This window comes from Coregonus lavaretus, assembly GCF_964263955.1.
Source record: "Coregonus lavaretus genome assembly, chromosome: 9".
NCBI lineage: Eukaryota > Metazoa > Chordata > Actinopteri > Salmoniformes > Salmonidae > Coregonus > Coregonus lavaretus.
The window spans coordinates 55,425,123-55,569,301 of NC_139996.1; the positions used below are offsets into that span (position 1 = coordinate 55,425,123).

A 144,179-nucleotide genomic window follows, 5' to 3' on the forward strand; every position below is an offset into this window, starting at 1 on the left:
TCTCCCCAATGAATGTAGAAGGTCTATTTATCCTGGGACACACCCGCCCTAATAAGGAAACAAGAGCAAATAGAGAGAATACGGCAGACACAGTGGGAGGGTCGTCACCCCCCCCCCCCCCCATAAAACCGGGGACCAACAAGGACCTCGGAACAACGTACCAGCCTCTGCATCCCAAACTGACAAATTGTTACATGTTCACACCTCCACTTTCCCCAGCCAACATCCTCCTCCCCAGACCTCAGCAACCTTTACACACAGGAAGCAATGTTTAAGAGGAAAGAAGAACACAAGACTAGGAGGGAACAGACAGGAAAGATAGAACATGACAAAACCAAACAATGGTCAGTCACATAAACATTCAGGAACAGGGCGCACGAGAGAGCGCATCAGCAATCACGTTATCAGTCCCCCGGATGTGCCGCACATCTAGATGGAAGGATTGTAAAAAGAAACACCATCTCATTATCCTCTGATTAGGACACATCATGGACCTCAAAAAGGTGAGAGGGTTATGGTCGGTGTAGACCACAATAGGTACTACTCCCGACCCGACATACACTTTGAAGTGTTGCAGCGCCCATATGAGTGCTAACGCTTCTTTTTCAATGACCGAATAGTTCAACTGGTAATGGTTAAACTTTTTGGAAAATAAACTAACAGGCCTCTCAACCCCAGACACATCTGCTTGCAGCAAAACTGCACCTGCCCCCACATGACTAGCATCCACCTGCAAGGTAAATGACAAATCCACACGAGGAGCAGCAAGCACCGGAGTTGAGGTAAACAACCACTTTGCATCTTCAAAAGCCTGTTGACAACGAGAAGACCATAGGTACACAGCCTTAGATTTCAGCAAATCTGTCAAGGGAGCAACCACAGTAGAGAAGTTCCTACAAAAACCACGATAATACCCTATTATTCCCAAGAAACGCATCAGTTCCATTTTAGTAGTTGGTAGTGGAAAAGCATCAATAGCTACCACTTTAGCCCGAACAGGACGCACTTCACCCTGCCCAACCACCTTTCCAAGGTATGTAACAGTCACCTGAGCAAACTCACATTTAGCCAAATGTATCATGAGGCGACCCGCAGCCAGACGTTCAAACAAGGCTTGAATACGGGACAGATGTTCCTCCCAAGTATCTGCATATATCACTACATCGTCCAGATAAACAGCGCACCCGGCCAGACCAGAGACAACCCTGTTCATAAGTCGCTGAAATGTGGCAGGTGCATTACGCAGGCTGAAACTCATAACCGAATACGAGTACAGACCAAAAGGTGTAATAAAGGCTGAGATTTCACGTGCCCTACTCGTCAATACCACCTGCCAATAGCCCTTTAATAGGTCAAATTTGCTCACAAACTTAGCTGCACCGAGTTGATCAACGCAATCCTCCATCCGAGGAAGAGGAAATGAATCCGGCTTAGTGACATCGTTTACCTTACGGTAATCCGTACAAAATCAGTTTGTTCCATCCGATTTACTGACCAAGATACAGGGAGAAGCCCAACTGGAGAAAAAAGGCTCTGCTATTTTACTCTCCAGCATGTACCTGACCTCAGCATCCAGACAACGCAGTTTCTCTGAAGAAACTCTATAGAACTGTTGACGAATGGGGTCAGCATCTCCAATGTCAATATCATGTTCTATTAAGTTTGTACGTGTAGGTGTATCAGAAAACAAACCTGGAAATCTCAATCAAACTAACCATCTCTTTCCGCCCATCAACAGGTACAGTGGGGAAAAAAAGTATTTAGTCAGCCACCAATTGTGCAAGTTCTCCCACTTAAAAAGATGAGAGAGGCCTGTAATTTTCATCATATGTACAAGTCCACTAGGACAGACAAAATGAGGAAAAAAAATCCAGAAAATCACATTGTAGGATTTTTTATGAATTTATTTGCAAATTATGGTGGAAAATAAGTATTTGGTCAATAACAAAAGTTTCTCAATACTTTGTTATATACCCTTTGTTGGCAATGACACAGGTCAAACGTTTTCTGTAAGTCTTCACAAGGTTGTCACACACTGTTGCTGGTATTTTGGCCCATTCCTCCATGCAGATCTCCTCTAGAGCAGTGATGTTTTGGGGCTGTCGCTGGGCAACACAGACTTTCAACTCCCTCCAAAGATTTTCTATGGGGTTGAGATCTGGAGACTGGCTAGGCCACTCCAGGACCTTGAAATGCTTCATACGAAGCCACTCCTTCGTTGCCCGGGCGGTGTGTTTGGGATCATTGTCATGCTGAAAGACCCAGCCATGTTTCATCTTCAATGCCCTTGCTGATGGAAGGAGGTTTTCACTCAAAATCTCACGATACATGGCCCCATTCATTCTTTCCTTTACACGGATCAGTCGTCCTGGTCCCTTTGCAGAAAAACAGCCCCAAAGCATGATGTTTCCACCCCCATGCTTCACAGTAGGTATGGTGTTATTTGGATGCAACTCAGCATTCTTTGTCCTCCAAACACGACGAGTTGAGTTTTTACCAAAAAGTTATATTTTGGTTTCATATGACATTCTCCCAATCCTCTTCTGGATCATCCAAATGCACTCTAGCAAACTTCAGACGGGCCTGGACATGTACTGACTTAAGCAGGGGGACACGTCTTGCACTGCAGGATTTGAGTCCCTGGCGGCGTAGTGTGTTACTGATGGTAGGCTTTGTTACTTTGGTCCCAGCTCTCTGCAGGTCATTCACTAGGTCCCCCCGTGTGGTTCTGGGATTTTTGCTCACCGTTCTTGTGATCATTTTGACCCCACGGGGTGAGATCTTGCGTGGAGCCCCAGATCGAGGGAGATTATCAGTGGTCTTGTATGTCTTCCATTTCCTAATAATTGCTCCCACAGTTGATTTCTTCAAACCAAGCTGCTTACCTATTACAGATTCAGTCTTCCCAGCCTGGTGCAGGTCTACAATTTTGTTTCTGGTGTCCTTTGACAGCTCTTTGGTCTTGGCCATAGTGGAGTTTGGAGTGTGACTGTTTGAGGTTGTGAACAGGTGTCTTTTATACTGATAACAAGTTCAAACAGGTGCCATTAATACAGGTAACAAGTGGAGGACAGAGGAGCCTCTTAAAGAAGAAGTTACAGGTCTGTGAGAGCCAGAAATCTTGCTTGTTTGTAGGTGACCAAATACTTATTTTCCACCATAATTTGCAAATAAATTCATAAAAAATCCTACAATGTGATTTTCTGGATTTTTTTCCCTCATTTTGTCTGTCCTAGTGGACTTGTACATATGATGAAAATTACAGGCCTCTCTCATCTTTTTAAGTGGGAGAACTTGCACAATTGGTGGCTGACTAAATACTTTTTTTCCCCACTGTAGATGAGTAAGAAGGCTATCTAAAATCTCCAGTGTCTCTGAATTTTTCAATCTACACTGCAGTATGCAATCGTCGGGACCAGAAACATCTTCCTCCTCCTGCACAGACCTAGCGTGACCAGAACCCAGGGAAATAACAGTATCAGCCAAAATAACAGTTTTACCGTCCTCTGTAGACTCCCACTGTTCAGTCTCAGAGGAACGTGCATAATAGGGTTTTAACAAATGTACATGGCACAGTTGGTTTCCTTTCCTCCGTTCTGGAGTGGCAACTAGATAATTTTCCTCAGTGTACTGGCGCACCACTGTATATGGACCTTGAAACTTGGCTTGAAAAGGAGAACCAACAATTGGCAGCAGAGCCAGAACCTGATCACCTGGACTAAAGTGACGAGGCTCAGCTCGGCGATCAAATATGCTCTTCATCCTGTCCTGTGAAGATGATAGCTTCTCTTTAGCCATTTCACCAGGGGCATACAAGCGTCGCCGAAAATCACACACATATGATAACAAGGACTGAGGAGGCTCAGGAGACTTCCAGACATCCTGGAGAACAGATGAAAACCCACGCACCCTATGTCCAAACACAAGGTCATTTAGGCTAAAACCTGTGCTCTCCTGTGAAACCTCCCTAGCGGCTAACAGTAACCAAGGCAACCCCTCCTCCCAATCCTTATCCATCTCAGTGCAATAAGCTCTCAACAAAGACTTAAGTGTTTGATGGAAACGTTCCAGTGCTCCTTGACTTTGCGCATGATAGGCGCTAGACAAGTTGTGTTTAATATGGAGCTGTTGGAGAACCTGACCAAAGAGATTAGAGGTGAAATTAGATCCTTGATCACTTTGAATGACCTTAGGGATTCCAAACAGTGAGAGAAACTGAGTCAAAGCTTTTAACAGACTTAGTCGTGATAGACCGGAGAGGATAGGCAGCAGGAAACCTAGTGGTCTGACACATCACAGTCAACAAATAATTACTACCCTTTTTAGAATGAGGCAGAGGACCAACACAGTCAATAATCAGATATTCAAAAGGTTTACTGAGTACAGGAATAGGAAACAGTGTTACCGGCTTAATAGCTTGATTAGGTTTACCAGTTAATTGACAGGTGTGACAAGTTTTGAAGAAATCAGAAACATCCCTCTTTAATCTTGGCCAAAAGAAATGTCTTAATATGCGATCGTAGGTTTTCCTCACACCCATATGTCCAGCAACGTCGTTGTGAGAAGTTGTCAACACCAACTCACGAAGCTTAACTGGTACCACAACCTGACTAATCGCCTCCCCCAGAAAACAACTACCATGAGACATCCACTTTCTCATCAGGACCTCCTCTTGGAGTAAATAGCCCTGTAAGACATCTCCCAACTGTTCCACAGGCACAAATTGGTCCCGCAACTCTTCTAATGTGGGGTCAGTCCGTTGCGCCTCGATTAAATCGGAGCGGGATACAAATAACAGGGAAAACAGTAACAGACTTCTTTGTGGTATTCTCGTTAGCCAGTTCCGTCATGGATCATAGAACGCGTCACTGCACACGCAGAGAACACCTCTGGGAAATTCTGCGCACTCATCAGGAATCCCTACAATTGACGGCTTAGTGGAAACCACTAAAGATGGAAACACGATAGGCCACACACGCTCCCCAGCCAAGTTATTTCCAAGGATCACGTCAATACCCTCAATAGGCAATGAAGGACGCACCCCCACAACAACCTAACCTTTCACCAGTCCACAATCCAACATCAGTTTATGCAATGGAACTGACATAGTGTTCAAACCTATTCCCCTAATTAGAACACTATTCCCCGAATCAGTCTCCGCAGAGAAGGGTAACACAGATTCCAACACAAATGATTCAGAGGCACCTGTGTCTCTTAGGATCTTCACTGGCACTAGGTTCTTACTTCCTAACATAGACACAAAACCCTCCGTAATGAAAGGTAAATAGTCTGGATCAATATGGCCTTTCACATTGCCCTGGACATGAGACAATGTGTCAGGAGTGAACTGATGTGGAACAGGCGCAGCTAACGCCATAGGCTTAGATTTAACATAAGCACCTGTACTGAATTTACCCCTAGACCTAAGAACTGGACATTCATTTTTCCAATGACCTAAGTCTTGACAGTAGTGACACTCTTGACCAAAGTCAGTTTTACCACGGGAATCGGGCTCAACCCTATTTTAATGAAACTCTGCACGTGAACCGAAGTATCTCGGCGAGCAAGGCCCAAATCTCTGCGAACGCCCCATTTTTGTGAGTCAACACATTTTCATCTGCCAAAACCGCAGCTTCAGCGAAAGTCTTTATTTTTCATTCGTTAACTGTCACGATCGTCATAATGATTGGACCAAGGCGCAGCATGATATGCGTACATCTTTTTAATAGTGTACTGGCAACACGATACAAAATACAAAACAACCAAACGAAACGTGAAGTCCTCGGTTAACAACACAAAAATCAATCAAGGTGTCTGCATGGAGAGAGTCTCCCCAATTAATGTAGAAGAGGTCTATTTATCCTGGGACACACCCGGGCCCAGGTGTTTCCCATGTAGCTGTGTGTGGGAGTGGGAGGGTCGTCACACATGATACATTTCTTCCCCACCATCTTAGTCGTTTTCATTCAGATTTTGTAGTTACGTTAACACAGCATGTGCATCCATTCGTCTTGGTCTTCTTGCCATAGTGAAATATGCACTCTCACTGTGTACTCCAAGTAGGCCAGAGTAGACTGATAAGACTACTTGGATTGTGTGGACTGATATAGGCTACATTTTCAGATTGTAATTAGAATAGATCAATACAATAGAATGGCCTGACCTGCTATTAATTCACAATTGGTAATTACATAATTGTGCATCGTTCGCATCCACTCGCTCATCAACTCACCCATTCTACCCCTTTCTCCCCCTTCAACCTTCAACTGTCGGGAGAAAGAGCGGAGCAGGCCCTATTGTCAGGAGAAGGAGGGGCAACGGGGAAAACCATTCCAAAAAATTACCTCCTAAAACTGGTTATTATTCCAGTTCTGTTTGTGATATTAAGATTTTGTTATGACGGTTTGTTATATAGACTTATTTAGGAAAAGTCAAGGAAGGAGGGGGGCATGACTTTAAAAATGGTAGAGTAATAAAGTATTTTTTATTCATGAGCAGTCCAAATGATTGCTTTAGCGGTTCATCTGTCAGATTTTTTTGCAGATGACACACGCGATTTAGCCTAATTGTAGCCTAAGACTTACCAACCAGTACATACGGTAGCTACTTAATACTTTTATTAGGCCTATTTAAGACAAAATGAGGAAAAAGTCTGCAGTACAGCAGCATTATACAGTAGTAAAGGATGATACCAAAAAAGTGGAATGCAAACTCTGCAAACAGTGGTTTGCTTACAATAGTTTGACAATGAATATGACATACCACTTGAAAACATTAAGTTAGCCTAGTTTGTTTTTTTTGTTGCATGCTAACACATTGACAGGTTTTATATGCTTGACAGCAGCTGCTGCAATGGCGCTCTCCAAGGAACTGAACTGAATCTTCAGTGAGCACTTTCTCCCGAGTTGGATGGCAGTCGCTGTCCGCGGGTCTGAAACACAATCTTCAGCGCACTGCTGATTTCCAAGTTGAACAACATAATTCTTAATTTTTACTTGGCCTTCTCAAATGTAGTTACAACAAGGTCTATTGTGTAGCCTATTACCGGCAACCTCAAGAGCGTAACGGCAGAATCTGCAAAGGCCAGTAGCAGCGGAGGGAGGAGAGTCAGGTCGGGAACAGGTTGATCTCTGGTTTCCTCTTTAGTCATTTGTGTGTCTCAATTATTTCATCAAACAGTGCGCTTAAACCATCAGACGAGCTCAGTGCATATAGTTGACACATTTTATTAGCCTTTATTTAACTAGGCAAGTCAGTTAAGAACAAATTATTATTTACAATGACGGCCTACACCGGCCAAACCCGGACGACGCTGGGCCAATTGTGCGCCGCCCTATGGGACTCCCAATCACGGCCGGTTGTGATACAGCCTGGAATCGAACCAGGGGGTCTGTAGTGACGCCTCAAGCACTGAGATGCAGTGCCTTATAATAATAATAATATGCCATTTAGCAGACGCTTTTATCCAAAGCGACTTACAGTCATGCGTGCATACATTTTTGTGTATGGGTGGTCCCGGGGATCGAACCCACTACCTTGGCGTTACAAGCGCCGTGCTCTACCAGCTGAGCTACAGAGGACCACGGGAACAGGTTGCCTTAGACCGCTGCGCCACTCGGGAGCCCAATAGGGAATTCACATAGGGTGAGTCTATATATATGGAAAGATACACGTTAAAACATTTGATTGGTCAAATGAACAGACGACTCTTGTCGGGGACAGCCCTAGAGCGTAGTCTACTTTTCAGAACACAAATACCTTCTACCAATCAAATGTTACAGCTGTTTTAGTAACCACATCACCTACATTTTCAACACTTTCCCAAACACTTAGAGCGTTTGAAATCTTAGTCTACTTCTCCTCAAATCTGAAATCAGAACAAAAATATATTCTACCAATCAAGCGATACATCGGTTTTAGTGACCTTATTACTTTTCCTCTCAAATTTGACAAACGGACATTTTTACCACTTTCCCAACAAGTCAGACAAAAACTTAGAGGGTATCAAATCTTAGTCTACTTCTCTGCTATTCAAATCAGAACAGAAATATTGTCACGATCGTAGAACGGAGTGGACCAAGGCGCAGCGTGATGAGCGAACATACTTTATTTTCCAAAGTGATAACACGAACAAAACAATAAACGATAACGTGACGTCCTAGGTTAAACACAACCAACACGGAACAAACCAAAAGGAACAAGATCCCACAACTACTGTGGGTAAACTGCCTGTTTAAATGTGGTTCCCAATCAGAGACAACCAGCCACAGCTGACACTTGTTGCCTCTGATTGAGAACCACACTGGCCAACATAGATATAGAACACATAGAATATACAACACAGAACAAGAACACATAGAATCTACACACCCTGGCTCAACATATAGAGTCCCCAGAGCCAGGGTGTGACAAATATCTTCTATCAATCAAATTATAGCACTGGGGGTGCACATAGGACTGATTATGCCTCACAGCTCACCCCAACCCACTAAACTAACCCTCTATAGCAACCCCCACACTCACTAACCAAACTACAATAGCGACCCCACTTACTATAGATAACGCATGGCCTACCTATCTAAAACATTCCCTATTAATACTGCAATGTACTGTTACTAGTACTTCTGGGCTATTTAGTACTACTACTGAAGGCTACTATTACAGGTACAATATACAAATTAATATAATTTCATATTCAGATCCTATTCGTTATTTTCTATTCCTTATTTCCACATATACAGTGGGGAGAATGAGTATTTGATACACTGCCGATTTTGCAGGTTTTTCTACAAAGCATGTAGAGGTCTGTAGTTTTTATCATAGGTACACTTAAACTGTGAGAGACGGAATCTAAAACAAAAATCCAGAAAATCACATTGTATGATTTTTAAGTATTAATTTGCATTTTATTGCATGACATAAGTATTTGATCACCTACCAACCAGTAAGAATTCCGGCTCTCACAGACCTGTTAGTTTGTCTTTAAGAAGCCCTCCTGTTCTCCACTCATTACCTGTATTAACTGCACCTGTTTGAACTCGTTACCTGTATAAAAGACACCTGTCCACACACTCAATCAAACAGACTCTAACCTCTCCACAATGGCCAAGACCAGAGAGCTGTGTAAGGACATCATGGATAAAATTGTAGACCTGCACAAGGCTGGGATGGGCTACAGGACAATAGGCAAGCAGCTTGGTGAGAAGGCAACAACTGTTAGCGCAATTATTAGAAAATGGAAGAAGTTCAAGATGACGGTCAATCACCCTCGGTCTGGGGTTCCATGCAAGATCTCACCTCGTGGGGCATCAATGATCATGAGGAAGGTGAGGGATCAGCCCAGAACTACACGGCAGGACCTGGTCAATGACCTGAAGAGAGCTGGGACCACAGTCTCAAAGAAAACCATTAGTAACACACTACGCCGTCATGGATTAAAATCCTGCAGTGCACGCAAGGTCCCCCTGCTCAAGCTAGCGCATGTCCAGGCCCATCTGAAGTTTGCCAATGACCATCTGGATGATCCAGAGGAGGAATGTGAGAAGGTCATGTGGTCTGATGAGACAAAAATAGAGCTTTTTGGTCTAAACTCCACTCGCCGTGTTTGGAGGAAGAAGAAGGATGAATACAACCCCAAGAACACCATCCCAACCGTGAAGCATGGAGGTGGAAACATCATTCTTTGGGGATGCTTTTCTGCAAAGGGGACAGGACGACTGCACCGTATTGAGTGGAGGATGGATGGGGCCATGTATCGCGAGATCTTGGCCAACAACCTCCTTCCCTCAGTAAGAGCATTGAAGATGGGTCGTGGCTGGGTCTTCCAGCATGACAACGACCCAAAACACACAGCCAGGGCAACTAAGGAGTGGCTCCGTAAGAAGCATCTCAAGGTCCTGGAGTGGCCTAGCCAGTCTCCAGAACTGAACCCAATAGAAAATCTTTGGAGGGAGCTGAAAGTCCGTATTGCCCAGCGACAGCCCCGAAACCTGAAGGATCTGGAGAAGGTCTGTGTGGAGGAGTGGGCCAAAATCCCTGCTGCAGTGTGTGCAAACCTGGTCAAGACCTACAGGAAACGTATGATCTCTGTAATTGCAAACAAAGGTTTCTGTACCAAATATTAAGTTCTGCTTTTCTGATGTATCAAATACTTATGTCATGCAATAAAATGCAAATTAATTACTTAAAAATCATACAATGTGATTTTCTGGATTTTTGTCTCTCACAGTTGAAGTGTACCTATGATACAAAATACAGACCTCTACATGCTTTGTAAGCAGGAAAACCTGCAAAATCGGCAGTGTATCAAATACTTGTTCTCCCCACTGTATGCATCTGTAAGCTGCCACAAAAAAACATTACAAATAAAAGGTACATAAATACAAAGTACTGATCATTTTGATCATATTACATAGTTAAAGAGTAATAATATATTTTGTACATAAAGGAAACAAATATTTAAAAGGTGAGCCTCCCTGGGCGTACCTACAACTACCACCACTCATTTTCAGAGATTCATAGAGAATGCATTCTCCCCAATTAGTAGTTAGTCTTGTCCCATCGCTGCAACTCCCTTATGGACTCGAGAGGTGTAGGTCGAGAGCCATGCGTCCTCTGAAACACGACCCCGCCACACTGCTCGCTTAACCAGGAAGCCAGCTGCACCAATGTGTCGGAGGAAACACCGTACAGCTGGCGACTGAAGTCAGCGTGCATGCGCCCAGCCGCCACAAGGAGTCGCTGGAGCATGATGAGACAAGGACATCCCGGCTGGCCAAACCCTCCCCTAACCCGGACGAATTGTGCGCCGCCTGGGATCGTGCGCCGCCTGCGACACAGCCTGGGATCGAACCCAGGTCTGTCGTGACGCCTCAGGCACTGCGATGCAATGCCTTAGACCGCTGCGCCACTCGGGAGGCCCAAGATGAGGATTTTTGGTCGGCCAATAAAGTGTACCCATGAAAAGGCTAAGGACATTGTGAAGGCATGTGGGGTCCTCCACAACTACGTGTCCTCCACGGATAAAGCTCATGAGCTGAACGCAAGATACATGCCTCCCGCTTTTGCTGACACGCCACTCCCTTCTGGCAACTACCAACCTGGCGATTGGAGGAGGGCTGTGGCAGGGAACAACAATCTCCAAGAGCCAGGGCGACAAGGTTTGCAAGTGAAACAAGAAACAAGCTCTGGGACTTCTTCCTCTCCCCTCCTGGACGTGTGCCAGGCCAGGAAGACATGGTTAGGAGAGGATAACTCAACACAAGTCCAACCAAAAATGCAGAATAGGCTTTTGTTTGGACTGCTCACACACACACCAATTGATGGATGCACACAGACTCACACAGTTCTTCTTTGTGTGAACTAAAATGTAGAGTTTTAATCTTGTTAATAAAATCGAACTTGATTCTATGATGTCAGTGCATTAATTTAGATTAGATTGAACTACACCACACACGTAGAAGAAAGCCTGTGAGGTTTGTGGCACACAGCTCTTCTCAACGTTGTAAGCGCTTGATGTTCAAATGGAATACATTGAAACACCTTATATTGAGATGAAGAAACAGAGCTTTTTCAGCAAACAGAAATAAACCTTTATTCTTGCATCTGGGCTCTGAAAGTAAACCACATTACAATACAAAAGTGTCTGCTCAGAACAGACATGTAAACAACACATGTAAATGAAATATAATTGGCGTCAGGCAAATGCAATTATTTGTACAATTGAACAAATGTTTCTGTGAAAAACAGATGTGTAAACAACAAAAGTGTCTGGAATAAAATGCAAGTGTCTAGTGTCTGACTCCTGAGATGTCTATACAACAAGTTGTTAAATTCACTGTGGTCCCATTCGTTCGGTCCATGTCCTCTTCTTGAAGTCCTGCACAAACTCATACAGCAGGGGCCTCATGTATCAATCTTGCGTACGCACGAAAACACGGCGTACGCCAGCTTTCACGTTCACGGTCAGATGTACTAACAGTGAAATTAACGTAAGAATGTGCGTTCTTCCACGTAAACTTCAGGCCTGGCGTACGTACATTTTTGTGATGTTTGTCCGTTGGCGACTCATAGAGGCAATAAAGTGAAGTGGCAAACATTACACTACGAACTGTTCTATCGCACCTGCCAGATATTGCTTATAATTTGTAATTGATAAATGATTTGCCATATTATTGTCACACGAGTCTTATTAGAATATTCTATTAATTATGCAATTAAGTAAGAACATATATAAAGGATGTGAAAATTGATACAACCCGTCTAGCAATGGCAGCTTTGGCTTTATTAGAAGACATTTTCAATGGACAAATCCGGAGAGAACGAGTTTTTAGGGACCACGGTGATTTTCTGGCCCACGATGATGACTGGCTCATCAGCCGTTTCAGATTTCCAAGGGCTATACTCTTGGAGCTCTGCGCTGAGTTGGGTCCGAATTTGGAAAGAGAGACAGTGAGGAGCCACGCATTACCCGTTCCTTTACAGGTGCTTACTACACTTGGTTTCCTAGCAACCGGTTCTTTCCAAAGAGAACTGGCAGACCGCTCAGGAATAAGCCAGTCGTGTTTGAGCCGTGCAATGCCATCTGTATGGGACGGCATCATCCGCTTGTCTACCAGGTATATAACGTTCCCATACGATGCAGGTGACCAGCCAAACATCAAAGCGCAATTTGCAGCGATAGCCGGTTTTCCTAATGTAATCGGAGCGATCGACTGCACACATATTGCTATAAAGGCGCCATCTGAAGACGAATTTGCATATGTGAATCGGAAACATTTCCATTCAATAAATGTGCAGATTATATGTGATGCACAAATGCGCCTAACAAATATTGTGGCAAGGTGGCCTGGGTCAACCCATGATTCATATATCCTTACAAACAGCATGGTTGGGATGAGACTCCAAGCTGGCAGGGTGCGCGATGGGTGGCTACTTGGTAAGTTATGCATTTAAATGTATGGTTCTATCTAAAAGTAAAATGTTTGTGTCTGTAATTATTATTACTGCCCATCAGGAGACAGTGGTTATCCACTAAAGACGTGGCTGTTAACCCCCCTCACCAACCCACAAACTGACCGAGAGCGCAGATACAATGATGCCCATTCCCGCACTCGGTCAGTTGTGGAGCGGGCGATTGGGCAGCTGAAATGTCGGTGGCGCTGCCTTGACAGGACCGGGGGGATGCTGTTATACCGCCCTGACAAGGTTTGCCGCATCATACTGGCCTGTGGAGTGCTGCACAATGTCGCGCACAGGCATGGCATACCCCTTGGTGAGGTGGGGGCACCGCCAGATGACCCTGACCCAGGACCAGTATATGTGCAGCACAATCAACAAGCCATTCAGGCCCGTCAACGTGTAATTGCGACAATATAAATGGTACTCAGACACAAAGTTCATTTTTTAACCAATTCTTTTAATGAATGGCTTATTTCTGTGAGTGCGTCAGTGACATTTTTAAGGTGACTGTTCATTTCTTCAATGGCCCTAACAATTTGTTGTTGTGACTCCAGAACAGCATGCGTCAAGACACGGCCAGATGGACGGGCTTCAGCACTGGGGGGAACATTAGAGACACGGGAGACGCTGGACTGAATGGGCTCTGGCTGCTCAGGTGGTGCGGACTCTGAGTGCGTGCCAGTGGACGTTCCTGCGGTTCCTAAGTCCAATTAAACACAGGCACATCTTAACAGTAATTTGAGTCTGTTCCTTATTAATGGGTACACGCATTTGCAATAAAAGCAGTGGATACGTGAAATCTCTGGTGTACCTTTTGCTATATTGCATGCATTTTAAAATTAAACGGTGGCTGGCTATGTATATCAAAGTTAAGGAAATAAATCTGAGTCACCTTGCTGGCAGTCCTGTAGTATATCCGAGTCTCCTACATCAGCGGATACGATTCCAGAGATTAACGTGTCTCCTACAATAGAGGCAACTCTCTGATCAAAGGGTGCAAGTTCATCGGTCCCTGTACCACCGCCTGTTCTGCCCACACTTTGTCGGTGCGCAGCAGTTCTCCGCTTAACTTCCACCTTTATGTCTGACCATTTCTTCTTCAGTTCATTTACGGTGCGACTCTCAGATCCCACCGCGTTGACGGCATCAGACAAACTCGCCCACTCTTTTTTCTTTCTTTTGTTATTAATTCCAGAGGACAGATTTCCAAATAAAATATTTTTTATTGTTTCTACCTCTGATAGTAGCACCTCTAATTCGTTTTCAGTGAAATTTCGTTTCTTGCTTGCTTTAGCCATGTTCTTGCAGGTTTCTTTTGCCAAATTGGACTAATTACCATATTTAAATTGATTTAATTGAGGGAGGAGACAGGGTGTGGTGTGGTGCTCGTGCATGTGCGCTCAATTTCGCGTTGATTGGGATGTACAAAGAGAATGTATGTGGAATGCTGCGTACGCAGAGATTCATACATCAGATTTTTTTGGTGCGTACGCACATTTATGGCTTTGTCCGTACGCAATGTTTTAGTATGAATTCAACGCAAGTCTTTGTACATGAGGCCCCTGGTGATTGGATTCCTCCCGGAGTGTTGGCGATAGTTTACCATGAACTTAGCTATAGGTGCCAGAGCCGTGTGGAGAGGATGAGAAGAGGGGGAACATTAGAGGAGTGTCTGTGGAGAGCAGTGTGCATGGTGAGGAGAGGAGGAAAGAGGACAACAGAAGAGAGGAAAGGGGATAAGAGTAAAGGAGGAAAGTCTGAAAATATTTACCTCTGGGACAAGCGTGACATTCTCCAGATCTTGAGATCTGTCTTCAATCATTTGCAATGCCTTTGTGAGTGATGTGTCAAGGACTGAGTCTGCAGCACTTTTCTCCCTTCTCACACCCCTGCTACTACTGCTGCTGCTGCTCTATGGCATTGGTGAGGTGCAAGCCAGTTAAGTAGGTCTTGGAGGTCGGCTCAGGATAGCGCTTCCCAGGTCCTGCATGGAGATGGTTTCTCATTTTACACTGCAGCTCTGCGCGGGAGATAGGCTGGGGGCCGAAGTAGAGGGCCATTTAGTACACAAAAAACATCAACAACGGTCAATGAACAACATACTGTATCAAATATCATTAACCGAGACTACAATAGACTGTTTGAGTAGGCATTTTAGCTAGCTGTACCTTGCTTCCGAACTTTGACTTCATTAACCTAATGTGGGAAGCTTTTGATTTTCTTTCTCTGACAAAATTATGTTTGATCAAAAGGTTGGCTTGCTTGCTTTCTCTGCACGAGTATGCTGCTAGCGCTAGCTGGCTAGCTATTGTTAGCAAACATGGCTACTATTTTCTTACTACAATAGAAAATACAACAACATCCTCATCCTCTAGTGAAGATGGCATGCTGCTTTCCGTCTTCCCATGCTTCATGTGCTGAACAAGCCAGTGAAGCTGCAGCAAAGGTTCTGGAGTAGCATCTCCACCACGTCCCTTGGTTATTTTCATTGCCTTGACTAACTTGTTGTGAACATTATCCCACTTTTTCAAACAAGTGATTGGGTCGGAACCCAGCGTCTCTGCAATCTCCCTCCATGAATTGTCCTTTACACGCTGGTCTTTATATAATGCATGGCTAGAATCGTAGAGGTGCAGGTACTTCTGTACCTCCTCGGCCAAGTGATGCTCGACGTTGTCGTTGTTGTCATTCGCCGTGTTGAATCCACACTTAATTTCAGGCTGAATCGAGAAGAAGAAGAAACTTGCGTCACCCCTACAGTTGATCAATCACCGACGAAGGGGCGTAGTCTTCAGCTACTGAACTTCAGCTTGCCTCGAGAAAAAATGTGTGCACGAACAGCCGAAAAACCCCTTGCTGAAAACCAAAACAAACCAAAACTTCACAAAATGTTGTCATAATATATGCACGAACTGTTCCGAACTGTTTCAGATGGGAAGCATGCGGATGCCTTAACAACATGAACAAACTTCTAAACTTCTTCCACTACATGCATCATCATTTTTTGTCCACAAATAATAGCCTAAAACTTTTAAATTAAAAGTGTAGTAGTCTGAGTCAGGGGTTGGAACCAGAATTATTTTCCAATCGTTTCGTTCTGAACAGAGCCATTATTTATTTTGTTCCGTTCCACTGTTCCGACCAGCAAAATAAAGTTCTAAACCTGTTTGAACCCCAAAAAGTAACGGTTTATATCGTTCCTTTCTGTTCCTTTTTAAACCTGAAATAAAAAAATATATAAACTCAGCAAAAAAAGAAACGTCCTCTCACTGTCAACTGCGTTTATTTTCAGCAAACTTAACGTGTAAATATTTGTATGAACATAAGACTCAAGAACTGAGACATAAACTGAACAAGTTCCACACACATGTAACTAACAGAAATTGAATAATGTGTCCCTGAACAAAAGGGGGGGTCAAAATCAAAAGTAACAGTCAGTATCTGGTGTGGCAGCTGCATTAAGTACTGCAGTGCATCTCCTCCTCATGGACTGCACCAGATTTGCCAGTTCTTGCTGTGAGATGTTACCCCACTCTTCCACCAAGGCACCTGCAAGTTCCCAGACATTTCTGGGGGAATGGCCCTAGCCCTCACCCTCCGATCCAACAGGTCCCAGACGTGCTCAATGGGATTGAGTCCCGGCTCTTCGCTGGCCATGGCAGAACACTGACATTCCTGTCTTGCAGGAAATCACGCACAGAACGAGCAGTATGGCTGGTGGCATTGTCATGCTGGAGGGTCATGTCAGGATGAGCCTGCAGGAAGGGTACCACATGAGGGAGGAGGATGTCTTCCCTGTAACGCACAGCATTGAGATTGCCTGCAATGACAACAAGCTCAGTCGATGATGCTGTGACACACCGCCCCACCCTCCACCTCCAAATCGATCCCGCTCCAGAGAACAGGCCTCGGGTGTAACGCTCATTCCTTCGACGATAAACGCGAATCCGACCATCACTCCTGGTGAGACAAAACCGCGACTCATCAGTTAAGAGCACTTTTTAACAGTCTTGTCTGGTCCAGCGACCTATGGGTTTGTGCCCATAGGCGACGTTGTTGCCTGTGATGTCTGGTGATGACCTGCCTTACAACAGGCCTACAAGCCCTCAGTCCAGCCTCTCTCAGCCTATTGCGGACCGTCTGAGCACTGATGGAGGGATTGTGCGTTCCTGGTGTAACTCGGGCAGTTGTTGTTGCCATCCTGCACCTCTCCCGCAGGTGTGATGTTCGGATGTACCGATCCTGTGCAGGTGTTGTTACACGTGGTCTGCCACTGCGAGGACGATCAGCTGTCCATCCTGTCTCCCTGTAGCGCTGTCTTAGGTGTCTCACAGTACGGACATTGCAATTTATTGCCCTGGCCACATCTGTAGTCCTCATGTCTCCTTGCAGCATGCCTAAGGCACGTTCACGCAGATGAGCAGGGACCCTGGGCATCTTTCTTTTGGTGTTTTTCAGAGTCAGTAGAAAGGCCTCTTTTAGTGTCCTAAGTTTTCATAACTGTGACCTTAATTGCCTACCATCTGTAAGCTGTTAGTGTCTTAACGACTGTTCCACAGGTGCATGTTCATTAATTGTTTATGGTTCATTGAACAAGCATGGGAAACAGTGTTTAAACCCTTTACAATGAAGATCTGTGAAGTTATTTGGATTTTTACGAATTATCTTTGAAAGACAGGGTCCTGAAAAAGGGATGTTTCTTTTTTTGCTTTTTTCGACATTAAATTGCTTCACCAATCAATGCGGATAAAGCAGCTTGCTAAGGAGTGGGCAAGCTATTTACATGCATTGGACAGACAAGTGTAGGACGTAAGATGCGACAGAAATTTTGCGGGTGGAGAGGGTGGAGGAGGAAGCTTGGCTTGAAGCGCTGGGCATATTGTTATGACATGTATTATCTGAATTAGGCCCACAAAATTATACCTACGGAGGATCGGCTTCTGTGGAGGAACTTTGAAACTCTTTGAACTTCAGAGAGTTGGCTTAACATTGGACCAGAGCTAGCTATCTAACAAGCTTGTGTGTTCAAATAAAAACACGTCTTACCTTTTGTAGTTAATAAATGAAATCTGAAGCGTGATAACTATAGTATCCTTAACTAGCATTGAAAACGTTTATCCATTCTTCTCTAATTAAAAATCTCTCTCCCTAATTTCTGAATCACACTTGTAACGTCAGTAGGCTACAGTAGACTATGTTTCGGAAGGGCAGGTAGCCTACACACACGCGCGCACACACACTGGCAAAGATTTCCAGCTGGCAGGCAAACACTGGAATAAGTTGCTGAGTGACAGAGTGAGGGCTTTGCATAGGCATTTTGTTGAGTTTTTTTGTGGGACTGGAAAATGCCCAGAACGTAAAATAACTTTATTAACTGGTTTCCATGCTTTTAAAATAACGGTTCTGATTCTGTTCCTAGAAAAATGTTATTTTCCGGTTTGCAGTTCTGTTACCTGAAGTTATTTGTGATGAAATATGTGATCGAACTGCCCCATGCTCCAAAGTAATAAGGTTGATATAGTAGTCTATAAAAGTAATCAGACCAGATATTTTAATAGTATATATTTAACTTTGACTATATTTCACTGCTTTACTTAAGTACAAAAAATGTACACTTATTTGAAAACCACAAAATAATGTTTAAAGAGCTGAAGCAAGTCACAAAATGTTTCTTCATGGATTTGAAAAACGTTTATTTAATAATGAGCCTTCAAAGGAGCCAATTATTTAACTACAATTAAATAAATTGAGCCATGCATGAGTAGGGTTCGATTCCCACGGGGGGCCAGTATAAAAAAAAATAATAAAAAATTCACTAACTGTAAGTCGCTCTGGCTAAATGACTAAAATGTAAAATGTAAATATAGTTACCTCTTTATGCCGCACACTGTTGAAGAAGCGTTTCAAATGAAATCACTCTGCCATATTACAAGGTTAAAGGTTTATATTATTTTTTGCATAGATTTGATCAAATACAGTTTACATGGATAATAAAAGAAAGCCAGAGGCTTTAAAACAAATGCTTATTTCTTGAGTGATGATGTTGATAGCAATGTGGACACGGTTTCCATAGAATCCCTTGACTCAGAGTGACATGACCCAATATCCATGAGTTATTCTCATATCTCTATGACAGAGATATGGTGGCCCTGAGCGTGTAAGATAAGAGGGAGACTCAAACTCATCACATCAGTGTGTGTAAAATGTACCACTGATATTAGGGAGCATCCTCAGGGTGTGTGTGGTCAGCAGGAGTTGCAGGCAAAGCTTATCTCCTTTGAATGCCAGGCATGTGTTGAAGCCAGTGTGTTTAGCTGAAGAAGGTTCCTTGTAATCCCTCAGCCATTCCTTTCCCCCACACACACGACACACACACACAGACAGCTGTCCTGACACGCCCCTCTCAGCAGGCCTCAGATCAGCCCTGGTACATCGTGTGAGGGCTCCCTGAGCTAAAGTACTTGCCCTTTGCATCCATGATCCATAAGTTACCTTATGGCTACAGAACCTAGAAAATACATGATCTATATATTACCTAACTTGCCCTATAGAACTTGCCCTAACATCTTTGTTCTACCATATAGCAACAGCTCAATGTTGATGGATTTTAATGATTCTGCCCTAGACCACTCTCTATGCTCTTGTCACTGTGCTTTTAGTCATTGGGCTTCCTTGAATCACTTCTGGTAACTCAAGCCAACAGTGCTCTCTAGTGGAGGCTGCCTGGATCTTTAATTTAAAGACCCTTGCTCCCTTCGGTCTCAACGTAGACTTTGATCTGAAGCCATTCTTGTGATTTTGCTATTCATTGTAAATGTGTGTAGGCCTATGTACCCAAATTGTATCTATGATCGTGTGCTATCCATTTATATCATCTATTTATATCTGTAAATTAACCAATGATATCAAGCCACACCCGGCCATGATTACAGACACCTGTGTGCCAAAAAAAAGTAACAGGGTTGAAGTTTTCATCTTAAAATCAGCCAATTTCAAAAATGGACATTTATGTGAACATTTCTGTTAAACTGTGTACCGTTTACTTGTAGATAAAGAAATAATAATCTAAAATCAAAATGTGTCAATTTGTTTGTCTACATGCCATTTTAAATACAATGCAGATATTGGAGTAAACCTATTTTGGGTTAAGACAAGTAACTATGAGTAAGGGCAAACATCATGATAAGCTTGCAAGCTGAGTTTGAATAAGATATCCGATTAACACTGCATTTATAACGGTTAGCTTTACTATATTTAATAAATAACCAAATCACTGATGGATCAATAGTTGTAGCATGTCTTGTCATCACACTCTCTTATCTGATTGGTCGAATAAGCGGGCCTTTTGACTTTGGGACTGTAGTAACTAGTAACATTTACATTTACGTCAGAAACGACATATCTGTAGGCAGGTTTACAGTGACCCAGGTTTATTTGACGAAAGCAGTGTCGCAAAAAATGTGCGACGTGTAATGGAAACGGCAGATATAGTACCGGTATACATTATTTTACATTATAGTCATTTAGCAGACGCTCCTATCCAGAGCGACTTACAGTTAGTGAGTGCATACATTTTCACTTTCAACCCGTTCTCCCCATTAAGCAACGAGTCAGAGGCCGAGCCTTCTCGGGTCTCTCCTCCAACCTTTACGGGGTCTGAGCCCCTGAAGACTCCCACCATTAGCTCTGACAAATTGAAAACCCTAGTCATTGGCGACTCCATTACCCGCAATATTAGACTTAAAATAATCATCCATCGATCATACACTGTTTATCAGGGGGCAGGGCTACCGACGTAAAGGCTAATCTGAAGATGGTGCTGGCTAAGGCAAAAACTGGCGAGTGTAGAGAGTATAGGGATATTGTTATCCACGTCGGCACCAACAATGTTAGGATGAAACAGTCAGAGGTCACCAAGCGCAACATAGCTTCAGCATGTAAATTAGCTAGAAAGATGTGTCGGCATCGAGTAATCGTCTCTGGCCACCTCCCAGTTAGGGTGAGTGACGAGCTCTACAGCAGTCTCACAACTCAATCGCTGGTTAAACTGTTTTCTGCCCCTTCCAAAAGATAGAATTTGTAGATGATTGGCCCTTTTTCTGGGACTCACCCACAAACAGGACCAAGCCTGGCCTGCTGAGGAGTGACAGACTCCATCCTAGCTGGAGGGGTGCTCTCATCTTATGTACCAACATAGACAGGGCTCTAACTCCTCTAGCTCCACAATGAGATAGGGTGCAGGCCAGGCAGCAGGCTTTTAGCCAGCCTGCCAGCTTAGTCTGCCACTAGCACAGTTAGTGTAGTACGCTCAGCTATCCCCATTGAGACCGTGTCTGTGCCTCGATCTAGGTTGAGCAAAACTAAACATGGCGGTGTTCACCTTAGCAATCTCACTGGAATAAAGACCCCCTCCATTCCTGTCATTATTGAAAGAGAATGTGATATCTCACATCTCAAAATAGGGCTACGTAATGTTAGATCCCTCACTTCCAAGGCAGTTATGGTCAATGAACTAATCACTGATCATAATCTTGATGTGATTGGCCTGACTGAAACATGGCTTAAGCCTGATGGATTTACTGTGTTAAATGAGGCCTCTCCTCCTGGTTACACTAGTGACCATATCCCCCATGCATCCTGCAAAGGCGGAGGTGTTGCTAACATTTACGATAGCAAATGCCCCCCCCCAAAAAAATGACTTCGTTTTCGTCTTTTGAGCTTCTAGTCATGAAATCTATGCAGCCTACTCAATCACTTTTTATAGCTACTGTTTACAGGCCTCCTGGTCCGTATACAGAGTTCCTCACTGAGGTCCTTGAATTCCTAATCGGACCTTGTAGTCATGGCAGATAATATTAAAATTTTTGGTGGGTTCCGAACTTCTTCCATTGTGTTCTTGGGGACCTTCAATGCAGCAGACATTTTTGGTACCCTTCCACAGATCTGTGCCTCGACACAATCCTGTCTCGGAGCTCTATGGACAATTCCTTCGACCTCATGGCTTGGTTTTTTCTCTGACATGCACTGTCAATTGTGGGACCTTATATAGACAGGTGTGTTCCTTTCCAAATCAATTGAATTTAACACAGGTGGACTCCAATCAAGTTGTTGAAACATCAAGGATTTCAAGTCTCATAGCAAAGGGTCTGAATACTTATGTAAATAAGGTATTTCTGTTTTTTATTTTGAATACACTTGCAAATATTTCTACAAACCTGTTTTCACTTTGTCATTATGGGTAAATTGTGTATAGATTAATGAGGATTTGTAAAAAATTTAATCCATTTTAGAAGAAGGCTGAAATCTAACAAAATGTGGAAAAGTGGAAAGGGTCTGAATATTTTCTGAATGCACTGTACATGTACATATTACCTCAATAACCTCATCTACCTCGTACCCACATTTACTCAGTACTGGTACTCCTATTTCCTTTTGCTATTAGCTACGTTTACTTCAGGTAATATAGGTATATATGCAAGGAATGTGTTGAAAGTGTTTATATTTGTAAGAAAATAGCATTGACCAGTTTGCTAGCTTTATGCTAACCGGGATTTAGCTTTGCTAAGCGCTAGCTAGCTGTAGGCTATTGGATTGCAGCTATTGTTAGCTCACGTGTTGATGGTTTAGAATGTCATTTTTGTAGTATTGCTTGCACAGGCCTTCATTCATTTGTAGCTTTATGGAAATTGACACTACTAGTACAGTGAGTTCGGTCCCAATTTAAATGACGTGCAGCTTATAAAGGCTTCGTAAAGCCTTCATAAAGCCTTCATAAACACTACATAAATGTGTTACAAATCATCTATAACCGTATGTCATGCTTTATAAAGGGTTGATAAATGTGGTGTAACTGTGTGAGATAACCACCAATGTCAAATGTGACATAAACCTGTGCTTCATAAAAGGGTTGCATAAGCACCGCTTAATAAAGGCCTTATAAATCATATTAAATTAAGGTTTCAAAAAGTATTTATAACCTTGTCATGCATCTTGGTAGAACATTGCAACACCATGATAGTGAGTTCGATTCCCGCGACCACCCATACGTAAACATTTATTCACACAATACTAAGTCGCTTTGGATAAAATCGTCTGCTAAATTGTATATATTATATTACTCTAAAACATTTCTAGAATGGCCCAACTTCTTTCTTTCTTGGGTGCATAGTCAATATTGGACCTGACCTCAACTTACCCCAAAATGCTATGCTGCAGGATGGCACACATTCTAAAATGCAGTCCTGCACAGCAACAAATACTTTGGTCAATCAATTCAAATCAAAAATGTCAATTTGAATTTTTTTGCCTACTTCTTTTTCTTCAAATTCCGATTCTCACTTTTGTTTTTCCAGATGTCGATTTCCCCAATTTTTCTGGTTTCCCCCCATTTTTTTCACACCTTTTTAATAGAAAAACAACAACATTTGATTCTCTGTGTTCACAACAATGCTTACACCACATCAGGGGATGACTTTTGAGGTCTTTGAGAAACTTTGATTTTTTTTGTGTAGTTGTCCTTTAATTCTGTGCATGCCCTGCACTGTGGTTTTGTTTGAGGGTTTTCTGTAGCGCAGTAATCGCACATGTGATGATTATGTATTCCATATACAGTGATTCGCATTGTGGCCGCCAATGGAATTGGTGGAGTAAAATGCCAGCAACACTCCATATTATTCAGAGCCCCATGAAATGACACCATATATACATTCTACAAACTCTACTGAGTATTCCCTACAATACTTTTACTGCAGCACCCAGAATAGTTTTTGCTCAATAAGCCAATATGTATTCCATATACAGTGATTTGCATTGGGGGCATTTACATGACCTTGGAACATGTTTTAAACCCCAAATGTAATGCAAATGACACTTAAATAGGAACAAATATGAATCATTGTTAATGTTTAGACAATTACTTTTCATATATCATTAATAAATACAGGTTATTGACACCTTTATACTATTACGTGGGGGACTGTTATTTAGAAACATTTTAAAATTCTGTGACCCCGAAGTACTTTTTTAGTTTTGCTGATGAGACGCTGATCATGTGACGAGTTCGCAAATCAAATGCCCAATTGTGGTGACACCGGACAGCGAAAAACAAGAAAGTTAACCTTTTATTTATTGTAATTTAAATTAGTTTGTAGTAGCTAGTTAAGTGTTAAGTTGGATTACATACTGTAGGTACCTCAGTCGTTATTTCAAATAATTTTGGTGACTTCACAACAATTGCTAGCTAGCCGAAATGTAGCTAACTAGCAGGCTCAGGTAAATAAAAATCCCATAGTCACGTCATGAGATTTGTAAATGAAAGAGGAATATAATAATAAAACGAATTGAATGGAGTTTTCCATCTTCCCATCTTGAGTTTCTGGTGCAGCACAGAATTGCCCTTTTCCAGATGGTGTGACAAAGACATTTCCTAACAGACCTGCTAACTTTCTTTGTTGTTACTTTTAAGGTTGGAACCAACATGCAGTATCCTCCAGCAGGCAGAGAGGCAATAACCATTCAACCGTCAGCTTAGGGACAAGCTACACTATTCATGGTCCTGTGTAATGTTCAATGCAATTGCATTGCTGGACTTTTTGAAACTTAATGTATTGTATTTGTATTGTTTAAAAAAAAAAATCAAATAAAAGGAAACATGTCTTTAATGTTTATTTGTTTTAGCTGTTAGGGAATTGTCACTAAGTGTTAATACATTTGTGTTTACATCATTATTAAGCCTTTATGTACTGTATGTGTTATGAAAGACCAAAGGTGTCTGACTTTATAGTAAGTACAGCATCATATAATACAAGACATTTATGCATGTGTTATAAATTACCAAAGGGGTCTGACTTTAAATGAAGTACAGCGTCATGCGATTTAGAGTCTGTATGGATGTGTTATGAATGACCGAAGGTGTCTCACTTCAAACTAAATATTACAGGACAACATCAAGTGTCAATAAATAGGTTATTACAATTCTGCTGATTTATGAAGGTTCTCTCATGATCCACAGGTTACTGTAAGGTGTGAGAGGTATTTAAATGGGTTGATGGACCTGCAAAGCTTGCATTTGTGTGTGTGTCTGTGTGTCTGTGTGTGTCAGAACCAAGATGATTTGGAGTAGTCCAACCTGAGACTACCGCACCAGGTATTCCTCTTCTGTTCCCATGCTGGAGACCAGGGCTTGATTACAACCTGTTACAATGGTGCCAACATTGTGTGGCTGATCTTTCAGCAGGGGAGTGGGTGAATGTGTCAAAGACCTGATGGGCACAACACCGCAGGTATGGCTCCTTTTTGTTGTGTGCGTGTTTGTGTACTGAGGAACATGTAACCTTACTGAGTGACCTTACTGAGTAAAGTATTTGTCATTGTCCCTAGTTAACACATTAAAAACTATATATATATGGCTAAACCCTGCCCATTTCCACAATTTATCTTCTTAAAATGTGATTTTAAATCTATCCCTAACTAATGAAGGCCGAGTTTGATGCGTTGGTCCACCAGACCTTCTGCACAAATGGGCAGATGTGTCTTGGAACGAGATTAGGTGTAATGTGACTAACATTACTTCACTTTAGAGCGTATTCCAATCCTTCGACCCAACATGTGACCCTTTAAAAGCACATGTTTATATCATATTCGACATAGTGGGTTATGTCACATTTTACATTGGTCATTGTCACACAGCTATGCCATAATTATGAACCCTTTATAAAGCATGACATACGGTTATAGATACTTTGTAACATATTTATGTAGTGCTTATTAAGGCATTATGAAGGCTTTATGAAGCCTTTATAAGTTGAACGTCATTTAAAGCGGGACCGTGAGGGTCATATAATGTAATGTAGCCTTTTATGGTACAATTTGATGGTTCTACATGCCAAATAGTTTGTGTTGGTAGATGCTAAAGACAACTGATTGGATATCCTCCGGTTATATGCACTATTCATTTGACTATTACTGAAAGGTAATAGGCGAATATGTTTGAATCATTAATGTATATAAACCCTGGATTGCTGATGCTATGTATTGGCCATTGAGAGGCTTTGAAGCCACCGGTCGCCCATACTGGCACTCCCCAGTTGGAGCAGTCCTCCATAGGAATGAATGGAATTCTACAGTATTTCAATTAAATGTTTCAAGGACAAAATGATATGTATTTGTTGTTGTTGTAGTGGGGACAGTAACATTAGTAATTTCCCAAATTCTACTTTAAGGAAAATGTTTTTATAGATTTTTTCATTTTTATTTTTTATGTTTAATACATGCATTTCTATAGCTTAAATTTTTTTTTTCTAGAATGTTCAGGGAGTGCCGGTGACTTCAACACAGCGCCCCCTATCAGTCATCCAGTGTATACAGTATATAAATCATTGGTTTGATTGTGAATGTGTAGATGTAAGGAGATATCTTTTTGAACTTGAGACCTTTATTTTTGATACTCAATATGGAATGTGAAGACAATACCACAATGCAGTTGTAATGCAAGTAGATCATTTTTGTTTTATTCTAAACTCAGCAAAAAAAGAAACGTCCCTTTTTCGGGACTCTGTCTGTCAGGAGTGCTGTATGTGGAAGGTGCGGGAATCAGGCGCAGGACACAGAAGCTTCGTTCAACAGTCTTTAGTGAATCAATACGAGCAAAAGTGCCCGGAGACGAGCGATACGCTCACAGGCGTAAACGAACAGGAAAAATACTAACGCGCACAACAAGTGCGAAAACCTCTCCTAAAACACAAGGAGGGAAAACCAATACAGACACGAAGACAGGAAGCTCAATAACACACAACACATGACTAACAAAACAAGAACTTATAGGACACATAATCAACGCTAACTAACCACAGGTGTACAACAATCAGACAAAAGCAAATGAACATAGAAACATACAACGGTGGTAGCTAGTATTCCGGGGACGACGACCGCCGAAACCTGCCCGAGCAAGGAGGAGGAGCAGCCTCGGCAGATTCCGTGACACTGTCTTTCAAAGATAATTCGTAAAAATCCAAATAACTTCACAGATCTTCATTGAAAAGGGTTTAAACACTGTTTCCCATGCTTGTTCAATGAACCATAAACAATTAATGAACATGCACCTGTGGAACGGTCGTCAAGACACTAACAGCTTACAGACGGTACGCAATTAGGTCACAGTTATGAAAACTTAGGACACTAAAGAGGCCTTTCTACTGACTCTGAAAAACACCAAAAGAAAGATACCCAGGGTCCCTGCACATCTTGCCTTAGGCATGCTGCAAGGAGGCATGAGGACTGCAGATGTGGCCAGGGCAATAAATTGCAATGTCCGTACTGTGAGACGCCTACAGGGAGACTGGATGGACAGCTGATCGTCCTCGCAGTGGCAGACCACATGTAACAACACCTGCACAGTATCGGTACATCCTAACATCACACCTGCGGGACAGGTACAGGATGGCAACAACAACTGCCCGAGTTACACCAGGAACGCACAATCCCTCCATCAGTGCTCAGACTGTCCGCAATAGGCTGAGAGAGGCTGGACTGAGGGCTTGTAGGCCTGTTGTAAGGCAGTTCCTCACCAGAAATCACCGGCAACAACTTCGCCTATGTGCACAAACCCACCATCGCTGGACCCGACAGGACTGGCAAAAAGTGCTCTTCACTGACGAGTCGCGGTTTTGTCTCACCAGGGGTAATGGTCGGATTCGCGTTTATCGTATAGGAATGAACGTTACACCGAGGCCTGTACTCTGGAGCGGGATCGATTTGGAGGTGGAGGGTCCGTCATGGTCTGGGGCGGTGTGTCACAGCATCATCGGACTGAGCTTGTTATCATTGCAGGCAATCTCAACGCTGTGCGTTACAGGGAAGACATCCTCCTCCCTCATGTGGTACCCTTCCTGCAGGCTCATCCTGACATGACCCTCCAGCATGACAATGCCACCAGCCATACTGCTCGTTCTGTGCGTGATTTCCTGCAAGACAGGAATGTCAGTGTTCTGCCATGGCCAGCGAAGAGCCCGGATCTCAATCCCATTGAGCACGTCTGGGACCTGTTGGATCGGAGGGTGAGAGCTTGGGCCATTCCCCCCAGAAATGTATGGGAACTTGCAGGTGCCATGGGGGAAGAGTGGGGTAACATCTCACAGCAAGAACCGGCAAATCTGGTGCAGTCCATGAGGAGGAGATGCATTGCAGTACTTAATGCAGCTGGTGGCCACACCAGATACTGACTGTTATTTTAGATTTTGAACCCCCCTTTGTTCAGGGACACATTATTCAATTTCTGTTAGTCACATGTCTGTGGAACTTGTTCAGTTTATGTCTCAGTTGTTGAATCTTGTTATGTTCATACAAATATTTACACATTAAGTTTGCTGAAAATAAATGCAGTTGACAGTGAGAGGACATTTTCTTTTTTTGCTGAGTTTAGTACTTCAGGCAGAGGAGTACTTTGTAGAAATGACTTGACTCACAGATTATCCATTATATTGACCAGATACTCTAGTGGCCACTCTAACAATGAAAATAAATGTCTTCAAAAATGAAAATACATTATCTGGGCTCCCGAAAGGACTTATCTTTATAATATATACAGTAAACAACTTTTGGAAAGCTCATATTCTGAGCTAGCCAGTAAAGAAGTATGGTCCACAGATGTAATTTAATCTGAATAACGCTTTAACTAGAACAGAATATGGAAAAATATTAACTTGGCATCCTGTATTACGAACCATCAACTTATACATTTTAAGTTTGTTCACAGAGTGTATTTAACACCAAGGAAAAGTTTTACGATAAAGTTGGCCCCAACACCCAACTGTTCACTGTGTCCCCTAAATCAGGTAGGCACTTTCCTTCATATGATGTGGGAGTGCCCTGCAGTTAAATGATTTTGGGGCAAATGTCACGATCGTTGAACGGAGTGGACCAAGGCGCAGCGTGATGAGCGAACATACTTTATTATCTTTAGTGATAACAAGAACAAAACAATAAACGATGACGTGACGTCCTAGGTTAAACACAACCAACACGGAACAAACCAAAAGGAACAAGATCCCACAACTATTGTGGGAAAGCAGCCTGTTTAAATGTGGTTCCCAATCAGAGACAACCAGCCACAGCTGACACTCGTTGCCTCTGATTGAGAACCACACTGGCCAACATAGAAATAGAACACATAGAATATACAACACAGAACAAGAACACATAGAATCTACACACCCTGGCTCAAAATATAGAGTCCCCAGAGCCAGGGTGTGACAGTACCCCCCCCCCCCAAAGGCGCGGACTGCGAACGCGCCTCAACATAAACCAAACAGGGGAGGGCTGGGTGGGCATCCCTCCTCGGAGGCTGGACTGGACATCGTAGGAGCGGATTGCTTAAGCTCCGGTGTGGAGCAGCTGACCGGTACCTGACCAGGCACCGGTGACCCAGGCACGGGTTGTGCCGGACTGACGACGCACACCCCTGGCTTGGTGCGTGGAGCAGGAACGGGCCGGACCGGGCTGACGATGCGCACCCCTGGCTTGGTGCGTGGAGCAGCAACGGGCCGGACCGGGCTGACGATGCGCAACCCTGGCTTGGTGCGTGGAGCAGCTACGGGCCGGACCGGGCTAACGATGCGCACCCCTGGCTTGGTGCGTGGAGCCGGAACGGGCCGTACCGGGATGACGACTCGCACCCCTGGCTTGGTGCGTGGATCAGGAACGGGCCTTACCGGGCTGACGACTCGCACCCCTGGCTTGGTGCGTGGATCAGGAACGGGCCTTACCGGGCTGACGACTCGCACCCCTGGCTTGGTGCGTGGAGCAGGAACGGGCCTTACCAGGCTGACGACGCGCACCGTAAGCTTGGTGCGAGTGGCAGGAACAGGCCGGGCTGGGCTGGCGACGCGCACCGTAGGCTTGGTGCGAGTGGCAGGAACAGGGCGGGCCGGGCTGGCGACGCGCACCGTAGGTTTGGTGCGAGTGGCAGGAACAGGCCGGGCCGGGCTGGCGACGCGCACCGTAGGCTTGGTGCGAGTGGCAGGAACAGGCCGGGCCGGGCTGGCGACGCGCACCGTAGGCTTGGTGCGAGTGGCAGGAACAGGCCGGGCCGGGCTGGCGACGCGCACTGTAGGCTTGGTGCGAGTGGCAGGAACAGGCCGGGCCGGGCTGGCGACGCGCACCGTAGGCTTGGTGCGAGTGGCAGGAACAGGCCGGGCCGGCGACGCGCACCATTAGCTTGGTGCGGGGAGCAGGAACAGGCCGGGCCGGGCTGGCGACGCGCACCGTAGGCTTGGTGCGAAGGGCAGGAACAGGCCGGGCCGGGCTGGCGACGCGCACCGTAGGCTTAGTGCGAGTGGCAGGAACAAGCCGGGCCGGGCTGGCGACGCGCACCGTAGGCTTGGTGCGAGTGGCAGGAACAGGCCGGGCCGGGCTGGCGACGCTCACCGTAGGCTTGGTGCGAGTGGCAGGAACAGGCCGGGCCGGGCTGGCGACGCTCACCGTAGGCTTGGTGCGAGTGGCAGGAACAGGCCGGGCTGGGCTGGCGACGCACACCGTAGGCTTGGTGCGAGTGGCAGGAACAGGCCGGGCCGGGCTGTGGAGACGGATAGGAGGCCTGGACTGAAGAGCTGCCACAACCCGTCCTGGCTGAATGCCTACCTTCACACACTCTGTGTGAGTCATCAGCACAGGACGTACAGGGCTGTGTACCCGTACTGGCATAACAGCACGTGACACTGGCACAGGATATCCGGGACCGAGGAGAGGCACTGGAGGCCACGAGCGCTGAGCCGGCACACTCCGTCCTGGCTGCATGCCCACCTTCGCACGACACGTGCGGGGTGCTCGCACAGGACGTACCGGACTATGCCGGACCACTCGTGGCACAGTACGCAGCTCCGAATACCCCGGAACCTGCCCAGTCTCATGCTGCCATGCCTGAGTACGGGGAGTTGGCTCTGCTCTCCATCCAGGCTCCGCCAACCTGCCTTCTGGCCCCCCAAACCCGGTGGCCTCCTCTCCTAATCTCCCATTTCGCCCTGTGGCAGCCTCCTGCTGCCCAGTCGCCCATGCCGTGTGCCCCCCCCTAAAAATGTTCTGGGGTTGCCTCTCGTCCGTCCGACGACGACACTGTTGACGCCGTTGCTCCTCTCTCGCCAGGGCCTTAACCTTAGCCCATGGCCCTTTTCCCCCGAGCATGTCCTCCCAGGACCACAATTGGCCCACCTGGGCCATCGCCAACCTCTCCAGCTCCTTACCCGGCGCTTCCTCCCATGTCCAGGCTGCCTGCTCCTGGACACGCTGCTTGGTCCTGGTATGGTGGGATCTACTGTCACGATCGTTGAACGGAGTGGACCAAGGCGCAGCGTGATGAGCGAACATACTTTATTATCTTTAGTGATAACAAGAACTAAACGATGACGTGACGTCCTAGGTTAAACACAACCAACACGGAACAAACCAAAAGGAACAAGATCCCACAACTATTGTGGGAAAGCAGCCTGTTTAAATGTGGTTCCCAATCAGAGACAACCAGCCACAGCTGACACTCGTTGCCTCTGATTGAGAACCACACTGGCCAACATAGAAATAGAACACATAGAATATACAACACAGAACAAGAACACATAGAATCTACACACCCTGGCTCAACATATAGAGTCCCCAGAGCCAGGGTGTGACAGCAAAGTTACACAATTAATTTAGAAGTGCATGAATTTAAATATCCAATGCTTTGTATCTATTATGTTACTTAACAATGATAGCCCCTTGAATCTCTCAATAAATCAGAGAAGATTACTGCTGGCAGGCAGCATCACCGCAAATTTATTTTTGGCTCAAAGATTGCAACAACCTCACTCTCTCCCATTTAACCAGTGGATCCAGTTACTATTAGAAGTTATACAAGGAACAATTGAGGCCTGGACAAATATACTTGACTCTGTAAAGAACAATCTCAGCTAAAGCTCCACACATACCACCCAATTTCATATAATTATTTAGACTTTTGTTACTTTCTTTGATGACCGAGCTGGTGTCTCAGATGTCTGTCATAGGGGAGGACATGTTTCTTATTTCACTGACATTTAAAAGTCTGATAGATAATAAAAAAGACACAAACTACGGTAACATAAACTACGGTAACAGAGACTACAGTAACATAAACATACGGTAGACAGAGACAGAGGTTTGTTGGACATACTAACAGAGTTGCCTGCGCTGCCTGGCCTCCATGTAGGCTTCAGTCTTGGTGTCGACAGCCAGTTCAGCGTTCAGCATCTTCTAGGATGATGTCCTCGCTAAAACTACTGTTATCACTCTTCACCTGGTCCTGCTGACGCTCCTTCTTCACTGCTGCCAAACACAAACACAGGGCCCGGGGGTCACACACATACAGTGGGGAAAAAAAGTATTTAGTCAGCCACCCATTGTGCAAGTTCTCCCACTTAAAAAGATGAGAGAGGCCTGTAATTTTCATCATAGGTACACGTCAACTATGACAGACAAAATGAGAATTTATTTTCCAGAAAATCACATTGTAGGATTTCTAATGAATTTATTTGCAAATTATGGTGGAAAATAAGTATTTGGTCAATAACAAAAGTTTCTCAATACTTTGTTATATACCCTTTGTTGGCAATGACACAGGTCAAACGTTTTCTGTAAGTCTTCACAAGGTTTTCACACACTGTTGCTGGTATTTTGGCCCATTCCTCCATGCAGATCTCCTCTAGAGCAGTGATGTTTTGGGGCTGTCGCTGGGCAACACAGACTTTCAACTCCCTCCAAAGATTTTCTATGGGGTTGAGATCTGGAGACTGGCTAGGCCACTCCAGGACCTTGAAATGCTTCTTACGAAGCCACTCCTTCGTTGCCCGGGCGGTGTGTTTGGGATCATTGTCATGCTGAAAGACCCAGCCACGTTTCATCTTCAATGCCCTTGCTGATGGAAGGAGGTTTTCACTCAAAATCTCACGATACATGGCCCCATTCATTCTTTCCTTTACACGGATCAGTCGTCCTGGTCCCTTTGAAGAAAAACAGCCCCAAAGCATGATGTTTCCACCCCCATGCTTCACAGTAGGCATGGTGTTCTTTGGATGCAACTCAGCATTCTTTGTCCTCCAAACACGACGAGTTGAGTTTTTACCAAAAAGTTATATTTTGGTTTCATCTGACCATATGACATTCTCCCAATCCTCTTCTGGATCATCCAAATGCACTCTAGCAAACTTCAGATGGGCCTGGACATGTACTGGCTTAAGCAGGGGGACACGTCTTGCACTGCAGGATTTGAGTCCCTGGCGGCGTAGTGTGTTACTGATGGTAGGCTTTGTTACTTTGGTCCCAGCTCTCTGCAGGTCATTCACTAGGTCCCCCCGTGTGGTTCTGGGATTTTTGCTCACCGTTCTTGTGATCATTTTGACCCCACGGGGTGAGATCTTGCGTGGAGCCCCAGATCGAGGGAGATTATCAGTGGTCTTGTATGTCTTCAATTTCCTAATAATTGCTCCCACAGTTGATTTCTTCAAACCAAGCTGCTTACCTATTGCAGATTCAGTCTTCCCAGCCTGGTGCAGGTCTACAATTTTGTTTCTGGTGTCCTTTCACAGCTCTTTGGTCTTGGCCATAGTGGAGTTTGGAGTGTGACTGTTTGAGGTTGTGGACAGGTGTCTTTTATACTGATAACAAGTTCAAACAGGTGCCATTAATACAGGTAACGAGTGGAGGACAGAGGAGCCTCTTAAAGAAGAAGTTACAGGTCTGTGAGAGCCAGAAATCTTGCTTGTTTGTAGGTGACCAAATACTTATTTTCCACCATAATTTGCAAATAAATTCATTAAAAATCCTACAATGTGATTTTCTGGATTTTTTTCTCTCAATTTGTCTGTCATAGTTGACATGTACCTATGATGAAAATTACAGGCCTCTCATCTTTTTAAGTGGGAGAACTTGCACAATTGGTGGCTGACTAAATACTTTTTTTCCCCACTGTAACTACCTACACATACTCAGGAGTATCTTATACTTACCAGGAGTGTCCAAAGATGCGCTTCCTGAAAATGACTTCTTCCAGATGGAGATTTACACCAAGTCGTGCGTCTTGTGAAGAGAAAAATTGTAATCTCACTATAAGACATTTGAAGCTGTATGCAAACATTTCTATCATCATTGCCACTATTTGACTATCATTGTAGCTAGCCTAGCAAAAAACATTATTCATTGTTGTAAGAATTCACATTGATGAACTAAAGCTAGCTAGGCCATTTCCTATCGAGCCTCCCACCTGAGATAGCGCATCCTGGCGATGTGGAATTGGCCAAGATGCCAAGAGGAAATGGCGGACGTAAGACAGTGGTGTAGAATGCCTCAAGATAAAAATGTAATATTCAATATCTGTAAATTTGACTAAATATTAGCACTTCATTCCACATACTTGTGGGCAATAACCTTAAATCTGGATAACAACACAAAACAAATTTAAGGCTAGAGAAATGTATCAACCAATATCACCAATACAATCAACACCCAAACATGTCGGAGAGTAAGCATGGAGAACCAATCCCCAAAAGAAAACGAGACTCTTCGATGGACACAGACAATTTATGCTTTTCACCACAGGGAACGGTAAGTGTAGAAACCGCCTTGCTAAAGTCGAGAAATTATAAATTGGGCATACTTTAACTAGTCAGTAAAGATATAAAGGAGTTTAAGGCTAGCCTCGAGATGAGTGACGAAAAAGCTGTGACAATGGAGAAAGAAACAAACAAGCTAAAAGGTACAGTCAATACTATTGAAACGGATGTTAAAGAACCTAAAATGGAAAACATGTTTCTGAGAGAAGCCTTACTTGAAATACAGACTAGATCTATGCGAGAAAATGAGGGTAAAGATCCTGAGAGTGTGGTGAAATAATTATTTCTTAAAGCGCTACAGATCCCTGGCAATACTGTCAACAAAATCAAACTCGAATGTGTACACCGTTTCGGACAGCGATACGAATGCCCAATCGTTCCCAAATGTGCATTCTTTAAAGATAAAATAATGGTTAAAAGCATGGGCAAAAGACTCCCTGGCACAAAAATAGGCATGAATGATCAGTTCACGAAGGAAATTGCAGAACGGTGCAAAGTTCTGTACCCACTCTTCAAGGTGAATAGACTAAAAGGGAAATGTGTAGCTCTCATAGTCAATAACCTGTACATTGAAAACCAACTGTTCCGAGACACCAAGACTAGTCCATGGCTATTCTAAATAATACAAAGTTCCCATAGAGGAGTCGAATAATGGAACACCCAATACTATCCATGGTAGGGATTGTAATAAAAATAACAGGAAAACAATCAAATACAACAATTAATAAAGAAATAAACTACAAATACACTATACCATTCAAGATAGGGAATGTTGTAAAATAATGAGTATTTGACTTTCTATTTATAGTATTTATAAATAGATAAAAGACAGAAGAAAGGATAATTATTGAAATAATACATCTTCAAATATAAGGAACTGGAACACAGAAGTACTAAAAAACCTGAAAATAGGTAGGAATCAACATGGTAGGGATAAAAAACACAGCAAACAGAGGACATAGAAGGCACAGTATATATCTGGCCCCGTGCACTCGCTAAATCGTGGCATTAAACTCAGGAGAGTGGAACATCATTAGCCTAGTTCCATATTTGTTTGTGCTGTCTCGCCAACTCCTATGGTCATGGTATGAAAACATTTTTAAAATGTATGCACTCACTAACTGTAAGTCGCTCTGGATAAGAGCGTCTGCTAAATGACTAAAATGTAAAATTTAAATATGTAGCTTAAGAAACAAGGTTCATGAAATCAATAATTGGCTAGTAACAGATGACATTCATATTCTGACAATCTCTGAAACTCACTTAGATAATACCATTGATGATACAGTGGTAGCAACACATGGTTATAAAATCTACAGAAAAAACTAATGCCAAAGGTGGAGGTGTTGCCGTTTAAATTCAGAACCACATTCCTGTAAAGCAGGGGTGTCAAACATACGGCCCGCGGGCCGGATCAGGCCCGCAAACGGGTTTAATCCGGCCCGCAAGATGATTTTTTTTATTTTATTTTTTTTAAATTTAAGTATAAAAATGCGCTGCAATTTTTCAATAAAATAAACTGCTGTTCCAATTGCGTTTGTGTTAAGCAATTGTGTTAAGCAAGCAAACTGTTTATACGGGGGCAGAGCAAGTAGGTCAAGCACGTGCAGCCAATGAGCTACTTTGTTTTGCCCGCGATATTTATTACGGCTTCTACTTTTAACATTATGTGCTTTGGCACCCTCATTGCCCCAATATGTCTCTGTCAAAAAAGAGAAAAGTGGACGCAGAGTGCAGAGTGTTCCAAGAAAAATGGTCATCCTATTTAATCACGGAATTGAATGCGAAAGCTGTATGTTTGGTGTGTTCAGAGCATGTTGCAGTGCTGAAAGAATATAACCTTCGTCGCCACTGTGAGTCTTCATGCCGACAAATATGACAACTTTCAAGGACAGCGGAGATGAGAGAAGGTGAATGAACTGTTGGCGGGTCTGAAGAAACAGCAGTCTGTGTTTACTCACAGCCGAGACATCAGTGACGCTGCAGTGAAAGCTAGCTACCTCATTGCTAATGAAATCGCAGTGGCTTCAAAACCATTTAGTTAGGGTGAATTTGTAAAAACATGCATGATGAAGGCAGCGGAGATTGTGTGCCCTGAAAAGCGGCAGGCTTTTGCAAATATCAGTCTGACAAGAAACACAGTTGCAGACAGGATTTCCGATCTTTCAGTGGATTTGGACAGCCAGTTGAAGCAAAAAGTAAAGTCATTTATTGCGTTTTCGGTTGCAATTGATGAAAGCACGGACATTACAGATGTTGCACAACTGGCCATTTTTTCATCCGCGGAGTTGATGACACATTGACCGTCACCGAGGAGTTCGTGGAGTTGGTGCCGATGACAGATACAACGACAGCAGCTGATATTTTTACCGCACTCGTCGGCGCGCTGGACAGGGTCGGAGTGGACTGGTCCCGCGCTGTCAGCCTGGCTACAGATGGTGCGCCCTCAATGATCGGGAAAAAAGCAGGCGTTGTGACAAAGTTCAGAGAGAAAGTGCAATCTGCAAATGGAGGACGTGATTTTTTGACTTTTCACTGTATTTTGCACCAGGAGGCTTTGTGTTGCAAGTCATTAAAGATGGATAACGTCATGAAGGTGGTCATCCAAACTGTTAATTTCATCCGATCCAGAAGCCTGAATCAGAAGCCGAGGTGCTGTGCTGAGGCGTTTCTTTGATTTACGAGAAGAAATTGAACAGTTCATGGAAGAAAAGGGCAAACCAGTGTTAGAATTTCATTCCGCAGAATGGATGCCGGACCTTGCATTTATGGTGGATGTTACAGAGCACCTGAATAACTTGAACAAACAGCTGCAAGGGCGCAACAAAGTTGTCACGCAGTATTATGACAGCATACGTTCTTTCAAGTTGAAGCTGTCATTGTGGGAGACGCAACTTGCCGGTGGTGATGCAGCTCACTTCCCCTGTCTGAAAAATGTGTGCGCGACCCAACATGTGGCAGACATGAAGCGGTTCAAAGATAAAATAACTGGACTGTTACGGGAGTTTGAGCAACGCTTTCAGATTTATGTTTATATGTTTTTATGTTGATGTGCTATTGTTTTTAATTGTTTTTATTTTATTTGTATATTTAACCTATTCTTGACTCTGTGGTTCTTGCACTTGTTTGGGGAACAGGATTTCATTATTTTTATCTACATTTCTGCCTGAGAAATGACACCCTGATATAGTTCTGTGATCTGTGATATACTTCTGTGAATCACTGAGGCATTGTGTGTTTGTGTGTTCTTTGTCCTCAGAACTTTCAAATAACTTGAGGTGTTTTATGATTAATAGTGATGTTGTGCTTTTGGACACTGTCCTCAGGCTCCAGCTTTATGTTTATATGTTTTTATGTTGATGTGCTATTGTTTTTAATTGATTTTATTGTATTTGTATATTTAACCTATTCTTGACTCTGTGGTTCTTGCACTTGTTTGGGGAACAGGATTTCATTATTTTTATCTACATTTCTGCCTGAGAAATGACACCCTGATATAGTTCTGTGATCTGTGAAACAGTTCTGTTAATCACTGAGGCATTGTGTGTTTGTGTGTTCTTTTTCTTTAGAATTTTCAAATAAACTTGACGTGTTTTATGATTAATAGTGATGTTGTGCTTGTACTATTTTGGACACACTGTCCTCAGGCTCCAGCTTTATGTTGTATGTTGATCGTATTAAAACAAAGAAAACAATCTGAAGTTGTTGTTTTTAAGTTATATATACCATGATTTTTCCGGTCCGGCCCACTTGGGAATAGATTTTCCTCCATGTGGCCCCTGAGCTAAAATGAGTTTGACACCCCTGCTGTAAAGCTTAGAGAGGATCTCATATTAAATACTGTTGAAGTAATATGGCTACAGGTTAATCTGCCTCACCTAAAGCCCATTCTGGTGGGAAGCTGCTATAGACCAGTATCTGGATAACAGTCAGTATCTGGATAACATGTTAAATACTTGATAATATATGTGATATCAACAGAGGTATATTTTCTGGGTGATTTTAAATATTGACTGGCTTTCATCAGGTTGCCCACTCAAGAGAAAGCTTCAAACTGTAACTAGTGCCTGCAACCTGATTCAGGTTATCAGTCAACCTACCAGGGTATACAAACAGCACAGGAATTAAATCATCAACATGTATTGATCACATCTTTACTAATGCTGCAGAAATGTGCTTTAAAGCAGTATCCAAATCCATTGGATGTAGTGATCACAATACAGTAGGCATATGTAGGAAAACCAAAGTTCCAAAGGCTGGGCCTAATATAGCGCATTAGAGGTCATACAATAAGTTTTGTAGTGATTCCTATGTTGTTGATGTAAATAATATTTGTTGGTCTGTGGTGTGTAAGGAGGAGCAACCAGACACTGCACTTGACACATTTATGAAATTGCTTACTCCAGTTACTAATAAGCATGCACCCATTAAGAAAATGACTGTAAAAACTGTTAAATCCTTGTGGATTGATGAGGAATTGAAAAATGGTATGGTTAAGAGGGATGAGGAAAAAGGAATGGCAAATAAGTCTGGCTGTGCAACCGATTGGCAGATGTACTGCAAATTGAGAAATGATGTGACTAAACTGAATAAAAATAAGAAAAAAACTATACTATGAAACAAAGATAAATGACAAAGAATGATAGTAAAAAGCTTTGGAGCACCTTAAATGAAATTTTGGGCAAAAAGGCAAACTCAGCTCCATCATTCATTGAATCAGACAGCTCATTCATCACATAACCTACTGATATTGCCAATTACTTTTATGATTTTTTCATTGGTAAGATTAGCAAACATAGGCATGACATGCCAGCAACAAACTCTGACACTTCACATCCAAGTATAATTGATCAAATTAAGAAAGACAAGCATTGTAAGTTTGAATTCTGTAAATTGAGTGGAAGAAGTGAAAATATCATTGTTGTCTATCAAAAATGACAAGCCACTGGGGTCTGACAACTTGGATGGAAAATGATTGAGGATAATAGCGGATGATATTGCCACTCCTATTTGCCATATCTTCGATCTAAACCTACTAGAAAGTATGTGGCCTCAGGCCTGGAGGGAAGCAAAAGTCATTCTGCTACTGAAGAATAGTAAGGCCCCCTTTACTGGCTCAAATAACCTACCAATCAGCCTGTTACCAAACCTTAGTAAACATTTTGAAAAAATTGTGTTTGACCAGATACAATGCTATTTTACTGTAAACAAATTGACAACAGACTTTCAGCACGCTTATAGGGAAGGACATTCAACAAGCATGGCACTTACACAAATGACTGATGATTGGCTGAGAGAAATTGATGATAAAAAGATTGTGGGAGCTGTTTTGTTAGACTTCAGTGCAGCTTTTGACATTATCGATCATAGTCTGCTGATGGGAAAACGTATGTGTTATGGCTTTACACCCCCTGCTATTTTGTGGATAAAGAGTTACCTGTCTAACAGAACACAGAGGGTGTACTTTAATGGAAGCCTCTCTAACATAACCCAGGTAGAATCAGGAATTCCCCAGGGCAGCTGTCTAGGCCCCTTACTTTGTTCAGTCTTTACTAATGACATGCCACTGGTCTTGAGTAAAGCCAGTGTTTCTATGTAGACGGATGACTCAAGACTATACAGCTACTACAGTGAGTGAAATCACTGCAACACTTAACAAAGAGCTGCAGTTAGTTTCAGAATGGGTGGCAAGGAAGGAATTAGTTAGTCCTAAATATTTCAAAAACTAAAAGCATTGTATTTGGGACAAATCATTCACTAAACCATAAACCTCACCTAAATCTTGTAATAAATAATGTGGAAATTGAGGTGACTAAACTGCTTGGAGTAACCCTGGGTTGTAAACGGTCATGGTCAAAACATGTTAATACAACTGTATCTAAGATGGGGAGAAGTCTGTTCATAATAAAGCTCTGCCTTTTTAACAACATTATCAACAAGGCAGGTCCTACATGCTCTAGTTTTGTCGCACCTGGACTACTGTTCAGTCGTGTGGTCAGGTGCCACAAAGAGAGACCTCGTAAAATTACAGTTTGCTCAGAACAGGGCTGGCCTTTAAATGTACACGGAGCTAACATTAATAATATGCATGTAAATCTCTCATGGCTCAAAGTGGAAGAGAGATTGACTTCATCACTACTTGATTTTGTAAGACGTGTTGACATGCTGAATGTGTGAAGAGACACACACACAAGCACAGACACACATACACATGATAAGACACGCAATCTACACACACGTACACATAGATGTTTTATTGTAAATATGTGATAGTGGAGTAGTGGCCTGAGGGAACACACATGTATTGGGTAAAGTGCTTTGAAATGTAATGTCATGTAATATTTGTAATTATATATATCTGTCATAATGTTGCTGGACCCCAGGAAGAGTAGCTGCTGCCTTGGCAGCAGCTAATGGGGATCCTTAATAAATAAATAAATACAAATACAGTATGTGGGTATGTGCGGGTGTATTGTGATGGATGGTGGGGTGTGTGTTTTTGTGTTTGGAAAAGTGTGGAGTAAAGTGAGTGAAAAAGGAAAATGGTTGCAAATGCCAGAGCCCATGTGTGTCTACGAGCAGGAGTTGTGACAGAGAGAGCTTTCAATTTTGTACAGATATGGGGTATACATTCAATAAATTATAAATATAGTTTATTTATTTATTGTCCTATCATGATTGTCCCCTAGACACCCACTTGAGAAACCCATACACTAAGGAGAAGTCCTTATCTGTTTTATAGGCCTACTGCAAGTAGCCTATATGCAGCTAAGACATAAAGATAAATGAGGTCAGAGACCCACTTAAGCAGCACCGCCACCTCAAAAGTCTGAGCCTGCCTGGCAGGGTTGGTCCAACAAAGCCAAAGTCCCCTGATGGGTGAGAATAATATACAAGGAATTTCTCAATGCTGCTAATGACAACCTTGACGACCTTGTACCTAGCTGGTGGGAATTCCGGTGGGGTGCCCCCACCCAGGTAGTGGCAGTGCTGGCAACACTAGCTGAAGTAACCCATGGGGAGGGGGTCACACTTGGACAATCAGAGAGGGGGAAACTTATTGTGGCCCTGGTGGCACAAAATAATGAAAAGGTGTGACTGCACAGAGATCCTTGGGGAAATGGTCACAACGGGGGAATCAGCATGTGTTTGTGTGTCAGGGGAGGGGAGTGAATCTGAGCTCCATCAGCTAGGACTTGATATTGGTTAATCAAATCTCCCCATTCTTGCTCAATTTGGCATGCCTTCTCAAACAGCTACAACTGTATGTGCATTCACACATCAAGTCTTCTCTTGAGTTTGGCTCGGGGATGGAACAACTGTTGAACATCTGAGCTTGTGGTTGTTTGTGGGAGAAGGGTGGGGAGTGTGTGTGTGTGTGTGTGTGTGTGTGTGTGTGTGTATCCCACATCTGTTGCTATGGGGTAATGATGTTAGGGACAAAATAGGATGAATCACTAATTGTTTGCCCAAATAATAATTGCTTGCCAAAAATATACAGTATATAATTTTTTTAAATAACTGTATACAATATAATTGAGGCGAGGGCGTTGGAAATGCTTTTGGCAGTTAATCTGCTTCTGTTCTGTGGGTGGCACTGTGTGCTCTTTTTAAAGGATGTGTCCCAATCTCTCAAAGGCCCTAGAATCCAGGTGGACAGGGGTGGTCTGCCAGTCACTGGGACGACAACCCAACTTGGGATGGGGGGAGGTTTTAGCGGGTGGAATAGTGGAGAACAATTGAAGGATTACTTAGTAGCAATGAAAATATCATGGTACAGCTATATGAACACTCAATCATTATGGTACTTTTTAATGGTAAGTTTAGAAAAATATATTATGATAAATAGAATTGAAACTTGTATCTCATTATGGGAAATGGTGAAATAAGTATAGCCAGTTATAATTGTAATGGCTTAGCAGATAATAAGAAAGGAATTTACTTCTCCCATGGGCAAAGAAACTCAAAAGGGGTGATTATATTAATTAACAATGAACATGTTATTGGACCATAAACAGATTTGTCTCATTAATCTATACGGTCCAAATAATGATGATCCACGCTTCTTTGAAAATATATATAATACTTTATCAACCCTACAAGTAATACAAGCCTCTATTATTATTGTGGGAGATTATAATACAGTTTTCAATACCTCAATGGACCGTAAAGGAAATCACACTACAAACTATCACCCTCATGCACTTAAGGAAATCACGAAAATCATGGATATATTGGAACTAGTGGATATATGGAGGCTTAAATATCCTGACCTAGTGAGATATACATGGTGGAGGCTGAATCGAGCTAGTCGCCCTGACTACTTTATTATGTCATTCTCGCTGGCACCAAAAGTGAAAAAAGTGTTGATAGGGGACAGAATGCGGTCGAGTCATCAAATAATTGGCATATACATTACTCTTACAGAATTTCCACGTGGGCGAGGATATTGGAAATGTAATCAAAGCCTATTGGATGACAACTTGTTTATAACTAGGACAGAATAATTTCTAACTGACTTATTCCAACATAACATAGGTACATCAGATCCCCTTACTGTATGGGACACTTTTAAATGTGCCTTTAGAGGCCATGCAATGCAATACTTATCTTTAAAACAAAAGCAATTTCGTTTTTTTTTTAAATGTTCATATTAACAAAGGAATTAGAGGGACTAACAGTACAGATAGACAGCAATAAAAACTGTACCATAGAGGCACAGAATAAGTTAAAGGAAAAACTAAAATAAATGGAGGAACTTATTCAAGAAAGATCAAGTGTAATATATAATAAACAATAAAGCGATCTGGGTGGAATATGGGGAAGAATATACCAACTTATTTTTGATTATTCAACATAGAAATGCAGGGTTTTTTCTTTTAAAAAACCAGTCTTGTATTTATTTGCTAATCATAAGGTATTTTTTTTTATGATGAATCCTTTGCTTTTGGACCATGACATATGTTTGTGAAACTATATAGGCACATTTACAGAGTATTTAAAAGTTGCAATCTATATTTGTCGATTACAATCTAGTCCGGTTGCGCCCACAACTAGACCTTGTTTCAAATGTATCAAGAAATAATCATATTTGTATGCCTAGCAATCAACAAATGTACATTGTTTAAAGCACACTTAAGTCTCAGTCACAAATGACAGCTCCAATAAGTACTTTATGGTGAACGAAAGGCTTGTAGAAGCATGACTCTTTGGAGTTTTCAGTTCAGCTCTCGTCGATTAGGGGTCCTGCCTGCTCTGGGCATTACTGACTCAAATGAACGAAAGTTCAATGAACGAGTCGAAACATTCGTTCTTTTGACTGAACGAGTCGAAAAGATCAGAGTCAGTAAAAAGAGCCGAACTTCCCATCAATAGTGTCCGTATAGCCTCTCCCAAGAAGAAGAAAAATAAGAGCTAATGTGACGTTTCAAACTGGGCGGTCTCTGAAAGTCCTCACTCTCCATTCATACGGCGCCTTGCTACAGTCAACGGCGAGGGAAGTCTAGCCAAGTCTCACAACCTTGGACACGTTCAAAAAAGTCCTCTTTTACATTTTGCGTTGCGAATATACACGTTTGGAGAAAGGGCTGGTGAGTAAAATCAGAATTTGTTTGAGTCTGTTTTGTTTTGTTCGATTATAGCAGTTTTCGAAGTGTGGCTGCAGTCAAACCCTAAAGTCAAAATTGTCTATATCGTAAAAACACAAAAACTAGCTTTTTGGTCTTAATTTAAGGTTAGGCATAACTTTAGCAGTGTGGTTAAGAGAAATTGTAGAAATAGGCGGGGTTTTGCCATAATCACTTTGTGGATGTGGTAACTAGTGACGACCTCGGTACTGGGGAATCTCTGACGTTACATTTTTTGTGTTCAGTCTTCAGCGTAGTGAAGTGGATATACAGAAATATTTTACTACTATGATATGTTTGTAAAGAAGACACTCGCCTAAAGACCTAAATTCGCAATGAGCCAGAAGTGTTTATGAAACTGAAGTGTTTATAAAACAAGCTTAAATTAAATACTTATATATAATATTTTGACCTTTCTTTGCACTTACTCCTGTGTCATAACTACCGTATATGAGACTTCAATAAAACAATGTTGTTTATTGATGTGGTCACGTAGGGCTCATCTGCGAAAGAGACCGTGGTCTCAACATGACTCCTTAGAAAGGTTTAAGAAATTGTGCGGCGCCCTATAGTACTCCCAATCACGGCCGGTTGTGAATCAGCCTGGAATCGAACCAGGGGGTCTGTAGTGAATCCTCAAGCACTGAGATGCAGTGCCTTAGACCACTGCGCCACTCGGGAGGCCAAATAAATATATATGTGTTTGACTATCTCTCCAGTGTAAGGAATCTGTGTTGAAAATACAATATTTGGATGTAAATACAGTAGGCCTACCATTCATGTCATAGTATTTTGACAGCAACGTTGTTTCACAACAAAACCAGCATCAATGAATCGCTGAACTGTTGGGATCACAACACTGCTATTGGGCAGGGGTCCAAACAAGAGGTCATTCATTCTCTATCAGTCTCATTGGCAAATACTTTATTATTCCCCAAGTTTGTTTACATTTTGAGCTGCAAGGCTATTGTCTAAACGTCGCTACAATGTCAAAGGGGACACCTGCCCTCCAAATAAACCAGAGGAAGGTCAGAGAGAGTACAGTACAGGTGTGTGTCCTTTGAGGGCCTTATGCAAGGCAATGAAGCCATAACCTAATCAGGCATAATTGATGAATCATTAGGCAATGCATTAGATTATCTTGCTTCATGCCTTCTTACATTGACTAAAGTTAATTTAGGTTGACTCTGAAATACCCAATTATAGCCTAATGTTGCGAGTTATTCGTTGCTCGTTTGCCTAGAATTCGAGCGCTACAGCTCGGCGACCTTTCCCCTAGTTTCCAGTAGCACAGTCATGTGATCACGGGAACCCATCTGGGGGAAGGGAAAGTGGCTGGTGAAACAGCTGAATGGAAACACAACTGCGTCGCTGCCGGCTGCCATAGGTGCCCAGAAATGTGTCCTTAATATAATATAATAAAATGCCATTTAGCAGACGCTTTTATCCAAAGCGACTTACAGTCATGCGTGCATACATTTTTACATATTTTTACATCCTTCATATGCTTACTACACCGCCAACGCGCGCATGTTGATTTTGTCCATCGACCCCAGAGGCGATCATGACACGCAGGTTAAAATATTGAAACCAACTATACTAATTTGGGGGCATGTCGAAACACATATTGAACATTAATAGCCATTAAGCTAGCTTGCTATTGCTAGCCTCTATGTCCTGGGAGATGAACATTGGGTTGTTATGTATGTTACCCCGAGTCATACAAAATCGTGTATCTCTACTCCGACGATTAATCCACAGATAAAAAGGGAAACCTAGTTCGTTTTTAGTTAGTTATCTTAAATTAATCTTTCCTAATTTATCTTTCAGGCCTCCAGTGGGTTTGTATCTTCCTGACATTCAATAAGGAGGTGACTTGAAGCGCGTGTAGCTGCTCAACTAGAACTAACCAAGTTCTATTTTAGCGCCTGGCTACGCATACGCTCGTTCACGCGCGTGAGCGTATGGGTGAAATAATTGAATAACGTCTAAATTTATATAGCAATGCTCGCACACGCAACCAGGTTTGCATGTCATGCTCATACACATCGTGATGTATTTCATTACGCTGTACTGATAGAGGAGTGCTTGTCTCTTATTTTTCATTAAAGACATGATACATATATTGTTTCAAGTGATAATAGAACATGTTTTGTTAAGTTACTTTTTCCTCAACTTGTTTCTCTAATTTTAAAGTAGGTCAAGCTAGCTTGCACTGCAGAGCAGCTATAGCTAGCTAGCTAAAAGCTGGGCTAGGTTGAAGATACCACTAGCTAGTAACCTCCACCTAAAAATTATAATTAAAAACATTTAATTACCATCACAATAAACTTAAACGGGAGGCAACAGTCATATAATATAATTGGCTTAACAGCCAATGTGTATTATTTAACATTACTATTAAAATAGTACTCACTTATAGGAATGGGTAATTGTTTATAAGTTGCTAGCTATCCCATAAAGTCATCACCGAAAACCACATATTTTCATCTTCTGTGGTTTGGTAACTTCATGTTCTTTGATGGACTCTGGCTGGAAAGAAGAAGACGCAAAGTTTGAACAATTTCAAAGTATGCCGCATCCGTCTCGCAACAGAGCCTTTAACCGCAAGGGGGCGTTGCGATTCCACTTATGGGTAATGTGAACAAGGTTTTACTCCGCCCAAAATCTGTCCACGAAAATAAGCCCAATAAGTGAGGAATTTTTGTATGGAGGTCAATGAGAGTGTTGAATTTGGTCAAAATAAAATTGCTAATTTGCTATGTGAGGCTTATTTGATCTAATAGAAGTTTCATAATGGATGGGTTGTTTTGAATGCACTGATATAAGTGGACACACGTGGCATTTAGGCCACTGAAAAAAACAACTTCATATCGGAGTTGTGCCTGTTGTTATAGATATAGATTGAGGACTCATCATGGCTATAACCTATTTTAGCATGGACATTGCCATTGAAGGCTTCCAGCATTTTAAAGTAGTCAACTGGGTGGGGATTCCTATGAGTTGGGCACAATCAGCCAATGAAGAAGAACATTTACTACTTTAAAATGGAGATAGACTCAATGGCCTTACCCACGCTGTCACAGATGCAAGAATGGCACAGATACAAAGATGAGTCTTCCTTCTATCTCTATGGCCTGTTGTTCACGCAAGTATCTGCCCTCTCATTAGCTAGAATGGTCCCACCTGATCTCGCCTCCTCCCGCCTGCCTTCCATCTTTGAGGACATGTATTTCCATTGTTAGAGCGGTCACTTGACTATCTTGTCAATATAATAGACAAGCTTTGTTCAATACTGGATTGCTTTAATGGATGTTTAGCAACAAAACTGATGTGTGCACAACTATGGGGCAAAACAGACGGGTTGGCTTAGATTGTTCACATGTAAACTATATTTTGTTTCCAATGTTTATTGAAAACATAAATACATTTGCACAATGAACACTTGTTGTCTCTGAAATACATCATTACAGTTGTTGGTTAGCTAGCTAGAGGATTTTAGTCATATTAGTATAGACGTGTCATCAGTCAAAACAACTCAAAACAAGACATGGTATCAAGAACAAGACACGTACAATTACATTTTAGTCATTTAGCAGACGCTCTTATCCAGAGCGACTCACAGTTAGTGAATACATTTTTTTTTTATACTGGCCCCCGGTGGGAATCGAACCCACAACCCTGGCGTTGCAAACGCCATGCTCTATCAACTGAGCTACATCCCTGCCAGCCATTCCCTCCCCTACCCTGGGCCAATTGTGCGCCGCCCATGAGTCTCCCGGTCGCGGCCGGCGGCGACAGAGCCTGGATTCGAACCAGGATCTCTAGTGGCACAGTTAGCACTGTGATGCAGTGCCTTAGACCACTGCGCCACTCAGGAGTTTCTTGTCATTGTTGCTAGCTATCTGGCCATCCAGAATCACAACAACACACATCCTTCTGCCCCATTGAAGCGTGCGTATCGTTTTCGTGACGTTCTCAGCTAACCCAAAAAAGAAAATGGCTGACCTATTAGAGGTCAGTGGGGTGGGCCATGTTCTAACAAATAATAGGAACACATGGTAGTGGTGTTCGTTATTAGCCTGGCAACAACATAATGTCATGACCTGTTTTTGTTTTGCCTCATTGATAATTGGCAATGGTAATATTCAGTCACATGCGATGCCACTTTGTAGAGATATGGAAAATTCATTCTCTGAATCCCAGACACACTAACATGCCTACACAGCAATGTTATGTGTAACATGTCATACCATTACACCCACTTCAAATGGATTTCTGTAGTATGCTTGCTCCATATCAATTGAAGTGAAGAATGATGGCTGCTGGCAAGTAAATACTTTTCTCTGTGACCTCTGTTCAAATATTAGCTTGTTGTATTGTAAGATGTGGCATATAATTCACAAATCAGTTCAGACAGTTTAGGGTAGTCTGCATCTTTCAGCCCTTTTCTCTGTGACCTCTGTTCAAATATTAGCTTGTTGTATTGTAAGATGTGGCATACAATTCACAAATCAGTTCAGACAGTTTAGGGTAGTCTGCATCTTTCAACCCTTTTCTCTGTGACCTCTGTTCAAATATTAGCTTGTTGTATTGTAAGATGTGGCATACAATTCACAAATCAGTTCAGACAGTTTAGGGTAGTCTGCATCTTTCAACCCTTCATTGTTAGCTTCTCCTAACTGCATGCCTTTCAGGAGAGCTTGTGAGTGTCAGGTTTCAGGAACGAGACCAGTTGTTATAGTAATGTGGGACCGTAACTGAAGGACTTTTATTTTGATAGCGGATGCTGTGGCTCTGACTATAAAGAGCAGGGGTTGCTGGGATAGCTTCAGCCATAGCAGGTGCCAGCTCTCTGCTCATATGATTTATCCTTATTTTATTCGTCCCCTGAAGATGTGTGGTTTCTCTTATTAAACCTTGGAGTCTATATCTGAAGTCGCAATGTCCATGAATTGTCATTCCTTACCCTAGCCTTACAGTAACGGAACACAAAACGTGTAAATTGAGTCTATAGAAAAAATAAACCTTGGTGAAAGGTCTTGCTCATGCGCTATGAGACATGAGTATCAAATACTGTAAATAGAAAATAAAACAGATGCCAATTTGTATGGTTACAGCCTGTAGGCCCAGTGTTTCCCCTATATGCATTTAGCAGTGGCTGGACGCCTCTCCAAAAAGTATGATGCAAATTAAAATGTTCTGGATTGTAAACTTAAACGACTAAAACCAGATATAAAGTATGTAGAAAAGGTAATGGAGCTATATACAGTATTTTAAAATAAGCTCATCTTTGAAAATGAAAAATCACAAGAATAAAAACTAGACAGTCAGGGAGAATCAAAAATTCTCCCATTGATTTTGTTATAATGTTTGAGTCACTCAGATAGCATAGGAACATGGCATAAGCCATGGCAAAATGTGTAGAATGGCAGGAAACTACACTGAACAAAAATGTAAATGCAACATGCAACGATTTCAAAGGTTTTACTGAGTTACAGTTCATATAAGGAAATCAGTCAATTGAAATAAATTCATTAGGCTCTAATCCATGGATTTCACGACTGGGAATACAGATATGCATCTGCTGGTTACAGATACCTTAAAATAAAAGGTAGGGGCGTGGGTCAGAAAACCAGTCAGTATCTGGTGTGACCACCATTTGCCTCATGCATCGCGACACATCTCCTTCGCATAGAGTTGATCAGGCTGTTAATTGTGGCCCACTCCTCTTCAATGGCTGTGTGAAGTTGATGGATATTGGCGGGAACTGGAACATGCTGTCGTACACGTTGACCCAGAGCATCCCAAACTTGCTCAATGGGTGACAAGTCTGCTGAGTATGCAGGCCATGGAAGAACTAGGACATTTTCAGCTTCCAGGAATTGTGTACAGATCCTTGTGACATGGGGCCATGCATTATCATGCTGAAACATGAGGTGATGGCGGCGGATGAATGGCACGACAATAGGCCTCAGGATCTCGTCACGGTATCTCTGTGCATTCAAATTGCCATCGATAAAATACAATTGTGTTCATTGTCCGTAGCTTATGCCTGCCCATACCATAACCCCATCGCCACCATGGGGCACTCTGTTTACAACGTTGACATCAGCGAACCGCTCGCCCACACGACGCCATCTGCTTGTACAGTTGAAACCGAGATTCATCTGTGAAGAGCACACTGCTGCAGAGGAAAAGTTCATTAGAGGTACCAGCCTCAAATTGCAGCCCAAATAAATGCTTCACAGAGTTCAAGTAACAGACACATCTCAACATCAACTGTTCAGAGGGGACTGTGTGAATCAGGCCATCATGGTCGAATTGCTGCAAAGAAGCCACTACTAAAGGACACCAATAAGAAGAGAGACCTGCTTGGGCCAAGAAACACGAGCAATGGACATTAGACCGGTGGAAATTTGTCCTTTGGTCTGGAGTCCAAATTGGAGATTTTTGGTTCTAACCTTTGTGTCTTTGTGAGACGCGGTGTGGGTGAACGGATGATCTCCGCATGTGTGGTTCCCACCGTAAAGCATGGAGGAGGAGGTGTTATGGTGTGGGGGTGCTTTGCTGGTGACACTGTCTGTGATTTATTTAGAATTCAAGACACACTTAACCAGCATGGCTACCACAGCATTCTGCAGTGATACGCCATCCCATCTGGTTTGGGCTTAGTGGGACTATCATTTGTTTTTCAACAGGATAATGACCCAAAACACACCTCCAGGCTGTGTAAGGGCTATTTTACCAAGAAGGAGAGTGATGGAGTGCTGCATCAGATGACCTGGCCTCCACAATCCCCCGACCTCAACCAAATTGAGATGGTTTGGGATGAGACAGACGGCAGAGTGAAGGAAAAGCAGCCAACAAGTGCTCAGCATATGTGGGAACTCCTTCAAGACTGTTGGAAAAGCATTCCGGGTGAAGCTGGTTGAGAGAATGTCAAGAGTGTGCAAAGCTGTCATCAAGGCAAAGGGTGGCTATTTGAAGAATCTCAAATATAAAATATATTTTGATTTGTTTAAGTCTTTTTTGTTTACTACATCATTCCATATGTGTAATTTCATAGTTTTGATGTCTACACTATTATTATACAATGTAGAAAATAGTAAAAATAAAGAAAAACCCTTGAATGAGTAGGTGTGTCCAAACTTTTGACTGGTAGTGTATGTTTGGTGTTGTTGATGTTTGATTCTGTGAAACTTGGGGAATAGCTCTCAGATTGTCATGATCACTTGGTTGGTACAGGCGAGCACATCAGTGGTGGAGCAGGAGCTCCAATGATTGCTCTCTGTCTCATGGAAATAGTTGCAGTGTTCAGCTGTATATATATATGTTGTTTTGTCTTGTTTCTACCGATGTAATTCATATGGAAACATTCCAAACCGCTTGCTATAGCTAGCAAGCTAGCTAGTCTGTCAGGCAAGAAAAGTTGTGTGTGGCAGTAAATTTGGGCTGCGCTTGCGAAGCGTCAACCTCAGCTGTCACTTTCACTAGCTTGCCGTACAGACAACCAGCTAACTAGCCACCGAATTGGAGATTAGAGTAATTTGTGTTTATCTGTTGGGTTTAAGTCATGGTTTGTCATGTTTGCTAGGTACAGATATTCATAGGCTATACATTGCCCTGTTTCCTATTATTTGACAGCTTAGCTGTCGTGTTAGGGTAGATGCGCAGTGGAGATATGATATTGAGTTGCAGTGATATTTGTTTACATAGCCAGCTAACAAGTTGCTTGTTTTGTCCCGTTTCTACCGATGCAATTCATTTGGAAACTGTCCCAGCTTCTTAACTAATCAGCTAACATTGGCGAACTCTGTAGTTAGTCTGTCAGGCAAGAAAACAAGTGTTGGAGGCAACACTGTCACTTGATTGTCTCACTCCCTCCCTAGAAAGACAACCAGATAACTATGCCTATCGAAATAGATGAATAATTATTTGAAACCTGTTTGGCTAAATTGAGTATAATGTCATCTTTGTAATCTTTTACTTTCAACATCCTAAATAAATAAACAATAGATGATGATGCGTTGAATCTGTAAACCGTTGTGCCACATACAGTAATTTGACTTCTTACCGTCTATAAAAAGTAATCTGACCATGGGTCTTGAAGTGTGTGTACCGTATATAGCCTTTATGGTTATAATCTGATCCATCTATGAGCATGTTCATGAACATCTTTCATGTACTCTATCCTGTCTGATTATCCATCAGTCTGACATACAGTACATTCGGAAAGTATTCAGACCCCTTGACATTTTCCACATTTTGTTACGTTACAGCCTTATTGTAAAATAGATTACATTGTTTTTTGCCCCTCATCTATCTACACACAATACCCTATAATGACAAAGCAAAAACAGGGTTTTAGAAACATTTGCAAATGTATAAAAAAACAACAACTGAAATATTACATTTACATAAGATCCTCTCAAGCTCTGTCAGGTTGGATGGGGAGCGTTGCTGCACAGCTATTTTCAGGTCTCTCCAGAGATGTTAGATCGGATTCAAGTCCGGGCTCTGGCTGGGCCACTCAAGGCCATTCAGAGACTTGTCCCGAAGCCACTCCTGCGTTGTCTTGGCTTTGTGCTAAGGGTCGTTGTCCTGTTGGAAGGTGAACATTCACTCCAGTCTGAGGTCCTGAGCGCTCAGAGCAGGTTTTCATCATGGATCTCTCTGTACTTTGCTCTGTTCGTCTTTCCCTCTTTCCTGACTAGTCTCCCAGTCCCTGCCGCTGAAAAACATCCCCACAGCATGATGCTGCCACCAACATGCTTCACCGTAAGGATGGTGCCAGGTTTCCTCCAGACGTGACGCTTGGCATTTAGGCCAAAGAGTTCAATCTTGGTTTCATCAGACCAGAGAATCTTGTTTTTAGTGGTCTGAGTCCTTTAGGTGCCTTTTGGCAAACTCCAAGCAGGCTGTCATGTGCCTTTTTTCTGAGGAGTGGCTTCCGTCTGGCCACTCTACCATAAAGACCTGATTGGTGGAGTGTTGCAGAGATGGTTGTCCTTTTGGAAGGTTCTCCCATCTCCACAGAGGAACTCTGGAGCTCTGTCAGAGTGACCATCAGGTTCTTGGTCACCTCCCTGACCAAGGCCCTTCTCCCCCGATTGCTCAGTTTGGCCGGGCGGCCAGTTCTAGGAAGAGTCTTGGTGGTTCCAAACTTCTTTCATTTAAGAATGATGGTGGCCACTGTGTTCTTGGGGACCTTCAATGCTGCAGACATTTTTTGGTACCCTTCTCCAGATCTGTGCCTCGACACAATCCTGTCTCGGAGCTCTACGGACAATTCCTTCGACCGCATGGCTTGGTTTTTGCTCTGACATACACTGTCAACTGTGGGACCTTATATAGACAGGTGTATGCCTTTCCAAATCATGTCTACTCAATTCAATTTACCACAGGTGGACTCCAATCAAGTTGCAGAAACATCTCAAGGATAGATCAATGGAAACAGGATGCACATTAGTTAAATTTTGAGTCTCATAGCAAATGGTCTGAATGCTTATGTAAATAAGCTATCTGTTTTTTATTTGTAATACATTTACAAAAATGTCTAAAAAACCGTTTTTGCTTAGTCATTAGAAGGTATTGTATGTAGATTGATGAGGGATCATTTTTAAAAATACATTGTAGAATAAGGCTGTAATGTAACAAAATGTGGAAAATGTCAAGGGGTCTGAATACTTTCTGAATGCACTGTACATATGCACACCATGAACTGAGAAATAATCTGGCCACTAAGGGCTTCATAAAATAATTTTGATTGATTGAAAGCGCTGTATAGCATTATGATGATACTGTGTGTGTGTGTGTGTGTGTGTGTGTGTGTGTGTGTGTGTGTGTGTGTGGAATGGGAGGCGTGTAACTGTAAGAGTGGATTATTAGGAAAAGAGTATGTATATGGTTGAGAAAAAGAGAGGAAGGAAGAGAGAGACAGTGTGAGCGGGAGAGAGAGAGATGATGTTCCTGACCAATTGTATCCTATTTGTTGGCCTGCTCCTCTCTCTCCCTCTCTCTCTCTGTTAGTCTGTTCCTCTAGGCCAGTGAAAGCGAGGGAAGTGATGTGGAGAGTCAGGGCTCAGCAGCAGAAGGCAGGGGGGAAGAGGAGTAAGAGATGATAGGAGGGATAGAGATGTGGAGCTAGGAGGAAGAGGGAGTGGAGGGAGAGGAACATGGAAAGGAAGAGGAACATGGGGAGGAAGAGGGAGAGGACAAGCAGAGGGATATGAAGAGCACAACCGAGAGGGCAGCCTACATTTCCATGGAGTGTGTCTGCCCCAAGTCCCACTATTCACCCTTGTACCACACAGCCTAAAGTGACAGTGGGGTTATGGAGTTGTTTTTAAAAGTGGAAGGAGTCTGTTATTATTTTCAGATCTGGTGTTTAACACCAACCTGTCAGCCACCACGTCCAATTCACTGAATTGTTTTCAAGTAGGGTACTATTTCTACATTTTGTGTCATGCCTAGTCTGTACTAAATCTTATTGAGAGAGGTTATCTACATTTTGAAATAGTCTCTGAATAGTTGTTTGCATTTTTACATTGTTACAGAAGTAAGAATCTTTGTCAATCAAATAGCCTACTTTGTGTGGGTCTTGACATACTTTCTGAATATTGACCTCTGGTCACATTTTGGATTATCTTTTAAATATTTATATGTAAATATGGTAGTTACAGTCATGTCCCATCACTGCAAGGCGAAGGTCGAGAGCCATGCGTCCTCGAAAACCATAACTGGCACGCAGATCGCTAGAAATGGTAAGATAAATTGGCATTCCACATGAGAAAGGTGGCCGACTCCTCGTGTAGCCTATTACCAGCAACTTCAGGAGAGTAATGGCAGAATCTGCTAAAGCCAGCAGGAGCGGGAGAAGAATAGTTGGGTCAGGTTAAAATGTTTTTCTAGATCTCTTGCGCCTCTTGAGGTATTTGTCTTATTAAAACACATGGGGTGTGTTTTATATATGGAAAATACGCTGCAAAATCTTTTGACCAATCGAATGGTCGAAAGAACAGACGACTAGGGATGCACAATATATCGGTAAGCATATCGGAATCGGCCGATATTAGCTAAAAATGCCAACATCGGCATCGGCTCTATGTATAGTTTAACGCCGATGTGCAAAACCGATGTCAAAGCTGACGTGCATACCTGTATAACGTAGGTAGATGACATAATGACAGCGCTACACGTGCAACACAGCATTTCTAACCTAGCCCACAATATCTGGTGTCTGGTGTCAAAGGAAGATAACAAAAAGTCCAAATGCATCGTTTGTGCTGCTATTATTTCCCAAGGAGGGGAGAAAGTGAAATCTTTCAATACCACAAACCTAATTACTCATTTGAAAGTGCATCACCCCCAGACGTTCAGCGACTATTTACAACTAAAGCAGAAAAAAACTAAGCTCACACTTCCAACAACTAAACAAGTTCAAGTCGAGCAGTCATTTGAAAGAGTAAGACAATTCTGGCGAGACAACTCAAAGGCGCAATCCATTAACGCCAAGATAATGGAATTCATTGCCCTTGACATTCTACCGTTCTCTGTCGTGGATGATGTTGGCTTTCGCCGACTGGTCGAGCACCTCGAGCCCCGGTACACACTACCAAGTAAGCGGTACTTTGCAGATGTTGCCCTACCGGAGTTACACAGTATTGTTGAAACGTACATCCATGAGCTACTTGCTATGGGCGTCACTGCTATTAGCTTCACGACTGACATTTGGACCTGCGATGTCAGCCCCATGAGCATGCTGAGTCTGCCAGCACAGTGGGTCGACAAGGATTTCGTACTGAGGAAAGCTGTATTGTATGCTCAAGAATGTGCTGGTTCTCATACCGCTGCTGCCATTTCAATGGCATTTGAGAACATGTTTGAAACGTGGACAATCCCCAAGAACAAAGTGCATGCTGTGCTACGTGATAATGCACATAACATGACAAAGGCTTTGGAAGAATGCGGAGTTGCCAGTTTGCCATGCATGGCACACACGCCAGTGGCAACAGGTAGGAAGATAGTGGGTCATTTTAAACACTCACAGCTAGCATACAGCCGCCTGCAAGCAATACAGGAACAATAACGAGTGCTTGGCGTGTACGCAGCCGACTATGAGTTACCTGCAACAATCAGTACAAACCAGTGGACTCTCATTGAAAAGATGAACACACTCCTAGCTCCATTCGAACAACTGACTCGAGAAATAATCTCATCAACTGCGTCTGCAGCAGACGTGATACCCTCTGTCATGGCATTGAAACGCCTGCTCAACAAAACTGCCGACACAGACCGTGGGGTTAAAACTTGCAAAAGTACTCTACTCGAGGCTGTGAACAAGCGATTCGGTGGCATTCTCTCTGAGCCTCTTTACTGTGCCGCCACCACGTTCGATGCAGACAAGAAACAGGGTTTACGTGAAATGTTACAGACACAGCTGGACAAGATGGAAATGGACACAGGGACAGTGCACACCAAGGAAGAGGACCCACGACAGAAGAGGCCATGGACAGACAGAGCTGAAACTTCACTGCTTGACATGTATGATGAAATCCTGGTTGAGAATGGAACGACTGAACAAATTCACAACAAAACAGCACAGCAAGTACGTGAAAGAAATAGGTTTTGATTATGTTTTACTGGTAATGGGGACATACGTAAGTGCTATCAAAATAACTTTTTGGTCAGTGTGTGTATAGAGAGCCGCGTTGTATTTTCATTTTCTGTTACTACATCGGCCAACATTTGCCAATGTTGATCTATGCCTAATGATCCTTTGGAATGCAATATGTTGTCACCTAGAGATGCACCCCTCCTCACCTAGTCATGTTGTCCCTTGTCTAAAAAGTATTAGGCCTACCTTCAATTGGGTTTGTTGAGTGGTTTAGGGGTGACAGGCCAGGCAGCCATGGATGCTGGTTGAGGTTTGCCTATATGCCTTAGAAAATAGGCTATAAAATAGGCTATAGGCTTTGTAGATAATATTGTAAAACATACTCCACCAATACATTTTTGGATCAAAGTTTCATGGCCATGTTAACTGAAAGATAATGTACAGCGTAGCATAGTAACTCTGTAGAACCTTAGGCCCTACCTGGGTAATGATCTATGCAATTCACAGGTAATCATGAAATACCTGGGCCTTGAGTGAACCTATAAGGAAATGTGATGGTAGCACCATATTACAACTATTCAATCATTTACCAACCAGACTGAAGATAATCTGGCATACCTAGCTTTATTAGGCCTACTTCTCCTCATAATCGTACCACTGAGTAAGCTAGTAGTAGGTTGAAACTGCCTCGGGTTAAGGCGTAGACCTACTCTAAAATGAGATGGAGTTCTATCTAGTGAAATGAGATGCGCCTTCAGTTCACTGCTCTCACAATAGTCTACTAGACTGAGATTCCACTTCTTGTTGGGGATTAAAAAGAGTGAGGCTGTGTCTAAAAATGGCACACTATTCCTTATTGTGTCCTTCTTTTGACCAGGGCCCACAGGGTCAAATGTAGTACATCAGGGTTCCCCAACTGACTGAGACTGAGATTCCATCCATGGGCAAATCAGCTCCAAGTGATTTACATTTTGGAAATCTGTTCCAAAGTATTCCCACGCATAATAGAGAGTGCCCTCTGTAATTATTGGGACAGTGACACATTTGTTGTTGTTTTGGCTCTGTACTCTAGCACTTTGGATTTGCAAGAATGCAATGACTATGGGGTTAAAGTGCAGACTTTCAGCTTTAATTTGAGGGTATTTTCATCCATATTGGGTGAACTGTAGACATTACAGCACTTTTTGTACATAGTCCCCCCATTTTAGGGGCCAAAACAACAATAAACTTGTCAATGTCCCAATAATTACAAAGGGCACTATATATGTGATGGTATACAAATGTAAGCAAGGTTTGAAATGATTATGTTTTAGACAAATATTATATCAATTTGGGCTTCTTGTGGTCAAGTTGCAGTCTACAAATTATTTGTAATTATCTTTCAGCCTCCTGACCATCCACTCAAGAAAAATTGTCCCGCGGCTGAGTCTAGCTGATGATCCCTGTAGTATATTATATAGGAAATATTTGAAATACTTTTCCGTTGTATGCCCTAATGAACATGACCCTGTAGATTTGTATTTTCTGTTATTCCCCACCCCTGGTTGCAGAGCGCTGTTGGACCAATTATCATTAGCTGGAGATTATTACGTTTATGAAATGCTTATGTACTGCTTATGAATGCACATGGGTTATGAATGTGTTATGAAGTCTTTATCTAGGTGTCTTTACTTTTAGATAAAGTTTTAGTGTTTTTTAAATCAATTTCCAACTTAAGCGCATCAAATGAAACTGCACTTGTCTTTACGCTAAGCTGGCTACAAGTAAAGAGATGAGAGACTGACCTCGAGATGATCTTTCCCTGATCATGTCCTGACCTCAGTAACAAAGGTCTCCCTTGTAAAAGAGGTCTTCTAACCTCAATGGGACTTCCAGGTTAAATAAAGAGGGAAAGAAACTAATCCTATCGATGTGTCATGTCCCCTCCTCCCTCTCTCCTCAGTGACCCCGTGCAGCAGCAGCCACCATGGCAGAAGCTCACCAGGCCGTGGCCTTCCAATTCACCGTTGGGCCCGATGGCATTGACATGCAGCTGTGCCACGAGGCCCTGCGCCAGATCTACCTCTCAGGCAAGCACTCCTGGAAGAAGAGGTTCATACGCTTCAAGGTGAGGGGATGCAATTAACTAATTAGTCAATTAAGGCTAATCAGGGCTCAAGACTAACTTTTTCCCCAGTTGGCACTGATGCCACTAACATTTTTACAAAAATGTTGTCACGGCGTCACGCAATAGAAAACATTTGTAATAATCTTATGAAGTAATCACAGTGCTAGTATGATTCAAAAATATATATATATATATATATAATCATCAAACATGTCCAAGCAGCAATGCATGACACAATATATTTTGATGTGCAACCTAAACTAGTGATTGTCATGAATATTGGGTTGACAATTAGTATTTTGTTGCTATATTTTACTCTCAAAATATGACCCATGAATTTCTGAGATATTTTGTTCAGTAGAGATATATATATTTTTTGTGTATTGATATCACATAGGCTAATTTGGGGCTAATTCACCATCTGAGGAAGTGGAAACTTAAAACGCATTAGCTAGATTGCTAAATATAATATGCTACTAGCTAGCAATGTAATTGATTCATTTAACAGTAAATGTAATGTCCTAAAAAACTTGGCAGAACACCACCCAATGATGTCTATATAGGCCTATGCAATCACCGCGAATTGCAGATGCGCGCTTCCCGCGCTCCGTATATCTCAAAGCCATAAGCTACCACTTCGGTTTAAAATGGTGCTAAAACACTCAATATTGAGTGTTGAGAAGAAAATGTAATCTATGGTAACTTTGATAATTGATACTTGAATAACACAAAATAAATTGACCATGAGTTTCCAGTGAATAGACCATATCGTTTAAGAGAAAATAGACTCATTCATGAAAAAAGCATCTAATCAACAATGGCATTATTTTAAATTAACTCTGCAACTCTTCCAACTATTGACATTTTTCACAACTGCCACTAGTTTGGCGCTAAAACATTTACAACAAAGAAACAGTAAAAAAAATATATAAAGGATATTTCATGATGAAATCCTCATACTGTATTAAACGCCAATGGTATTCACTAAGTTGATGGTTTATAATTATTTGATCATTTTATATATTTTACATGTGATAAGGCCACACAGAGGGCAAGAGATAATTACAGACACCTGTGATAATCTGAAGTACCCAAAAGGGCCACTAGATGTCTTCTGATAAATTACATAAAATACTTGAAAGTTACCAAAATTCTGGTAGTTTACTGGTAAAATTCAAAAGTTTCCAGTAATATACCCTCCCTTTGCAACCCTAGGCTTACCTGTTCCTGAAAAAAACTCATTTCTGGGGGGAAACAGATAAACCTAAGGACTTTTTGCCGAATAAGTCCGCATTCTAGGAGGCCATTGCATTCAATATTGGGGAAAGGGGATACCTAGTCAGTTGCACAAATGAATGCATTCAACCAAAATGTGTCTTCCACATTTAACCCAACCCCTCTGAATCTGAGAGGTGCGGGAGGGCTGCCTTAATCAACGTCCACGTCATCAGTGCCAAGGGAGACGTTTTTGGGGGTTAACTGCCTTGCTCAAGGGCAGAACAGCAGATCTTTCCACCTTGCTGGCTCGGGAATTCGAACCAGCGTCCTTTCGGTTGCTGGCCCAACGCTCCTAATCACTTGGCTACCTGCGACAGGAAGTGAGAGTGGCTCGCTTGCCAGTGAAACAGGCAAAGAGACAGGGCAGACACTTTCATTGCAAGAATCTGGATATTGCACTTAATAGTTTGCTCAAATCACGGTTTTACCCGCTCAAAAAATAGAACGTTATGAGTGAAGTGATTAGCTAAAATGTGTGGATGTAAATTCACTGTTTGCTGCCCCTTAGTTTGATCTTTATTAGTTTGAGATACAACAATAGTTATCTTTGTCAAGTTACTACTGAACCCATATGACCCACACATAAGCACATGTCAGTGTTAGTGACTGTTCCCATTCTATACAGTATGCGTGCGTTTCACCTTATCTGTTTGCAAAGCACACTCTTGTATCAGAACTCAGGATAAGACCCAGATGCAGACAGCTAGAATCACAGATGTTTATTGACCAAACGGGGGCAGGCAAAAGACAGGTCAGGGGCAGGCAGAGGTCCGTAATCCAGGGCAGAGTCAGTAAGGTACAGAACGGCAGGCAGGCTCGGGGTCAGGGCAGGCAGAATGGTCAGAACCGGGGAAGCTAGGAAACAGAACTTGAGAAAACAGGAAGACGGGAAAGCACGCTGGTAAGACCTGAAAAGACAAGACGAACTGGCAACAGACAAACAGAGAACACAGGTATAAATGCACAGGGGATAATGGGGAAGATGGGCGACACCTGGAGGGGGGTGGAGACAAGCACAAAGACAGGTGAAACCGATAAGGGTGTGACACTCTTGAGTCATTAAAAACCCACTCTCTACATAGCAGCCTACAACGTTTGCTGTGTAATGTTGAATGTGAAAGTGCTGAATTGTATTTATGTGGCCCATTTTTACCTAGCCTGGTCCCAGATCTGTTTGCCAAACCTCATGCCAACAACAACCATAGTAGTTGACTACATACAGCACAAACAGATCTGGGACAAGGCTTCTTTTCACCAGGATATGCTTATACAGTAGTTCCCTCGGACCCCAATGTAAATGTGATCTTATTGCCAATTAAATGGGTTGTTGTAATGCTCATTGTTCTCCCCAACCGTAATGCCCTTTTAATCCTGCATATATTCCTTCCCTCCATAGAACGGGGTCATGACTGGCGTGTACCCAGGCAGCCCATCTGGGTTTTTGGTGGTGGTGGTGAGTTACATGTCAGGCACTAAATATGCCCAGCTAGACCCCTCCCTGGGACTCATCACCAAACTGGGCACCCACATACCCATCAGGTAATTATAATATAATATAATATTCCATTTAGCAGACACTTTTATCCAAAGCGACTTACAGTCAATGGTAGTAGTAGGGCACTGCCATCTAATAATAACCCTGTCCACCAGGTCTGTTTACAAGGACAGATGTCTTTGGGTAACACTTTCTAAACCACCACAGCGGTCAAAACTGGGTGAAATGATGTTGTTACAACCAGAAACTAGTTCAAATGACGTTATTATGATGTAATTTCAACAATTTTTGCCCGCTGGGACTATGAACTCTATGAACCACCTATGTGTTATTATGCATTAAGTATGCATTAATAAATGTGTTTATTCATTTCTATGCACTGTTCAAGAAACACTAGTATAAATGCATTATACACAGGTTGTTGAAGGAAGTGGAACCCCTTGGTTTATAAGGTGTCTACAGGGCTTAAACCATATTTTCAATGGATCCATGTACAGCAGGGTTGTCAAACTCATTCCATGGAGGGCCTAGTGTCTGCTGGTTTTTGGTTTTTCCTTTCAATTAAGACCTAGACAACCGGTTGAGGGGAGTTCCTTATTAATTAGTGACCTTAATCAATCAAGTACAAGGGAGGAGTGAAAATACCCGCAGACACTCGGCCCTCCATGGAATGAGTTGGACACGTGATATACAGTAACTGTGTTGCAAGCAGTAGATTTAAATCAGAGAGGGAGGTCACTCAGGGCTCCCTCCACCTGCTCTTCATGCCATTACCTAAACTGACATGGATTAACAGGCACATTCATTCTGGAATGGTTCTCTGGAAAGCTTTGGAATGGGTTGGAAGTCTTTTCCGAACAACCCTGGTATTTAGAGTGCAGGTTTTTACATTTTAATCCAGCATTATGGCTCTGATGGCTCAGTTGGTTGAAACATGGTGCTTAGAACACTACATTTGTGTGTTTGATTCCCACATGGGCCACATACTGAATATACAGTGGGGAAAAAAAGTATTTAGTCAGCCACCAATTGTGCAACTTCTCCCACTTAAAAAGATGAGAGAGGCCTGTAATTTTCATCATAGGTACACGTCAACTATGACAGACAAAATGAGAAAAGAAAATCCAGAAAATCACATTGTAGGATTTTTTATGAATTTATTTGCAAATTATGGTGGAAAATAAGTATTTGGTCAATAACAAAAGTTTCTCAATACTTTGTTATATACCCTTTGTTGGCAATGACACAGGTCAAACGTTTTCTGTAAGTCTTCACAAGGTTCACACACACTGTTGCTGGTATTTTGGCCCATTCCTCCATGCAGATCTCCTCTAGAGCAGTGATGTTTTGGGGCTGTCGCTGGGCAACACGGACTTTCAATTCCCTCCAAAGATTTTCTATGGGGTTGAGATCTGGAGACTGGCTAGGCCACTCCAGGACCTTGAAATGCTTCTTACGAAGCCACTCCTTCGTTGCCCGGGCGGTGTGTTTGGGATCATTGTCATGCTGAAAGACCCAGCCACGTTTCATCTTCAATGCCCTTGCTGATGGAAGGAGGTTTTCACTCAAAATCTCACGATACATGGCCCCATTCATTCTTTCCTTTACACGGATCAGTCGTCCTGGTCCCTTTGCAGAAAAACAGCCCCAAAGCATGATGTTTCCACCCCCATGCTTCACAGTAGGTATGGTGTTCTTTGGATGCAACTCAGCATTCTTTGTCCTCCAAACACGACGAGTTGAGTTTTTACCAAAAAGTTCTATTTTGGTTTCATCTGACCATATGACATTCTCCCAATCCTCTTCTGGATCATCCAAATGCACTCTAGCAAACTTCAGACGGGCCTGGACATGTACTGGCTTAAGCAGGGGGACACGTCTGGCACTACAGGATTTGAGTCCCTGGCGGCGTAGTGTGGTACTGATGGTAGGCTTTGTTACTTTGGTCCCAGCTCTCTGCAGGTCATTCACTAGGTCCCCCTGTGTGGTGCTGGGATTTTTGCTCACCGTTCTTGTGATCATTTTGACCCCACGGGGTGAGATCTTGCATGGAGCCCCAGATCGAGGGAGATTATCAGTGGTCTTGTATGTCTTCCATTTCCTAATAATTGCTCCCACTGATGATTTCTTCAAACCAAGCTGCTTACCTATTGCAGATTCAGTCTTCCCAGCCTGGTGCAGGTCTACAATTTTGTTTCTGGTGTCCTTTGACAGCTCTTTGGTCTTGGCCATAGTGGAGTTTGGAGTGTGACTGTTTGAGGTTGTGGACAGGTGTCTTTTATACTGATAACAAGTTCAAACAGGTACCATTAATACAGGTAACGAGTGGAGGACAGAGGAGCCTCTTAAAGAAGAAGTTACAGGTCTTTGAGAGCCAGAAATCTTGCTTGTTTGTAGGTGACCAAATACTTATTTTCCACCATAATTTGCAAATAAATTCATAAAAAATCCTACAATGTGATTTTCTGGATTTTGTTTTCTCAATTTGTCTGTCATAGTTGACGTGTACCTATGATGAAAATTACAGGCCTCTCTCATCTTTTTAAGTGGGAGAACTTGCACAATTGGTGGCTGACTAAATACTTTTTTCCCCCACTGTATACTAACACACACACACACACACACACACACACACACAATTTAACAAATAAACTAATCATCAAGAAACAGGTGTGTTAGTTAGTGCTGAACTAGCCCAAAATCTATCCAGGAGTATGGTTGGGGACCATTGTGTCAGAGAGATATTCACCTGTCTCACCATTTTCACAACCAAGAGGGCATGTACTCACCCAGTTCCCCTCTTTGTGACATCACCCTAGTGTCAGAGTTGAGTCCAGTGGTCCAGAAATATTGTAAAACCACCGATATGGTTCACCCATAGATTTGACATACATAGTCACACACTGAACATGTATTCCTTCAGGCCCTAATATTTGTGTTTGCATAACATTGTGCTAGTGTTGTCACAGTACAGTATCACAATACTCGATTTTCCATGACAAAAAAAGAAAACAAGAAGCAGATTGAACTCTATGGTCCTTTGAGAACCTGTTTTATACCAAATATTTTGTGCTATAGCTTAGAAAGTAAACAAATCAATTTGGGTGACAGCATAAGGCTGTTAGTTTTCAACATTAGGACTGTTTTGCTTCAATCTGCTTCATTTTTTGTTTCCTTGCCGTGATATAAATACCGTGATACTCAGTGTCATCTATTTTGACAACATTACATTGTGCTTTTTTTTTTTCAACGCTTGCATGTATGTGGCTTGCTGCTCTTGTTCTGATCAATATTATCATACATTATCTATAAGATGGTTAGCCTCCTTAAAGATAGGTCTATAGGGCAGCATTGAGATAAGGTGTGCATAGCGCAAGCTTTTGTTGAGACAAAATTCCATGTAGACATTGTCTTGTTATATTGCATATAATAACAATTCACACTGTACATGGGCCCATGGTGCGCCCATTGTCATAGATTCCGTGGAAATGTTTTCTGGTTTAGCACTGGTTGGTATTTTGATTGATTGCAGTGAATTTCATTTTATTGTGTATAACCAACCGCCTATTGTAAAACTTCAAAGGATTTAGCAGGTCATCTAGATATTCTGTGTACCAAAATCTCCCTCCAACTCCTTATCAACAACAGTTACCCCATAAAACTCCTAGCTGTTATAGGGAAGCAAAAACTCAAGCATAATTTATTCCACTACAGATAAAATGTATCATCTTCATCAATCATATTTTTAAAATGAGGTTTTGAGTCTGGCCAGGTTTTTAACATTATCATTTTTAGGTTGTTTCATAGCCTACATATTGCCTGATGTTGTCATGTCTGCAGGTACATGTTTATTTTGACCATCAATTCAAATACACACTTAGCAATGCCCTCCAACCAATGGATGTTAAGGGTTCCACGTCCAGGTTCCATTACCCCTCTTCCTGAATCCCTGTGTCCTTGTCACGTGCAGAGGACAACTTATCACATGCATTAGTGCTCTCTCTCTCTCTCTCTCTCTCTCTCTCTCTCTCTCTCTCTCGCGCTCGCTCGCTCGCTCTCGCTCTCTTTCTCCTTCTCTTTTACTCACTTTCTCTCTCTCTTTCTCTCTCTCTTTAGTGGGTATACAGGGTCGTGTTCATTAGAATTCACGTAGCAAAACATTTTGCAGCGGAAAACAAAAATGAGTGTTTCTTATTGGACAACTCTTATTGGAGTGCCTCCCTGTTTCACTATGTTTCTGACCATTTTCTTCCGTTTCATGCCTACTGAACACGGCCCTGGTTGTACAAAACCAGCAGTATTCCTGTCAGGCAGTTTCTGACCCTGTCTCAATTCAATATAATTCAATTCAAAGGGCTTTATTGGTATGGAAAATGTTACCACATACATTGCAAAAGCAAGCATATAGAAACATTAAGTCAGTGGTGACGGAAATACATAATAAGAAAAATAATACTCAATGAACAATAGTGATTAACAGGACAACACAGTAATGATGTCTCTTTCTCTCTCTCTCTCTCCCTGTGCAGTCCGTACATGTTGGAAGACAGCCAGCGGGTGGTGGGTGGGGTGCTGGTGGGCACGGGCCTGTGGGTCACCATCATCTTCATCATGAGGAACGCCCTCAAGTGCCTGCTGTCGTGGCACGGCTGGATGTACAACCGCCACGGATCTGTCTCCTGGGGCACGCAACTCTGGATAGTGAGTTCAGAACTACGCTAGGCACATAATTCTTACTTGTTGAGGTGTTTCATAACAATAAGTCTAGTTACGTTTGAGTCAGGTGTAGATACCTTAGATACCAAATAAATACAAGGTTTATAGGAACATCTACCTTCACTATGTTCCATTTTATCCCATCTCTGTGCAGTAAACCTTTGTTACAATGTTGACATTCCTTCTAAATCTTAGTTGTTTTGATTCTTGAGAACTAGGAAGGTTTGCTGTTAGAATAGATCACATCAAGAACCCAACTAGCTTCTGCTGTTTTAAAATCGGCACTTTGCTTAACCCAGAAGCCAGCTGCACCAATGTGTCGGAGGAAACACTGTTCAACTGACAACCAGTCTGCCTGCAGGCACCCGGCCTGCCACAAGGAGTCGCTAGAGCGCGATGAGCCAAGTAAAGCCCCACCGGCCAAACCCTCCCCTAACCTGGGCCAATTGTGCGTCGCCCTTTGGGATTCCCGGTCACGGCCGGTTGTGACACAGCCTGGGATCGAACCCGGGTCTGTTGTGACGCCTCAAGTACTGCGATGCAGTGCCTTAGACCGCTGCGCCACTCGGGAGACCGCTTCGCCACTTTTTAACCTCATATTAATTATCTCTAGCACCATAATATCTACATATGAATATGAGCTTATAAAGTGGTGAAGTGCCCCTTTATTTGCTAGCTTGTCTTCACACACTTCTGAGTATGTACTTTCTATGCGGTCCAAACACACCGTTTAACCTTTATTTTCTTCTCCTGTAGCTAAATGTGTTCTAACGTGCATTGGTGTTAGTCTCAACAGTCTAACATCAAACCACACATGCCTAGAGATGCAATGTAACGTTTTCTGCTAGAGCAGTAGTAAAGAGCCAATCCATAATAAATAAAAAAAAACGGCAGCCCTGGAACTTGGTTTGCTATAAAACAAAGAGTGATGAGGCTGGAGAAATGTAACCGCTCTCAAATTCATTAGTATAGCCTTTGAATTCATTAGTATATAGCCTTTGAATTCATTAGTATATAGCCCTTTAATCATTTTTAAATGATAGAAAATGGCTGTAAAGATCACAAATGATGCCTTTAAAACCACTATTTTCTTGTAGATTGTTCTTGTGCACTTTGCCTTACATACAGTATCCAGGTTGGGAGGTAAATCACGAAGGTTAATTTTACTCTTCCCCCTCCACTCCTTTCACCCCTCCTCTCTTCTGCTCTGCTATGCTGTCGTTCACAGTTATTTGTCAAGTTGTTCTCTGGCAGGAAGCCAATGCTGTACAGCTTCCAGAGTTCGCTGCCAAGGCTGCCCGTCCCCCCGGTCAAGGACACCTGCAGAAGGGTGAGTTCATCCTATGATGATTTCATATCCTCTGATATCATATCCTGCGATGTCATATCAGTTGCTTAGATTACTGGCCTCTCTGAGGACACCACCACAGTGCATTCAGAGGAGTTGCTGTTACTCTGAAGCTAAATTGATAGTCAGATATTTTGGGAAATTGTTAATCACAGATTCACATAAATGAAAGGAATTTCCATCAAGTAATCTGTAATCATAGGCTGACACCTCAGAGGTCTCAATAAGACTCTCTCTTTGCATCTCAGTCAATATGTCAATAAAGCGCCACTTACCTTTGAAAGGATAGTTCACTCAATAACAATCCTTTAGTATTTTCTTCATTAGTCCACTGTTAATTCAATTCCTTTGTTTTGTTGTTTGTCAGCAGTCACGTTTTCAAGATAGACCACTTTCAGTATAGGGTTGATGATGTGTTTTGCATATGATGCAAATTTGATTTTGGGATTGTATTACCAGTGGACTAATGAACAAAATACTAAAAATATAGTTTTTTGAGTGAACTATCCCTTTAAAACATCCACCCCAAGCCCCCAGTCACAGCTGACCAGACTCCAACGATGGGTTATTGGCTTTACAAGCAAATGCAATGATTATGGCCCGTTATGGGGATGATACTTGACACTAGGTTTAGGTTACACAAAAAGGCGGTTGTGGAAAAAGGAGAGGAAAAGAGCCTTTGCATCCAGCCGTCGTTCCCTTCTCTTCCTGGTTGAATGCATTCAGTTGTGCAACTGACTAGGTATCCCCTTCCTTTCCCTTTCCTGAGACCGTGTTGCCCCAGGAAGTAATTGTTTAACTGGCAACCATACCACCCTCCTCCCTCGTCCGCATCACCCCCCCGCACTGTGTGTTATTTACATAGAACTCTACAACCCCTCTTTGTTCATCCCCTTACATGTGTATTGTAAAATGTGGTACACAAATACAATGTGGTTTAAATTAGTATTTTTTTTAACAATATATTTATTGTCATATTTCAATTTCAAAAAACAACAGAAAACATAATAATAATGACGTGGTTGAGTTTAAATATTGCACCCTAACCGTATCTCCTTCCTTTCTCTGTGTGTGTCCTCCAGTACTTGGAGTCAGCTCGTCCATTGATGGATGACGAGCAGTATGTGAGGATGGAGGGTCTGGCCAAGGAATTTGAGAAGAACCTGGGCCCAAGACTACAGTGGTACCTCAAGCTCAAGTCCTGGTGGGCCTCCAACTATGTGAGTCTGTCTGCACCTCCTTGTTTGATATATGGGTTATATACATTCTAATGCTGTTTAATGTAGGTTCATGACTCACTGAATAATCTATATTAAGAATATATAGAATATTCTTTAGCCTAGCGCAGGCTGTAATCATCATGACACAGGGCTTTATTTCTTTCTTTCCCCCTTTTTCATATTTCATCTCTCTCTTTATGTCTCTCTCTATCTCTCTCTCTCACTCTCTCCCTCTTTCTCTCTCTGTCTGTCTTTGTCTCTCTCTCTCTTTCGTTCTCTCTCTCTCAGGTCAGTGATTGGTGGGAAGAGTACATCTACCTTCGGGGTCGTGGGCCCATCATGGTCAACAGTAACTACTACGCCATGGTAAGACATCTCTCACCTAGCAGTGGGTTGTGTGAGATTCCCTTCCAAAAGTGTTGTTAAGGGTGAATTTACCCAAGTAAATGTGTGTATTGACTATATTGAACATGTCTGAATGTGAGTATGCTGTAACTCTGTACTGTAGTTGTGAGTATAGACAGACACGACAGAGCTGTAGGTATTTGTATGGAGCCTTGTCCACTGTTCTATATCTGTTGTGCATAACGTTTCACATGCTCATCATAAGGCAGTCTCTGTCTTATGCAATGTAATGGATGAATGGTTTGTGCCTCTCGAGTTCCCGTCTCCAGATTGTTGCCCTAACCTAACCTTTTTCACAGGGCCGTGCCTATGTTCGTTCTTAGATCTGTTGTAAAGCATTTTTTTGTTATACGTTTAGTCATTTTTAATATATTATTTTGCCATTCTTTAGTATTTTTTGGTTATTCACTTGGTATTCTCCCCAAACATAAGCTCTATCACTGAGCTTAGAGACATTTCCAATGTGTTTGTTGTTTTGATTACTGTGTCTGAGGAAGAGATTAACTGATGGACTGCGGCTAGGTTAGGGTGTTCAGACGTCTGTCTATTATTTGATTAGCATGTCTGAACTCTATTCCAGTGGGCAACTGTAAACAAGATTATGTCCCGTAAGTCTGCCGCAAACTTTGACCCAATAACTGATCTAACACGTATGCTTAAAGGGATTCCTCATCTAAATTACAATGTTTTATGTTATGGTTCCTGATTTCATGGGCTAGGAGAGATTGTGATCCATACTCCCCTGGTTTGTATACATAGTGCCACAGCCACTATTCATAGTGTTGATGACAAAAAAACAAACAGTTCAGTAAGCATGAAAATGAAGAAACAGGGAGAGACTATCTGGACTTGTTCAGTAAAAAATGCTAATTTTCTTTTTCCGTTGCACAACGCTTTAAAATGTTTTGCTACGGTGTGCCTTAATGAACACAACCCAGGTAGCGCAGTCTTATATTCATGCACAAATCAGCTCAATGTAAAGGTGGCAGTGGCTAAAAAGTGTGGATTGTAGTCTCTCATGGCCCATATATTTCTTTATAGAGAACCATTTTTTATTTTTATTTTTTTCCTTTATTTAACCAGAGAACTCACATTGAGATTTACATCTTTTTTTTAAAGTGAGCCCTGGCCAAGAAAGCAGCATACATATATATACTGAACCAAAATATAATACTGAACCAAAATATAAACGCAAGATGTAAAGTGTTGGTCCCATGTTTCATGAGCTGAAAGACCCAGAAATGTTCCATACGCACAAAAAGCTTATTTCTCTCAAATGTTGTGACAAAATTGTTTACATACCTGTTAGTGAGCATTTCTTCTTTACCACGATAATCCATCCACCTGACAGGTGTGGCATATCAAGAAGCTGATTAAACTTTACAAAGGTGCACCTTGTGCTGGGGACAATAAAAGGCCACTCTAAAATGTGCAGTTTTGTCTCACAACACAATGCCACAGATGTCTAAAGTTTTGAGGGAGTGTGCAATTGGCATGCTGACTGCAGGAATGTCCACCAGAGCTGTTGCCAGATAATTTAATGTTAATTTCTCTACCATAAGCCGCCTCCAACGTCGTTTTAGAGAATTTGGCAGTACGTCGAACCGGCCTCACAACCGCAGACCACGTGTAACCACGCCAGACCAGGAATTCCACATCCGGCTTCTTGACCTCGTTTGCGGACAGCTGACGAAACTGGGTTTGCACAACCGAAGAATTTCTTCAAAAACTGTCAGAAACCGTCTCAGGGAAGCTCAACTGCGTGCTCGTCATCCTCACCAGGGTCTTGACCTGACTGGTGTTCAGCGTCTTAACCGACTTCAGTGTGCAAATGTTCACCTTTGATGGTCACTGGCACGCTGGAGAAATGTGCTCTTCACGGATGAATCCCAGTTTCAACTGTATGGCGTCGTGTGGGCGAGCGGTTTGCTGATGTCAACATTGTGAACAGAGTGCCCCATGGTGGCGGTGGGGTTAAGGTATGGGCAGCCATAAGCTACGGACAACGAACACAATTGCATTTAATCTATAGCAATTTGAATGCACAGAGATACCGTGATGAGATCCTGAGGTCCATTGTCGTGCCATTCATCCTCCGCCATCCCCTCATGTTTCAGCATGATAATGCACGGCCCCATGTTGCAAGGATCTGTACACAATTCCTGGAAGCGGAAAATGTCCCAGTTCTTCCATAGCCTGCATACACCCATTGAGCATGTTTGGGATGCTCTGGATCGACGTTTACGACAGCGTGTTCTAGTTTCTGCCAATATCCAGCAACTTCGCACAGCCATTGAAGAGGAGTGGGACAAGGTTCCACAGGCCACAATCAACAGCCTGATAAACTCAATGCGAAGGTGATTTGTCGCGCTGCATGTGGCAAATGGTGGTCACACCAGATACTGACTGGTTTTCTGATCCACGCACCTACTTTTTTTTAAAGGTATCTGTGACCAACAGATGCATATCTGTATTCCCAGTCATGTGAAATCCATAGATTAGGGCCTAATGAATTTATTTCAATTGACTGATTTACTTATATGAACTGTAACTCAGTAAAATCTTTGAAATTGCTGCATGTTGGGTTTATATTTTTGTTCAGTGTAGTTACATGAGACACAACACTACATAAAACATAAAAATGGATAGAAGTTAAAACAGTGCAAGTGCATAAGAGAGCTTAAAAGAGCAGGTTTAAAAACATGTGCAATCTGTGGTCAGCAGCCCTCATATCTGGGATTTAAAATTATCATTCAGAGTAAATTAATTATTCTGAGTGTTCCAAGATGATGTGGCAGCAAAGCTCAAAGCACTCTAACAACACTCACTTCTTGTATTGGGAACGTTATATAAAATACAGCTCTGTGATCTCATACTGTAATGTCCCTGACTCTGTAGGGTGAGTAAAGTGCTTAAATATATTGGCAGCTGCCCTAAAATGGCCTTGTAGCCAAACATGTCCCTTGCAGTTAAGTATTTTTTAAAATATTTTATTTAACCTTTATTTAACCTTTATTTGAGGGCCTAGCAAGAGGCAAAAGGCCTCCTTTGAGGATGGGGGATAAAAAAACACACAAAAAACAATGTAAGACAAAACGGACAACACAGACAGAAAACACTGGCAACAGCACAAATACAAGAGCAAACAAACAGTGGATATGTATATGTGTGAGCAGGCATGTGTGTGAAGTAAAACAACATGCTTCCTTACATAAGGCAACGCAAACTAGTGACATCGGGTGACAAGTAGAAACAACTATGACCATCCTGCTAACTGATATAAGGTACAGTGATGTGTAAGAGGTCTTTTGTTTGTTACAAATCTTAGTGCAGTGTGGTAAAGTGTGTCTAGTGTGTGCAGGCAAGACCCTGGGGCATTCATAGTCCAACAAAGGAAAAAAAGTGTCTGCAACAAAGTCTTTTCTAGCTTGAAATGAAAAACAAGACTTGTTCCTCAAGAAAAAGCCCAGATGAAAGGAATAATCAACTCAAAAACGATATTTTTGTATTTTTTTCATTAGTAAACTCTCCTTCCAGACTCACATTAAGCATCTCCAATCAAAAGTTAGATCTAGAATCGGCTTCCTATTTCACAACAAAGCCTCCTTCACTCATGCTGCCAAACATGCCCTCGTAAAACTGACTATCCTACCGATCCTTGACTTCGGCGATGTCATTTACAAAATAGCCTCCAACACTCTACTCAGCAAATTGGATGTAGTCTATCACAGTGCCATCCGTTTTGTCACCAAAGCCCCATATACTAACCACCATTGTGACCTGTACGCTCTTGTTGGCTGGCCCTCACTTTATATTCGTCGCCAAACCCACTGGCTCCAGGTCATCTATAAATCACTGCTAGGCAAATCCCTGTCTTATCTTAGCTCACTGGTCACCATAGCAACACCCACCCGTAGTATGCGCTCCAGCAGGTACAGTGGGGAAAAAAAGTATTTAGTCAGCCACCAATTGTGCAAGTTCTCCCACTTAAAAAGATGAGAGAGGCCTGTAATTTTCATCATAGGTACACGTCAAATATGACAGACAAATTGAGGAAAAAAAATCCAGAAAATCACATTGTAGGATTTTTAATGAATTTATTTGCAAATTAGGGTGGAAAATAAGTATTTGGTCACCTACAAACAAGCAAGATTTCTGGCTCTCACAGACCTGTAACTTCTTCTTTAAGAGGCTCCTCTGTCCTCCACTCGTTACCTGTATTAATGGCACCTGTTTGAACTTGTTATCAGTATAAAATACACCTGTACACAACCTCAAACAGTCACACTCCAAACTTCACTATGGCCAGGACCAAAGAGCTGTCAAAGGACACCAGAAACAAAAGTGTAGACCTGCACCAGGCTGGGAAGACTGAATCTGCAATAGGTAAGCAGCTTGGTTTGAAGAAATCAACTGTGGGAGCAATTATTAGGAAATGGAAGACATACAAGACCACTGATAATCTCCCTCGATCTGGGGCTCCACGCAAGATCTCACCCCGTGGGGTCAAAATGATCACAAGAACGGTGAGCAAAAATCCCAGAACCACACGGGGGGACTTAGTGAATGACCTGCAGAGAGCTGGGACCAAAGTAACAAAGCCTACCATTAGTAACACACTACGCCGCCAGGGACTCAAATCCTGCAGTGCAAGACGTGTCCCCCTGCTTAAGCCAGTACATGTCCAGGCCCGTCTGAAGTTTGCTAGAGTGCATTTGGATGATCCAGAAGAGTATTGGGAGAATGTCATATGGTCAGATGAAACCAAAATATAACTTTTTGGTAAAAACTCAACTCGTCGTGTTTGGAGGACAAAGAATGCTGAGTTGCATCCAAAGAACACCATACCTACTGTGAAGCATGGGGGTGGAAACATCAAGCTTTGGGGCTGTTTTTCTGCAAAGGGACCAGGACGACTGATCCGTGTAAAGGAAAGAATGAATGGGGCCATGTATCGTGAATTTTTGAGTGAAAACCTCCTTCCATCAGCAAGGGCATTGAAGATGAAACGTGGCTGGGTCTTTCAGCATGACAATGATATCAAACACACCGCCCGGGCAACGAAGGAGTGGCTTCGTAAGAAGCATTTCAAGGTCCTGGAGTGGCCTAGCCAGTCTCCAGATCTCAACCCCATAGAAAATCTTTGGAGGGAGTTGAAAGTCTGTGTTGCCCAGCGACAGCCCCAAAACATCACTGCTCTAGAGGAGATCTGCATGGAGGAATGGGCCAAAATACCATCAACAGTGTGTGAAAACCTTGTGAAGACTTACAGAAAACATTTGACCTGTGTCATTGCCAACAAAGGGTATACAGTAATCCCTCGTTTATCGCGGGGGTTACGTTCCGAAAATGACCCGCGATAAGTGAAATCCGCGAAATAGAAAACTTTTTTTTTTTACAATTAGCAACTATTACATGTATACAAATACAGTGACTCACGTGTAGGCCGTTTCACTGCTCTTCAGACTGGGCCGCTGCATCCTGACTGCGCTCTGCAGTGTTCTCTTCTTCTGAAGCCCGCGGTGCAGGTGTGTTTGTTCGGGAGAAGAACATAGTGATAGGCAGCTGTTGTCGCTCTTTTTTCTTCTTTGCAAAAAGATCCTTGTACACCGACATGCCACCATCGATTACGTTGGAGAACTGTAATGAACGGCTCATCAAAGGGTCCCATTCCTCAGCTACTCGCTTAAGTTCAGTGGCCATTCGCACCATGGTTGCTAAGCGACCAAGCGTTAGTCCTTCCTCCTCATCTCTCGTGTCCTCTTCTCCCTCTTCTCTTTCATCGTCGCTTTGTGGCTTTGTCATTTACCTTCCCTTAGCATGTCCAGAAGTTTAACTTGATCTGAGATAGGTAGCATCTTCCGCCGTTTGGGCCCATCCGCAGGTGCTTTTGTCGGTCCAGGCCGTTTCGTCGACATTATGGGTTTAGGAGATGTTCGAAATTACAAGATAATTTGGCCAACTTAATGTAAATTTGCCAAGCTGTTTTATGTACGTACACATAACTGCACGAGACGACAAAATGATAGCACAATTCGTAGCATGTTTTGATACAAGAAGCGGGAGTGAGTTTTTAGCGAATCAGAATGCAGAGCACAATGCACCAAAAAAAAAAAAATGCATTATGAAAATCCGCGAAATAGCGAATCCGCGATAAGTGAACCGCGAAGTGGCGAGGGATCACTGTATAACAAAGTATTGAGAAACTTTTGTTATTGACCAAATACTTATTTTCCACCATAATTCGCAAATAAATTCATTAAAAATCCTACAATGTGATTTTCTGGATTTTTTTTTTCTCATTTTGTCTGTCATAGTTGACGTGTACCTATGATGAAATTTACAGGCCTCTCTCATCTTTTTAAGTGGGAGAACTTGCACAATTGGTGGCTGACTAAATACTTTTTTTCCCCACTGTATATCTCACTGGTCATCCCCAAAGCCAACACCTCCTTTGGCCGCCATTCCTTCCAGTTCTCTGCTGCCAATGACTGGAACGAACTGCAAAAATCTCTGAAGCTGGAGACTCTTATCTCCCTCACTAACTTTAAGCGTCAGTTGTCAGAGCAGCTTACCGATCACTGCACCTGTACACAGCCATTCTGAAATTAGCCCACCAAACTACCTCATCCCCATATTGTTATTTATTTTGCTAATTTGCACCCCAGTATCTCTATTTGCACATCATCTTTTGCACATCTATCATTCCAGTGTTAATACGAAATTGTAACTATTTTGCACTATGGCGTATTTATTGCCTTACCTCCATAACTTACTACATTCGCACACACTGTATATATATTTTCTGTTGTATTTTTGACTTTATGTTTTGTTTACCCCATATGTAACTCTGTGTTGTTGTTTTTATCGCACTGCTTTGCTTTATCTTGGCCAGGTCGCAGTTGTAAATGAGAACTTGTTCTCAACTGGCTTACCTGGTTAAATAAAGGTTAAATAAAAAAATAAAAAAAGTCCACTGTTGATGCAGTCTCAAAATGTTTTGCAATGCAGCAGTCAAAGTTTTCATGATGATGTGTTTTGCATCATAGGTGGCAAGTTTTATCTTGGAAACTTGACTGCTGACATGCAAAACATTTTGGGACTGTATTAAGAGGGGACGAATAAGAAAAATTAAAGAATGATTTGGGGTGAACTATTCCTTTAAGGCTTCTAAGCACTTTATGACGAGGGACTACTTCACCATGGGTACCATAGTGGGGCTCATTATAACCACCTTTCATATTTCCTTGGGAATACATTGCCACTTCAGTCGGCATGGTTATGGGCCTGGGGTTATTAATATCTCCAAAATACAACCCTCTTTTGTGTATAGAGTATGTGCCAAACTGATGAAAACCCAGTAAAACAGGAATGTACTACCTGGACTTGTTCAATAAGAAATAAATGCCACACCTGTCAGGTGGATGGATTATCTTGAAAAAGGAGAAATGCTCAATAACAGGGATGTAAACACATTTCTGCACAAAATTGGAGCGAAATAAGCTTTTTGTGCAGATGGATCATTTCTGGGATATTTTATTTCAGCTCATGAAACATGGGACCAACACTTTACATGTTGCGTTTATATTTTTGATCAGTATATGTATGATAGTAACAACTTGTCTTTCTGATACAATGTAACACGTTTGCTTAATACCTTTTAAGGCTTCAAAATTATACAATTTATGCAGTTAAATTGTAATAAATAAATAAATACATTCCTATGAAATAATAGATCAAATGAATAAATTGGCATAGGGTGGGCAATACACATAGGGCCAATACCATGAGATCATATTGGGACCCAAATGGGCCCAATAAGGGCAGCCGATCCAAAGTTTTTGTTTTTTTCAGGTGAAGTAAGGGCTGCCATTTGGCCCACCTTCCTTGTGGCGAATGTGAAGCCGATGAGCAAAGTCACATCGGCCCAATGTGGGCAGATAATATTTTAGCCTGCTTTGGGCCCACATCGTGCCAATGTGGGCATGTTTGCTGGGTAGTTACTAGGAGTTTAGGCTTGGGCCTTGAGTTAAGTAACTATGTCAAGCGTTTTCTGAAGATTTAGAATGACTGGAACTGAGTTGATTATATTGTGTTAAATTTGATTATATTCCTTCCTTCTCTCTCTTGTTCTCTCTCTTTCGAAACACTCTTTATTTTCTTTCTTTCTTTCTTTCTTTCTTTCTTTCTTTCTTTCTTTCTTTCTTTCTTTCTTTCTTTCTTTCTTTCTTTCTTTCTTTCTTTCTTTCTTTCTTTCTTTCTTTCTTTCTTTCTTTCTTTCTTTCTTTCTTTCTTTCTTTCTTTCTCTCTCTCAATTCAAAATGCTTTATATGTTATTCGCATGACAAAAAATACATAACATTGGCATGACAAAAAAAAACATTTGTATTGCCAAAGCAGCAATACACAATAATGTAATAATCGAAATCTCTCTCTCTCTCCTCTCTTCCTCTCTGCAGGACTTTCTCTATGCCTTCCCCTCTCATATTCAGGCGGCGAGGGCGGGCAATGTCATCCATGCCATTATGCTCTACAGGAGGAAACTGGACAGAGCCCAGCTCAAACCAGTGAGTTTTCTTTTCATCCCCTTGTCTGTGTGTGTGATTAGTTCTAAAATGGAGGGCTTTTTTATGTTTCGTCATTCTACTGCTGCCAAGCATGTTTGTAATACATAATGTAGTTGATTATGTAGCCAAGCCACAGCAATTGTTACTGGTGTGAGGTAAATGGCTTTCTGTGAACTTTTCTGCAGTGTGTGACACTGTGCTTTATGCTCGTTCTACTGCATGAACAACAGTGACCAGCACCCATTCCAACCTGAGATCACAGATGTTTAATGCAGGCCAACTGTATGATATGCTGAAAAAGACTGTTTCACCTCTTGACTCTCTCTCTCCTCATCCCGCATGATGCTTCAATGCACGTTCACTTTTCAACACCATACACACACACACACACACACACACACATATATATATATATATATATATATATATATATATATATATATATATATATATATATATATATATATATATATATATATATATATATATATATATACAGTACCAGTCAAAAGTTTGGACACACCTATTAATTCCAGGGTTTTTCTTTAGTTTTACTATTTTCTACATTGTAGAATAATAGTGAAGTCATCAACACTATGAAACAACACATATGGAATCATGTAGTAACCAGAAAAGTGTTAAACAAATCAAAATATATTTGAGATTTGAGATTCTTCAAAGTAGCCACCCTTTGCCTTGATGACAGCTTTGCACACTCTCGGCATTCTGTCTACCAGCTTCATGAGGAATGCTTTTCCAACAGTCTTGAAGGAGTTCCCACATATGCTGAGCACTTGTTGGCTGCTTTTCCTTCACTCTGCGGTCCAACTCATCCCAAACCATCTCAATTGGGTTGAGGTTGTGTGATTGTGGAGAACAGGTCATCTGATGCAGCACTCCATCACTCTCCTTCTTGGTCAAATAGCCCTTACACAGCCTGGAGGTGTGTTTTGGGTCATTGTCCTGTTGAAAAACAAATGATAGTCCCACTAAGTGCAAACCAGATGGGATGGCGTATCGCTGCAGAATGCTGTGGTAGCCATGCTGGTTAAGTGTGCCTTGAATTCTAAATAAATCACTGACAGTGTCACCAGCAAAGCACCCCCATACCATCACACCTCCTACTCCATGCTCCACGGTGGGAACCACACATGCAGAGATCATCCGTTCACCTACTCTGTGTCTCACAAAGACACGGCGGTTGCAGTTGCAAAAACCATCAAGCGCTATGATGAAACTGGCTCTCATGAGGACCGCCACAGGAATGGAAGACTCAGAGTTACCTCTGCTGCAGAGGATAAGTTCATTAGAGTTACCAGCCCAAATAAATGCTTCACAGAGTTCAAGTAACAGACACATCTCAACATCAACTTTTCAGAGGAGACTGTGTGAATCAGGCCTTCATGGTCGAATTGCTGCAAAGAAACCACTACCAAAGGACACCAATAAGAAGAAGAGACTTGCTTGGGTCAAGAAACACGAGCAATAGACATTAGACCGGTGGAAATGTGTCCTTTGGTCTGGAGTCCAAATTGGAGATTTTTGGTTCCAACCGCCGTGTCTTTGTGAGATGCGGTGTGGGTGAACGGATGATCTCCGCATGTGTATTTCCCACCGTAAAGCATGGAGGAGGAGGTGTTATGGTGTGGGGGTGCTTTGCTGGTGACACTGTCTGTGATTTATTTAGAATTCAAGGCATACTTAACCAGCATGGCTACCACAGCATTCTGTAGCGATACGCCATCCCATCTGGTTTGGGCTTAGTGGGACTATCATTTGTTTTTCAACAGGACAATGACCCAACACACCTCCAGGCTGTTTAAGGGCTATTTTACCAAGAAGGAGAGTGATGGATTGCTGCATTAGATGACCTGGCCTCCAGAATCCCCCGACCTCATCCCAATTGAGATGATTTAGGATGAGTCGGACCTCAGAGTGAAGGAAAAGCAGCCAACAAGTGCTCAGCATATGTGGGAACTCCTTCAAGACTGTTGGAAAAGCATTACAGGTGAAGCTGGTTGACAGAATGCCAAGAGTGTGCAAAGCTGTGATCAAGGCAAAGGGTGGCTATTTGAAGAATCTCAAATATAAAATATATTTTGATTTGTTTAACACTTATTTGGTTACTACATGATTCCATATGTCTTATTTCATAGTTTTGATGTCTTCACTATTATTCTACAATGTAGAAAATAGTCAAACTAAAGAAAAACCCTGGAATGAGTAGGTGTGTCCAAACTTTTGACTGGTACTGTATATATGATATGTGTAGTATGTTTAAATGTGTCAGTGTGCGTTTTTATATATATTCATATATATATATATATATATATATATATATATAAATGCACACACACACAAACACACCGGGTAAATGTTTTGTTTCTGTTCTGATGTTCTGTCCCTCCCTCCCACTGTTGGACACTGCCGCATTAGATTTACTTGCTGGCGAACAAGGTTCCTCTGTGCTCTGCCCAGTGGGAGCGCATGTTTAACACCACCCGCATCCCCGGCCAGGAGACAGGTAAGAGGAGGGCACTGACTGCAGCTCTGCCCTCTGCCCTCCGACGCCTGTGGTGACCCACAGTCTGCTGTCGCGATGGCAACAGGCGCAGGAAACAAAACCCCTGACCCCTGTTCTCAGTGTTAAACCAGCACATCCTCCCTGAGTAGAAGGAATTCTTCTTATTGGCTCCTCTCAAAGATGACGATGAAGTGTCACTCATTAATTGGCTCTTATATTTGAAACTGTTTGACCTGAAGTCACTGTAGAAGACAGAAGGTGTCCCATACACATTTGAGCGATGTGATGTAATACTGCTTCATTTCCATACTGGTGAACTAAATTCTAAATTCAGCATTGGCAAAAAAGTATTCCCCCCCGCATGAACACTCCAGATTTGGAGTGGTACTAGGGAATATGTTAGGGTTGACAACAAACTTCTTTGGGTTGTGCTGGTGACACAGATAGTGGGGCCGCTGATTTCTGGACTCCCCGTTCACGCCTTCAAGCCTAGCAGCCCTCCAAAGCCCTTCCTGCTGCCTCATCAGCCCAATCTTCATCCCTCCTTCTCATCATCCTCCTCTCTCATAGGTCCCTCTGTTATCTGTGGGGTTTTCATTTAGTTTAGTAGTGCCATCTCTCTCTGTTTCTTGACTTTCACCCTCTTGCTTTTCAGCTCATGCTCCTAAACACTATTCCCATGTGCTCATCCCAATACGAGCGTATGTTCAACACCAGTCGTGTCCCAGGTGTAGACACAGGTAGAGTCTAAGTGTTGCTGCATCTCCCACTCCCAACACTACTCCTATTCTTACTTCTACTCCTCACATTTTTGCACCTATTAATTTAGATTAATCGGATGCGTAATTAATAATAATTCTGCATGCTACTTTTTTTTTTTATATGGGGAAGTCTTCTGTGCATGTTAATAGCTTCCTGGCAGTGTGTGAGTTATGGTGGTAGAATTGGCCCTGCACATTGCGCTGTGATTGGTACCTGTAGCCATCACTCATCAGTAATCAGTCAGTACAGGGGCCGTATCCACAAAGCGTCTCAGAACAGGTCATAGGAATCCTGTTAAAACATGTTTTAAGAAGAAGAAAAAAACTCCAAGCGCAGAGTAAGTTTTAGGATGTTGTTAAAGGATATGTTTAATTTTTTACTAACAAATCTAAATGTTTTATGTAAATTTGATGGGTAGAAGGGTCCAGACACCTTTTTTGTGATTTCACTTACCCCAAACGGCAAATCACTTCCTCATTGAGTAGTAAGGGGCCCCTGAAAAAACATGAACAAAGACTCCAAAAACACCCACATTATACAAATTATACAGCAAAGCTCTCAGTATAGCGAAGCAGATCTTTAGATGTTGAACACATGAAATTGCGTCATTCCAAACTTTATCTGTAACGTTATATTCTCTTTTGTGTGACTCGAGCCGTTTCCTCTATCCAGCTGTTCCATTCTCAGTGTAGCCTTCTGCTACAAGTTACTACCAAAATAAAGGAAACACCAACATAAAGTCTCGTAATAGCAGTGGTGTGTATTCATGGATGCCAAGGGAAGCCAGGCTTCCCCAAAAAAATAACCAAGGAAAAAAAAACATACAAAATAATTAATAATTAGTCTCTCTGTGTTTCATACATTTCCTTCAATTCGCAAGAGTCTGAATGAATCTCACCGGAGAAAGCATCCGAGCGAACAAAACATTCTTTAAAAAGTGTCAAGGGAAGCCAGTTTGGATTTGGCTTCACACCAATCACATCAAAAGCCAAACATCGTTGACAGAAAACTTGATTTGTTGCATCTCGTTGTGTCGTTGTCCGCCGGTGGCTAGCAAGCTAGCTAAAATCGTCCCTTTCCTAAATTAGTCATGGATGGAGAGACGGATTTGGACTAGTGGTTTTACTTAATTCTCCGTACTGGCCAATGATTATAACGGAGATTCTGATCCAACCATAAATTCATACATTGTGCCTCTGGCCTGAGAGGATGGTAGTTCAACATGTAGCTAGTTGTAGTAGGCTAATGTTAACTAGCTGGCCTGGTGCATTGTTGCCCATGACAGGAAGTTAGGCTAACGAGCAAACATTTTAGCCAGGTAGCCTAGGACAACAAACGGGCCCGCTTTAAATTATGTTCAGCTTATAAAAGCTTCATAAAGCTTTCATAATGCCTTCATAAGTGTTACAAAGAATGTATAATCATATGTCCTGCTTTATAAAGGGTTCATAAATGTGGCATAACTGTGTGACAATCACCACTGTCAAATGTGACATAACCCAATATGTTGAATATTAAATAAACATATGCTTTATAAAGGGTAACATGTTGTGCTGAACGATGGCATACGCTATAAAGGGATGTCATGTTAGTCACATTACACCTAATCTCGTTCCCAGACACTTCCGCCCAAATGCGCAGAAGGTTTGGTAGACCAAAGCATCAAACTTGGCCTTCATTAGTTAGGGTTAGGTTTAAAATCACATTTTAAGAAGATAAGTTGTGGAAATGGGCAGGGTTTAGCAATATTTATGACTTTTTGACTGTGTTAAGTAGTGACGATGACAAATACTTTATTCAGTAAGGTCACTCCCATAGAATTCTATGGTCACTCCCACTAAGGCCAACTTTGAATGGCTGATATCCCAGGCTTACAGTGGGGAAAAAAAGTATTTAGTCAGCCACCAATTGTGCAAGTTCTCCCACTTAAAAAGATGAGAGAGGCCTGTAATTTTCATCATAGGTACACGTCAACTATGACAGACAAAATGAGGAAAAAAAATCCAGAAAATCACATTTTAGGATTTTTAATGAATTTATTTGCAAATGATGGTGGAAAATAAGTATTTGGTCAATAACAAAAGTTTCTCAATACTTTGTTATATACCCTTTGTTGGCAATGACACAGGTCAAACGTTTTCTGTAAGTCTTCACAAGGTTTTCACACACTGTTGCTAGTATTTTGGCCCATTCCTCCATGCAGATCTCCTCTAGAGCAGTGATGTTTTGGGGCTGTCGCTGGGCAACACAGACTTTCAACTCCCTCCAAAGATTTTCTATGGGGTTGAGATCTGGAGACTGGCTAGGCCACTCCAGGACCTTGAAATGCTTCTTACGAAGCCACTCCTTCGTTTCCCGGGCGGTGTGTTTGAGATCATTGTCATGCTGAAAGACCCAGCCACGTTTCATCTTCAATGCCCTTGCTGATGGAAGGAGGTTTTCACTCAAAATCTCACGATACATGGCCCCATTCATTCTTTCCTTTACACGGATCAGTCGTCCTGGTCCCTTTGCAGAAAAACAGCCCCAAAGCATGATGTTTCCACCCCCATGCTCCACAGTAGGTATGGTGTTCTTTGGATGCAACTCAGCATTCTTTGTCCTCCAAACACGACAAGTTGAGTTTTTACCAAAAAGTTCTATTTTGGTTTCATCTGACCATATGACATTCTCCCAATCCTCTTCTGGATAATCCAAATGCACTCTAGCAAACTTCAGAAGGGCCTGGACATGTACTGGCTTAAGCAGGGGGACACGTCTTGCACTGCAGGATTTGAGTCCCTGGCGGCATAGTGTGTTACTGATGGTAGGCTTTGTTACTTTGGTCCCAGCTCTCTGCAGGACATTCACTAGGTCCCCCCGTGTTGTTCTGGGATTTTTGCTCACCGTTCTTGTGATCATTTTGACCCCACAGGGTGAGATCTTGCGTGGAGCCCCAGATCGAGGGAGATTATCAGTGGTCTTGTATGTCTTCCATTTCCTAATAATTGCTCCCACAGTTGATTTCTTCAAACCAAGCTGCTTACCTATTGCAGATTCAGTCTTCCCAGCCTGGTGCAGGTCTACAATTTTGTTTCTGGTGTCCTTTGACAGTTCTTTGGTCTTGGCCATAGTGGAGTTTGGAGTGTGACTGTTTGAGGTTGTGGACAGGTGTCTTTTATACTGATAACAAGTTCAAACAGGTGCCATTAATACAGGTAATGTGTGGGGGACAGAGGAGCCTCTTAAACAAGAAGTTACAGGTCTGTGAGAGCCAGAAATCTTGCTTGTTTGTAGGTGACCAAATACTTATTTTCCACCATAATTTGCAAATAAATTCATTAAAAATCCTACAATGTGATTTTCTGGATTTTCTTTTCTCAATTTGTCTGTCATAGTTGACGTGTACCTATGATGAAAATTACAGGCCTCTCTCATCTTTTTAAGTGGGAGAACTTGCACAATTGGTGGCTGACTAAATACTTTCTTTCCCCACTGTATATGTGCTGTGTGTGCAATAGCCTGGGGACGACGTTACACCAATAAACACTTACCTTGATGAAAGCCTCCAACCTAAAGAAATTAAAAGTGTGTTTCTTCTGGAACCAAATTACATGTTCCTCAGTACACAAACACACACACAACAAAAACGAGCCATACCGCGCGGTGCTGGGCCCAGTCAGGTCTTTGACATATTCACCCACTCCACCGCTGAAAGGTCAGCCAAAAAATTTCTCCAGCATGGGAACAGAAGAGGAATACCTGGTGCGGTAGTCTCAGGTTGGACTACTCCAAATCATCTTGGTTCTGACACACACACACACAAACACAATGTTTAATCCATGCATTTCCTTTTATTTGTACATTTTGTTAAACAATACAAATACATAAAGTTTCAAAAAGTCCAGCAATGCAATTACATTGAACATTACACAGGGCGGTGATTAGTGTAGCTTGTCCCTGAGCTGGTGGATGAATGGTTCTTGCCTGTCTTCCTGCTGGAGGTACTGCATGTTGGTTCCAACCTTAAAAGTAACAACAAAGAAAGTTAGCAGGTCTGTTAGGAAATGTCTTTGTCACACCATCTGGATAAGGGCATTTCTGTGCTGCACCAGAAACTCTAAATGGGAAGATGGGAAACTCCATTCAATTCATATTATTATATTCCTCTTTCATTTACAAATCTCATGATGTGACTATGAGACGTGGCTGTATCTAAGGGGATTTGTATTTAGCTGAGCCTGCTACCTAGTAAAATTTTGGCTAGCTAGCAATTGCTGTGAAGTCACTGAAATTATTTGAAATAACGATTGAGGTAGCTATAGTATGTAATCTAACTCAACATTTAACTACTACAAACTATTTTAAATTACAATAAAAAAGGTTAACTTACTTGTTTTTTGCTGTCCAGTGGCAGCACAAGTGGGCATTTGATTTGCGAAGTCATCACATGATCAGCGTCTCGTCAGAAAACCTAAAAAAGTAATTCCGGGTCACATAATTTTGGAAATTCAAAATAAAAGTACTCCACGTAATAGTAGAAAAATATCAAAAACCATTCATGATATATAAAAAATAATTGTCGAAACATTAACAATGATTCATATTTGTTCATATTTAAGTGACATTTGGGTTTAAAAACATGTTCCAATTTCAAATAAATGCACTATTCTGGGTGCTGCAGTAACAGTATTGTAGGGAATACTCCGTAGGGTCTGTAGAATGTATATATGTGACCGACCGCCTTGATTCGGTCTTATGTAGCAAAATTTGAAATTGTGTTTTTTACATTGGATAAAAGCAGAGACACAGAGCTACAAAAAGGTATATCATACACTGCATTTGAGGAACAATGGGAAAGTAATTCTGCTTTGAAAATTGATAATCTTGCAATCTCACTTTTGAGAAAATGGCCTTTGAATGTTTTGGTACCTACTGAAGAACTCTTCTTTTTCTACACCCATTCAGCATCGTTCACACCCTCTTAAGCTTTAGCCTCACCCATCTCGTTTCGCTCTCGGAGCATTCAGAGCGCACCCTGGACACTGGCCGATGAGTAGGGTTGATCCGAGCGTTCTGACCTGACAACGGCAGTCAAGCACCCAAGCTAACTGGCTAACATTGGCTAGCTTGCTAGCTACTTCCAGACACAAATGAGAGAACACCCCACTGACCATTTTACTCTCTATAGCTAAGCTGGTTAGGCTGTTTTCATGTTATCTAGAGTGTTGGTGACTGTAACTGTGCTGCTGGCAACAATTTAATTACGCTTTCTTGCCGACGTTTACTTACAGCGGCCATATTCGACGGGTGTTGAGCGTTCGTAAATTCACCAGTTATTCTGCGCTCTGGCATACTCGGATTGAATTTACGAACGCACTTGAAATGGTTACTTGCATAGTGGAGTCTTTTGTTAAGACATGTAGCTAACACATAACATTAGCTAGCGAGCCAGCCAGCTAACGTTAGCTAGCTAACAGTACACTTTAACTTGAAATGAAACCACTTTCTGTCAAAATTAGAAACGTGTAATATCTGAAAATGTAGCTAGCTAGACTATCTTACCCGTGCTCTGAAATCGGAGTAGATAGCCAGAGCGAATTTACCAGCTACGTCTATCAACAGTTGTCGCAGTGACATTCTATTGAAATGGATACTTGCATAGTGGAGTCTTTTGTTAAGACATGTAGCTAGCTAGCCAGCTAAACAATGAACCATAATCCCAACTCATGACGTTACTACCCTGCATGAATCTGCAGGTAGCTAACAAACCAGGTTCAATGTTAGCTAGCTAACATTAGGCTATAACAAGCAAAGCAAATGGGTCTGAGATACGAATATTAAGATCATACATCTAACGTTAGCTAGCTAGCTAACAGTACACTTTAATTTTAAATGAAACCACTTTCTGTCAAAATTAGAAACGTGTAATATCTGAAAATGTAGCTAGCTAGACTATCTTACCCGTATACATCATGGATGGACGCGTCTCCCTCACAGATGCCATGGTTGCCCTTAGTTTGAAGATGTAATCTGGAGACAGGTGTTTTCTCCATCTCCTTAGCTATCATACTCTAATTCCACTGATTTCAAAACTCGGTCCTCCAGAAAGTAGAGAGCAAAACTTATGCTAGTGGGAAGGTTGCTGTCTTTTTTTGTGGCTAAACCAACTAGGCTTGTAATTTAACAATGTTATTCGTATTTACAGATGGCATACACGTTTGTTATTAAGACACATTAAGTTTACATGTTCCAGAAGGCATTTCTGCCAAAAAACGCATTTTGATAAAAGACAGAAATGTTACGTTCAAATGGCTCTCCTGTGAAGTAGTGACCCGTGACACACGCCTAGTTTCCTAAAACGAGTCACATATGGTGTCATTTCATGGGGCACTGAATAATACAGAGTGTTGCTGGCCTTTTACTCGGCCCATTCCATTGGCGGCCGAATCGCATCACATGTGCGCTTACTGCACTACAGAAAACCTGCTAATCAAACAACAGTGCAGGGCATGCTCACTGAATTAAAGGGCAGCTACACTAAAAAATAAACGTTTCTTAGAATTTTCCCAGACCTCAAATGTCATCCCCTGATGTGGTTTAGGCATTGTTGTGAAGTCAGAAAATCCAGTTTTGTGTTTTCTTTTCTATAAAAAGAGTGAGAAAAAACATTTGGAAATCCGAAACTGGAAAACAAAACCAAGAAAACAACATTTTGGAGAAAAAAACCCTACCAACTGTTTTTTGCTGTGCAGCATTTTGGGGGAAGTTGAGGTCGAGTCCAGTATGTTTTAGAGTAATATAATATATACAATTTTGCAGACGCTTTTATCCAAAGTGACCTACAGTCATGCGTGAATAAATGTTTACATATGGGTGGTCCCGGGAATCGTTGCAATGCTCTACAAAGATGCATGACAGGGTAATAAATGCTTTGTGAAGCCTCAATTTAATATGATTTATATGCCTTTATTAAGCGGTGCCAACAAACACTGAAAGTGTGTACTGTATGACAGTCATAGACCGTTTAGGCAACATGAAAGAGGAGGATGGCATTGGCGTTTCTCTTTTTTACTTGCACGCTCGCACACACACGCGCACACACACACACACACTAATAAATCAGTACCATGGACAGCCACATCATATTTAGCTTACGTTGATTGGACTAAATCGTTTTTGGTATCTTTTAGTTGTCACTGTATTAGACTATGCATAGGTGATTAGATGATGTTGAAATGTTGAAGTTGAAATGGTGCCGGAATAGTGGAGGCAGCGCCTGTTTTCTTTGCGATTTGCAGTAAGTCTGTGGTTCTAAATCAATAGTTGTTTAGTAGTCCGAAAATATTGGAAACATTAACTTGCTTGACCATGCTGTAGGTCATGTAACTGTTTGTTACATGCAATATGTTTTGTGGACTTCATGTTTTGTGGACAGATGTTACTCTCTGGTTTTGTGATGAGACAAAGGTGTGGTTGAATTTATTCTGTGTCTTTTTATTGTCTCGGTCTTAGGCCTATATGTCATGGTGTCAACGCATATGAACTAACAGATTATAGAGCAAATATTGTAATTATCACAACACATACGTTGTAATATGGCTTTTTTTTCCTGGCTTGGCTTCCCCGGTGATTTTACCCATGCACTGCAACTGTGTAATAGAGTGTTGGGCCACCACGAGCCGCCAGAACAGCTTCAATGCGCCTTGGCATAGAATATATAAGTGTCTGGAACCTCCTGTGCAGAAGAACCCCATGCTTTCAATATACTTTGTATCCTTCATTTACTCAAGTGTTTCCTTTATTTTGGCAGTTACCTGTAGAATGTATGGAGAGGTATCGCTCGAGTCACAACAAAATGGAATATAACGTTGCGGATAAAGTTCAGAATGACACAATTTCATGTGCCCTACCTTATTATTCTATGAGCGGCATTGGGTTTAGTGCTAACCGACCGTTATAGAACATCTAAAGACTTGCATCACTATACTGCATCACTATACTTGCCATTTCTAAAAGGACGTATTTGGGTGTTTTTGGAGCCTTTGTTCATGTTTTTCAGGGGCAAATTATAGGGAATAACTAATCGCGATGAGGCATCGCCAGCTGTGAAATCTATTGCCCGCTTCCAACAACCACAGTGAATATGACTGTACATACTGTATACTGTATAATGTTGCAATGGTAAAACATTTGAGATAATATTCGCCTGACACGATCATTTTGCCTAGATCTACTCTTAATTCTTGCCTGATATGTTGGCATGCGTAACATTTTTTTTTAACCAATTATGAAGGTTGTTAAAAGCGTGATTTTTATAATATTACCATTATATCAACACACTCGTCACTCCCGTTCAACAACTTTAAATCGCTTTGGCAGAGGAGGCACTTGCTGATAATGTTGCATAAAACGTTTGAAAGGTCTACAGTATCATTTTCATCGAACACAATCAAAGTTAACATGAAACCCTAGATGCCTTCATTTGCCTAATTATTTTACAACGTGATATTGCGCTCCAAATGGATAACTTGAAATAGCATGATGTAGGTTATTTAAATAATCCAAATAAATGCAGGCAATTAACCCTAATTGCACCAAGAGAGCTGGAAAGTGGTGACCCTGGCCTTGACCCCACTCTCCGCGGGTGTCTCAGGGGGAGTTGTGATATGCAATAAACACATTTCCATTACACACTTGTACAAACAGGACAAATATCAGCACCCACCATTTTTATTTAAACTGTAGGCTACATATGTTGACTTCAAATGATCTTATGAGAAAGTGAATGAAAGTAGATTGATAGATTAATTATTGTATTGTACTTGTACTTTACAAACTTAACTTGGAATTAAATTAAATTGGAGAGCTGTAAGTGGACAGCCTTGCTCAGTCTTAAAGGGATTGTACACACAAATTACAAAATTACACATTGGTTTCCTTACCCTTTAAGCAGTGTAAGACAGCAATCGATAATTTGGTTTGGTTTATCTGGTTGTTGTCTCCAAATGCTAATGCTATCCCCTATATTACAGGGCTCCAGACTGCAACCATTTAGTAACATTTTTAATTGGTCGCACTTGTGCGAGCTGCACATTCTACCTGGTTACCTCAATCAAAACATCTCAATGATCATTATTGAGCTCAAAGCACAATGTTTTACAATCAAGATATCTGATATGGCTTTAAAATACGGAGTGCGCAAAATTGTGCATCGCCATCGCAAGTGCACTAGGCCTCATTTGCGAAAAGAATTTTGGACATTACATTTACTGTTAGATTAATACATGGTTACTAGCAGTAGGTGTTATATTTAGAGTTAGCGATCTAGCTAATGTGTTTTGATTGTCCACTTCCTCAGCTGGTGAATTGGCACCAATTGAATTAGGCCTATATTAGGGATGTGACAAATAGAAACATTTTCGTAATATTTAAACAGCAATTTTTTTCATTGGTTTTCCTTTAAAACGATAAGTAAATATAATACAAATTTGGAATCCGCTTCGGGCAGGTGACATTTTTGTCCCGAAGACAACCATAAATTCACGTTGACTCTAGTGTTACTTCCACTTGTTATGTGCATTAGTGACTCGTAACAAAAAATATACCTAGCCAAGTGATCACAGTTCTTCTCCCTACATTCTCTTTTCTCTCCGTTACACGTCTGTCACTCAATTTCGATCTGACCGCTCCCTACACACACTCATGCTGTTCACCCAAGCTCCCATTAGGCCTACATAAATTATTGCCTATAAAAAAGTCTAACTGATAGAATACACAAACAAAACTGTAGGCAAGCTACATTCCTTAGCAAATCAGGACAGCTTAATCAAAGTGGTTGATTAAATTAGGGAAATATGTGTTCCAACCACGAGCTGCAGTTTTGGAATAAAAAATGCATCTTGTCTATTTTAGGCTTTTAGCTAACTGCTATAGTGTGCCATTTAGAATAGGTTACACCCCCCACTAAACCTAGGCACGTTCTAGATTGAAATATGCAATAACAACAATTTTTTTTTGATGAAGGCAAATTGCATATTCATTAGTTTAGGGGCCTACTTTGTTTCATGATTAACAAAAGCCCGCCCACCAAGTATAAGCTCACAAATCAAACACAGGGCAAAAGAAAAACGCACCAAATGCAGGTATCTACATTTTAGTCATTTAGCAGACGCTCTTATCCAGAGCGACTTACAGTTAGCGAGTGCATACATTTTCATACTGCCCCCCCGTGGGAAACGAACCCACAACCCTGGCGTTGCAAGCGCCATGCTCTACCAACTGAGCTACACGGGGCCCTACTGGGTTAAAAGGGAACAATTGTAGCTTTCTAATGCTGTTAACTGTATGTCTCAACTTCCGTTATTAAGGGAATAACACCCTGTTGAAACTAGGAGTAAACGGTGAACAGTGACATTGATGAGAAAGATGCACCTATTCCAGTAGTGCGAGTTGCAGCTCAAATGGTGCTCGCAGTCCTTCATTTAGCAAATTACCACACAACTCAAGGAAGCCATTGACAATGGCTGCATATCATTTGCAATAATTTCTGTAATCAGCGCTTTTTTCCAACTGTTAACGACGATGAAGTGCGGAGCGCTTTATATCCGTGGCAAATAATTTGAAAGATTCATATCCCCTCTTACTAACATTACAGCATTGTTGCATCAGGTAGGCCTGTTTCTTTAAAAAATGTCCCTTTATGATGGGACCAGTTAATGGTAGTTTTGTGATAACTGCACTGTGATTTAACTTTTGTGGAGGAAATAACACATTTTTGGTTAGGGATTTTTTCTTCATGTTAAGGGTTCAATTTAATTTAATGTTCACACCCTTAGCCTATATAAGTGCACATAACGATGAAGGCAAATTAATCTCTATTAAAAAAAAAAAAGGTAAATTCTGGAGTCCTATTATGAAAGCAAAATATAACAAAAATGGTCTAATTGTCAACCCAAAATTCATGCCAATCACTGGATTAGGTTGCATATCAAAATATGTTCAATCATGCATTCCTGCTTGGACATGTTAGCTGTAACAACTTTTTTATTGAATACCATCTCAGTAGTCTGTTACACCAATGCAATAAGGCACGAGGGGGTTTGGTATATGGCCAATATACCATGGCTAAGGGCTCTTCTTACAGCCATATACTGTACCACAAACTCCCGAGGTGCCTTATTGCTATTACAAACTGGTTACAAATGTAATTAGAACAGTAAAAATAAATGTTTTCTCATACCAGTGGTATACGGTCTCATATACCACTGCTTTCAGCCAATCAGCATTCAGGGCTCGAACCAGCCAGTTTATAATTCTTAATAAAGCATTGTGAATTACTTTAATGACTTTATAAGATGATGACTCAAATCTATTCTATTGGGGGGGTGCCACCAAATCATGGGGTGAAAAAATTAGTGGCACCAGCGTCACCTGGGGAAAATGTCTGAAGCACTGTATTAGCATTTTTCGTGTTTCATGTCAATTGTAATTTGGGTGAACTATCCCTTTAAGTCATCACTTACCAGTTTAACCTTTGATTAATTGTTGATCTCCAAGATGGCAAGGTCTCATTGGACAGCTTTAAGGAAATGACCTCAAGTCGGGTGCGATAAACTGGGTTTTCCCCTAAATGTTCAGTCCAATAAGGAAAAAACACACTCACTGACCTAGTCTCTGTCTGGATTGTGTTCATTAGGAAAACTTTTTTTAAATGTTTTGCAACGGAAAACGAAAATGAGTCCAGGTAATCCCTCCCTGTTTCAATTCCTTTTCCTCCGTTTGGTGCCTAATGAACACGACCCACTTCTGTCACCCCATGAATCTCATTAATGATTCACTTTCAATTGTAGTCAAATAGCAGACACTCTTTTCCAGAGGAAATCACAGTAAGTGAATTCAGATACGAAGATTGTAAAATAACATTTCAAACCAGTTTTTTATGGGAGATACATTTATAAATGATATATGACCCACCTTAAGAAACAAACCTAATATCCGGCATAAGTAATCTATCAATGTATGTTGCGTGAACTCAATTTCGGAGTTGTTTTAATTGGTGGATTGATGAAGACTTTGATATCACTCTAACTCGTTTGGAGTGCTCAATTAACAAACCAATCATGCTTTAGAATAAATCATAGTCTAGATGTTGCAATTATGTATAATATTTAATGTGTAAATATAGTGTAATATAATGTAATGTATGACACAGTGAATGTTTGTGTGCGGCTCTGTAGAGATGAACAGAGGAAACTCCTGAAGAAATTAAATTCCAAAAATATGATAAAAGCAGAAATGTCACAAAATATTATTTGTATTCAGTCATGGATCACCATAATTGAAAACAATGTCAATAGGGATAGCTTTTAAAACAGAGGTGCATTTCCCATGGGTGCAAGTCTGTTTCTGACTCCATCTCCTTTTCCGTTGTCTTCCAAAACAATATTTAAGTAGTGTTTTTAGTAACATTTGATAGTATTTTAGTAGAGTACTATTTTAGTAGTGTTTAGTAGTTTTTTTGTAGTTGTTTGGCTAAGCAATGAGATAATGTTGTATAATGCAGAAGGTCTGGCACTCAGCCTACATCCAATCCATAAACACCCAAGTAAAGATACAATTACTCAAGGTGCAATTAAACTGAGCAGATAGCCTAGATGTTACCTGGGTGCGAGGTTGTTGTTTTCGGGAACAAAGCTCCATGGAAAAGTGTTCCTAGCATCCCGTAGACCCCTTTCCCCTACCTCCATTCCCCTAACTGGGCAAACGCTTGTTTGAAAGCACTGAACACCGCCAACACCTTTCTTCAAAAAGAGAAGATGTATTAATTATGTGTGGTACTCCACCAACAATCGTTTGGACCCCCACCCAAAATCATTGCCCCCATTCCATCCCCCCACTCCCTAGTCACACTGCTTTAGTTTGTAGATCGAATAAACCAGTCCCCTTCACGTTTTCTAATTCAAAATTAATATCCTTTGAATAGTGCATAGATGTTCACTTGAATAAGAAAAACTGTCTCACAACATAGATGACTATGGTTATCGACCCTCCGGTATGATACTTATGGTGTTTTGGTATTTCACAGAATGGGACTACCACCATCATTGTTTTCCTTTTGTTGTGGATATTTTGACACATACTTCAATTGGCTTATCAATATTGTCCAATTCCACAAAATCCACCACCTACAAACTCCCTATACAACTTTATTGGATTATTATATCTTTAAGTCTTTAGCAGATAAAGCTATGTGAAATGCCTGGCTCTTCTTTACCCTTCTCTCCACATCCCTCTGAGATCAGAGAGCTAAGCCAGCACAGCCATCCTAATCATCATTACATTATCTCTGACTAGGACCAGCGTTTACAGTACACTGTTTACCCAAAAATGATACATACAAGGAACCCAAAAATCATGACGTTATTACAACTAGATAACAACCAGTTACTTTGTTGTAAACTTGTTGTAATGACATCATGTCAACCAGCTTTGCCCGCTGGGAAGGGAATTTGGTTGAGAAAACTCTGAAATCAGCTGTTCTGCCTATCCTTGCACCCTCTCCCACAACTCTCCCTCTTTCCTCTCTTTCCTCTTTCCCTCCCTCTTTGAGTATATCCAGATACTATTCAACATGTGGACGAGAGCAAGCACATCGCCGTGTTCAACAAGGGGCGCTTCTTCAAGGTGTGGGTGTTCTATGATGGGCGCCTGCTGTTGCCGCGGGAGATCGAGCAGCAGATGGAGAGGATCCTGGCTGATAAGAGCAAACCCCAGGAAGGGGAGGAGCACCTGGCTGCGCTCACCGCTGGGGAGAGGTGGGTGGGGCTGCTGACAGGAAGTGATGTCATTACGGCATACTTACTGGCTTGCTACACTAGACACATAACTTATGCCAGTGTAGCAGTTAAAAAACCTACTGTTTCCCGATGCCCCAATGTAGCTCCTATGTTAAGGTGCATTTATGTTGCCCTGACATGGGACGATTAAGTACTATTGCTTATACAGTGGGGAAAAAAAGTATTTAGTCAGTCACCAATTGTGCAAGTTCTCCCACTTAAAAAGATGAGAGAGGCCTGTAATTTTCATCATAGGTACACGTCAACTATGACAGACAAAATGAGAAAAAAAATCCAGAAAATCACATTGTAGGATTTTTAATGAATTTATTTGCAAATTATGGTGGAAAATAAGTATTTGGTCAATAACAAAAGTTTCTCAATACTTTGTTATATACCCTTTGTTGGCAATGACACAGGTCAAACGTTTTCTGTAAGTCTTCACAAGGTTTTCACACACTGTTGCTGGTATTTTGGCCCATTCCTCCATGCACATCTCCTCTAGAGCAGTGATGTTTTGGGGCTGTCGCTGGGCAACACGGACTTTCAACTCCCTCCAAAGATTTTCTATGGGGTTGAGATCTGGAGACTGGCTAGGCCACTCCAGGACCTTGAATTGCTTCTTACGAAGCCACTCCTTCGTTGCCCGGGCGGTGTGTTTGGGTTCATTGTCATGCTGAAAGACCCAGCCACGTTTCATCTTCAATGCCCTTGCTGATGGAAGGAGGTTTTCACTCAAAATCTCACGATACATGGCCCCATTCATTCTTTCCTTTACACGGATCAGTCGTCCTGGTTCCTTTGCAGAAAAACAGCCCCAAAGCATGATGTTTCCACCCCCATGCTTCACAGTAGGTATGGTGTTCTTTGGATGCAACTCAGCATTCTTTGTCCTCCAAACACGACGAGTTGAGTTTTTACCAAAAAGTTAAATTTTGGTTTCATCTGACCATATGACATTCTCCCAATTCTCTTCTGGATCATCCAAATGAACTCTAGCAAACTTCAGACGGGCCTGGACATGTACTGGCTTAAGCAGGGGGACACGTCTGGCACTGCAGGATTTGAGTCCCTGGCGGCGTAGTGTGTTACTGATGGTAGGCTTTGTTACTTTGGTCCCAGCTCTCTGCAGGTCATTCACTAGGTCCCCCCATGTGGTTCTGGGATTTTTGCTCACCGTTCTTGTGATCATTTTGACCCCACGGGGTGAGATCTTGCATGGAGCCCCAGATCGAGGGAGATTATCAGTGGTCTTGTATGTCTTCCATTTCCTAATAATTGCTCCCACAGTTGATTTCTTCAAACCAAGCTGCTTACCAATTGCAGATTCAGTCTTCCCAGCCTGGTGCAGGTCTACAATTTTGTTTCTGGTGTCCTTTGACAGCTCTTTGGTCTTGGCCATAGTGGAGTTTGGAGTGTGACTGTTTGAGGTTGTGGACAGGTGTCTTTTATACTGATAACAAGTTCAAACAGGTGCCATTAATACAGGTAACGAGTGGAGGACAGAGGAGCCTCTTAAAGAAGAAGTTACAGGTCTGTGAGAGCCAGAAATCTTGCTTGTTTGTAGGTGACCAAATACTTATTTTCCACCATAATTTGCAAATAAATTCATTAAAAATCCTACAATGTGATTTTCTGGATTTTTCTTCCTCAATTTGTCTGTCATAGTTGACGTGTACCTATGATGAAAATTACAGGCCTCTCTCATCTTTTTAAGTGGGAGAACTTGCACAATTGGTGGCTGACTAAATACTTTTTCTCCCCACTGTATGTGAATTTAAGTTCGGAGCAGTTTGACCACGAGCCGGATGCCTTTGTACCTGATTCCCCTGGTGAATCTTGAACTTGCCCGACCTGCTATCACGCTACATTTGTGTGCACCACAAGGGACAACTAATTGTGCCAGTATAAATTGCTGTCAGGATCTGGGGCTCTCAGACCAACTCAGATGTATTAAGATTCCGTTTTACGGCATGCAAAGGAAAAGTTACAGTTAAAACGTTTTGCAATTATTATTTTTTGTTATTGGAAATGTTTAGGTAGTCCCTCCCTTTTTCAGTCCATTGTCTTCCGTTTGGGGCCAAATGAACATGACCCTAGTCAGTAGTGCACAGTGCAATGTGTAATGTGTGGAGCATTTCATAAAAAATTGAACTGTGTGAAGGGATAATATGTGACCCACCACCTCAATTCGGTCTTATGTAGCAACATTTTAAATTGTGTTTTTTACATTGGATAAAAGTACAGACTGAATGTTTTGGTACACCTACTGGAGAGCTCTTCTTTGTCTACACCCATTCAGCAGCGTTCACACTCTCTTAAGCCATAGCCCCACCCATCTCTTTAAGGATTCACGTGAGGCCATGTGCTAAACAGAGTGAGTAAGGTAGTGTAGTAAACAACCAAAGATTTCAAGACTAAAAGAGGTGAAAGTAGTAGCAAAAAGTAGTAGAAAAAATACACTTTATCTAGTCCTTGGCCTATATCCTAATCTGACTTTGGTGCAGGTCATGTTATTCTTCACATTACAGTCTCTGGTAAACACACGCTATATCAAATAAAATCAAAGTTTATTTGTCACATGCACAGGATACAGAAGGTGTAAACGGTAGAATAAAATGGTTACTTGCATATTTGCATAGTAGCAATATGAAAAACAGAATGTGTCCAGAAAAAAATATTGTATAAACATTTTATAATCATTAGATGATGCTTACCCACACACACTTGTCTAAATTGATGGGTCATGTGAAATAAATGCTAAAACCACCCCCCAGCCACATCTAGCTAAGTGGATGGGTCACTATTGTCTAGATATGCACACATGTAGGGCTCCCGAGTGGCGCAGCGGTCTAAGGCACTGCATCTCAGTGCTTGAGGCGTCACTACAGACCCCCTGGTTTGATTCCAGGCTGTATCACAACTGGCCGTGATTGGGAGTCCCATAGGGCGGCGCACAGCGTCGTCCGGGTTTGGCCGGGTAGGCCGTCATTGTAAATAAGAATTTGTTCTTAACTGACTTGCCTAGTTAAATAAAGGTAAAAAATCATAAAATACAATAGATGGCCATAATCACACCCAGACACATCTGGCAAAGTGGAGTCTTTTGTTTAGACATGAACCATAATCCCAACCCATAGCTACAGTACAAACGGATTGTCATAGCTAGCCACCATGCATGAAATGCTGTAGTATGATTCTGCAGGTAGCTAAAGCTAACCAATTAGGTTCAATGTTTGCTAGCTAGCTAACAGTACGCTTTAACTTGCAATGAAAACAACTTTCTGACAACATTTGAAACATATCATATCTGAAAATGTAGCTAGACTCTCTTACCCGTATACATGGATGAACGCTACATGCCAGAATGGAACCACTTTGACTAAGTAAGACGTCTTGTGTCTTTTCCATTTTGTTTGTAGCTAGCTAAAGTTTGTTTGGCCCGTTTTGTCAAGTCACTCCGGTTCACACTGACCGTGTGCAGAAAGTAGTCCATCACAACTTTTCCCCACTGATCTTTGTCGATAGCGCCTGCTAAATTCAGGGCAGCAATGTTGTAAAATTGATTAAATTGATATTTTTTGTCACTGGCCTACACACTACCCCAGCGTTTCCCAAACTCAGTCCTCGGGACTCCAAAGGGTGCATGTTTTGGTTTTTGCACAGTTGATTCAAATTATCAAAGCTTGATGATTAGTTTATAATTTGAATCAGCTGTGTAGTGCTAGGGCAACAACCAAAACGTGCACCCCTTGAGGTCCCGAAGACCAAGTTTGGGAAACCCTGCACTACCCCATAATGTCAAAGTGGAAATATGTTTTTCAAAATTTTTACAAATGAATTAAAAATGAAAAGCTGAAATGTCTTCATTCAATAAGTATTCAACCCCTTTGGTATGGCAAGCCTAAATTTCAGGAGTAAAAATGTCACATAATCAGTTGCATGGACTCACTCTGTGTGCAATAAGAGTGAACATGATGTTGAATGACTACCTCATCTCTGTACCCCAGACATACAATTATCTGTAAGATCACTCAGTCGAGTAGTGAATTTCAAACATAGATTCAACCACAAAGACCAGGTAGGTTTTCCAATGCCTCGCAAAGAAGGGCACCTATTGGTATGTGGGTAAAAAAAAATGCTGATATTGACTATCCCTTTGGGCATGGTGAAGTATAGTAATATAAATATAATTACATTTTGGATGGAATATTAATACACCCAGTCACTACAAAGATACAGGCGTCCTTCCTAACTCAGTTTCCGGAGAGGAAGGAAACCGCTCAGGGATTTCACCATGAGGTCAATAGTGACTTTAAAACAGTTACAGAGTTTAATGGCTGTGATAGGAGAAAACTGAGGGTGGATCAACAAAATTGTAGTTACTCCACAGTACGAATTTACAGAGTGAAAAGAAGGAAGCCTGTACAGAACAAAAATATTCCAAAACATGCATCCTGTTTGCAATAAGACACTAAAGTAAAACTGCAAAAAATGTGGCAAAGAAATGAACTTTATGTCCTGAATACAAAGCATTATGTTTGGGGCAAATCCAACACAACACATCACTTTTCATTTTTTCAAGCATGGTGGTGGCTGCGTCATGTTATGGGTATGCTTGTCATCAGCAAGGACTAGGGAGTTTTTTTGTGATAAAGAAACGGAATAGAGCAAAGCACAGGCAAAATCCTAGAGGAAAACCTGGTTCAGTCTAATTTCCAACAGACACTGGGAGACAAATGCACCTTTCAGCAGGACAATATACAACGCTAAATATACACTGGAGTTGCTTACCAAGACGACATTGAAGCCGTCATAAGACGGCCTAGTTACAGTTTTTACTTAAATCGGCTTGAAAATCTACGGCAAGACTTGAAAATGGCTGTCTCGCATTGATCAACAACCATATTGAGCTTGAAGAATTTTAGAAAGAATAATGTGCAAATATTGTACAGTCCAGGTGTGCAAAGCTCTTAGAGAGTTACCCAGAAAGACTCACAGCTGTAATTGCTGCCAAGGTGATTCTAACATGCATTGACTCAGGGGGTTGAGTACTTATCAAATCCAGATATATTATTATTATTTTTTGTTTTTTTATTTACAAATGTTAGAATTTTTCTTCCACTTTGACATTATAGTATTTTGTGTAGATCATTGATGAACAAAGGTAACACAACAAAGTGGAAAATGTCAAGGGGTGTGAATAGTTTCGGAAGGCACTGTACATTGTCTACACTGTATACAGTGCATTCGGAAAGTATTCAGACCCCTTCACTTTTTCCACATTTTGTTATGTTACAGTCTTATTCTAAAATAGATTTTTCAAAAAATCCTCATCAATCTGCACACAATACCCCATAATGACAAAGTCAAAACAGGTTTTTAGAAGTGTTTGCAAATTAAAAATTAAAAACAGAAATACCATATTTAGATAACTATTCACACCCTTTGCTAAGAGACTCGAAATTGAGCTCGGGTGCATCCTGTTTCCATTGATCATCCTTGAGATGTTTCTACAACTTGATTGGAGTCCACCTGTGGTAAATTCAACATGATTTGGAAAGGCACACACCTGAGACAGGATTGTGTCGAGGCACAGATCTGGGGAAGAGTACCAAAACATTTCTGCAGCATTGAAGGTCCCCAAGAAAACGGTGGCCTCCATAATTCTTAAATGGAAGCAGTTTGGAACCACCAAGACTCTTCCTAGAGCTGGCCGCCTGGGAGAAGGGCCTTGGTCAGGGAGGTGACCAAGAACCCAATGGTCACTCTGACAGAGCTCCAGAGTTCCTCTGTAGAGATGGGAGAACCTTCCAGAAGGACAACCATCTCTGCAGTACTCCACCAATCAGGCCTTTATGGTAGAGTGGCCAGATGGAAGCCACTTCTCAGTAAAAGGCACATGACAGCCCGCTTGGAGTTTGCCAAAAGGCACCTAAAGACTCTCAGACCATGAGAAACAAGATTCTCTGGTCTGATGAAACCAAGATTGAACTCTTTGGCCTGAATGCCAAGCGTCACGTCTGGAGGAAACCAGGCACCATCCTTACAGTGAAGCATGGGGGTGGCAGCATCATGCTGTGTGGATGTTCTTCAGAGGCAGGGACTGGGACACTAGTCAGGATCGAGGGAAATATTAACGGCGCAAAGTACAGAAAGATCCTTGATGAAAACCTGCTCAGGACCTCAGACTGGGGTGAAGGTTCACCTTCCAACAGGACAATGACCCTAAGCACACAGCCAAGACAATGCAGGAGTGGCTTCAGGACAAGTCTGTGAATGTCCTTGAGTGGCCCAGCCAGAGCTCGGACTTGAACCCGATTTAACATCTCTGGAGAGACCTGAAAATAGCTGTGCAGCGACGCTTCCCATCCAACCTGACAGAGCTTAAGAGGATCTGCAGAGAAGAATGGGAGAAACTCCCCAAATACAGGTGTGCCAAGCTTGTAGGTTCATACCCAAGAAGACACAAGACTGTAATCGCTTTGTCATTATCGGTTATTGTGTGTAGATAAATGAACAATTTAACCAATTTTAGAATAAGGCTGTAACGTAACAAAATGTGGAAAAAACAAAGGGGTCTGAATACTTTCCGAATGCACTGTATAGTAAAATATTGTCTGCATATAATGAGATTCTGCAGCAATTTTTGTTATTTATTTCGATTGACGAATTGCCTGGGCCAGGAGTTCCATGCGTAATAAATATAGCAAATATTGCGGATATTGCCTGTTATAACTATGGCTGAGGGATTGGCAAATACACTGCTCAAAAAAATAAAGGGAACACTAAAATAACACATCCTAGATCTGAATGAATGAAATAATCTTATTAAATACTTTTTTCTTTACATAGTTGAATGTGCTGACAACAAAATCACACAAAAATTATCAATGGAAATCAAAATTTTCAACCCATGGAGGTCTGGATTTGGAGTCACCCTCAAAATTAAAGTGGAACTCCACACTACAGGCTGATCCAATTTTGATGTTATGTCCTTAAAACAAGTCAAAATGAGGCTCAGTAGTGTGTGTGGCCTCCACGTGCCTGTATGACCTCTCTACAACGCCTGGGCATGCTCCTGATGAGGTGGCGGATGGTCTCCTGAGGGATCTCCTCCCAGACCTGGACTAAAGCATCCGCCAACTCCTGGACAGTCTGTGGTGCAACGTGGCGTTGGTGGATGGAGCGAGACATGATGTCCCAGATGTGCTCAATTGGATTCAGGTCTGGGGAACGGGCGGGCCAGTCCATAGCATCAATGCCTTCCTCTTGCAGGAACTGCTGACACACTCCAGCCACATGAGGTCTAGCATTGTCTTGCATTAGGAGGAACCCAGGGCCAACCGCACCAGCATATGGTCTCACAAGGGGTCTGAGGATCTCATCTCGGTACCTAATGGCAGTCAGGCTACCTCTGGCGAGCACATGGAGGGCTGTGCGGCCCCCCAAAGAAATGCCACCCCACACCATGACTGACCCACCGCCAAACCGGTCATGCTGGAGGATGTTGCAGACAGCAGAACGTTCTCCACGGCGTCTCCAGACTCTGTCACGTCTGTCACATGTGCTCAGTGTGAACCTGCTTTCATCTGTGAAGAGCACAGGGCGCCAGTGGCGAATTTGCCAATCTTGGTGTTCTCTGGCAAATGCCAAACGTCCTGCACAGTGTTGGGCTGTAAGCACAACCCCCACCTGTGGACGTCGGGCCCTCATACCACCCTCATGGAGTCTGTTTCTGACCGTTTGAGCAGACACATGCACATTTGTGGCCTGCTGGAGGTCATTTTGCAGGGCTCTGGCAGTGCTCCTCCTGCTCCTCCTTGCACAAAGGCGGAGGTAGCAGTCCTGCTGCTGGGTTGTTGCCCTCCTACGGCCTCCTCCACGTCTCCTGATGTACTGGCCTGTCTCCTGGTAGCGCCTCCATGCTCCTGATGTACTGGCCTGTCTCCTGGTAGCGCCTCCATGCTCTAGACACTACGCTGACAGACACAGCAAACCTTCTTGCCACAGCTCGCATTGATGTGCCATCCTGGATGAGCTGCACTACCTGAGCCACTTGTGTGGGTTGTAGACTCCGTCTCATGCTACCAGTAGAGTGAAAGCACCGCCAGCATTCAAAAGTGACCAAATCATCAGCCAGGAAGCATAGGAACTGAGAAGTGGTCTGTGGTCACCACCTGCAAAACCAGTCCTTTATTGGGGGGTGTCTTGCTAATTGTCTATAATTTCCACCTGTTGTCTATTCCATTTGCACAACAGCATGTGAAATGTATTGTCAATCAGTGTTGCTTCCTAAGTGGACAGTTTGATTTCACAGAAGTGTGATTGACTTGGAGTGTTCCCTTTATTTTTTTGAGCAGTGTAGCATTTTAATCATTTTAATGAAATTTAAGCCAATTCCCATATGTTCCAAGACAGACCAGAGATACAGTATGACAATTCTAGTCTATCAAAAGCTTTTTCTGCATCGAGCTGCTAATGGAGGAAGTTATTTATTCTGTCTACGCGTAAAAATGAGCTTGGGATGGGCAGGATTTTTATCAGGACGGGACAGGAACGTTCCGGGGTTATAGAACTGTTGTGTGAAAAAAATTGACAGGACAAGACAGGACAGGAATCTTCACTTCCGTGTCAACCTCTAATGTCCGCTCCACTACTCCTATTTGACCTCTAACCCTGCTCACCAGGACACCATGGGCCAATGCACGTGAGACCTACTTCAGAAGCGGCAAGAACAAGCAGTCTCTGGATGCCATTGAGAAGGCTGCCTTCTTCGTAACCCTCGACGACTCAGAACAGAAATACGAGGCTGACAACCCGGTGAAATCATTAGACAGCTACGCCAAGTCCCTCCTCCACGGCAAATGCTACGACAGGTGAGTGGCTGAAACCAGTCAAAGGTTGTGATTGAGCAAGTTCCAACCAATGACAGCCAAGGAGGGCAGCTCAGGCTATCAATCCACTGAGGAATTAGAACAATTCCCACTAGGCACAGACGTCAATTCAACATCTATTCCACATTGGTTCAACGTCATTTGGTGGAAATAACGTTGATTCAACCAGTGTATGCCCAGTGGGTTATGTCACATTGTGCTGTTTCTACAGTATACCTTGGTCCAAAATCTGTTTGTGCGTTCTTGCCAACTCCTATGGTCATTGTCACGACAAACTTGGCAAGACAGCACAAACAGATCTGGGACTAAGCTACTGTTTCTGTAGGCCAGTTACCATAATCTCGCTGCAGTTGTTACATCCATTTTTAGACTTTTAAATTAATGTTATATAGCCTCCTCCATTGATTATTGAACAATATAACTTATAGATGCCTCATGAGTTTAGTTCAACTGTCATACCCCATCAGAACCCAACATATAAGCTTGTTTTACTTCTTAGTTTGTAAACAAACAATTTATAGCCTCAAAACATGGTTAAAAATATAATATTGATATCATGGATGGTCAGTCCCTGTATCCATAGCTCTGTCCATGAGTTTGAGAGTGGTTTCATTTCTCCAGTCCCATCCCTCAGCTGTTTAGTAACTGCAGATTGCCCCTTTAAGATACATTTTACATGGTGCTGTGTTTCTCCAGGTGGTTTGACAAGTCCTTCAACCTCATCGTCTTCAAGAACGGAACCATGGGCCTGAATGCCGAGCACGCCTGGGCCGACGCACCAATCATAGGCCATCTCTGGGAGGTATGTCCCATACAACAGCCAATCGGCTTATTTGTGAATTGAGCGAATTTCGGCAGGTCTGTCCTTTTAACATATTGTGAAAGATTTTCAATCTAAAGAGTTGAGCTCTGTCATTGTATTGTCAGTTACTGATTTTCTCTCCCCTCCATCTCTCAGCAAGTCTTGTACATGGACCCTCTGGAGCTGGGCTACACTGAGGAGGGCCACTGCAACGGGGAGCCCCACCCCAACCTGCCCGGACCCCAGAGGCTGCAGTGGGACATCCCTGCAGAGGTGAAAGGAGAATTGGTTACATTTATATTTGTATTCCAAAACCGCCAAATGTCCAACCTTTGTTTCATGGCCAGGTACTGATGGCCCTTTGAATGCTGGATCGTATTCATTAGTGAAGACCAAAACATTTTCCATTGCATAACAATTTGCTAACGTTTGCACCAATGAAAACAAGCGTTTCTTATTGGACAAGATCAGGTAGTCCCTCCCTGTTTTGGTACGTTTTCTTCCGTGGTGTCTAGTGAATAAGACGTCTTTGTTTGCGTTCTGTGAATATGACCCTGGATTCCAGTTGGTGTCCAGTGATCTAAAATGATATTTTATTTTATTTGACTTTCGCCAGAGCTACTGCTAACACTACTAGTGGTCCTCTGTAGCTCAATTGGTAGAGCATGGCGCTTGTAACGCCAGGGAAGTGGGTTCGATCCCCGGGACCACCCATACGTAAAAATGTATGCACACATGACTGTAAGTCGCTTTGGATAAAAGCGTCTGCTAAATGGCATATTATTATTATACTATTGGCTAAGTCAGGGGCTTGCAACTACATTAAGCCTTAGGCCACATCTAATTGGCTTGTGGGGCCGGATTTGGCCCGTGGGCCACCAGTTGATTGACATGTGTTCTACGTTATCTTGTGATCCTCAGTGCCAGAGTACAATCCAGAGCTCTCTGAAGTTGGCCCAGGCCCTGGCGGATGACGTGGACTCGCACATCTTCCCCTTCAAGGACTTTGGCAAGGGCCTGATCAAGAAGTGCCGCACCAGCCCCGATGCTTTCATCCAGATTGCCCTGCAGCTCGCACACTTCAGGGTGAAGGGATTTCAAAATATATTTAACGATTATTCAGGGCTCGACCTTCACGCAAATAGCCGGACAAGCAGAATATAGATTGAACTTGTCAGAGTGAACAAGTTAAAAAGAAAAAAAAATGTCCTCCGGATGCGATGTGTAAACTCCAATGTTTCCCCTGTATTAATTTAGCAGCGCCGCTACGCCGCTGCTAAATTGTTGCCGCCAAAAATATATTGAACATATAAAAAAAAAAATATTGGTCAATGTGCACTTTGAAGATGCTAGAACTGTCCACATTTACTTTTCCTCTGTCAACAGCTTTCTATTGCTACTACATTTATTTCTCAACTCTTAAAAATGAACGATCTGCACTGTTTTAGTAAACGTAAGCGCTCCACTATTCACCATGAGTGCATAGGGTCTAAATGTAACACGGGTCAATTGTAACAGGGAGTAGGCCTACATTATAGTCACTGTGTTTTTGGGGGGATATTAAAGTCATCAATATGTTGCTATCTTTTAACAAGATCATTTTTAGAGTTTGGGATCAAGCTAATGATTAGCCCAATGGAGTATGCATATTGTCAACACCATGCTTCAGCCTTTGTATTTAGCTATTATGCAGCATCAGGTGGGCTACAGATGTTAACAAAGATATTTATAACTAACCCAAGATAGTTAATCTGTATCGGGGAAGAACAAGCAAGGAGGTGGGCAAAGTCAAGCACGAGCTAGCGAGATCTTATTGGTGCGTTGTAGCATGTGTTTGTATATTTCCATTAGGGAACGCCTCATCTGTGAAGTGTGCGTGTGCACAAACTAAATTCGGCCTTGCACTCCTTCTAAACAACGCAGTTTTTTTTTAAACTTCGGCAAACGTCAAGTCTACAAAGCGTAGTGCACTGTGTTCATAACATGTTGTAGTTTTGTGAACAGAAAAATGTATTGAGATCAGATGTTTCATCAATGAGAAAATTAGCAGCATAGATGGCGTCAGCATAATTTTATTTTCATTCATCTTGCAGTAGAATGTCCATGTTCTATGCAGAACTGTTGAGCAGTTATTAAAAAGACATTCATTGTACTTTACAGCTTAGACCAGAGGCTAGAACGTGTTTTTGATTGGTTGTTATGGTTGTATCGTTGAGGGGACATGGAAACATTTGCTCTGAAAGTGATCCCAACTATAGCTATCGTTGTTGTTCTCCACTGTTGTAGTGTGAAGGCTGATGTTCACTTGAATTCGAACGATTTCTGTTAACGTTATAGTTTTCGTTATAGTTATCGCCCTAGGTGTGGATGGCACTTTAAACTGTCAGGGAAACTGCCCCTAGAAGTACAAGGCAATAATTAAGCCATGATGTGTAACAGCTGACGGCATGTTTATTATTACGTACTTGTATGTTCTCTGCAGGATAAGGGAAAGTTCTGTCTAACGTACGAGGCATCGATGACACGTTTGTTCAGAGAGGGCCGTACGGAGACGGTGCGCTCCTGCACCATGGAGACCTGCGCCTTCGTCCGCTCCATGATCAGAGACGAGACGGTAAGGGTCAGAGTTCACAATGACCCCTCACCTCACTCCTGCTTCTATCCTCCATTCTCCTTTTTAAATCAGTGTGGTTTGTGTGTTGTCAATCATACATCCAAAATACTTAAACAATGTTATTGTGGGGTGCTGTCCACTAAAAGGAAATGACTACCACACTCCAGGAAGAATTGTACGATATTCTTTAACCGCCTAAGGTTGATGTCTGTGCTCCTGCGGAAATCTAATTAACATAATAATAAAAATCCCCATCAAAATCCATCGGTTTAAGCTAGAGATATGTCTTTTTTTGCATTGGAATGCGTCTCGATGCAACGCATCCGCCTATGTTGCACTTCCGCATCTGCGGTGAAAGGTGACAGAGCTAGAGCGGTGTTTGTCAGACCATGAGACATCCCGAAAATCTGTCTTCTCACAAAATCGTCGGCCTACAAACTATTATGTAAGATGAGACTCTCACTAACACGATGGTGATCTCCGTTTTGCACTACGATCCCCACAAGCATATTGGGACTCATCGGAAGTTGGTACAGCCGATCTGCCAACTTCTGTCTGTAGCGTCCGAACAGTTTGGGCTACACACTAATATGACCCCTCTGTGCAAAGATGAGACTCTCACGTACATGCCAGTTATTTTGCTTTAAGACACGCACAGGGCTCACAAGACTCGTCTGAAGGTCCCCCGGTACCAGTTGAAATAATTAATGGAAGTATTAAAGGAGACTGTTTTAGTGTCAGAAATAAGGGGTTAAATATAGTGAACAAAAATATAAGTGCAACATGCAACAATTTCTAAGATTGTACTGGAGTTACAGTTCATAAAAGGAAATCAGTCAATTGAAAGTAATTAATTAGGCCGTAATCTATGGATTTCACATGACTAGGCAGGGACGCAGGTAGGGTATAGGCCCATCCACTTGGGAGCCAGGCCCAGCCAATGAGAGTGAGTTTTTCCCCACAGAAGGGCTTTATTACAGACAGAAATACTCCTCAGCACCCCCCTCCCCTCCTCAGACGATCAGGTGAAGAAGCCGGATGTGGAGGTCCTGAGCTGGCGTGGTTACACCAGGTCTGCGGTTGTGAGGCCGGTTGGACGTACTGCCAAATTCTCTAAAACGACGGAGGTGGCTTATGGTAGAAAAAATGAACATTAAATTATCTGGCAACAGCTCTGGTGGACATTCCTGCATGCCAATTGCACACTCCTTCAACACTTGAGACATCTGTGGCATTGTGTTGTGTGACAAAACTTCACAAGGTGCACCTGTGTAATGATCATGCTGTTTAAACAGCTTCTTGATATGCCACACCTGTCAGGTGGATGGATTATCTTGGCAAAGGAGAAAGGCTCACTAACAGGGATTTTAACAAATGTGTGTTTTTTTTATACTTCAAGGGGTCTTAAAATTCAAAATCAAATAGCTAAAGGATCCTTGGTATGACCTTCTTAAAACAATTCCATATACAGTAGTTTAGTAGAACCCCCCCTCCCCCGGCTTATACAGAGCTTAGACTCTTATGGGTTAATTTAATAAAAAATAACAAGGTTAAACAAAGAGAAACAGAAGCCAATGCCCAACATTTTGGCTATATTGTCAAGATGCCTTTGTACCTCCTTCTTTCCCTTTATCTTTATGGTTCTACCTCACCTCATCTCTCTCTCTCTGTCCTCAGAAAGAGGAGCGTATGAGACTACTGAAGGAGGCATCAGAGAAGCATCAGAACATGTATCGTGAGGCCATGACAGGGAAGGGCATCGACCGTCACCTCTTCTGCCTTTACGTAATCTCCAAGTACCTGGGAGTGGACTCTCCCTTCCTCCATGAGGTGAGTGATGGTTGCTACGGACACTGAAAAGTAAAAAAATAAAAAATAAAGTAGAAGTCGAGTCTTGACTTGACTTTATTAAACCCATAGTGCTGGTTTCCCGGACACATATTTGAGTCCTGGACTAAAAATAATTTTTGATGAAGATTCTCCATCTTGCTTTTCAGTTCAGGAAAACTGCCCGTTAGACTGCTTACAAGATAATGATACAAATGTGTAATTTGGTTGAACTGTCCCTTTAAACTGTCTGTGTTTCTGTGTCCTGCAGGTTCTGTCAGAGCCCTGGAGGCTGTCCACCAGTCAGACTCCACTGCAGCAGGTGGAACTTTTTGACCTGGCCAAACACCCTGATTTTGTCACCTCCGGTGGAGGCTTCGGCCCGGTGAGTATTCTCTTCTCTTCTCTCACTGCTGAATCCTTCTAAATGTCATCCATGTCCAGGTAGTTTGGTGCCTAATTAAAGAGACCCAGCTTATCTATGGTTGTCTCCTCTAGGTGGCTGACGACGGTTACGGAGTGTCTTACATCATTCTTGGAGAGGACCTCATCAACTTCCACATCTCCAGCAAACACTCTAGCCCAGAGACCGTATGTTTACATGTGATACAATTCCACTCAGTTATGCTATTTTGCTATGTCTGCAATTTTGGTTTTACAGTGTTCATTTTACAGTGCTCTCTCTCTCACACCTCTCTTCTACCGGTTTCTCATACCTCTCTCTCCTACCTCTTTCTATCCCTCTAAATATCATTCTCTCTCTCGCTCTCTCTCGCTCTCTCTCTCTCGCTCTAGGACTCCCACCGCTTCATGGGTAACATTAAACAGGCCATGCTGGACCTTAAGGGTCTGTTTGACTTCAACAAGAAAGCCATCAAGTGATTTTTCTCTCCTAGTTTGAAGAAGATAAAACAAACAATTTTTAATATTTTTTAACAGAAAGGCATGCTCTTCCCGAAGCTTTTACATTGAAATTGTTGAGTTTTTATTCTAAGTGAATTAATGTTATGAAAATGTATAATTAAGTATGGAAAAATATATTTATGTCACATTTCATTTTGTTTCTTTTTTGTTTTATTCTTGTGATGGGGTTGTTTTAACTGTATGTAGCGCACAGTTAAAAAATGACAGTTTCTCTGCCAGACTGTATGCACCAGTGCCTTAGTGACCCACTAATGTAGAGGCCATGAGGGAGGACAGTGAGTGGGAGTACTTTCATGTTGCCCCTAGACACTGATCTAATTTCAGTTTTGCATTTTGTTAATGATGAAGGTAATATGTAAGTAGGGTAAACTGATCCTAGATCTATCTTGTGTTATTTCTCGTGTGTACTGACAGTTTTTCCTTCTTTTAGCTGCTACGTTTTTATGACTAGTGATAAAGTTGTGTATTTTGTTGTGTTGTCATTTTCATACTCAGGTTTATAACTTGGCCTAGTTTTAGGGTTCAGTTTGCCGCAGCATTACAGGTTTGCCGTGTACAGTAAGGTTTTGGGATGCACTACTACTGCTGAATTCCAAATGGAACTCTAGCCTCTACCTTCTAGATCTTCTGTAGATCTGAAAATATTTAAATCTATGGTGAAATTTCCACTTAGCCTATCCAAGGGCTCGATGGAGTAATTACCATAATGATTGTCGAGGGGTAAGAAAGCGATTTAGAATACAGAATACTACGCCACACAGCCGATAGTAATTTGTAGTAAGCATGGATATTTGTGTTTTAGTAGAAGGACGATATGGTATCGTTTTGGAGTAATCTCGCCTGGGCCAAGTTCAGCATGGCACAATGTTGTGGAACGTAGAACAAACATGCCTCTCTAACACGTAAAAAGAGGAATCACGTCAAATCTATTCATGACATTCCTAAATGTTTTCCTACTGAACATGGCCCTGCATTGCATGTTAAATATTGAAGCCCCTCTGTGTAGCTGTTGATGGGTTAGGGGTGGTCACTGCATTCATTGTTTGGCAGCACTCTATAGGACTGGCTCTTCAGATCACACTAGCCTAACTGCCTTTGTAGCCTTTAGCCAGAAAGCGATAACAAGCATTTCTTATTGGACAGGCTCAGAACCCACCCCTCCCCTCCCTACCGTTTCGGACTGTTTTCTTCAGTTTTGTGTATAATGAACACGACCCAGGTCTCAGACCACAGACAATCTGACTATATCTGCTTATAAAGGGAATTTTCATCCAGGGGTGAACTGTCATGATGTATATCATAATAATATCGACCGACTGTGTTGTAGTTCCGTTTGTTGTAGATCATTTTGTTAAGTGAAGTGATTGGTCGACTGTTATATTTCACCAACATGAATACAGTGTCTCGAGAGACTTGCAGTGTGTTGAATGTAAAAACATTTTGACAATAGTGGAGCAGTACACAGATGCAAGATACATAGGAATAGACAATGCTACATAGGAAAGACTTTAAAAAACTGTAGGTTTGCCAAGGTTGGCTCATGAGTAGGCTAACTTGTAACCAAGATACATTATTTGCTCATTTAGGAAGTGAAATGGACAACATTTTATTTTATGATTAAAAAAAAAAAGTTTTTGACATTACTTTGTTATCGCTGACTTTGTTATCGCTGACTTTGTTATTGCGTACGTGGAAAACAATCTATTGTAGTTGTCGTACAACTTCTCTCACGGTAGACCCGTTTACACCTCTGCCTGGTTTTGATGATGAAGCTAGCTGTACATGTTTGTCTCTAATTTAAAGATACGTGTAAAAGGACAAGCAGCTGAAATACCAAAGCTTTTTAACACAATAAAAGCAAATGTCAAACACTCTTTGAATGTGAAGTTACATTTTTACATTGTACAGTACATTGTGGGCTCATTGCAGTTTTACTTACTCAAAAGTGTTCCCAGGGCAGATCATTAATTTGATTGGCTTATGAAAGGTTGGGCGGAGCTAACTTTTTTCAACATACAGTGTATTCGGAAAGTATTCAGACCCCTTGACTTTTTCCACATTTTGTTACGTTAAAGCCTTATTCTGAAATGGATTAAATAAATGTTTTTTCCTCATCAATCTACACACAATACCCCATAATGACAAAGCAAAAACAGGTTTAGACATTTTTGCAAATTTATAAAAAATTTACAGAAATGACTTATTTCCATAAGTATTCAGACCCTTTGCTATGAGACTCGAAATTGAGCTCAGGAGCATCCTGTTTCCATTGATCATCCTTGAGAAGTTTCTACAACTTGATTGGAGTCCACCTGTGGTAAATTCAATTGATTGGACATGATTTGGAAAGGCACACACCTGTCTGTATAAAGTCAGAGCAAAAACCAAGCCATGAGATCGAAGAAATTGTACGTAGAGCTCCGAGACAGGATTATTTCGAGGCACAGATTTGGTGAAGGGTACCAACAAATGTCTGCAGCATTGAAGGTCCCCAAGAACACAGTGGCCTCCATCACTCTTAAATGGAAGAAGTTTGAAACCACCAAGATTCTTCCTAGAGCTGGCTGCCCAGCCAAACTGAGCAATCGGGGGAAAGGGCCTTGGTCAGGGAGGTGACCAAGAACCCGATGATCACTCTGACAGAGCTCCAGAGTTCCTCTGTGGAGATGGGAGAACCTTCCAGAAGGACAACCATCTCTGCAGCACTCCACCAATCAGGCCTTTATGGTAGAGTGGCCAGACGGAAGCCACTCCTCAGTAAAAGGCACATGACAGCCCGCTTGGAGTTTGCCAAAAGGCACCTAAAGGACTCTCAGACCATGAGAAACAAGATTCTCTGGTCTGATGAAACCAAGATTGAACTCTTTGGCCTGAATGCCAGGCATCACGTCTGGAGGAAACCTGGCACTATCCCTACGGTGAAGCATGGTGGTGGCAGCATCAGGCTGTGGGGATGTTTTTCAGCGGCAGGGACTGGAACACTAGTCAGGATCGAGGCAAATATGAACGGAGCAAAGTACAGAGAGATCCTTGATGAAAACCTGCTCCAGAGCTCTCAGAACCTCAGACTGGGGCGAAGGTTCACCTTCCAACAGGACAATGACTGTAAGCACACAGCCAAGACAACGCAGGAGTGGCTTCTGGACAAGTCTCTGAATGTCCTTGAGTGGCCCAGCCAGAGCCCGGACTTGAACCCGATCGAATATCTTTGGAGAGACCTAAAAATAGCTGTGCAGCGACGCTCCCCATCCTTGAGAGGAGTTCAAGAGAAGAATAGGAGAAACTCCCCAAATACAGGTGTGCCAAGCTTGTAGCGTCATACCCAAGAAGAATCGAGGCTGTAATCGCTGCCAAAGGTGCTTCAACAAAGTAATGAGTAAAGGGTCTGAATATTTATGTAAATGTGATATTTAAGTTTTCTGTTTTTAATACATTTGCAAAAATGTCTAAAAAACTGTTTTTGCTTTGTCCGTATGGGATATTGTGTGTAGATTGATGAGGGAAAAAAACAATTTAATTCATTTTAGAATAAGGCTGTAATTTAAGAAAACGTGGAAAAAGTCAAGGGGTCTGAATACTTTCCGAATGCACTGTAAGTGCCAATGTGATAAATAAAACAATGTAAGGCAGTTGCATGGAACAGGAAATAGTATTTTGCTTATTTGGGTACATAATACCGGTAGTCATATTTTGTATTGTTGGTATTTTGAAGTGATTTCTTAGCATTTTCGACTCTTAATTTGTTATTTTTCCTGCAGTCTGAACTGCCATAAAGCACATGGAATCTGATATTTCAAGCCACAGTTCAAACCACCTTCGTCAGTGGTTTAAAGTCAGATACAAATCTGAATCCTGGCCATACGACCTGTGTCTGAGTAGTCAAATCTGATTTATTTTTTTAGACTTATTACTGTCATTTGGCATATCTTGTTGCTTGCTAGCTACTCTGTTGACAGTTTGACAAGAACATGTGGTAGCTAACTAGCTTGTTAATTTTTTAAAAACAAATTAGTGAATGTGCTAGAAAGCTAAAAACTGCTACTTAGCTAGCTCGTTGACTGCTGTGGCTAGCCAAAAATGGCTTGTTTTGAAAGTTGGATAATCTTATCCTTTGAGGCTTTAAAGGTGTTTTTACAATATGAATTGGAGCATTCAAAGCAACTTGGAAACATCCATGGCAGACATTGTGGTCACCTTAGACACCACTGCCCACACACCCATCGTTACTATGACAACCAGTATTGCTATGTCAGCAAATGACTGCTGTCTGAACACACACACCTCCGATTTGGTCACTTGTAACTTGCTGTTTGGACAGTCAATATTCCAAAACGGATTTGAAAAACAAAACAGATTTGAGCATTAAGGCCTGCAGTGTGAAAAAGGTTTAGGATGCAGAACTGAGCGATTTCTCCTTAGAAGGCCAGCTGTAAAGTCTAAATTGGCTATATTGTAAAAGTTATTGAAAACTAAAATGTGCTTTATGGTCTTCATTTAAGGTTAGGTTAAGGCATTAGGGTTAGCAGTGTGGTTAAGATCAGGGTTAGGTTTAAAATCTGATTTTATGACTTTTGGCTGTGCTGGCTAGTGACCACTGCAGAGCTGCCTCCTGCACATTTACATCTCATCCACCGTAAATTAATTCGAGGAATCTCTTAGAAAATGAATTTATATTTTTTTCAAAAGGAGATTAGATTATCAAAGATCCTTCACATATTGTATTGGTTTTTCTGACAGAACAGTGTTAGAATCAAGATCGGGGGGAGGAAGTACAGTAAGTAAGGGCACAGCCGAGCAGTCTCAAACCTCCATCGCTGTAGGGGCATAATGTGGTCCAGGGTCGGGCGCATTACCACTGAGCCAGACTCCAGCACGGTTTAAATTACTCTTATATCAGTAATATTATTGCAGGCTGGGATGAGGTCTGGGTTGACACCCTAGTAGACAGTAAAATGAAAATTCAATAAAGGTAACAGTATATAGCATATACAGTATATGCCATTTAGGTAGAGTAAAATTATGAATTAAGAGGGGTGTGAATGGGTGGATACACAGCTAACAACAAAGGTTCCCACAACTTTAGAGAACGTTCCCTTAAGAGTCTCATCCCGTGATGTGCAAGGAATGTTTCCAAGAGACCATTTGTTTAATGTCAAATAGAACTTACCCAGAACGTGAGATAATAATGTTCTAGACACATTAAATGAGAACGTTGCAAGAACATTCATGCGTCCAGTTTTCTGTGGGTTAGGATAATATTCCATCAACATCCCACCAAACATACAGAGAACATGGTTGCCATGTTCTCAGAATATAATATATATTAATGTTTTAGACATGTTTCAAGAACATTAATGTGTCCAAAAAGCATTTCATTACGTATTGTTACTGTTGCCAAGCAAGGCCCTGATTGGTGAACCACTGATCCAGTCATAGCTCTTTGCCAGTTGGCAAGGTTAGAGATAAACACACACAGTGCTTTTAACATTGCGTTTTCAACATTGGAGTGCATTCATGCATGCCAAGGGAAGCCAGGCTTTTTTTTAAATTCACCAAGAAAAATGTAAAAAAATGGGATTATTTATTTTGTCCCTCTGTGTGTAATCATTTTCCTTCAATTCACAAGAGGCTGACTGTATCTAACAGGAGAAAGCATCCGAGCAAGCAAAACAGCGCCCCTCTGTCTCTCTACGCGTAGGCCACCTATCTGATGCGGTTGTTGCCGCCCGTAGCATTGTAGCATCGAAGGCAAGGAAATCCAGCGAGTGTCTGGCCTTCCTAACCATTAGCCAATCAGCGTTGAGCTAAACTGAGCAAGCGCAACTGTGAATGGTCCTGGCGCACCAAAAGAAGCCAAGGGAAGCCAGCTTGGATATGGCATCACTCCTATCAACATCCAGGTACTTTCCACAGGTGCTGGAGTTGTAGGCAAACTCATGGAATACAGAAAGTAAAACGCCTCACACGGCTGCTCATGCTCCCAGGTAATTTTATTTATAACAACGTTTCAACCCTTAGGTCTTCATCAGGCATCCATATCCCAGGTGGGGGTGGAAGGTCCTATACAGTATATAGGGGCAGTACTCAGTGACATCACTTCCTGAAACAGGAGCTAAAAATATATAACAGGTTCACAATATTAACATTCAATGTTTAAAAAATATATGATCATGCACAAGGAATGTGATCAATATTTACAGTTTTATATATATATATATATATACAGACAATATTCAATTATGATAAAAAAACAATTATTCTGACATTTTGGAACTATAAAAACGGTTTTAAGTCGAACTCCTCTTTAAGGCCATGAGGAGACAGTGTTGAGCCTGTGGATCCAGAAAGATTCCCTTTGAAGAAGTTTCCTCTCAATGTCCCCTGCCCTGCGTGACATCTTGACCATTTCTACTCCAATGTATCTCAGAGAACTAATAGGATGTCCAGCTTGTAAAAAATGAACAGTAACCTGAAAGTACCTGGATGTGAGTATGTTCTTCAGTCTTTGTACATGAACTCTCTACCATACAGCACTCCTTTTTTGAGACTCCCTTTTCACAAGTCTACCTGTCTTTTGACATTATGGCTGAAATAGCAGACTCTCAAATGGCGTGCCAAAGCAAGTCATTTGAGTTCTCAGAGGATGATTATTCCCAGATCATAATGAAGAAGGACTCGCTTTTTGATGAAACTGGCCCAACGACAGACTGCAATGCAGACTCAGTTATCACATCTCTCAAGAATCAACGGATCCGTGAGACAAAACAATATTATCATGCAGTCACCTTAAGTGATTATCTAAGGAATAAAATAATTACAGATACATAAAGCAACTGCTCTTGGTTTGACAACCCTTCTTTTTGTAACCAATGGTTCGAGATTCTTAAAAAATGCTTGTTCGATTTAATGGCGCTGACCATACAAGAAGTGACAGGATAACTGTGCACAAATAGAGATCAAGTGACACAGCTCAATGTTGATCTACATTACCCCAGGTGAACTGTTGGAGGCCATCAATAATCTACAAAATGGGAAATATCCAGGTATTGATGGATTCCCAATGGAATTTTATAGACACTTTCTTCCCAAATTACTAAAGCCTATGTTACTTATGAAAAATGTACTTCCCCAGTCACCATGTTTGTCTCCAATCACCCTACTTCAAAAAAAAGAAAAGGATTCATTGTCATACGGATCCTTCCGCAAAATACCATGACATGTTAATCTCATAATTCCACTGTCCGGCAGCCCTGGCAGGAAAATCAGAATTCCATTAATTAATTAACACTAGAACCGCCATAGGCCAACGGCCACTGACGTTTGATTTTGTAAATTAAAAAAATCTGTCCCCCAAAAAAGCTATGTCCTGCTCCTTCCCTGACTTGTCCTAAATATTTGTATTTTACACTGCTCATTTGTCAGAATATTCACAAACAGAAAAGTATTGAGCCTTTTTACCTGTTTTTTTTCACACCTATTGCCAACTTAACACGCCAAGACATTGTGCTGTAGGACGTTGGTACCCAGCCAGGCGGTAATGCATCTCTCTCTTCACTGAATGAATGACAAATGGATGAATGGGTGATAATTGTGCACCTTACTTCAAAACTGAATTTAAATTAGGCCTAACTGAATTATAAGGAGGGTGAAGAGGTTGATTTAATTTAGAAATAAAATAGTGTAATGATGAGTTTGAGTTATGCCTATTTATCAGCAGCAAATAATTTGACCACTCGCATTGGGGGTTGATACCATTCTCTTTTACGTTTTACTTTGTAAAAGTAAGCTGTTACTACTAATTGAATTTATTGTAAGTGAAACGAAAACATGCTATGTGTTGCAGAAGGCCTTTAGAATAATGCAAAACATATCCTTGACTCTATCCAACTTGATGAGCGGGAAACAAACAATGCCAGTCAGCCTGCACAGCCAGCCCATCAAAACTACCCCTAAACTATACCAAAACTAATTTCACACATAAGAGTTAGCCTATAGACAAGATTACATTGACAATCTGATGAGCATATTATGCAGTTTCTATTACACTTACCTTTGTCAAATAACTCTGTCATAATTCAAGAGGTGCAGCTCTATTTCCAAATTTCACTTTTTCCAAGAATATCTGTGTTGTCCATGCATTCAGCAGATGACCACTAGCGCAGCAGCACTGCTCTGGCTATTAAGCAAAAACTAGTAACATAATAAAATAAAAATTTTATTCTGTCATCAATGGGCAATAGAAACCAGATAGAAACTGATACTAGTGCATGTGACTTCAATGAACTGAATGATGAAGAGGGTGATTGAATTTAGAACAAACAAAAACAAATGGACAAACTGACAGCATTGCAAATGCTGCAGAATTTAGATGAATTGGAGCCGGATGGCGGATCGGATGTTGAGCTTGAAATCGACATTGCTGATGAAGAGTCTTCATCTGATTCTGATGTTGACTTCGAGCCTCCACCTCCGATGACTTGAGCCTCGCTGCAGAAAAACCAGAACAGAGCCAACTGAGATGGTGATCCCAACTGCCACAGTGAGACAGGAGTCTGGGAGGGATGGCACGGTTTGAGTAGAAAAGAGTGACGAGAGCGCAACAGGAAGGCGGACTTCCCAGAATATTCTCAGAGAGCAAGCCCTACACCTCACGCAGAGACAAATTGCCAGCGTTGTAATGTAAGCCCACGAGTGGACAGAGTACCACATTCCAGGCCAAGATTTAATAATAATAATAATAATAATAATATGCCATTTAGTAGACGCTTTTATCCAAAGCGACTTACAGTCATGTGTGCATACATTTTTACGTATGGATGGTCCCGGGGATCAAACCCACTACCCTGGCGTTACAAGCGCCATGCTCTACCAATTGAGCTACAGAGGACCACAGTTCTGTAATTGACAGCGTCCCCTTTCAACCCATTACAAGACCAATAAACTGCTCTCCCCTTCTCGCTTCACGAATCTGAATGGCCCTGAGCAGGTCAAGAGACAGAAACCAGACCCTTTGCAAGTCAGAAGACCACCTCGCGATCTGCATGTGTATCCCAAGAGGAGAGTCAGGAATTGTTACTCTTTGTAACAAAGAGAAAATGGCGCCAAGAGTGAAAAAGGACATTTAAACACGGTTTCTTATCAATGTATTAAACTGTTGGAACTCATGAAATGTTGACATAACCTGAAGAACAATGTGATATATTTATTCTGATTTTCCTATGTCATAAGAGATATAATGTGGATTTCTCTGTAACATAAAATGTATGGATTTTACCATGGTCACGTTTGGACTCTACAGACTACGTACTTCATCCTAGAGATTGTTTTTCTTATTAAAAACACATTAACATTCTGTGAACACTTATGAGGAAATCTCAGGTTTCTCTCATATGAGCATGAAATGTGTTTTGTTCTCCGAATCAAATAAGGCGAGGCCACGCCCATGGGTTGAATGATCCTATCTCTGTGGAACCAAAGACAGAACAAGGAAGCTTTATCCAGTTTAGACAGAATAATCACCTGAGAGGAACTTTGCCGAACACACTCTGCTCACTCATGACGAACCGCTGAGTTTTATCTCTCCCAAAAGCGGACCCGAACATTGTATTGCACCCTAGTAAAACATTTTTGTGCCTCGACAAACTTTATATCTCTTTGGATTGAATGAATTGAGAACTGAACTGAGCGAAATAAGAGTTCCTATGCTTGTGAGCTCCGACGCCAGTACCACTGAACCTTTCCCCGTTTACCATTCCGTCATAACGGAAACCCAACTGAACCAGACAACACTCAGCAAAAAATATGTAAATATTTCATTGCATTGAATTTCCCTTTGTGTGACACTGTGTCTGAGTAAAAGTGGCACCAGTAACTGATTATTGTAAGACTTAGTCTTAATCACATATCATGATTAATACCGTCTCTGCATTGTCCACATTCGGATGCGAACTGATAGCCTAGCCCCACTGGCGATTCCTGGTTGATTAAACTATAATTTCACGGTTGTGAAAGCAGGTGTTGGTGGAGCCTCATATTTTCCCTCTCAGTTGATTAGACCATCTCATCCTCAAAAGTCTTGTGAATGTACAGTTGTATGTGCTGAGTTGAGTACGGAAGCTAATTTATATTGACCAGTGGAGATTCTCACCTCAATAACTGTGTTGTATTCCATTAACCTACAGTGGGGAAAAAAAGTATTTAGTCAGCCACCAATTGTGCAAGTTCTCCCACTTAAAAAGATGAGAGAGGCCTGTAATTTTCATCATAGGTACACGTCAACTATGACAGACAAAATGAGAATTTCTTTTCCAGAAAATCACATTGTAGGATTTTTTATGAATTTATTAGCAAATTATGGTGGAAAATAAGTATTTGGTCAATAACAAAAGTTTCTCAATACTTTGTTATATACCCTTTGTTGGCAATGACACAGGTCAAACGTTTTCTGTAAGTCTTCACAAGGTTTTCACACACTGTTGCTGGTATTTTGGCCCATTCCTCCATGCAGATCTCCTCTAGAGCAGTGATGTTTTGGGGCTGTCGCTGGGAAACACAGACTTTAAACTCCCTCCAAAGATTTTCTATGGGGTTGAGATCTGGAGACTGGCTAGGCCACTCCAGGACCTTGAAATGCTTCTTACGAAGCCACTCCTTCGTTGCCCGGGCGGTGTGTTTGTGATCATTGTCATGCTGAAAGACCCAGCCACGTTTCATCTTCAATGCCCTTGCTGATGGAAGGAGGTTTTCACTCAAAATCTCACGATACATGGCCCCATTCATTCTTTCCTTTACACGGATCAGTCGTCCTGGTCCCTTTGCAGAAAAACAGCCCCAAAGCATGATGTTTCCACCCCATGCTTCACAGTAGGTATGGTGTTCTTTGGATGCAACTCAGCATTCTTTGTCCTCCAAACACGACGAGTTGAGTTTTTACCAAAAAGTTATATTTTGGTTTCATCTGACCATATGACATTCTCCCAATCCTCTTCTGGATCATCCAAATGCACTCTAGCAAACTTCAGATGGGCCTGGACATGTACTGGCTTAAGCAGGGGGACACGTCTGGCACTGCAGGATTTGAGTCCCTGGCGGCATAGTGTGTTACTGATGGTAGGCTTTGTTACTTTGGTCCCAGCTCTCTGCAGGTCATTCACTAGGTCCCCCCGTGTGGTTCTGGGATTTTTGCTCACCGTTCTTGTGATCATTTTGACCCCACGGGGTGAGATCTTGCGTGGAGCCCCAGATCGAGGGAGATTATCAGTGGTCTTGTATGTCTTCCATTTCCTAATAATTGCTCCCACAGTTGATTTCTTCAAACCAAGCTGCTTACCTATTGCAGATTCAGTCTTCCCAGCCTGGTGCAGGTCTACAATTTTGTTTCTGGTGTCCTTTCACAGCTCTTTGGTCTTGGCCATAGTGGAATTTGGAGTGTGACTGTTTGAGGTTGTGGACAGGTGTCTTTTATACTGATAACAAGTTCAAACAGGTGCCATTAATACAGGTAACGAGTGGAGGACAGAGGAGCCTCTTAAAGAAGAAGTTACAGGTCTGTGAGAGCCAGAAATCTTGCTTGTTTGTAGGTGACCAAATACTTATTTTCCACCATAATTTGCAAATAAATTCATTAAAAATCCTACAATGTGATTTTCTGGAATTTTTTTCTCAATTTGTCTGTCATAGTTGACATGTACCTATGATGAAAATTACAGGCCTCTCTCATCTTTTTAAGTGGGAGAACATGCACAATTGGTGGCTGACTAAATACTTTTTTTCCCCACTGTATACCCTGCCTTACATTTTACATTTTAGTCATTTAGCAGACGCTCTTATACAGAGCGACTTACAGTTAGTGAGTGCATACATTTTCATACTGGCCCCCCGTGGGAAACGAACCCACAACCCTGGTGTTGCAAGCGCCATGCTCTACCAACTGAGCTACCCAGGGCCTTACTATTGTATCTGTTAACTACGTAATTTTTCCAAATTATTTAGTCTAGTAAATAAAACCTTGAATTAAGTATTTGTGGATTTGAGTTCATTTACAAGCGATTAGGTTCTTGAAGTTCCCGAGCTCGATGACCATTGAGAATGAGAATATGGTCAATTGACTGTTGATTAAGACTATTGTTGATATAACGGGTAGATTGGGATACCTAGTCAGTTGCACAACTGAATGCATTCAACCGAAACGCGTCTTCCGCATTTAACCCAACCCCTCTGAATCAGAGAGATGGGGGGCCTGCCTTAGTGGATATCTACGTCATCAGCAGTCGTTGTTGGGGGTTAACTGCCTTGCTCAAGGGCAGATTTTTCCACCTTGCTCAGGGATTCAAACCAGAAATATTTTGGTTAGTGGCTCAATGCTCTTAACCGCTAGGCTACCTTCCTTCGGTTACTGGCTCAATGCTCTTAACCGATAGGCTACCTTCCTTCGGTTACTGATAACTACTGGAATATTATGATTCTTTTTTTTAGTGCATGTTCCAATGTAAAAAAAAAATTTTTTTTGGTCAAAATGTTGAACGTGAGATGTCATCATCTGGAAACCTCTATTCTCTCTTGGGTGATCGATAGGAAGTGCATGACACTGGAATTTGAATAATTTTATTGTCCGTGTCTCAAACGAATTGCATAAAGGTAAATGAAAGTTGATGTGAAGGTGTTAAACTTAAGGAAAAGGGGACGTGTCTTCTCCATTTCAACCCAAAGCTAGATAAGCATGATACGCCCTCTTTGGCTTGGCACAGAGATACACAGTATGAGAGACAGGAGGCTGTGTGTATATGTATAGCCATTGAGCTATAAAATAACAGTATTGCCGCCGCCATGAGGTCTGAAAATGCCATAACGAGCTCACGCTTACTGTGTTAGCAAAGGAATAGAGCCTTGGCATATTTTTCCTGTTCTCATATTCTGAGCTCTCTCAGAGCCTAAATAATTAGCCAGAGTGTTTTTTTTTTTTTTTTTAAAGAGACACTCTATCACGACAGAAGCCCCATCCTTAACGAAATCTCATGTGATTTCGACTCTTCCGGGTATACCCTTTGTGTTGCGCAAATGACATAATCCCCTGTGCGTCGCAGCAATATACCCCACTTGGACAGCTCGTGTCCTCCCTCTGGTGGCGAAAAGTTGATAGCACCTCAAGACAATGTTGTGCTTCCAACACACTTCCCTCCACACTCAATCAGCATTGCAATTGTGGTACATTACTTAAATGATTAAGCCACCAATTTGATCACAGTTTAATCATTTTTGCCCATTTCTACAAATTCACAAAACAATTAATTAAATAGTGCAACTTGTTTGGACACTGACTCTAAACAGTGATCCTGTGTTGATTAATGATCAATCACTGTTTAACTGTTATTGTTGATCCATTACTCTTTCATTGTTGATTCATAGATGGTTAATTGTTAATTAATTACTTTAAATTTATTGCTTGATCATTGATTATTCATCAACACTATCGGATACTTTAACCACTTCCAAACAGTTAACCATGTCACTCCAAAGTACCTTTGATACAGTAAATCATTTTAAACTACTTTTTAAAAAGAAGTCTGTTCTTAGTTATTGATCAACGGCCAAGTATTAATCAACGCAAAGTATTTCTCATTGCCAGTTGACATAATTGTAAACAATCCAATTAACCCCTTTGATATAAAGGCCTCCTGTAGCTCAGTTGGTAGAATATGGGGCTTGCAACGCCAGGGTTGTGGGTTCGATTCCCATGGGGGGCCAGTATGAAAAAAATGTATGCACTCACCAACTGTAAGTCGCTCTGGATAAGATGGATAAATGACTAAAATGTAAAAGAAATGTAAATAAAGACTAGGTGAAAAATCTGTCGATGTGCCCTTAAGCAAGGCACTTAACCCTAATTGCTCATGTAAGTCGCTCTGGATAAGAGCATCTGCTAAATGACTAAAATGTAAATGTAAAGAACCTACTGTGATCAACTTTAAGTAAGACATTTAGTGAACAACGTTAAAGAAATAACACCACCAGCTGGTGGATTCAAACAGCTTTGCTCATTAATAATCCCATTGATCAACACTTTTCAAACTAATTTCTGCAGACCTATTGCTAATACTGTAATTTACAAAAGTCACTCATCCACTGTTGGTTTACCGCCTCATCAATTTCTAACAAGGCCTTAGTACAATAAGAGGACACCCCTTTAAGGCGTTTGCCCATCTTTTAGTTCCACATTTGTATTAAAAACTTTACCTAAAGTGAGAATCCTGGCTAAACTTTCAGAAAAGATGCCTGAGATTTGTATTTATTAAGGATCCCACTCTTCCTGGGGTCCAGCAACATTAAGGCAGTCCTATACAATTTAAAATATTACATGACATTTCATAATACTTTTAAAAACACATTAAGTGTGTTCCCTCAGGCCACTTTCTCTACTTTCACATATCTACAATTCAAAATCCATGTGTACATGCTGTGTGTTGGTACTTTAAAAACAGACACCATGGTGTATTCAGCATGTCAACACTTCTTATAAAAACAAGTATTTATGAAGTTAAGCTCTCCTCCACTTTGAGCCATGAGAGATTTACATGCATATTAATGTTAGCTCATCGTGTACATTTAAGGGCCAGCCATGCTGCCCTGTTCTGAGCCAACTGTACATTTCCGAGGTTGGTCTTTGGCACCTGACCACACAACTGAACAGTAGTCTAGGTGCGATAAAGCTAGAGCCTGTAGGACCTGCCTTGTTGATAGTGTTGTTAAAAAGGCAGAGCTACGCTTTATTATGGACAGACTTCTCCCCATTTTAGCTACTGTTGTATCAACATGTATTGACCATGAAAGTTTACAATACTTGCTCAATTAACACATTATTAATTACAACATTTAGTTGAGGTTTAGGGTTTAGTGAATGATTTGTCCCAAATACAATGCTTTAAGTTTTTGAAATGTTTAGGACTAACTCATTCCTTGCCACCCATTCTGAAACTAACTGCAGCTCTTTGTTAAGTGTTGCAGTGATTTCACTCGCTGTAGTAGCTGACATGCATAGTGTTGAGTCATCCGCGTACATAGACACACTGGCTTACTCAAGGCCAATGGCATGTCATAAGTAAAGATTGAAAAAAGTAAGGGGCCTAGACAGCTGCCCTGGGGAATTCTTGATTCTATCTGGGATGTTGGAGAGGGTTCCATTAAAGAACACCCTCTGTGTTCTGTTAGACAGGTAACTCTTTATCCACATTATAGCAGGGGATGTAAAGCCATAACACATATGTTTTTCCATCAGCAGACTATGATAGATAATCTCAAAAGCCGCATTGAGGTCTAACAAAACAGCTACCACAATCTTTTTATCATCGATTTCTCTCAGCCGATCAGTCATTTGTGTAAGTGCTGTGCTTGTTGAATCTCCTCCCATATAAGCGTGCTGAAAGTCTGTTGTCAATTTGTTTACAGTAAAATAGCATTGTATCTGGTCAACCAATTTTTTTCTCCAAAAGTTTACTAAGGGTTGGTAACAGGCTGATTGGTTGGATATTTGGCCCATAAAGGGGGCTTTACTATTCTTGGGTAGCGGAAATACTTTTGCTTCCCTCCAGGCCTGAGGGCACAGACTTTCTAGTAGGCTTAAATTGAAGATATGGCAAATAGGAGTGGCAATATTGTCGGCTATTCTCCTCAGTAATTTTCCATCCAAGTTGTCAGACCCCGTGGCTTGTCATTGTTGATAGACAACAAAAATTTCCACCTCTTCCACACTCACTTTACAGAATTCAAAATTACAATGCTTGTCTTTCATAATTTGATCAGTTATACTTGTTTGCTAATCTTGCCAATGAAAAATCATTAAAGTAATTGGCAACATCAGTGGGTTTTGTGATGAATGAGCCATCTGATTCAATTAATGATGGAGCTGGGTTTGCCTTTTGGTCCAAGACTTCATTTAAGGTGCACCAAAGCTTTTTACTATCATTCTTTATATACAGTGGGGAAAAAAAGTATTTAGTCAGCCACCAATTGTGCAAGTTCTCCCACTTAAAAAGATGAGAGAGGCCTGTAATTTTCATCATAGGTACACGTCAACTATGACAGACAAAATGAGATTTTTTTTCTCCAGAAAATCACATTGTAGGATTTTTAATGAATTTATTTGCAAATTATGGTGGAAAATAAGTATTTGGTCACCTACAAACAAGCAAGATTTCTGGCTCTCACAGACCTGTATCTTCTTCTTTAAGAGGCTCCTCTGTCCTCCACTTGTTACCTGTATTAATGGCACCTGTTTGAACTTGTTATCAGTATAAAAGACACCTGTCCACAACCTCAAACAGTCACACTCCAAACTCCACTATGGCCAAGACCAAAGAGCTGTCAAAGGACACCAGAAACAAAATTGTAGACCTACACCAGGCTGGGAAGGCTGAATCTGCAATAGGTAAGCAGCTTGGTTTGAAGAAATCAACTGTGGGAGCAATTATTAGGAAATGGAAGACATACAAGACCACTGATAATCTCCCTCAATCTGGGGCTCCACGCAAGATCTCACCCCGTGGGGTCAAAATGATCACAAGAACGGTGAGCAAAAATCCCAGAACCACACGGGGGGACCTAGTGAATGACCTGCAGAGAGCTGGGACCAAAGTAACAAAGCCTACCATCAGTAACACACTACGCCGCCAGGGACTCAAATCCTGCAGTGCCAGACGTGTCCCCCTGCTTAAGCCAGTACATGTCCATGCCCGTCTGAAGTTTGCTAGAGTGAATTTGGATGATCCAGAAGAGGATTGGGAGAATGTCATATGGTCAGATGAAACCAAAATATAACTTTTTGGTAAAAACTCAACTCGTCGTGCTTGGAGGACAAAGAATGCTGAGTTGCATCCAAAGAACACCATACCTACTGTGAAGCATGGGGGTGGAAACATCATGATTTGGGGCTGTTTTTCTGCAAAGGGAAGTCACATTGTAGGATTTTTAATGAATTTATTTGCAAATTATGGTGGAAAATAAGTATTTGGTCAATAACAAAAGTTTCTCAATACTTTCTTATATACCCTTTGTTGGCAATGACACAGGTCAAACGTTTTCTGTAAGTCTTCACAAGGTTTTCACACACTGTTGCTGGTATTTTGGCCCATTCCTCCATGCAGATCTCCACTAGAGCAGTGATGTTTTGGGGCTGTCGCTGGGCAACACAGACTTTCAACTCCCTCCAAAGATTTTCTATGGGGTTGAGATCTGGAGACTGGCTAGGCCACTCCAGGACCTTGAAATGCTTCTTACGAAGCCACTCCTTCGTTGCCCGGGCGGTGTGTTTGGGATCATTGTCACGCTGAAAGACCCAGCCACATTTCATCTTCCATGCCCTTGCTGATGGAAGGAGGTTTTCACTCAAAATCTCACGATACATGTCCCTATTCATTCTTTCCTTTACACGGATCAGTCGTCCTGGTCCCTTTGCAGAAAAATAGCCCCAAAGCATGATGTTTCCACCCCCATGCTTCACAGTAGGTATGGTGTTCTTTGGATGCAACTCAGCATTCTTTGTCCTCCAAACACGACGAGTTTAGTTTTTACCAAAAAGTTATATTTTGGTTTCATCTGACCAAATGACATTCTCCCAATCCTCTTCTGGATCATCCAAATGCACTCTAGCAAACTTCAGACGGGCCTGGACATGTACTGGCTTAAGCAGGGGGACACGTCTGGCACTGCAGGATTTGAGTCCCTGGCGGCGTAGTGTGTTACTGATGGTAGGCTTTGTTACTTTGGTCCCAGCTCTCTGCAGGTCATTCACTAGGTCCCCCCGTGTGGTTCTGGGATTTTTGCTCACCGTTCTTGTGATCATTTTGACCCCACGGGGTGAGATCTTGCGTGGAGCCCCAGATCGAGGGAGAATATCAGTGGTCTTGTATGTCTTCCATTTCCTAATAATTGCTCCCACAGTTGATTTCTTCAAACCAAGCTGCTTACCTATTGCAGATTCAGTCTTCCCAGCCTGGTGCAGGTCTACAATTTTGTTTCTGGTGTCCTTTGACAGCTCTTTGGTCTTGGCCATAGTGGAGTTTGGAGTGTGACTGTCAGCTTCCTGCTTCTCCTGTTTGTCTCCTGGCCTCTAGAGGTCAGCTGTGTTCCCCTCTGCCTTAGTTCTTCCTCATGTGTCTTAATTAGCTTGATCCAGGTCACCTGTGCCTTGTTTCCCCTTGTGTATTTTAGCTGTGTGTTTTCCCCTTGTTTCTCACTTGGTTATTGCGTCCTGACTGTGTGTCTCCTGCTTTGTCTCACCGTGTCTGTCCTAGTAAGTTGTTGAAGTTATCTTTAGTTTGTTTTTCTCCCCTCGTGGAGTTGTTTTGTTTTGCCTCCTGTTTTGGAATATTAAATCTACTTGCCTGGAGCATTGCCTTGGGTGTTTCATTTGGGTCCTACAACATCTCCTCTGTGGCTAAGGGGTAGTACCCCCAGCTCTACACATCTGAGACCGGAGTTCTAACCCGGCTTGTGACAGAATAACCAAGTCAATCATGGACCCAGAAACACTCAGTTCCCAGGACCTGTTGGCGGTGATCATTCGACATGAGGCTTCTTTCCAGCGCCATGAAGCCGTTCTCAGCCGACAAGAGGAGCTGATGGCTAGACATTCTCAACTCCTGGCCGAAATGATGAGTTCCCTTCACCAGCTCTTTGAACGCCTCCTTGGTTCTCCCCCTTCCCCCCGGTCACCTCCCAGTGACGACAGGCCTTCTCGGTTGGCGGAGCCCCGACTACCACCTCCCAAGCCCTTTTCTGGGGATCCAAGCTCTTGTCAGGGTTTCCTCACCCAATGCTCCCTCACCTTCGAGCTCCAACCCTCAAGTTTTCCCACAGACCGTTCCAAGATTGCCTACCTCATTACCCTTCTTTCAGACAAGGCGCTCGCCTGGGCCTCTGCGGTGTGGCAGTCCCAGGAGGCCTGTTGTGACTCCCACGCTGCATTTGTAGAAGAGTTCAAGCGGGTGTTCGATCATCCTGTCAGTGGGCGGGAGGCTTCCAAGCGCCTACTGTCTCTCCGTCAGGGCCCCCGAAGCACGGCAGATTTTGCCATTGAGTTCCGAACCATAGCAGCAAGGAGCGGATGGAATGATGAAGCGCTGAGGGTCTGCTTTCAGGGAGGGTTATCTGAGCCCCTTCAAGATGAGTTAGCCACCCGTGAACCAGCTGAAGATCTCGAGTCCCTCATAGCCTTGGCCATCCGCCTGGACAATCGTCTAAGAGAGCGGAGAACGGCTCGCCGTCAGGTGTCTCAGTCCCAAGTTCCTCTGAGCAGCTCTGTTTCTCCTGTTTGGACTCCGTCATTCAGAGCTGCCCCGGCTCCTGAACTGCCCCAGGATTCCCCGGAGAGCATGCAGTTAGGCCGTTCCAGGCTTTCTTCCAACGAAAGGGAACGTCGCATGAGGGAGCGTCGGTGCCTCTACTGCGGGGTTGCCGGCCACTTCTGCCCTACTTGCCCCGAGCTTTCGGGAAACGCCTGTCCCCGCCCAGCTACAGGAGGGTTGTGATGGGGAAAATTAGAGCTCCTCCTACTAACGCGGTCCTAGCTATTCCAGCCACTCTGTCCTGGGAGGGCCACCAGCATCGGGTCCAGGCTATGATCGATTCCGGTGCCGCAGGTGATTTTATGGATGTAACCTTGGCTAAGGAACTTAAGATCCCTACCCAACTACTTCCTCAACCCCAGGCAGTTACAGCCTTAGATGGCAGACCTCTGGAACCAGGAAAAGTTACTGAGGCGACTCAGTCCCTGCGACTTACCATCTCTCAACACCAGCAGGAGGAGACCTTCTATCTCATTGACTCTCCCGAGTATCCTATTATCCTGGGTCACCCTTGGCTATGCAGACATAATCCCCAGATCGACTGGCCTACTGGCACCATTCTTAGCTGGGGTCCCACTTGCCAACTCACCTGCATGCTTCAGAGTTCCTCAGCCCCTAGTACCCAGTTTCAAGAGTCTGTTGACGTCTCCCGAGTCCCCAGTGTTTACCATCGGTTCAAAGCAGTGTTCAGCAAGGCCCGGGCTACTGCCTTACCGCCTCATCGCACTTATGACTGTGCCATTGATCTACTCCCTGGGTGCTGCCCTCCTAGGGGTCGGATCTTTTCCTTGTCCTCCCCCGAGCACGCAGCTATGGACACCTACATTAAGGAGTCCTTGGCAGCCGGCCTCATCTATGCCTCTACTTCCCCGGCTGGGGCGGGCTTCTTTTTTGTTGAAAAGAAAGACGGGGGTCTGAGGCCTTGTATTGATTACCGGGGACTCAACAAGATCACGGTTCGGAATCGATACCCTCTTCCTCTCATGGCCACTGCTTTTGAGCTGCTTCAAGGGGCTTCCATTTTTACTAAGCTGGATCTCCGCAATGCTTACCATCTCGTGCGGATCCGGCCAGGAGACGAATGGAAGACGGCGTTCAACACGCCCACGGGACACTATGAATATCGGGTGATGCCGTTCGGGCTCACCAATGCCCCCGCAGTATTCCAAGCCCTGATTAATGATGTTCTCCGGGATATGCTTAATCTGTTCGTCTTCGTGTACCTGGACGATATCCTCATCTTCTCGAGGTCACTGAAGGAGCATGAGGGGCATGTTAGCCGGGTTCTCCAGAGGCTCCTTGACAATCACCTCTACGTTAAGCCTGAGAAGTGTGAATTTCATGTTTCTCAGACTCAGTTTCTCGGGTTTATTGTCACTCCCGGGCACCTAGAGATGGATCCCAAGAAGGTCAAGGCGGTCCACGATTGGCCCACACCTGCCACGGTCAAGGAGGTTCAACGGTTCATTGGCTTTTCTAACTTCTATCGGAAGTTCATCAAGAATTTCAGCTCGGTGGTAGCCCCCTTGACGACGCTTACCAAGGGAGGAGGGACCAAGATTCACTGGGGTCCGGAAGCAGCAGGGGCCTTCGAGGATCTCAAGCGCCGCTTCACTTCTGCTCCGATTCTGGTGACCCCTGACCCAGAGAGACCTTTCGTGGTGGAGGTGGACGCCTCAGAGGTGGGGGTGGGAGCCGTCCTGTCACAGAGGGGTGCGGATGGGAGATTACACCCTTGTGCCTTCATGTCTCGCCGCCTGTCTGAGGCCGAGCGCAACTACCACGTGGGGGATCTAGAGTTGCTTGCGGTTAAACTGGCCTTGGAAGAGTGGCGCCATTGGCTTGAGGGGGCTCAGCACCCTTTCCAGGTTCTCACAGACCACAAGAACCTGGAATATCTCCAACAGGCTAAGCGGATGAACCCTCGGCAAGCACGATGGTCCCTTTTCTTTAATCGATTCCAGTTCATCCTGACTTACCGACCTGGCACCAAGAACGTCAAGCCGGATGCTCTGTCTCGAGTCTATTCTCCCGAGGTACAAGAGAAGCCCTTGGCATCGATTATTCCGAGGTCTAGGATCGTCGCACCTCTTCAGTGGGAACTAGAAAGAGGGGTACGAGAAGCTCTTGCCCATGAGCCCGATCCAGGCGGTGGTCCTGCCGGTCGCCTGTACGTTCCTCTCTCGGTTCGGGCCCGCGTCTTGCAGTGGGGTCATGAGTCGCCCTTGACATGCCATCCTGGCAGTGCTCGCACACTGGAGTTCCTCCGACGGCGGTTTTGGTGGCCGTCCATCAAGAAGGACGTGCAGGTCTATGTTGAGGCCTGCCCTGTGTGCAACCAGGGAAAGTCGACACGCCAGCGACCCCAGGGACTGCTCCATCCCTTACCTGTTCCTTGAAGGCCATGGTCACACCTTTCTCTGGACTTTGTTACGGGACTTCCTCTATCCCTGGGCAACACCGTCATCCTTGTGGTGGTAGACCGTTTCTCTAAGGCTGCCCGGTTTATTCCCCTGCCCAAGCTGCCCTCGGCTAAGGAGACTGCTGAGCTCCTCATGAACCATGTCTTCCGGATATTTGGCATTCCCCTGGACGTGGTCTCTGACCGAGGTCCCCAATTCTCGTCCCGGTTTTGGGGGGCCTTCTGCAGGCTTATTGGGGCCACAGCCAGCCTATCGTCAGGATTCCATCCAGAGTCTAATGGCCAAACGGAACGGATTAATCAGGATCTGGAGACCACCCTGCGGTGTATGGCGGCCAGTAATCCCACGTCTTGGGCCACCTATATCATTTGGGCTGAATATGCCCACAACACCCTCCAGTCCTCAGCCACCGGATTGTCCCCCTTCGAATGCCAGTTCGGTTACAACCCTCCATTATTTCCAGAGGAAGAGGCGCAAGTTGGTGTTCCCTCGGCCCAGCGCTTTGTCCAACGCTGTAGGCGGACCTGGAAGAAGGCCAGGTGTACCCTCCTTCGGACCTCCCAGAGATACCAAAGTCAGGCTAATCGCCACCGCCGGACGGCCCCTAGTTTCCGAGCTGGTCAGAGAGTTTGGTTGGCCACTAAGAACTTGCCCCTCCGGGTCGAATCCAAGAAGCTTTCCCAGAGATACATCGGCCCTTTCCGCATTGCTAGAAAGGTTAACCCTGTATCGTATCGTTTGGTTCTGCCTCGCTCCCTTAGAGTTAACCCCACTTTCCATGTTTCACTCCTTAAACCTGTCTTGTCTTCTCCTTTTGCCCCCCCACACAGACCCCCGCCACCTCCCAGGATCATAGACGGCCAGCCAGCCTACACAGTCCGCCGGATACTGGACTCCCGGAGGGTCCAGAACTCTCTGCAGTATCTGGTGGACTGGGAGGGCTACGGGCCAGAGGAGCGCTCCTGGGTTCCAGCCAGGGACATCCTGGACCCAGGGTTGATCCGAGATTTTCGCACCCTGAGGCCAGGGTGTTCTGGGAGGAACGTCAGGAGTCGTTCCTAGAGGAGGGGGTCCTGTCAGCTTCCTGCTTCTCCTGTTTGTCTCCTGGCCTCTAGAGGTCAGCTGTGTTCCCCTCTGCCTTAGTTCTTCCTCATGTGTCTTAATTAGCTTGATCCAGGTCACCTGTGCCTTGTTTCCCCTTGTGTATTTTAGCTGTGTGTTTTCCCCTTGTTTCTCACTTGGTTATTGCGTCCTGACTGTGTGTCTCCTGCTTTGTCTCACCGTGTCTGTCCTAGTAAGTTGTTGAAGTTATCTTTAGTTTGTTTTTCTCCCCTCGTGGAGTTGTTTTGTTTTGCCTCCTGTTTTGGAATATTAAATCTACTTGCCTGGAGCATTGCCTTGGGTGTTTCATTTGGGTCCTACAACATCTCCTCTGTGGCTAAGGGGTAGTACCCCCAGCTCTACACATCTGAGACCGGAGTTCTAACCCGGCTTGTGACAGTGACTGTTTGAGGTTGTGGACAGGTGTCTTTTATACTGATAACAAGTTCAAACAGGTGCCATTTATACAGGTAAAGAGTGGAGGACAGAGGAGCCTATTAAAGAAGAAGTTACAGGTCTGTGAGAGCCAGAAATCTTGCTTGTTTGTAGGTGACCAAATACTTATTTTCCACCATAATTTGCAAATAAATTCATTAAAATTCCTACAATGCGATTTTCTGGATTTTTTTTTCTCAATTTGTCTGTCATAGTTGACGTGTACCTATGATGAAAATTACAGGCCTTTCTCATCTTTTTAAGTGGGAGAACTTGCACAATTGGTGGCTGACTAAATACTTTTTTTCCCCACTGTAATGTCTTTGTTTCATAGTATAGTTTCTTATTTTTATTCAGTTTAGTCACATGATTTCTCAATTTGCAGTACATTTGCCAATGGGTTGTGCAGGCAGACTTATTTGCCATTCCTTTCGCCTCATCTATCTCAGCCATACAATTTTTCAGTTCCTCATCAATCCAAAAGGATTCAACAGTTTTTACAGTCATTTTCTTAATGGGTGCATGCTTATTAGTAACTGGAATGAGCAATTTTATAAATGTGTCAAGTGCAGCGTCTGGTTGCTCCTCATTACACACCACAGACCAACAAATATTCTTTACATCAACAACATAGGAATCACTACAAAACTTATTGTATGACCTCATACCCTATATTAGGCCCAGCCTTTGAAACTTTAGTTTCCTAGATATGGCTACTATATTGTGATGACTACATCCGATGGATTTGAATACTGCTTTAAAGCACATTTCTGCAGGATTAGTAAAGATGTGATCAATACATGTTGATCATTTCATTCCTGTGCTGTTTGTAACTACCCTGGTAGGTTGACTGATTACCTGAACCAGGTTGTTACAGTTTGAAGCTTTTTCTTGAGTGGGCTTGATGAAATCCAGTCAATATTTAAAATCACCCAGAAAATATACCTCTTGATATCACATACATTACATACAGATGAACCTGTAGCCATATTACTTCAACAGTATTTAACATGAGATCGTCTCTAAGCTTTACAGGAAAGTGGTTCTGAATATAAACGGCAACACCTTCACCTATGGCATTTCTGTCTTTCCTGTAGATGTTATAACCATGTATTGCTACTACTGTGTCAAAGGTGTTATCTAAGTGAGTTTCAGAGATTGTCAGAATATGAAAGTAAATCGGTTACTAGCAAATAATGTATTTAATGAACCTGGTTTCTTAAACTACATACATTAACGTGGGCAATTTTTTTAGCACTTTCTGGGATGCTTGATTGTTTTCATTGCTTTACTGGGAAGCTTTGCAGAAGTAGACATGCTCATGTTATTTATGTTAGTGCAGGTTGAGCTGCACACAGTAGACTTCCTACTAGGGCATACTGCATCAGTGCTAACAGTAGAACTCTGGTTCATAGGCACATGATTACTGCATACAATAGCTGTAGGATCAGCAGAGGCATTCAGGGCAGTTAGACGGACATAAATTAGGTTACATAGATTGTGTCTTCCAACGCCCCTGGGATAACGTACATTTGCAGAATCATTATGACAACTCAGCGACACAAAAGGTAGGGATTAACTGAGCTGGGCCATTAATAAGTCATTGTCCCAATGCAGCCTTATAAGGCTGTGAAAGGATCCAGGAACCCAAATGATTTGTGTGGATCCTTTCCTACTTATAAAATGAGGGTTGTTTCCAGAAACAATCAAAATTGTCAATAAATGTTACACCCACAGAGCTGCAATAGTCACGTAGCCAGTTATGGAGGTCTAAAAGTCTGCTGAAACCTTCAATTGTCATGAACCCTGCGTCCTGAGTCGGTTCCTGCCTGTGTTGCCGTTTTTCTGCTCTGAATCTCCTGTTTCCTGAAGGTTCTTGAACGCTCCCTGCCTGGTTGCCGGGCGACGTTGCTAAGCGGGAGATCTCCCGATTACCCGCACCTGCATCTCATCAGCTATCTGCACACCTGGTCCTGATCATCACCCTTCATAAGCTCTGACCTGACATCCATTCCCTGCCGGATCGTTAGCCATGAACAGTATGTTTGTCAGCGTATCAGCCTCTGAGTTACTGGCGTTAGTTTTGTTGTTTTGCACCTTGTTGGCTTGCCGTGTACTTACCTCCGTTTGTTTCTATCTAAAGTCATTCTCCCGGAACCTTCACCCAACCCCTGCCTGGTTGTCGGCGGCTGCCGAGCCATCATTGGATCTGCCACTTCACCTCCACCAACTCATCTCCGCCGCCCGCTCTGTCCCCTGGATTATTCTGCATCGTTTTCTGAATCTGTTAATAAATACTCACCTTCGTTCAACTCACCTCGTCCTGGTCTGCTTCTGGGTTCTGGCTTAGAAAACCGTGACAGAACGATCCAGCCAGAAATGAACCCAGCGGACCTGGACTCTGTTCACCATGCCATTACCCATCAGGAGAAGATGTTGGGACAACACAGCACGGCGCTACAGGAGATAGCGTTGTCGGTTCGGAACTTTTCTACCAGTCTGACGAAGATCCAGGCTCAGCTCAGTTTGCCAGTGGAGAATCCACCACCGGTTTCACCCCTCTCGCCTGCCGCTTCTGGGGCTGTGCCCTTCCGTGAGCCCAAGGTTCCGACGCCTGATGAGTATAAAGGGGATTTGGGAAGATGCCGTTCCTTTCTTATGCAGTGTGGATTAGTGTTCGATCTACAGCCCCACTCTTACGCCACAGACAAGGCTAGGATAGACGTTGTTATTGAATAGCTGCGTGGTAGAGCCCTGGAGTGGGCTTCAGCCGTATGGGAACGACAGGACACCTGCATGGCGTCATACCAGGAGTTCACGGCAGAGATGAGGAGGCTGTTTGACCATCCAGTCCGAGGTAAGGACGCAGCTAAACGCCTGTTTTCTCTTCGCCAAGGAGCTCGCAGAGTTGCCGACTTCGTTATCGAATTCAGGACACTGGCTGTGGAGAGTGGGTGGAATGAAGAGTCACTGCAAGCGGCTTTCTATCAGGGCTTGTCGGAGCAACTCAAGGATGAGCTGATCTCCTATCCGGAGCCTAGTGACCTGGACAGTTTGGTAGCTTTGTCTATTCGGGTGGATAACAGAGTTCGAGAGAGAAGGAGGGAGAAGCAATGGGAGCAGTCCAATCAATCAGCTTCTCGGTTTCCATTCGGGTCAGGAGGTGGACCAGAACGCGTCGATCATTGTCCATCACACGGGATTAGTGGAGAGGTCCTCCCTCCAGATTCTGAACCCATGCAAGTGGGGCGGCACGGGTTAACCAAGGAGGAGCACCAACGTAAACGTGAGACCAACCGCTGCCTCTACTGTGGTTGTTCGGGACATTACATCTCCACTTGTTCCCAGCGGCCGTCAAACTGCCTGGCTCGCTAAGTTTGGGAGGACTTTTAGCGAGCCAGTTACAACCTCTCAATACCCCTGTCAGACCCCATTTCCCGGCTACCCTCATGAACGGGAATCAGAGTTTAGCGATTAACGCTTTCGTCGATTCAGGTGCCGATGGCAGCTTTATTGATGCCGACGTGGTGGAACAGCTGGGGCTTTCCAAGGAGCGATTACCGGAAGCCATTGAAGCTACCACTCTGAACGGCAGTAGTCTGGCACGTATCACGATGAGGACTGAACCGGTTAGGATGCTGTTGTCAGGGAATCATTCTGAGGTTATCTCATTCTTCATTCTGCCTTCTCCCCATGTTCCTCTGGTCCTTGGATACCCCTGGCTGAAGGAACACAATCCCTCGTTCGATTGGGTGACTGGCAAGGTAACTAGTTGGAGCATTGATTGTCATGCTAACTGCCTCAAGACTTCCTGTTCCCATTCTGTTCCAAGTCAGGTCATTGAGGCTAACCCCTCAGATTTGTCCCTGGTTCCCGAAACATATCACGAGTTGGGGGAAGTGTTCAGTAAGCAGAGGGCTCTGTCACTCCCTCCCCACCGACCATATGATTGTGCCATAAACCTGTTCCCTGGGGTTGCCTATCCCAAGGGACGGTTATACAGCATCTCCCGACCTGAACGTGAAGCTTTGGAGACCTACATCAAGGAGTCCCTAGCTGCTGGTCTCATTCGTCCCTCGTCATCACCCCTGGGGGCAGGATTCTTCTTTGTGGGTAAGAAGGATGGCTCTCTTCGACCGTGTATTGATTATCGGGGGTTGAATGATATCACGGTCAAGAACAAGTATCCCCTGCCTTTGATGAGCTCTGCTTTCGACTCCTTACAGGGTGCTACTGTGTTCACCAAGCTGGACCTACGCAATGCGTATCATCTGGTCCGGATCAGAGAGGGGGACGAGTGGTTGACGGGTTTCAATACACCGATGGGTCACTTCGAGTATCAGGTGATGCCGTTTGGACTGACCAATGCTCCAGCAGTGTTCCAGAGTATGGTGAATGACGTCCTGAGAGATATGATCGGTCTTTTTGTGTTTGTTTACCTGGATGACATTCTTATCTTCTCGAAGGAACCTTCCAGCCACGTCCAGCATGTCAAGCAGGTTCTGCAGCGATTGCTGGAGAATCGCCTGTTTGTGAAGGCCGAGAAGTGTGAATTTCACGCCCACACTACATCCTTCCTCGGGTACATCATCTCCAGGGGAGAGATTAGGATGGACCAGGAGAAGGTTAGGGCGGTTCTGGATTGGGCCCAGCTCGGTACGAGATTGCAGCTCCAGAGGTTTCTGGGGTTTGCGAATTTCTATCGCAGATTCATCCGGGATTACAGCCGTGTGGCCGCTCCTTTAACTGCCCTGACTTCCAGTACCAGGACCTTCAGTTGGAATCCTGAGGCGGACCGAGCTTTCCTGGATTTGAAGAGGCGATTCACCAACGCACCGATTCTCTCTCAACCTGACACGGCCCGTCAGTTCGTCGTTGAAGTGGATGCGTCTAAAGTGGGGGTTGGCGCCATCCTGTCCCAGCGATGCTCCACTGACGGTAAACTCCATCCCTGCGCCTACTACTATCGTCGTCTTTCGTCTGCGGAGAGGAACTACGATGTGGGTAACCGGGAGCTTCTCGCGGTGAAGCTTGCCTTGGAGGAGTGGCGCCACTGGTTGGAGGGGGCGGAGCAACCGTTTATTGTCTGGACTGACCACAAGAATCTTGCTTACGTGCAATCGGCTAGACGTCTCAACTCCCGTCAGGCCAGGTGGGCTTTGTTTTTCTGACATTTTAATTTTTCCCTGACGTTCCGACCTGGGTCTAAGAACGGCAAGGCGGACGCCTTGTCCCGGATGTTCTCCAAGACGGAGGAGAGTGGGGCCAAGACCGAGACGATTCTTCCCCGGAACTGTGTCGTGGGAGCAGTTATGTGGAGGATTGAGGAGGAGGTTATGGCGGCCCTTCGGACGCAGCCCGGTCCCGGTAACGGTCCACCCGGTCGGTTGTTTGTGCCTGAGTCGGTTTGTTCTGCTGTCCTCCAATGGTCCCACGCCAGCAAGATGGCTTGTCACCCTGGCGTGGCTCGGACGATGGCGTTACTTCGCAGACGATTTTGGTGGCCTGCCATGGGAGAAGATACTCAGAGGTTTGTTGCTGCCTGTCCAGTGTGTGCGCAGAATAAGAGTGCCAATCGGCCCAGCTCTGGACTTCTTCACACCCTCCCTATTGCCCGGCGACCATGGTCGCATCTGGCCTTGGACTTTGTCACTGGGTTGCCATCTTCTGAGGGGAACACGGTCATTCTGACTATCGTGGACAGATTCAGCAAGTTCGCCCACTTTGTACTCATTTCCAAGCTTCCCTCTGCCTCTGAGACGTCCGAGATCCTGGTTAGGGAGGTTTTCAGGGTCCACGGGTTGCCCAGTGACATAGTTTCCGACCGTGGTCCTCAGTTTACCTCTGCTGTCTGGAAGTCCTTCTGTTTGGCCATTGGAGCTACAGTCAGTCTAACATCTGGTTTTCACCCCCAATCTAATGGTCAGGCGGAGAGAGCCAACCAGAAGATGGAATCCACACTACGCTGCCTTGTCTCCTCCAACCCCACCTCCTGGGTCTCTCAGTTGCCTTGGGTTGAGTATGCCCACAATACTCTCCCTACATCTGCCACTGGGATGTCTCCCTTCCAGTGCCTGTATGGCTACCAACCTCCCTTGTTTCCTTCTCAGGAGAAGGATCTCTCAGTGCCCTCTGTTCAGGCCCACATTCGTCGTTGCCACCGGACCTGGCATCGGGCCAGAAAGGCCCTCCTTAGAGTTTCTGACCGGTATCAGCTCCAGGCGAATCGCCGCCGGATTCCCGTCCCCACCTATACCATCGGAGATAGGGTCTGGTTGGCTACACGGGATCTTCCTCTGCGGACTGAGTCTAAGAAACTGTCACCGAAGTTAATTGGTCCGTTTGTGGTGGAGAAAGTGATCAATACTGTTGCGGTTCGACTCAAGTTACATAGAACGCTCAGTCCATCCCACCTTTCATGTCTCCTCCCCCTCGGATGATCGGAGGTGGTCCTGCCTACACGGTGCGCCGCATTATGGATTCCAGACGGCGGGGCCGGGGTTCCCAGAATCTCGTGGACTGGGAGGGGTATGGTCCTGAAGAGAGGAGTTGGATTCCTCGGCGTCAGATCCTTGATGCTGACCTCCTTCGTGACTTCTACCGCCTCCATCCTGGCGCTCCGGGTAGTCCGCCCGGTGGCGTTCGTCGGAGGGGGGGTACTGTCATGAACCCTGCGTCCTGAGTCGGTTCCTGCCTGTGTTGCCATTTTTCTGCTCTGAATCTCCTGTTTCCTGAAGGTTCTTGAACGCTCCCTGCCTGGTTGCCGGGCGACGTTGCTAGGCGGGAGATCTCCCGATTACCTGCATCTCATCAGCTATCTGCACACCTGGTCCTGATCATCACCCTTCATAAGCTCTGACCTGACATCCATTCCCTGCCGGATCGTTAGCCATGAACAGTATGTTTGTCAGCGTATCAGCCTCTGAGTTACTAGCGTTAGTTTTGTTGTTTTGCACCTTGTTGGCTTGCCGTGTACTTACCTCCATTTGTTTCTATCTACAGTCATTCTCCCGGAACCTTCACCCAACCCCTGCCTGGTTGTCGGCGGCTGCCGAGCCATCATTGGATCTGCCACTTCACCTCCACCAACTCATCTCCGCCGCCCGCTCTGTCCCCTGGATTATTCTGCATCGTTTTCTGAATCTGTTAATAAATACTCACCTTCGTTCAACTCACCTCGTCCTGGTCTGCTTCTGGGTTCTGGCTTAGAAAACCGTGACATCAATGCCACGATTTAGTGAGGGCACAGGGCCAGATATTATGGGGCATTTCCTGGCATCAAGCAGAGACCCAATCAGTTCTTTAAAATCCATCTTCAGCTGTTCTGAGCTGCCCTTTGAATGTCATTGAATCCCACATGAACTATGACAGACTCAATTTCCTGATGCAGGTTTGTAATGTTTGGAAGCAGTTTATTGATGTCCTGTACTCTTGCTCCTGGATAGCACAACGTTTTCGCTTCAGGGACTGAGACATTTCTCACCATTGAACTGCCCAATACAGAGAAGGGGAAATCCGCCCATTCCGTTGTTGGAGTCAGCACAGCCGTCGCAGACAGGCAGTCCCAGCGATGAAGGCGCAGGTAGATCAGGCTGCGGATGTCTCGCAGGCACTCCAGTCTGTTTAGCAGCATGCCGCTGCCTTCGGTTTCCACGACTTGTGACATGGGACCAGCGTTGATTGGAATTATCCTCTCGCTGTTCTCCGTCTACTCCACTACAAGATGGAGGAGAAGAAGCAGATGGAGACGACTTCCTTGGCAAGCAAGTTCCAGGTAGCACAAGCCATTCGGATAGGGGCAGATGACAAGGCGCGGATACATCCATCAAGCCCGAGCGACGTTCAGCCACAGGAGTTGAGAACGAGAAAGTTCCAATTTGTATTTCCCCGTAAGTTTGCACAGAATTGAAATGTTCTTGCTAAGGATAGCCACCTCATTCCTGTAATCCTTCGCTAACAAACAATTGCCGCATTGGAACTCCGGATTGTCAAGATTGTCAACGCTTGAAACATTCGTTAGCTATTCCAGGCGAAGCAGGCTCCATTGCAACCTAGCTAGCTAGCTGGCAGCAGGAAATCCGAGTTCGTGACAGGAGTTTATGACAGGAAATGATGGCTGTTCTATGGAAAGAACCCTCTTTTATAGAGAAGTTAATTCACTAACTATTCAAAGATTATTAATCCCAACTATGCAGAAGAATTTAAAGTCTTGGAGAATTAAACAATAAGGAACAAAACAGCAAACATAGCAACTGCCGCCCTTCAAAATAGGCCACTCGAGCACTGAACTATGGTCGCCAGCTAAGATGAATGACAATCCAGTACCATAGGGTGCAGAAAAAACCCGGACAGGAAGCGACTGACATAGCTGCGGGGATAGCTGGAGAGAAACAGAAGGGGGTTGCAGTAGTCTGAAAGAGAATGGCATCAGTCAGAGGAACTGCAACTGAAGTCCGACCAATTGAGGGAGATGGCACAACTGTATGACAATGAGAACCCCCCACACACACACAATAAAACTTTGCATCCTTCATTTACTCAATTGTTTCCTTTATTTTGGCAGTTACCGGTTGTTTACAGTCGTGAAAGGCGCAATTTGGTCAGCATGCGCAAAATGAGTTGTGGCCATGGACATTTCATCCATAGAAGGGTTTTGGAACCTCTTACCCTGGCAATGTGAGTGTTAAACTCATGGGTCTATGGATGACATTTTTATGGTTTGTTGCAGCAGTCTGCCTTTTACAAATGTATAAATAAAATCGCTGGGAAAAACTTAGTTTGTAAAGCAAATGCCTACTTCTGAAGATAGCCCTTTCTGGTAAAAGACAAAGTCCATATTATGGCAAGAACAGCTCAAATAAGCAAAGAGAAACGACAGTCCATCATTACTTTAAGGTCAGTCAATACGGAAAATGTCAAGAACTTTTAAAGTTTCTTCAAGTGCAGTCGCAAAAACCATCAAGCGCTATGATGAAACTGGCTCTCATGGGAAACACCACAGGAATGGAAGACCCAGAGTTACCTCTGCTGCAGAGGATAAGTTCATTAGGAGTTACCAGCCTCAGAAATTGCAGCCCAAATTAAAGCTTCACAGAGCTCAAGTAACAGACACATCAACGTCAACTGTTCAGAGGGGACTGTGAATCAAGCCTTCATGGTCGAATTACTGCAAAGAAACCACTACTAAAGGACACCAATAAGAAGAAGACACTTGCTTGGGCCAAGAAACACGAGCAATGGACATTAGACCGGTGGAAATCTGTCCTTTGGTCTGGAGTCCAAATTGAAGATTTTTGGTTCCAACCGCCGTGTCTTTGTGAGACGAAGTGTGGGTGAACAGATGATCTCCGCATGTGTATTTCCCACCGTAAAGCATGGAGGAGGTGTTATGGTGTGGGGGTGCTTTGCTGGTGACACTGTCTGTGATTTATTTAGAATTCAAGGCACACTTAACCAGCATGGCTACCACAGCATTCTGCAGCGATACGCCATCCCATCAGGTTTGGGTTTAGTGGGACTATCATTTGTTTTTCAACAGGAGAATGACCCAACACACCTCCAGGCTGTGTAAGGGCTATTTTACCAAGAAGGAGAGTGATGGAGTGCTGCATCAGATGACCTGGCCTCCACAAATCACCCGACCTCAACCCAATTGAGATGGTTTGGGATGAGTCGGACGACAGAGTGAAGGAAAAGCAGCCAACAAGTGCTCAGCATATGTGGGAACTCCTTCAAGACTGTTGGAAAAGCGTTCCAGGTGAAGCAGGTTGAGAGAAAGCCAAGAGTGTGCAAAGCTGTCATCAAGGCAAAGGGTGGCTATTTGAAGAAGCTCAAATATAAAATATTTTGATTTGTTTAACACTTTTTTGGTTACTACATGATTCCATATATGTTATTTCATGGTTTTGATGTTGTCACTATTGTTTTACAATGTAGAAAATAGTACAACTAAAGAAAAACCCTTGAATGAGTAGGTATATTGGATGGGAATCATAGTGACTAGATTACGTTATTGTAAATCAAGCACTTGTGCAAAAAGAGAGCTACAACACATTACCTTCTGAGCTCCCTTGTGGAGAGGGTTGATGGCTCGCTTGTCTGTGACATTCACATTAAACTTGATCAGAAGGGCTGCAATGTGCATGTGCTGTAGAGGAGAGAAGTGACAGAGGGCAGAAGAGAAAGGAGAGGAGTGAGAGGGGAGAGAGGAGAGGACATGATTTAACAACCTCATGACTTGCCCAAAGACTGATGATATCCACGCTAATACATATATTGTAGCCTTCAGTCAATCAAACGCAATTAGTTTTGACGAGCCAATATGAAAGGCACAGGAAGGAAGACTAACCTTGAGCATCAGCAGATCTCTTGGCTGCAGCCTCAAAGAGCGGGGTGAAATTCCACAGGTCAGCTGCATTGACCGACGCCCCGTCTCTCACCAGCAGCTCAGCGACCTCATAGCAGACACATAAGGACACTAGGACACTGAACATTTCATTTACTGTATGAAAAACGAAATTCAATGATAAAGATGTATTCAATCAACACAGAACTAAAGCCAACTGAAAGAGAATATGGCCAGACAGGTAGTAGGGTGTACTAGTCAGACAACATGTACCCGAATGTAGAGAGTTAAATATAAAAAAAGAGAATCTTTGTTCCCATAGGATTACATTGGTTTACAGGTTATGCCCTAACTCTGCTTCATTGCATGCAATTTTCAAAATTCATTTTGCCACGTGTTCAGGGCCACCGGTACCCCTC

The 144,179-nt window shown here is 42.9% G+C and overlaps 1 protein-coding gene across 2 annotated transcripts; it reads left to right on the forward strand.

The window, feature by feature from the left end:
• The first annotated feature begins 44,046 nt into the window (after positions 1-44,046).
• Positions 44,047-111,990, forward strand: cpt1ab (carnitine palmitoyltransferase 1Ab (liver)). Of its 2 annotated transcripts, none has more exons than XM_084169058.1 (19): positions 44,047-44,161; positions 58,759-58,923; positions 61,598-61,740; positions 66,226-66,397; positions 67,641-67,742; positions 68,843-68,980; positions 69,269-69,346; positions 77,845-77,952; positions 80,389-80,476; positions 94,839-95,034; positions 103,746-103,934; positions 104,649-104,754; positions 104,911-105,027; positions 105,676-105,840; positions 107,237-107,368; positions 109,046-109,198; positions 109,467-109,580; positions 109,694-109,786; positions 109,991-111,990. In XM_084169058.1, exons 2-19 carry the CDS (start codon positions 58,783-58,785, stop codon positions 110,075-110,077), a joined length of 2,322 nt encoding a protein of 773 aa, XP_084025184.1. In that variant the 5' UTR covers positions 44,047-44,161; positions 58,759-58,782; the 3' UTR covers positions 110,078-111,990. The 2 variants fall into 2 exon arrangements, with proteins under 2 accessions (XP_084025184.1, XP_084025185.1); XM_084169059.1 differs by lacking the exon at positions 80,389-80,476 and adding an exon at positions 81,132-81,216.
• The last annotated feature ends 32,189 nt before the right edge of the window (positions 111,991-144,179 follow it).

Coding starts and splice junctions, on each gene's coding strand:
- cpt1ab (XM_084169058.1), top strand. CDS start 58,783: ATGGCAGAAGCTCACCAGGCCGTGGCCTTCCAATTCACCGTTGGGCCC. Junction 68,981..69,268: donor CCTGGTGGGCCTCCAACTAT/GTGAGTCTGTCT, acceptor TCTCTCTCTCAG/GTCAGTGATTGGTGGGAAGA. Junction 109,787..109,990: donor AACACTCTAGCCCAGAGACC/GTATGTTTACAT, acceptor CTCTCGCTCTAG/GACTCCCACCGCTTCATGGG.